The sequence below is a fragment of the Somniosus microcephalus genome, chromosome 10 (assembly GCF_052327205.1).
Source record: "Somniosus microcephalus isolate GS21.2 chromosome 10, FLI_Smic_1.0, whole genome shotgun sequence".
NCBI classification, from domain to species: domain Eukaryota; kingdom Metazoa; phylum Chordata; class Chondrichthyes; order Squaliformes; family Somniosidae; genus Somniosus; species Somniosus microcephalus.
In genome coordinates, this window is record NC_140996.1 from 111,664,210 (window position 1) to 111,788,182 (window position 123,973).

The following is a 123,973-nucleotide window of genomic DNA, read 5'->3' on the forward strand; positions in this document are numbered from 1 at the left end:
TGCCATTTCCTTATTCCCCAGTATAATTTCTCGCGTCTCAGCCTGTATGGGACCCACATTTACTTTCACTAATCTTTTCCTTTTTACATACCTATAGAAGCTTTTACAGTCTGTTTTAATGTCTCTCACTAGTTTACTCTCATATTCTATTTTCCCTTTCTTTATCAATTTCTTGGTCCTCCTTTGCTGAATTCTAAAATCCTCCCAATCCTCAGGCTTACTACTCTTTTTGGCAGCATTATAAGCCTCTTCCATTGATCTAATACTATGGGCTCAATTTTGCCATTGGTGGCAGGTTGGGTGCAGGTCAGGAGGTCAGCGGGTCCTGATCCCTCCTCTGCTGTCGGGCGGGATAAAATTGTGATTTTGCCCTAATTGGGCAATTGATTCCTTGCGTGTGCGCTCCCCTGGCATTAGCTCTGTCAAGCCACTTAAGAGTTTTATATGTTTCAATTAGATCACTTCTTATTCTTCTAAACTCTAGGGAATATAGACCTAGTCTACTCAATCTCTCCTCATAGGGCAATCCCCTCATCCCAGGAATCAGTCTAGTGAACCTTCGCTGCACTCCCTCTAAAGCAAGTATGTCTTTCCTTGGATAAGGAGACCAGAACTGTACAAAGTACTCCAGGTGTGGCCTCACCAATACCCTGTATAATTGTAGTAAGACATTCTTACTCTTATACTCTAATCCCTTTGTAACAAAAGCTAACATACTTTTTGCTTTCCTAATTGCTTGTTGTACCTACTTGTTAACTTTCTGTGATTCATATACAAGGACACCCAGGTCACTCTGAATGCCAACATTTCCCAATCTCTCACCATTTAAAAAATACTCTGCTTTTCTATTTTTCCTACCAAAGTGGATAACATCACATTTTTCCACATTATATTCCATTTGCCATGATTTTGCCCACTTACTCAGCCTGTCTATATCCCATTGAAGCCTCCTTGCACCCTCCTCACAACATACATTCCCACCCAGCTTTGTATCATCAGCAAACTTGGATAAATTACATTTGGTCCCTTCATCCAAATCATTGATGTAGATTGTGAATAGCTGGGGCCCAAGCACCAATCCTTGCAGTACCCCACTAGTTACAGCCTGCCAGCTCGAAAATTACCCGTTTATTCCTACTCTCTGTTTTCTGTCTGTTAACCAATCCTCAATCCATGCTAGTATATTACCCCCAATCCCATGAGCCCTAATTCTGTTTAATAACCGCTTGTGTGGCACTTCATCGAATGCCTTCTGAAAATAAATACACCACATCCACTGGTTCCCCCTTATCTAGTCTGCTAGTTACAACCTCAAAAAATTCTAACAGATTTGTCAAACACGATTTCCCTTTCATAAATCCATCTTGACTCTGCCCAATCCTATTATTATTTTCTAAGTGCCCTGTTACCATGTCCTTAATAATAGATTCTAGCATTTTCCCTACTACTGATGTCAGGCTAACTGGTCTGTAGTTCCCCATTTTCTCTCTCCCTCCTTTCTTAAATAGTGGAGTTACATTTGCTACCTTCCAATCCACGGGAACCATTCTAGAATCTATGGAATTTTGGGAAATGACAACCAATGCATCCACTATCTCTATAGCCAACTCTTTCAAAACTTGCGCCCAGGCTCTCCAGAGACTCTTTCCTTAGGATAAAACAGATGACAGCTGCAGGTGAGTTTACAGAAGCGATCTGTCACTGGTGAGAGAGGTTCTCCCAATGAGGTGGGACTATACAAACACTACAAACCTTGTTACCTACAGAAAAGTCTAAATACATTAAAAATGATTTTCCCAACATTTTCTTACCTATGAAATTCACCAGTGTACCATTGGATCCTTCACACCACTTCTGCAGCTGTCATCAATACACAAACCTTACAGTAGACCCACAGCACGCCACATTACCCTGGCGTGGTGTCCGGATGTCGGGAAGCCCGCAGTCAACCTGTCAAAATTGAAAAAAGCCTCTTAACTGCCTGTTAACTACCTGTTAAAAGGCAGTTAAGTCTCTACAATCCTCTTCCCACCGCTAGGTATCGGGTCCCTGCGTAAATTGTGGACCCGACACTTGGGAAGATTGTATGGAGGTGGGTTCGGGATCCACTGTCAATCTTTGCAATTTTGCCAGCAGTCCTGCCTCCAAACCCACCCCGAGCACTGGCAAAATTCCCCCCGAAGTATTTGTTTAATTTCTCTGCCATTTCCTTATTCCCCAGTATAATTTCTCGCGTCTCAGCCTGTATGGGACCCACATTTACTTTCACTAATCTTTTCCTTTTTACATACCTATAGAAGCTTTTACAGTCTGTTTTAATGTCTCTCACTAGTTTACTCTCATATTCTATTTTCCCTTTCTTTATCAATTTCTTGGTCCTCCTTTGCTGAATTCTAAAATCCTCCCAATCCTCAGGCTTACTACTCTTTTTGGCAGCATTATAAGCCTCTTCCATTGATCTAATACTATGGGCTCAATTTTGCCATTGGTGGCAGGTTGGGTGCAGGTCAGGAGGTCAGCGGGTCCTGATCCCTCCTCTGCTGTCGGGCGGGATAAAATTGTGATTTTGCCCTAATTGGGCAATTGATTCCTTGCGTGTGCGCTCCCCTGGCCCAATTAGTCTTTTGGGTCTGAAACTTGCCTCTGCTAACGTCATTTCTCCAGCTGCATTTAAGGCCTCCAAGCAGCATTGCTTCATTTTGCGCCTATGTTCTTCCAGAGTGACAACTTCTTAAAGTGTGTGCCACTGCTGAAATGTCCAGCTCAAGGCCCAGGGCCCCACCTCGTTTCAATGATGACTCCCTCCATTCTCTGGTGGAGGGAGCCAGAGTTCAAAAGGAGGTGCTCTTTCCTTCCTCTGGCAGGAAAAAACCTCCCCAGCAAACCAAGGCTGTGTGGCTGCAACTGGCTCAGGAGGTCAGCTCCAGATCAATGTGCAGCAGAACCTGGCTGCAGTGCCGAAAGAGGTTCAATGACCTTGTCCGCACAGGAAAAGTGAGTAGACCATCACCTTTACCCTCATTCTGCTTCCCATCTCCTTTCAGCACCAGCACTCTGCATTGCCAACCTACTCCTGCACATCCCACTTTACCCTTACATCCCTTGCACCCTTAACCATCCCTCTCTCTCTATGTACACAATCACTTCACTATTCGACTATGCTGCCCTCACACTCCCTATCACTGTTATGATATGACAACAACCAACAACACTCAGGGAGGGCCCTTGGTATTTGGACCTCACTCCATCTTTGTCTCCTTCTAAGCATCTCTGCTATGGATTCTCCACACACACTCCATCATTATCACTCAAACTCCACTTGTGTACCTCATTGCAGGAAAAGAGAGCCCACAATAAGAGGGTAAAGGCGAAGACAGGAGGAGGGCCACCCTCAATAGCCCATCTCACCAGTGCTGAGGAGGCAGTCCTAGAGATCGTTGGAGCCGAGGAGGATCTGGAAGTGGGGGACGGACAGACAGGCGCATCAGAGTAAGTTGGTGACAGAATAGTTTTGCATCTCGCTCATTGACATTGCATGTGTGACTTATATGACTTCTGATGCTCATACAGATTGACTTATGATCATCTGCACAAGTCCATGTGCATGCTACATAAATATCACATGTCTAACTCATGCCTTTACTCCCCCACTGGACCATTGACAGCCCCCCTCCCCACTGTCCAGGAGAAAGAGCCTGAGCTGGAAGACTCCTCAGAGGAACCTGCAACATCTGAGGGTGCAGCATCAGCAGAATTAAGTGCACCCAGCACCAGCGCAGATACACACACCTCAGAGGGGCCTTCAGGAGATAGAGTTGTGTTGTCACCTGGTGTATCACAGCTCACAAGTGAGCATCAGCAGATGGTGGAGACATGGACAGCAGTGGAGGGTCCTCGTTGGAGGCTGCAGGGTGTTCCCAGCTTGGCTCCGCTGCATGTGGACCCTGTGCCTCCGGGTCCATCCAAGAACAAATGCAGGAGTCTCTGGCAGGTTTTGTCTCCAGGGTTACTGCGAGTGTGGAGAGGATGGAGGAGACCATCTCTAACATGAACGCACCACTATGGAAAGGATGGCAACCTCTGTGGAAATGATGGCTACTTCCATGGTAAGAATGGCTACCCCTCTGGAAAGGTTGGCAATGGTAGAGGAGAGGATGGCTACAGCCATGGAGGAACTAAGTCACCAGAGTCTGGAAAACATGGTGAATGTTCTGAATAGACTGACATCTCTGAAGGAGTGATGGCCAGCTATTGAGCAGAGAAACCAGAGCTTCATGGAAGTTCTTTTGAGTAGGATTGCCAGTGCAGATATGGGTCCTCATGGCCCCCGTGATGTGCAGCAAGGTGCTGTCAAGCCACTCATTAGCACTGAAGTGGGGCTGACCCATGAGAGGGATGTTGGTGGCAGGCAACAAGGAAGTGGGGGCTCCTCTCCAAGTGCTCACACTCCCATGCCACTAAATAGCCCTCGGTTGGAGCCCCACCAGAGTCATCACCCAACTGAGATGGGCATCTCAGCCCCTGCACAGACGCAGGAGGAGCCGACTGTTGCCGAGCCCTCAGAGGCTTGCAAACCCAGAGGATGCCCGCCAAAGGTGTCAAAGCAAGAGCAGCATGAAAGTGAGCAAGGTGCCTCCACATCTGGTGAAGCCACAGGGAAAGCACCATGTAGAAGCACGTGTAAGAGGAAGATAAAGCACAATTAGTCACAAGGGTAGTCATTTGGGTGTTAAGTTCAGTTGCATTCATTTTTTGTCATAGCCATCCTTTTGTGCATTGAATAAACAGAAGTGATGGCAAACAGTTGAAGTTCTGGCCTATGTGATCTGGGAAATGAAACTTGCACATTGAGGGCTCTGGGCGACTTGCATTTGTAATGATGGTGGTGAGATTGATAGGAACCCACGGGTTCTTGTCCATTGTCTATGGTCCGATAAGAAGGGGCCAGTCACATGTGTTTGATTCGTCTACCTAAGCGAATCTGGCAAAGATTAGAGCATCCCTTGCAGCAATGTGCTCGCGTGCTACTGCAGCTGGCTCACCCGCCTCCACAAGGTCTTCCTCCTCCTCCTCCTCCTCCTCATCTGAGGAGGCTATGCACTGAGCCACTTGTTCCTTAGGCAGCTGCAAGCCATGATGCTGTGCAATGTTGTGCAGTGCACAGCAGACCACGACGATTCTGGAGACCCTGGCTGCTCAATACTGTAGAGCTCCACCTGATCTGTCAAGGCGTCTGAATCACATCTTCAGCAAGCCGATGGTTTGCTCGATGATGGATATGGTCGAAATGTGGCTGCCATTCTAGCGCTCCTCAGTTTCATTCGATGGCCTCCTCAATGGTGTCATCAGCCACGTCTTCAGGGGATAGCCCTTGTCTCCAAGTAGCCACCCAGAAAGTTGGAATGGCGGATTGAACAGCAGAGGCACACTAGGCTGCCGAAGGATGAACGAGTCATGACAAATGCCAGGGTACTTCGCGCAAACATGCAAAATGTCCTTCCTGTGGTTACACACCAGCTGCACGTTGAGGGAGTGGAAGCCCTTGCGGTTGACAAAAACAGCTGGGTTGTGATGGGGTGCCCCCATCTGTGCAGTCTACGATGCCCTGCACCCTTGGCAAGCCTGCCATATTTGCAAAGCCAACCACACGTGCGGTTACACTTGCTTGATCCGTCGAGAAGTGTATGCAATTGTGCACCTTGGCAAAGAGGGCATCGGTTACCTGTGTAATGCAAGTGTGTGCAACCGACTGGGAGATGCTGTTGATGATCCCTGGAAGGACCCTGAAGCAAAAATATTGAGTGCGATGGTGACTTTGACAGCTGCTAGTAAGGGGTGTCCACCCGCTCCTCTGTGCTCCAGGTGTTGGTGCAGCATTGCGCAGATGTCAGTGATTACCTCTCGCGAAATCTCAGCCGCCTTTAGCACTGCTGCACAATCATGTTTAGGAAGCTGCTCTTCGGCCTGTAGACCCTGTGCTGGGGATATCTCCTGCTGCGACGTGCTTCCCTGCGCTGATGCCTTCTGCCCTGTGCAGCTTCAGGTGGATGAGCAGCAGGTTGGCGCTCCTGTTGTTGCTGCTGCTGTTGTTCCTCGTTCTGCTGCTGCCACGGCTGCTCTTCCTCCGAATCTGAGGAACAGGATGATAGGAAATAAATGGTTCCCATGCTGCTGGTAGATTTCTCAGTTGAGGAAGCACTCAGTCAATGTGGGGAGAGGGTTTTCCCAGGAGGTCACACTGGAGATGGGTCTCAGCTGTGACTGATCTCTTGACTTCGACGTCGTCTTCAGCAATCTGACTTGGCATATCTGGTCTTTCTGGCCATGATCTCTCTGTTTCCAGCAGATAACTTGGGCCTTGTATCCAAGTTTCACTCCTCATGAAGTTTTCAGCCTTCAACCCCCGTGAGGCTTGATCTGCTGGGTTTAATGAGGTGTTTACATACCTCCATTGAGATGGTTGTGTAGCTTCTCTAATGGATGAGATTCTGTTTGCTACGAAGGTCTTGAAGTGTATCTTCTCATTCTCTATATACTTCAGCACCGTCGTGCTATCCGTCCAGAAGACAGATTCTTCTAGTGGGGGTTGTAACTCTTTCCGCATCACCTTGTCAACTTTAACTGCAACAACCGCTGCCGTCAACTCCAGTCTCGGGATGGTGACCTGCTTCAGCGGAGCCACCCTGGATTTCCCCATGAGGAAGGAACAATGTTTCTGGCCCTTTTGATTTGTCAGCAAGAGGTAAGTAGCCGTGCCATAGCCGTCCTCACTGGCGTCCGAGAAATGATGTAGTTGAGCCGTCTTTGTAACTCCAAAACTCACAGGCCTGATGCATCTGCTGACGTTGAAGCTAGAAAGTTGTTGCAAATCTGTCAACCATCTGAGCCATCTCTGAGCTTGAGCTTCTAGGATATCTTCATCCCAACCTCTCTTGTCTCTACACAGCTCTCGTAGGATCAGCTTCACCGGCAGAATGAGTGGTACCAGGAATCCAAGAGGGTCATAGATGGAACTGACCACGGAGAGAATCCCTTGTCTTGTGGATGGTCTTTCGTTCACCATTATTCTGAAATTGAACGTGTCTGACTCAATGCACCATTGTACACCAAGAGCTCGCTCGATAGGAAGGACACCGTGGCTCAGGTCCAGATCTTTGACTTCAGTGGCCCTTTCCTTTTCTGGGATAGAAGCTAGAACTGCTCTGCTGTTGCTTATCCACTTAGTCAGATGAAATCCTCCATTCGAACACAGAGTTCTAAGGTCTCTTGACAGTGCAATGGCATTGTCTTCTGTTGACACGGACTTCAGACAGTCATCGACGTAAAAGTTTCTGAAGATTGTCTCCACAGCCTCTGATGGTGCTTTGCCTTTGCCATCTTCTGCAGTTTTTCCTGAGCACGTACCTTGCACAGCTGGGAGATGATGTGGCTCCGAACAAGTGTACAGCCATTCTACATTCCACCATAGCTTGACTAACGTCGCCATCTGGCCACCAAAGGAAACGCAGAAGATCAGCATCTTCATCAGGGACTCTGACTTGGTAGAACATTGATTCTATATCTGCCATCATGGCAACGAGCTCTTGTCTAAACCTCGTCAAGACGCCAATGAGGGTATTAGTAAGATCAGGACCTTGAAGCAGCTGGTCATTCAGTGAAGTTCCTCTGAATGAGGTGGTGTAGTCAAACACTACACGGATCTTTTTCTTCTTTGGGTGATACACACCGTGATGAGGAATGTACCAGACCCTTCCATCGTCTCTGTTCAACTGTTCCTCGGGCACTTTTACAGCATAGCCTTTCGCTGAGATGTTTCTCATGAAGCCTTTGTAGTCTTCGTGAAAGTCGGGGTCCTTGTTCAGCTTTCTCTTTAGACTGATGGCGCGCTGCTCTGCTATGCAGCGATTGTTCGGCATCTTCGCGGTCTGTCTTCTCAGTGGCAAACCAATGTGATAGTGGCCATCAATGAACTGTGTAGACCTTGTCATCAAATCCATGAACTGATGGTCTTCTTGTGACATCTCTGTCTTTTCCTCACAGCTGCGTTCTGAAAAGTCTGCGTTGAACTGCTGTATCAACAGCTCTTCAATGCTTGCGATAGAGATACGATTAACTGTTACATTTTGTCGTTGCTCCTTGTTCGACTTGTTGCCATCATCTCTCCTTACCGGTCCATTGACTGCCCATCCAAGGGCTGTCCTGACGGCGTAGGGTCCGTCATCCTTGCTGTTTATCACCTGCCATGGCTCCATAGTTTTGGAGGCATTGGTTCCAATTAATAGGCCAATTTCTGCTTCAATATATGGGAGACGCACCTTTTCCAGGTAAGGCCATCTCTCCACATCCTTCTGCAGGGCTAAGTTCCCTATTTTAACAGGAATCTCCCTCTGTGTGAAAACATTAGGCAGGTCTATGAAGTCCATCTCTTCAAGTCCACACACTTCTAAGTCTGACAGGATATAACTTTGCATTGACTTCTCATGACCCATGGTGCGTAATAGGATTTCTGTTCTTCTGCCTCTAACGTTCAGCTGTCGCATGAGTGATTCTGTGCAGAACGTTGCTGAACTACCTGGATCCATGAAGGCATAAGTCTCCACAAACTTCTCACTCCTCTTAGACTTGATCTTTACAGGTACGATGGCAAGAATACAATCACTGTCACCGGCCCCAGTGAATCCACAAGTCTCTGGTTCTAGCGACACCAGAGCACTTGAAACAACCTGCTCGTCGGTATTGTTTTCTTCATTCTTCTTAGAGACTTGTTCTTCTTTGTGGATATGCAGCAGACTGGGATGTTTCCGAGTGCACTCTCTGCATGTTGTTCTTTGCTTACAGTTTCTACTCAGGTGCCCCTGAGAGAGACATCCAAAACATAGGCCATTGTACTTCAGAAATTCGATTCTGTCTTTATGTGGCTGTGCTTTGATGTCACTGCAGAAATCCAATGTATGATTCTTCTGGCAGAATAAACATGACTTCTGAAAGGCATTAGCAGGCGTCACTGTGCTGCTCTTTTTGGGAGATGAGTTCTGAGACTTTTCTTCCCCAGCCTGAGTGACGATAGTTGCAAAGCTGCTTCCCCTGGAACCACCTTTCCTGAGAGTCTTTGATTCAGCAGGCTTGGCTCTCACTCTTCCATCAGTAGTTGGGCTGACATCCTGGATGTTTCCAAACAATGGGTCCCTAGCAATTTTAGCCTGTTTGTCTATGAAATTCACTAAGTCTGCAAACCTGGCTCTACTTTTCCATCTCTCCATTATCTCAAAGGCTGTTCTTCTCCATTGTTCTCTCATCCTGTAAGGAAGCTTAGAGATGATGATTCTCATAGTCGTAGGATTGTCCATCTCTTCCATGAATTCAACATCCTCCATGGTGTTGCGACATCCTATGAGAAAAAGAACATATGTGTTCAATGCCTCCCCGTCCTCCGATCTGATCTGTGGCCACTTGGTAGCCTTTTCAATATATGCAGTGGCTATCTTCAGCTCGTTACCATAGTGCTCCTGCAGCAACTTCCTGGCTTCTATGTATCCCCGGTCCGGTCTCATGTGTTCACAGCTTCTGACCAGGTCTTGTGGTTTACCACTGGTGTACTGTCCCAGGTAGTACAACTTATCACTGCTGCTCTCTGTTTTGGAGTCAATGGCTTGTTCGAAGGATCTAATGAAGGGCTTATACTTGAGTGGGTCACCTTGGAACACTGGTATGTCTCTTTGAGGGAGTCGAAACAGATTCTGTTGTTTTACAAGCATCTCTGTAATTTCGTTCTGACGTTGCATCACTCGGTATAGGCTTCTCCCTGTGTCTTCAGGCCTCTGGTGGTCATCAGCAGGGTCTAGTCTAGACCGTCTGATGTCTGGGGTAACATCACGTGCTCCTGTTAGTGGAGAGGCCTCTCTTCCACGCTGCAATGCCAGGAGATGGCCTTCAGACTCTCTTTTAACTCTTGAAGGTGCCCTGGATCCAACTCTGTGTGACAACATTGACTGGCAGTATTTGTTCATGCCATCCTGTGAGCCTTCATAATCTTCATACACACTCAACTTGGCATCTGAGACCGCAATAGCTGTTTTTAGCTCCAGCTGTTCTTTCTTTGCCTGCAGTTGGGCCTGTTGGGCCTGCAGTTGGGCCTCTTGGGCCTGCAGTTGGGCCTCTTCCCGTTCAAGAGCTTGCTTCTCCACTAAAGATGCTGCGCGCGCCATCAACGCTGCCCGTTCAACCTCCTCTCTCATGCGTCGCGACGAGCATGTGGTAGAAGCGACTGACCTGTGTCCAGAAACAGAGCTACCTTCTTTTCGATTTTTGCTCAGTCTGGCTGAAGTCTCTGAAATGCTATCGTCTGGTCTGACTTCATCGTCATCTTTATCTTTCTCTGCTGTATCAGCATCTTGACGAATCTTTAACATCCACTGTTCTGTGGCCTTGACATAGTCCTTAATGCTGGATGATTTAAGATCAAACCAGTTGCGCTGATCAGCATTTCCCTCTTCTTCAGACAGAAGTGCTAATACATCTTCATTGAGTACATTAAATTCTTCATGCAACTTGGAGAAATCATAATGCATTATGTCTTCAACTTTCTTAATATTAGCATTATCTTCCATGAGACAATCAATTATCTTCATTTTTCCAGTTATCTGAGCTAATTTAGCCCTCCTTGCACCTATGCTTCTATGTAACTTCTCTTCCATTGCCTTTGGGGTGAGCTTTACTTCCCTCTTTTGGCCAACAATCCTTCTGGCTGGGGGAAGCTCCTCACGGCTCCATAAGGCCTTGGCCATTTTACCCGCAGCTCTTATTTAGCTTCTCAATAGAATGAACAAAGCAAGTAACAGTCACTGTACCTTCGCTTTCTTATATTGTCGTCTGGCTCCGTGACCATTCATGTATATACGTTCGCCGACAATTCCGTCCTTTCCTTCTTAGGGAGCTAGTTTTTGACTAATGTAGTGGCGCTTCGTAATTTCCAAACATGCAGCCACTGAGCTTTGAGGCTTTAGCAACGAGTAGACGCGTGTCAAAATAAAACGTTCCAAACCATACCTTTGTCTTTAAACTGTTTACTGTAACACCTTACAAACAGAATTACAAAGCAAAACACGTTTAAACGCACACGTTCAAAAACTGTATTGCTCCAGCCCTCAAAGCTTCTGCCTTCTCCAGCCTCATGGTGCTTGAGCTGTAAAATGGCTGGATACCATGTGACAAGCTTAAGGACTGTACCATTGTAGCAAGAATAAAGGGGGTCACTCAGCCTATACTATTGTAACAAGAGGGGGTTTCTCAATACAATAAGTCAGTCAGATAAATTAACTGTATTATACTATTTAACCAATATTTTCAAGTATTTTCTTTCTTAAACTTTCATGACTCTTACATATTCCATGAATTCATCCTCCACACTATTACTGCAAATTTGGTTTGCCCAGTCTATTTGTAGATTAAAGTCCCCCATGATTACTGTATTACCCTTGCTACATGCGTCTCTAATTTCCTGATTTATACTCTGCCCGACATTACAACTACTGTTTGGGGGCAATAAACAACTCCCACCAATGTTTTCTGCCCCTTGCCGTTTCTTAGCTCCACCCAAACTGATTCTACTTCTTGATTTTCGGAGCTAAGATCCTTTCTCTCTGCTGTCTTTATCCCATCCTTTATTATCAGAGCTACCCCTCCTCCTTTTCCATTTTGCCTATCCCTTCTAAAAGTTATGAATCCTGGAATATTTATTTCCCAACCTTGGCCACATTGCAACCACATCTCCGTTATGGCTATTAGATCAAACCTGTTCATTTCTATCTGCTTTTCGGACTGGAGGAAGGTAAATAGTGGTGTTCCCCAGGGGTCAGTACCGGGACCACTACTTTTCTTGATCTATATTAATGATTTGAACTTAGATGTACAAGGCACAATTTCAAAATTTGCAGATGACACAAAACTTGGAAGTACAGTGAACAGTGAGAAGGATTGGGATAGACTTCAAAAGGTGGAATGGGCGGACATGTGGCAGAGAAGTGACTCGACGACTTCCCCATGTTTACTCACACATTTCCTTTTTCAGTTTGTAATATAATTCTGGGCCTATCACTGTAGATCTTTTCACACTGTTTCAACAAGTCCGAGAGAGTAGATTTTGCAAAACTGACATGTTATGGCATGTTGCACTGGCTCATTTTTGGTAGCCCATTGATATTGTTCAGGGGGTCAATTTTCATTCTGAGTGACATTTCTTTCCTCATTCCAGTCATGTTTGCTACTGCAGTGGGTGTTTAGTATAAACTGTAACCCCACACTACTTATTATAAGGGCTGAAGTACACAAATAGAAATTGGAACTTAAAGAGGTTCTATTTACTTATGATTGTTCTTTCTTCAGTGCACCTTAATGAGGTGCTATTTACTTATACAAAAGCAAAATACTGGGGATACTGGAAATCTGAAATAAAAACAGAAAATGCTGGAAAACACTCAGCAAGTCAGGCAGCATCTGTGGAGAGAGAAACAGAGTTAACACCGGCGTTTATGCTCCACTTGAGCCTCCTCCCGTCTTTCCTCACCTAATTCTATCAGCATAACCCTGTATTCCCTTCTCCCTCATATGCTTATCTAGCCTCCCCTTAAATGCATCTATACTATCCGCTTCAACCACTCCTGTGGTATCGAGTTCCACATTATCACCACTCTCTAGGTAAAGAAGTACCTTCTGAATTCCTTAATGGATTTCTTGGTGACTATCTTATATTCATGGCCTCTAGTTATGCTCTTCCCCACAAGTGCAAGCACTCTCTCTGTATCCACTTCATCAAAAACCTTTCATAATTTTAAAGACCTCTATTAGGTCACCCCTCAGCCTTCTCTTTTCAAGAGAAAAGAGCCTGTTCATCCTTTTCTGATAGGTGTACCCTCGCATTTCTAGTACCATCCTTGTAAATCTTATTTGCACCCTCTCCAGTGCCTCTATATCCTTTTTATAATATGGCGACTGCAATTGTACAAAAGCAAAAGCAAAATACTGCAGATGCTGGAAATCTGAAATAAAAACAGAAAATACTGGAAATACTCAGCAGGTCAGGCAGCATCTGTGGAAAGAGAAACAGATTTAATGTGTCAGGTTGATGAACTTTCATCAGAACTGGAAAAAGTTAGAGATGTAACAGATTTTACTCAAGTGCAGGGGCAGGGAAAGGGGGAGGGGAGGAAAGAACAAAAGGGAAGGTCTGTGATAAGGATGAAGGCAGAAGAGATTAAATGACAAAAGGTATGATTGTACAAAGCAAAAGGAGATGTAATGGGACAAGTAAAGAAACAAAAGATGAGTCTAGAAGAGGTGTAAATGGGAATAGCAGAATCATCAAGAACTGCCATGTGAAAAAATAGGGGCAGAGGTCATGATCTGAAATTGTTGAACACGATGTTGAGTCCAGAAGGATGTATAGTGCCTAATCGAAAGATGAGGTGCTGTTCCTTGAGCTTACTTTGAGCTTCATTGGAACAGTGTAAGAAGCCGAGGACAGAGAGGTCAAAGTGGAAGTGGAGTGGAGAATTAAAGTGACAGGAGTCCAGAACCTCGGGATCACGCTTGTGGATTGAATGGAGGTGTTCCGCAAAGCGGTCACCCAATCTGCATTTCTTCTCCCCAATGTTTTTTTTACTCATTCACAGGATGTGGGCGTCGCTGGCAAGGCCAGCATTTATTGTAAATGTAGAGGAGACCGCATTGTGAGCAGCGAATACAGTATACTAAATTGTAAGAAGTACAAATAAAACACTGTTTCACCTGGAAGGAGTGTTTGGGGTCCTGGACGGTGGGAAGGGAGGAGATAAAAGGGCATCCCCTGCGCTTGCATGGGAACGTGCCGTGGGAAGGGGATGGAGTGTTGGGGGTGATTGAGGAGTGGACCAGGGTGTCGCGGAGGGAGTGGTCCCTTTGGAGTGCTGAAAGGGGAGAGGAGGGGTGATGTGTTTGGTGGTGGGATCAAGCTGGAGATGGCGGAAATGGTGTGATTTGATTTTAAAGCATTGATTTTATTTAAACTTACAAATGCATTGGTTATTCAGTGTATTCAAGTGCTGCCCAGATTTTTATGTCAGATTTGCTCCTCGACCTGCCCTGGACCGTAGACAAACAAATCTAATGTAACGTACATTTGACTTATGGGACCTGTTCTTTTAGGCCATATCCTGGCGCTGCTGCAGCCAGGATGGGATCTTTGTTTACAGACAGTCGGTTCCTCTCCGAACAGCTGGCCCCCTGCGCTTTTCTGCCTCCTGTTGCTGGCGGTGGCATTGCTGAAGCTGCTGGCCCACAGTCTTCCCCCCCCGCCCCCCCTCCCCGCTGCAGTGCACAGCTGCTGCTGTTGCCACCATGGTAACCATTCACCGCCCCATTCAGCAGCACCTGCCCACTCCGCACCGGCTCACACTCCATCCGACCGATTGGGGGTTTTCTCGTGGACAGTCTCTACGGACCCCAGTTTGAGAACCGTTGTCTTAGAAGACTCTACACTAAACATGTCTAACCAAGGCAAGGCAGCAATCAACAAAGCCAATACAATGTTGAAGTAACATGGCCAAAAACAGTTGAATACAAGTTGGAGAAAGTCATGATGAAACTGTATAGTGCTCTGGTCAGACCAGACCTTGAGTACTTAACTGTGTCCAAGGCACAAGGAAGACATTCAAGTGTTGAAGATAGTACAGAGATGAGCCACAAAATTGATTCCTGATGTCACAAGCCTAAGATAAGAGGAAAGACTTGGGCCTGGAAATTGGACATCGACAAAAACCTGCCAGTGTCACCGCGGCCTCGGGTTTACGCCCACTGAAAAGGGCCGCAGTGCTACCGGGCAAAAATTTGTGCTGGGGGCTAAAGATTTTTAGCCCAGCACTAAATTACAGTGTAACGCCCTCCTGGTGGTGTTAGTGGAGGCATCCGACCCGAAGTCCCCATCCAGGAGCGGTGTTGCAGCTTCTTACAGTCTCTGGGAGCGAGGTTGTGGCGCTCGCAATGAATTGTGGGCAATTAAAAGGGCTATGACTTAAAGGGGCAATGTGTTAAGAACTAATAAAAATTTAAATAATGTGGAAAAAATTTATTTTTCAGCCCTCACTGCCTTTCAAAAAAAAAATTAAAGGAAGTCCCAAATAGAGGTCTTCAACACTTGAACCCAAATTCCCTTCCGTGTGGTGAAGGTACTCCCACAGTGCTGTTATGGAGGGAGTTCCAGGATTTTGACCCAGCGACGATGAAGGAACAGAGATATACTTCCAAGTCAGGATGGTGGGTGACTTGGAGGGGAACTTAGAGGTGGTGGTGTTCCCATGTGCCTGCTGTCCTTGTCCTTTTAGATGGTAGAGCTCACGGGTTTGGGAGGTGCTGCCGAAGAAGCCTTGGCAGGTTGCTGCAGAGCATCGTGTAGATGGTACACACTGCAGCCACGGTACGCCAGTGGTGGGGGGGAGTGAATGTTTAAGGTGGTGGATAGGGTGCCAATCAAGTGGGCTGCTTTGTCTTAGATGGTGTCGAGCTTCTTGAGTGTTGTTGGAGCTGCACTCATCCAGGCAAGTGGAGAGTATTCCATCGCATTCCTGACTTGTGCCTTGTAGATGGTGGAAAGGCTTTGGGGAGTCAGGAGGTGAGACACTCACCGCAGAATACCCAGCCTCTGACCTGCTCTTGTAGCCACAGTATTTATGTGGCTGGTCCAGTTAAGTTTCTGGTCAATGGAGATCCCCAGGATATTGATGGTGGGGGATTTGGCGATGGTAATGCCATTGAATGTCATGGGCTGGTGGTTAGACGCTCGCTTGTTGGAGATGTTCATAGAGTCATAGAGTTATACAGCACAGAAAGAGGCCCTTCGGCCCATCGTGTCCACGCCGGCCATCAAGCCCTGTCTATTCTAATCCCATTTTCCAGCACTTGGTCCGTAGCCTTGTATGCTATGGCGTTTCAAGTACTCATCTAAATGCTTCTTGAATGTTGTGAGGGTTCCTGCCTCTACCACCTTTTCATGCAGTGAGTTCCAGATTCCAACCACCCTCTGGGTGAAAAAGTTTTTCCTCAAATCCCCTCTAAACCTCCTGCCCCTTACCTTGAAACTATGCACCCTGGTTATTGACTTCTCTATTAAGGGGAAAAGTTCCTTTCTATCTACCCTATCTATGCCCCTCATAATTTTGTACACCTCAATCAGGTCCCCTCTCAGCCTTCTCTGCTCTGAGGAAAACAACCCCAGCCGGTCCAGTCTCTCTTCATAGCTGAAGCGCTCCAGCCCAGGTAACATCCTGGTGAATCTCCTCTGCACCCTCTCCAATGCAATCACATCCCTCCTATAGTGTGGTGACCAGAACTGCACACAGTATTCCAGCTGTGGCCTAACTAATGTTTTGTACAGCTCCATCATAACCTCCCTGCTCTTATATTCTATGCCTCAGCTAATGAAGGCAAGTATCCCATATGCCTTTTTAACCACCTTATCTACCTGTCCTGCTACCTTCAGGGATCTATGTACATGCACACCAAGGTCCCGCTGATCCTCTGTCCTTCCTAGGATCCTACCATTCATTGTGTATTCCCTTGCCTTGTTTGTCCTCCCAAAATGCATCACCTCACACTTTTCAGGGTTAAATTCCATTTGCCACTGTTCTGCCCATCTAACCATCCCCTCTATTTCGTCCTGTAGCCTGAGGCTTCCCTCCTCGCTATTTACCACTCCACCAATTTTCGTGTCGTCTGCGAACTTACTGATCATACCTTCTACATTCATATCTAAATCATTAATGTACACTACAAACAGCAAAGGACCCAGCACCCATCTCTGCAGTACACCACTGGACACAGGCTTTCAGTCACAAAAACAACCTTCGACCATCACCCTCTGCCTCCTGCCACTAAGCCAATTTTGGATCCAATGTGCCAAATTGCCCTGGATCCCATGGGCTCTTACCTTCTTGACCAGTCTCTCATGTGGGACTTTGTCAACAGCCTTACTGAAGTCCATGTAGACTACATCAACTGCACTACCCTCATCCACACACCCAGTCAACCCCTCGAAAAATTCAATCAAATTGGTCAGACATGATCTCCCCCTGACAAAGCCATGCTGACTATCCCTGATTAATCCCTGCCTCTCCAAATGGAGACTAATTCTGTCCCTCAGAATGTTTTCCAATAATTTCCCTACCACTGATATTAGGCTCACTGGCCTGTAATTCTCTGGTTTATCCCTACTACCCTTCTTGAACAATGGTACTACGTTAGCTGTTCTCCAGTCCTCTGGCGCCTCCCCTGTGGCCAGAGAGGTTCTGAAAATTTGTGTCAGAGCCCCTGCAATCTCCTCCCTTGCCTCACACAGCAGCCTGGGGTACATCCCATCAGGGCCTGGGGATTTATCCACTTTTAAGCCCGCTAAAACCCCTAGTACCTCCTCCCTCTCAATACTAATTTGCTCAAGTATATCACAATCCCCCTGCCCGATTTCTATGCCTGCATCACCCTTCTCCATAGTGAACACAGATGCAAAATATTAATTTAAAACCTCACCTACATCTTCCGGCTCTACACACAGATTGCCACTTTGGTCCCTAATGGGCCCTACTCTTTCCCTGGTTACCCTCTTGCCCTTAATATACTTATAAAACACCTTGGAATTTTCCTTTATTTTGCCCGCCAGTGTTTTTTCCATGCACCCTCTTCACTCTCCTAATTTCTTTTTTAAGTACCCCCCTGCACTTTCTATACTCCTCTAGGGCTTCCACTGTTTTTAGTTCTTTGTATCTGCCAAAAGCCTCCCTTTTTTTCATAATCCATTCTTGTATATCCCTCGACATCCAGGGTTCCCTGGGCTTGTTGGTCCCACCCTTGATCTTTACGGGAACATGTTGGCATTGTAGTCTATTTCCTTTCTGAAAGACTCCCATTGCTCTGATGTGGATTTTCCTACAAGTAGCTGATCCCAGTCCATTTTGGCCAGATCCTGCCTTATCATATTAAAATCGGCCTTCCCCCAATTTAGAACCTTTATTTCCGGTCCATCTTTGTCCTTTTCTACGACTACCTTAAATCTCAAAAAATTATGGTCATTGTCACCAAAATGCTCTCCTACTGACACATCTACCACTTGCCCGGCTACATTCCCTAGAATTAGGTCCAGTACTGCCCCCTTTCTACATGCTGGCTCAAAAAGCTCTCCTAGATGCACTTTAAGAATTCCGCACCCTCTAAGCCTTTCACTCTGACTATCCCAGTTAATATTGTGGAAGTTGAAATCCCCTACTACTATTACCCTATTATTTCTACACTTCTCTGAGATTTGCCTACATATCTGTTCCTCTATCTCCCCCTGACTGTTTGGGGGCCTATAGTACACTCCCAGCAAAGTGCTTGCCCCCTTTTTGTTTTTAAGTTCTACCCATATGGCCTCATTAGGGGAACCTGCTAAGATATCATCCCTCCTTACAGCAGTAATTGACTCCTTGATTAATATTGCGACACCCCCTCCTCTTTTACACCCCCCTCTGTCTCGCCTGAAGATTCTATACCCTGGAATATTGAGCTGCCAGTCCTGCCCCTCTTTCAACCATGTCTCTGTGATAGTAACAATATCATACTCCCATGTGTTTATCAACACCTTCAATTTATCTGCCTTACTCGCAAGACACCTTGCATTAAAATAAATGCCATCCAGCCTTGCCATACTCCCTTGTGCCGTTACATATTTGCTCTGCCTTCTAGGCTGATGTGTTTTTTACTCTATATTTGGCTGTGCATCACCCCCTACTATAGCTCCACTCCGTATCCCATCCCCCTGCCAAGTTAGTTTAAACCCCCACCCCACCCCAAACAGTACTAGCAAACCTCCCCGCAAGGATGTTGGTCCTGTTCCGGTTCAGGTGCAACCCATCTGACTTGTACAGGTCCCACCTTCCCCAGAAGCAGTACCAGTGATCCAGGAAACTAAAGCCCTCCCTCCTGCACCAACTCTTTAGCCACACATTCATCTGCTCTATCCTCCTATTCCTATACTCACTAGCACGTGGCACCGGGAGTAATCCAGAGATTACAACTTTTGAGGTCCTGCTTTTTAATCTGCTACCTAGCTCCCTAAATTCTTGTTGCAGGACCTCATCCCTCTTTCTACCCGTGTCATTGGTACCTGTGATAAATCCATTAAATGGAACAAGGACTCAAAGAGGCGATATTGTAGAATTAACACGAGTACTTTATTAACAACTGGGAAACACATACATCAGGCCTGCATCCTGGCATTCGACCTTGTGCTGACCTATACAGGAAGCGAAACCCCTGACCTTAGCAGCAGCATTGGCTACAGCACCACCCGGTGGACAACCCCAACCATAACAACCCAGATCACTATATCCCTCCCCCCTTAGATTTCAGTATGAATTTCTTAAACAACCATTCCTAAGGGTCGCATAAGAAGTCTCCATTCACCATGTTCCATACTTGACGAATCTAACAGGTCAGTATCAATCTCTCTGGTGGCTTGCGAGAACCTTTGTGAACATCTAACAGTAAAGTCACTGCTTGTTTGTGGTGAACCCACCAGCTGCTCCTGAGCAGTGCTCGGAGTATCTGACTCTGCAACGATGGTTCCCTCTTGACGAATGGGTTCCTGTGGAATTGTCCCTGTCCCTGGTGGTGTCACCACAGATGCACTTGAATAACTGGGGGCCAACCTGTCCTCAGCCATTGCATCTGGAACCTTCATTTCAAATTCCCCTTGTCTGGTAAGTATCTGATCTACATGTCTGCGTACTACTCTACCATCTCCCAACATGACCTTGTATGATACAGGTCCGGTCATTGAGTCTATGAAACCAGGAATCCACTTAGGTCCATAACTGAAATTTCTGGTAAGGACCGCAACTCCTTCTCCAAAACTTCGGCTCTTTCTCCTTTTGTCATGGTTCTCTTTTTGTTTGTTTTGTCTGTTTTCCATTTTCCTTTTTAGGTCTGGGTGGACAAGGTCAAGAGTGGAGCGTAGTCTACGACCTAATAACATCTCAGCAGGAGCGAGTCCTGTGGTGGATTGAGGTGTTATTCTGTAGCTGAACAGAACCCGTGACACTTTGGCTGCTAAACTCCCTTCTGCACTTTTTTTCATCATCTCTTTAAATGTTTGTACGGCTCGCCCCGCAAGTCCATTTGAGGACGGATGATATGGAACCGAGGTCACCTGCACTATGCCATTTTTCCTCAAGAACTCTTTTGTCTCTGTACTCACAAAACAAGTGGCATTGTCACTTACCACGATCTTCGGTAGCCCTTGATAACTGAAGCTCCGACGCAGGCAGTCTACAGTAGTAGTGGTGGAAGCAGAATTTACAGGATAAACATCCATCCATTTGGAATGTGCATCAATGATTATGAGGAACATCTTCCCCATGAATGGACCCGCATAATCTAAGTGCAATCTTCTCCATGGTTTATCCGGCTACTCCCAGGGGTGGAGAGGAGCCGCTGCTGGTGCCTTCCGGTGTTCCTGACAAGTGCTGCATGTCTTGACTAGATTTTCTATCTCCTCATCTAGCTTTGGCCACAAGTAACTCCTAGCCAAGGCTTTCATACGCGAGACCCCAGGATGACACTGATGTAGTTGCTCTAGGATAGACTGTCATGCTGGCTGTGGAATAATCACTCGTGCTCCCCACAACACGCAACCATCCTGCACACTCAGCTCTGTTTTCCTGACACTGTAGGGTGTGAAGTCAGCCCCTTCCGGATGCTGTGGCCATCCCCTCACCACATATTCTCGAACTCTAGACAGTACTGGATCTTTACCTGTCCATGTTCTTACTTGCTCTGCAGTCACAAGTGCCGCGTCAGTGTCCTCCAACATCAACACTCTGTCCTCTGGAGCTGCACGGATAGGTGTGCCTGGCAGTGGAAGACGGCTCAAGGCATCTGCGTTCCCATGGTACTAGCCCACCTTGTAGACGATGACATACTCATATGCCCTCAACGTCACGGCCCACCTCTGGATCCGGGGTGACACCATCTGTGGAACTGCTTTTATTTCATTTAAAAAAGAGAAAGAGGTTTATGATCGGTGCATATGGTGAACTTCCTGCCATATATGTACTTGTGGAACCTCTGTAACCCAAACATTACTGCTAACCCCTCTTTGTCTAACTGGGAATAGTTTTTTTCCGCTGGTGTTAGAGTTCGGGACATAAACCCTATTGGTCTTTCAGTTCCATCTTCCATGCAGTGTGAAAGAACTGCCCCCACCCCGTAAGGTGAAGCGTCACAAGAGCGAATGATGTCTTTCTCTGCATTGTAGTGAACCAGCACATCCGACGACAGCATCAGTTTCTTGGACTGTTCAAATGAAACCCCCTGCTCCTCTCCCCACTGCCACTGTGTCTCCTTGCGCAGTAGTTTGTGAAGCGATGCTAACACTGTTGGCAAGTTTGGTAAAAACCTGTTATAATAATTCAACAGTCCCAGGTAAGCTTTTAACTCAGCCACATTTGTAGGAGCAGGGGCGTCCTGCAGTGCTTGTACCTTCTCCTTGAGTGGATGGAGCCCGGTGGCATCCACTCTGTGTCCCAGGAACACTGCCTCATTCCCCAGGAAAGTGCACTTACTCCTCTTGAGCCGGAACCCTGCCCTCTCCAATCTCTGTAGTACCTCTCTCAGAGTGCTCAGATGCTCCTGGTCGGTTCTTCCCATCACCAGAATGTCATCCAGATAGATGCAAACATGTGGAATCCCTTGCAGTACACCTTCGATTGTCCTCTGGAAGATAGCTGGACTAGATGAGACACCAAACGGTAAGCGGTTATATGTAAACAAGCCCTTGTGTGTATTTATGGTGACATACTTCTTTGATTCGTCATCCAGTGTAATCTGCAAGTAGGCATGACTCATATCCAACTTTGTGAATTTCTTTCCTCCAGCCAGGTTTGCAAAGAGATCCTCTGTTTTGGGAATAGGATACTGCTCTAGTTTGGACACCCGATTGACTGTCAATTTATACTCTCCACAGAGTCTTACCGAATTGTCCGGTTTTAAAACAGGTACTATGGGAGCTGCCCATTCCGAACATTTCACTGGCTCCAGTATGTTCTCTCTCAATAGACGGTCAAGCTCAGCCTCTACCTTTGGCTTCATGGCATAAGGCACAGGTCGTTGTTTAAAAAACCTTGGCGGTGCCTCCTTGTCTACATAAATCTTAGCTGGGGGGCCATTAAATGTGCCAAGTTCCTCCTTGAACACATTCTCATGTTCACTCAACACTTCTTGCAAAGTCAACTGTTTGCCCGCATCTATTTGATGTACTGCTCCCCAGTCTAATTTAAGTTCTTTTATTATCCAACCCCGACCTAACAGGTTTGGTCCGGTACCCGATACTATAACTGCAGGTAGCTGTTCCACTGTGTCCCTGTGTTGCACAGTTACCTTAGCTGTACCTAATGTCGCTACTCGTTCACCTGTATATGTTTTAAGATGCAGGGAGCAAGGCTTTAACTCTGGAACTTTTGCACGGTTCCACAATTTTGAGTACTCTGCCTTGTTCATTATGGTCACGCCGCACCCTGTATCCACTTCAAAGTTCACCTTAGAGTCATTTACTGTCAGTTGCAATGTGATAGGAGCCACTTTTGGAATGTTCTCTAACATGCTATACATTATGAACATGTCCTCTTCTTCCTCAGCTTCCCCGCTGATGTGGTGTGCTCCATGTTTTTTCACTTCTCTCCCTTGGTTTTGCTGTCCTCCCCCTTTTGGTTTGGATTCCTCCACAGGTGATTTCGCCCTGAAAGCTCATTTTATGTGTCCTTGTTTCCCACACTTGTAGCACTTTTCCTCCAGAAACCGGCATTCACTCGCCAGGTGATCGGCCTTGCATCTATAACATGCCTTCACATGCCCACGTTGTGGTTTCTGACGCATGTTCAACTTGTGCACAACAACCTGACCTGCAACTTGCGTAGCATTAGCCCTGTCTGAACCCTGTATTTCTTTTACATCTCGGTTCGCTGTCTCTATGGCTTGAGCAAGTTCCAATGCTTTTTCATAAGTAAGCCCAGTCTCGGATAATAATCTACGCTGCATTCGGTCGTCCATAATTCCGCAAACTAGCCTATCTCGCAGCATTTCCTTCAGGTTGTTCCCATAATTGCAATCTTGTGCTAATTTACGCAACACCGCTACATAGTCCATTACGCTCTCTCCCTCTTTTCTGTTCCTTGAATTAAACTTGAACCGCTGTACAATCTCACTAGGCTTGGGGTTGAAATGTTCTTCGAGCAAGGCCGCTAATTCACCAAATAATTTGTCTCCAGGCTTTTCAGGACTGAGCAGATTCTTCATCAAACTGTAGGTCTGGCTTCCCACAGAACTAAGCAGAATGGCTTTCCTTTTTCCGGCATCATTTATTTCATTTGCTTCGAAAAAATAACCCAACACTTCACAATATTCCTCCCAAGTTTGTGCTTGAATATCAAAAGCGGAGACCGTTCCTACCGTGGCAGCCATGCTCTCTTCCAACTGGTAGCTAACCGTAGCTCGTAATTTTGTTGTTTAAACGTCCCGGCAGACTTTTCTTCGTTATTCAGGGTCCTTTAGTTACCTCATCGCCAAATGTGATAAATCCATTAAATGGAACAAGGACTCAAAGAGGCGATATCGTAGAATTAACACGAGTACTTTATTAACAACTGGGAAACACATACATCAGGCCTGCATCCTGGCATTCGACCTTGTGCTGACCTATACAGGAAGCAAAACCCCTGACCTTAGCAGCAGCATTGGCTACAGCACCACCCGGTGGACAACCCCAACCATAACAACCCAGATCACTATAATACCAATGTGAACCACGACCTCTAACTGTTCGCCCTCCCCCTTCAGAATGCCCTGCAGCCTTTCAGTGACATCCTTGACCCTGGCACCAGGGAGGCAACATACCATCCTGGAGTCACGTCTGCGGCCACAGAAACATCTATCTGTTCCCCTTACGATAGAATCCCCTATCACTATTGCTCTCCCACTCTTTTTCCTTCCCTCCTGTGCAGCTGAGCCACTCATAGTGCCACGGACTTAGCTCTTGCTGCATTCCCGAGAAACCATTGCCCCCAGCAGTATCCAAAATGGAAAATCTGTTGGAGAGGAAGATGGACCCAGGGGACTCCTGCACTAGCTTCCTAGTTCTTTTACTCTGTCTGGTGGTCACCCATTTCCTGTCTGCCTGTGCACTCTTCACCTGCGGTGTGACCACCTCATTAAACGTGCTATCCACGAAGATCTCAGCTTCACGGATGCTCCACAGTGACTCCAGCTGCAGCTCCAGCTCCGAAACGTGGATTTCGAGTCGCTGCAGCTGGAGACACTTCCTGCACATGTGCTTGCCCTGGACACCTAAAGTGTCCCTGACTTCCCACATAGCACAGGAGGAGCACTCCACACAGCTGAGCTGCCCTGCCATGTCCTACCCTTAATTTACTCCCTTTAAATTAAAGAATATTAAATACACTAGAGACCTTACTTCCGTTTGAACACTACTTACTCTAAACTAGAGATCTTACTTGACTTTAACGACTGGACTGTAGAAATACTCACCAGGTCCTACTTACCAATCAGCTGCTTCCCTGGTTGTGACGTCACTTTATCGGTTTTGCAGTTGTCGTTGTTTGACTGCTCCCGCTCTAGGACTCTTTCCTTGGTGTAAGTAAGAACCAATCCCTATAGGGTGAAAAGTTAGGAAAAACAAAGGCGAAGCAAGGGAGCTCCTCCTTCGACTCCTCACCTAACTCCCTGACTCACCCAACTCGCAGCACTCTGTTTAAACCGCACTCAGTCTCTGCGCTCAGTCTCCACCCAGGGCCACTCTTGCTGCCTCTGCCGCCAGTGAGTCATTGCCTGGCACTTGTGTGGTATGAATGTTACCTGCCACTTATCAGCCCGAGCTTGAATATCGTCCAGATCTTGCTGCATGCGGGCATGGACTGCTTCCTTATCTGAGGAGTTGCGAATGGCACTGAACACTGTGCAGTCATCAGCTAACATCCCTACTTCTGACCTTATGATGGAGGGAAGGTCATTGATGAAGCAGCTGAAGATGGTTGGGCCTAGGACACTGGGAACTCCTGCAGCGATGTTCTGGAGCTGCGATGATTGACCTCCAACCACCACAACCATCTTCCTTTGTGCTAGGTATGACTCCAGCCAGTGGAGCGTTTTCCCCATTCCCATTGACTTCAGTTTTACTGGGGCTCCTTGATGCCAGACTCGGTCAAATGCTGCCTTGATGTCAAGGGCAGTCACTCTCACCTCACCTCTAGAATCCAACTCTTTTGTCCATGTTTGGATCAAGGCTGTAATGAGGTCTGGAACTGAATTACAGCCTTAGCCCAAACATGGACAAAACTGGCTGGATGAATCAAGATGGGTTGAATGGTCGTCGACCATTATTATCTCGCGATGTTATAAATTGTTTTGCAAGAAAGTTTATCATGGAAACAACAGAAATAATATACAAAAGGCTTGTGCTTCTCATTCCAACACACCGCTTCTCCCTCCTCCCATTATTCCTATTACTAATCACTAACCATACGCTCAAAGTGCAATTTGCGTGTTGCTGGTGTTGTGTGAAGTGCTGCAGTTGTTCCTCTCAGCGAACAGCAGAAAGCCGCCTCGCGCAGGTCAGGTGGGTGTGAGTGAGCGAGCGCGCGGCCGCCGCGGGAGCAGAGGCTTTGAGCGACTGATTGCTGGTCACAAACAGCCTGGGTTCGGGAGACATTCCTCCGGTTAAAGCATCCGCAGCATGAGGTCAGCGAGTATTCCTTTCCGTGCAGCATTACTGCTGGCTCTCACCGCTTTCGGGTCCCTTTCCAGTTCCGGTGAGTACCTGTTACTTTTGTTCTTTAGATTATAACGTACTAAGACGGATCAGAATCTCCATAGCAGAAAGTTTTAATTTTATACCTTTTACCTCTGATAAAAGGCACAGGAAACGTAGGTTTTTTCGAAAAGGCGGAAGTACATTGTGGTACGAGTGCTGACAAGACATATTTAATATTGAAGGATCCCAGTCTTCCTAAAAAAAGTGTTTAGCCAACTTTTTTGAGGAAAGGTCAGTGCCATGTTGTCATGATGCAGTGTGTATTCCGTAACGTTTCCATTATTGCTTTGTGTTTGTAAATAGACACCGACAAGTGTGAAGTAGGGGGTGGTGGGGCTGAAGAACTGCTGGAATTTGTAGTCAGACCAACCAGTTTAGTTCTAGTTTACGATTGTTAATACATCTATTATTTGCAGTACGAAGGATTGCTGTACTAGTCACTAAATGCACAAACGTTTTATGCTGCTATTCAATTATGTATCTAATATCTTCAAATTAATTGGGTTTAAGGGTGACAACATTTCATACCAAGACTGTGTTAAGATCACATACAGTTATTTGCAATGCACATCTAAGGCTACGTTAAAAGGTTATTCACTTTATTTTATGACAAACGTTATTTGGTGTAAATGACCTCATAAGTGTTATGCAAGCCTCTTTAGTTTCAGAGTAAACAAAGAACGCTGTTTATACAATAACTATCGTCCAAATATTTGGATAACATTTCAGTTATTTTGAAACAAAAGCAAAATACTGCGGATGCTGGAAATCTGAAATAAAAAAAGAAAATGCTGGAAATACTCAGCAGCTCAGGGGATAGGGGAGTGAACCAGGGTGTCGCGGAGGGAGCGGTCCCTTCGGAATGCTGAACGGGGATGGGAGGGGAAGATGTGTTTGGTGGTGGGATAAATGGCAGAGGATGATCCGTTGAATTTGGAGACTGGTGGAGTGAACAGTAAGGACAAGGGGAAACCTATCGTGGTTCTGGGAGGGAGGGGGAGGGGTGAGAGTAGAAGTGCGGGGAATAGAACTGACACGATCAATGGACATAACCATGGTAGAGGGGAATCCTCAGTTGAGGAAGAAGGAAGACGTATCGGAAACACTAGTATGGAAGGTGGCATCGTCCGAGCAGATGCGGCGGAGACGGAGAAACTGGAAGAATGGAATAGAGTCCTTACAGGAAGCAGGGTGGGAAGAAGTGTAGTTTAGGTAGCTGTGGGAGTCAGTGGGCTTATAGTAAATGTTTGTCAATAGCCTATCCCCAGTGATGGAGACAGAGAAGTCGAGGAAGAGAAAGGAAGAGTCGGAGATGGACCATGTGAGGGAAGGGTGGAAATTGGAAGCAAAGTGAATGAAATTTTCTAGTTCGGGGCGAGAGCAGGAAACAACACCAATACAGTCATCAATGTACCAAAAAAACATATTTTCCCTCCCCTCCCCTCCCCTTTTAGCATTCTGAAGAGACCGCTCTTTCCACGACGCCCTGGTCCACTCCTCTCTCACCCCCAACACCCCTTCCCACGGCACCTTCCTGCGCAGGAGATGCAACACCTGCCCTTTTACCACCTCCTTTCCCACTGTCCAGGGCCCCAAACACTCCTTCCAGGTAAAACAGGGATTTACTTGTACTTCTTGCAATTTAGTATACTGTATTCGCTGCTCACGATGCGGTCTCCTCTACATTGGAGAGACCAAACTCAGATTGGGTGACCACTTTGCGGAACACCTCCGTTCAGTCCGTAAGCGTGACCCCAAGCTTCCGGTCGCATGTCACTTTAATTCTCCACTCCACTCCCACTCTGATTTCTCCATCCTCAGCCTCTTGCACTGTTCCAACGAAGCTTAACGTAAGCTTGTGGAACAACACCTTATCTTTCGATTAGGCACTTTACAGCCTTCTGGACTCAACATCGAGTTCAACAATTTCAGACTATAACCTCGGTCCCTATTTTTTTTTCTCTCACATGCAGCTGTTGATGATTCTACCATTTACACCTCATCCAGTGTCATCTTTTGTTTCTTAACTTGTCCCATTACCATCTCCTTTTGCCTTACACCATCATCCCTTTTGTCTTTTAATCTCTTCTGCCTGCCATCTTATCACAGACCTTCCCTTTTGGTCTTTCCTCCCCTCCTCCCTTTCCCTACCCCTACACTTGCTTAAAAATCTGTTACATCTCTAACTTTTTTCAGTTCTAACAAAGGGTCATCAACCTGAAACGTTAACTCTGTTTCTCTCTCTGCAGATGCTGCCTGACCTGCTGAGTATTTCCAGCATTTTCTGTTTTTATTTTTAGTTATTTTGAATCCATGTTATAACCACCATAGAATCATACAGCGCAGAAGGAGGCCATTTGGCCCATTGTGCCTGTGCCAAGGCTCTCTGAAAGTGCAACCAGTTCATCCCACTTAACTGCTCTTTCCCCATAGCCCTGTAAATGTTTCCTTTTTAAGTAGAGATCCAATTCCCTTTTGAAAGTTACTGTTAAATCTGCTTCCACCTCCCTTGCAGGCAGTGCATTCCAGATCATCATAACTCTTGAGTTTTAAAAAAATTCTCCTCATCTGTCCCCTGGCTTTTTTGGTGCTTTATTTCAAATCTGGAGTACTATTTACTTTAACTGTACAAAATAAACTATTTTTGCAAATTCACAAATGTATGCTTGACTCAATTTTCAGACTATTAAAGGTAAAACCAATCTTACTAGTAAGCACTCCTAGCACAAAAAATGTTCCCTATTTCTAAACTAGATTCAGCAGCTTTTCCTCGAGCACAAAGCGGAACTAAAATGATTTGGTAGTCCTTGCTAGTAGGATTGCAGTGTTAACACCAGTAGATCACTAAGCCAGAAATTTAAACCAGGACTCTGGCAAATTAATAAAATCTATTATTTTTGTTACTCTGGCTTATGTATACCACAATTTTGGACCAAAGGATTACTTTGACCTGGTTCTCCACAAACCGTTCTTCATAAACAGTACTCCTTAGAGACTATGGAGTAGCATTAATTTATTCTCTATTTGGGCCTATGAGCCTTGGCTGTATGGCCCATGAAGCCTTAATGACTCATCCTTCTAAAGTATGTCTGCTCCCTGTGTCTACTGTTTCTGTTTTTTTTTATGTTGCTAGGTTCATGTTTGAATTTGGCACAGGTGGTGGTTTGTAAAGGCCTGTTTTAAGATGAATCCTAAATGCACCAATGAAGAATTTGTGCTGAGTACAGAATTTTATGAAATGCCAATCCTGATAAATTTAAACAGATGAAGCCAATGACACAAAAATATAACTGGCATTTGGGTTGGAACCTGTGACCTTAGATTAGAAATGCATTGCACCTCTGAAGTTGATATTTATGTTTGCAAGTTAGACAAAGAAAACACTTCCAAAAACATTTAAATGAAAAAGCTGTTTTAAAGTGGGTACAGGAACAGAGACCTGGGGGTGTATGTACACAAGTTTTTGAAAGTGGCAGGATAAGTTCAGAAGGCTGTTAAAAAGGCAGATGGGATCCTTGGCTTTATAAATAGAGGCATGGAGTACAGAAGCAAGGAAGTTATGCTAAACCTTTATAAAACACTGGTTAGGCCCAGCTGGAGTATTGTGGCCAATTCTTGGCACCACACTTAAGGAAGGATATGAAGGTTTTAGAGAGGGTGTAGAGGAAATTTACTAGTGTGGCACCTGAGATGAGGGACTTCAGTTACGTGGAGAGACAAGAGAAACTGGGGTGGTTCTCCTTAGAGCAGAGAAGGTTATGGGAAGATTTAATAGAGGTGTTCAAAATCATGAAAGGTTTTAATAGAGTAAGTAAGGAGAAACTGTTTCCAGTGGCAGAAGGGTAGGTAACCAGAGGATACAGATTTAAGGCAATTGGCAAAAGAACCAGAGGTGACGTGGAAACATTTTTACGCAATGAGTTGTTATTGTATGGAATGCACTGCCTGAAAGGGTGGTAGATGCAGATTCCATAATAACTTTCAAAAGGGAATTGGATAAATACTTGAAGGGCAAAAATTTACAGGACATTGGGGAAATACCAGGGGAGTGGGACCAATTAGAGAGTTCTTTCAGAGAGCTGGCAGAGGCACGATGGGCCAATTGGCCTCCTCCTTTGTTGTGTCATTCTATGATTTACAACTGCAACATGCATTTATGTAGTGTCTTTATTGTAGAAAATTATTCCAGAGTGCTATTGAGTTTTTAGATCCATGTGCTCCACTATAAGCCTGAGCTTGGGGAAAATAACTCATCTGGGATTTCCACCAAAAAGGTTGGCATTGGAACACTACAGTATTTTAATATTTTTCTATAAGCAAAAGCAAACTTCCTTTCCGACAGTTTGTAAAAGTGTAGGCCCACTTTTTTGCCGACTAAGAGCTGGTGTTTTTGTCATGTTGATGCCTCGTGCAAGTGATCTCACAACGTATTTGACATGACTTACATGACCATGTTGTAAGCAAACTAAAAAGTTTACGAAACACACTCAAAATAATGTAACTTTTTTGAAGAAGCTTTCCTTGTGAGGCCTTTACCGAGCTATACTTTTTCTAGGTTCATAAACTGAGTGCACAACGACTAATTTGACAAGTCTTGTGTGGATTCTGGTCAACCTTATTAGTACATGTCCAAATCCTCCCGCTCATTACTATGTCTTGCTTGTTTTCAGTGACCAACGCTGATGCTTGTGAAAAGTATGCAACCTCTTGCTATGTGCCTCACATCGTAAAATAAAACAATTGCAAATATTACACCCTTGCTCAAAAATGGGGAGAGAGATAAACCCGGTAACTACAAGCCAGTCCGTATAATGTCAGTGGTGGGAAAACCTTGAGACAATAATCTGGGACAAATTCAGTTGTCACTTGGAAAAACATTGGGTTAATAAATGAAAGCCAGCACAGATGAGTAAAAGGTCAATTTTGTCTGACAAACTTGATTGAGTTCTTTGAAGTAATGGAGAGTGTTGATGATAGTGCAGTTGATGTTGTGCATATGGACTTTCAAAAGGCGTTTGATAAAGTACCACATCATAGAGTTATTAGCAAAATTGAATCCCATGGGATTAAAGGGGCAGTGGCAGCGTGGTTATGAAATTGGCTAAGGGACAGAAAGCAGAGAGGAGTGGTGAAAGGTTGTTTTTCAGACTGGAGGGAAATATACAGTGGTTTTCCCCCAGGGATCAGTATTAGGACCACTGCTCTTTTTGATAGATAATGACCTGGACTTGGGTGTACAGGGCATAATTTCAAAGTTTACAGATGACACAAAACTTGGAAGTGCAGTAAACAGTGAGGAGGATAGTAGCAGAGTTCATGAGGATGTAGACAGACTGGTGGAATGGGCAGGTTAAATTTAATGCAAGAAGTGTGAAGTGATTCATTTTGGAATGAAGAATGAGGTGAGGCATTCTAAACTAAACGGTACAATTTTAAAAAGGGTGAAGGAACAACGAGACCTGGGGGTTTAAGTACACAAATCTTTGAAGGTGGCAGGATAAGTTGATAATGTTTAAAAAAAAAGCATAAGGAATCCTTGGCTTTATTAATAAAGGCATAGGCCTAGAAATTGGCGCCAAGCTCACCTGTGCGCCAGAATTACCGCTCCGGATGGAGCCGCTTGCGCCAGCCCGATATTCAGTTTGAGCGCCCCAAACGGAAGCGGGGCGCTGCTCGAGGCGCCCTGCGTCCCTCTTGGGGTGCTGAAACTGAATATCGCAGCACAACGTGCCGCAGCGCCACACGCTGTGGCACGGCGCGCTGCGGTACTGCAGGCCTTCCTCCCCTTCTTAAAGGGGAGGGGCCTGCACCAGCGCGATCAGAGATCGCGAGTGCTGGCAAAAGAGCCCGGCACCGAGGAGAGGTGCCGGGCTCTTGGGACACAGCTGGCACTGCCTGGGGGTGGTGGGGTGGGGGGGGTGGTGGGGCTCAGAGGCCGGGGACGGCGGCGCGAGGAGGTGCTGGCAGGCGGCCAGCAAAAAAAAATGGCCGCCCTGCACCTCCCCTTTAATTGGCGCCACTACCGCCGCAGGTCGGCCCCCCTGAACCGGTCGCAGATTGCGACCGCCGTTACAGCGGGGGGGCGCTACCCAATATCGTGATCGGGGCGGTAGCGGGGTGCTGCGCACACCGATGACGTCATTGGTGGCGGCGCAGCAGTACAGGCTAACGCCGCCATTAGCGCCCCGCTAAATTTTGCGGGGGGCGTGGCCAGTGGCGCTAAAGCGACTAAGTGCCCTCTTTGGGTGCTAACTGGTGGCGCAGCCCACCGAATTTCTAGGCCATAGCGTACAAAAAGCAAAGAAGGTATGGTAAACCTTTACAAATCACTGGTTAGGCCTAGCTGGCATATTGTTTCCAATTCTGGGCATCATACTTTAGGGAGGGTACAGAGGAGATTTACTAGAATGGTACCAGAGATGAGGGACTTTAGTTATGTGGAGAGACTGGAGAAGCTGGGATTATTCTCCTTCAAGCAAAGATGGTAAAGGGGAGATTTAATGGAGGTGTTTAAAATTATGAGGGATTTTTTAAAAATTGTTTATGGGATGTGGGCGTCGCTGGCAAGGCCAGCATTTATTGCCCATCCCTAATTGCCCTTGAGAAGGTGGTGGTTGTTATGTCCGTGTATCTTAATGTTGTGTCCTTCAATAATCAGACAACAAACTGAAGGGAACGATTCAACAGGTGTTTACTGAATGAGGGTTACTCTAGAACTAATTGTACAGATCACTCCTCAGGGTTTATATACAGGTGTGGCCACTGCCGGTACTTTACAGTATACAGGAGCTGTAAAAAGTAGTTCTCTCCCTTAAGGTACATATACATTACAATTCCTCCCCTTTTAGATTAACAGTACCATAATACTCATTTAACAATTAACATTTTTAATATACAATGTTATATGAAAATAGTCCATTCATGTATTCAGTCTCTGGGGAGGCTTCCCGATTCTTTCTGGATAACGCCTTTCCCGAGTGTCTCGCTCTTGGTGCGGAGGCGATTCTAGCACCCTGTCAGTTGATTCATCAGCTTCCAATGCTATTGTTTCTGAGGTAGATGCGACCTGTACGTCGGGTTCCTCACCAGGTACGTATGGCCGAGACATGGGGTTGACTCGTTCCTGTGACTCTAGGATCTGGTCAGCATGGCGTCTCACAATGTTCTCCCCAACATCCACTGTGTACATTAGTGGCCCCTGCCGTGTGCATATCGTTCCTGGTTGCCATTTCTCTGTTCGGTAGTCGCGGCCAAGACTGGTTGCCCTACATTGAAGCTCCTTGTCGGCTTCTCATTGATGTGCTGGAATTGCTTACTCTCAACATCTCTTCGTACATTTGGTCTGAGCAAATCCAGACGAGATCTCAACCTTCGGTTAAAGAACATCATGGCCGGGGCCTGGTTGGTGACTGCATGTGTCGCATTTCTGTAGGCTAACAGGAAATTGTCCACCTTATGCTGCAGTGGAATGTCGTCATCACACATGGCCTTTACTGCTTTTTTAAAGGTTTGTATGAACCTCTCAGCCAATACATTTGTGGCTGGATGATACGGGGCGGATGTGTAATGCCTTACCCCATTCCTTTTCATAAATCTGCGAAACTCTTCGGACACAAACTGTGGTCCGTTATCAGAGCAAATCTGCTCTGGCAAGCCGTTCCTGGCAAAAATGGTCCGTAGGACTGCAATAGTTTTCTCCGTGGTGGTGGAGGACATTTTGATCACCTCAGACCATTTCGAGTGCGCATCCATGGCTATTAAAAACATTGAGTCCATGAATGGACCAGCAAAATCAATATGCACCCGTTGCCATGGAGATGAGGGCCACTCCCATGGGTGTAGAGGGGCATGTGGTGGTGCATTTTGGACCTTCTGGCATCCTGAGCAGCTCTTGGTCAGGTCCTCGATTTGCTGATCGATCCCCGGCCACCACACATAAGCCCTAGCAAGGCTTTTCATTTTCACCCCTCCCAGACGACCTTCGTGAAGCTCATTGAGCACTCGCTCCCTTAACTTGGGTGGAATTACCACTCGGGATCCACACATCAAGGTCCCCTGGCATACTGACAGCTGTTCTCTTCTGGATGAGAATGCTGGCAACAGTGAGTCGCCATGTGCTGGCCATCCCTTCACCGTCAAATCATATACCCGAGACAGTGTCGGGTCATTTCGGGTCTCCTTCTCTATACCAGCGTTAGTTACTGGCAAGCATTCAATTATAGTCGAATGAAATATTTCGACAGGATCCACTGCTGGTGCTTCCTCCGCAGTAGGCAGTGGCAGGCGTGATAGCCCATCAGCGTTTCCATGCTGTTTCGTGCCCTTATACTCGATTTCATATTGGTGCGCCCCTAGAAAAAGGGACCATCTTTGTAGCTGTTGCGCAGTCATCACCGGAACGCCCTTCTTTGGATTAAAGATGGAGACAAGTGGTCAGTCAGCAAGGTGAACTTCTGCCCGTGCAGATAGTGATTGAACTTTTTCACTCCCCACACTAGGCTGAGGGCCTCCCTGTCAATCTGGGCGTAATTACGCTCGGCTGAGGTTAGTGACCGAGACAAAGGCTACTGGCCTCTCCGAGCCGTCCGAGAATTTGTGCGACAGCACCGCTCCAATGCCATAGGGTGATGCATCACACGCCAACCGAATTGGTAGTGCTGGGTTGAAATGAGCCAACACCTCTTTTGATGTGATCAATGATTTGCTCTTCTGGAAAGCTAGTTTACATTCGTCACTCCACTTCCATGGTACCCCCATTTGCAGTAGGGTGTTCAGTGGGTGTAGTACGGTAGACAAATTCGGCAAGAACTTATGTTAGTAGTTCACCAGCCTGAGGAACGACCTCAGTTGTGACACTTTCTGGTGCTGGAGCCTTGACGACTGCCTCAATCTTTTCAGGGGACTTATGTAACCCCTCTTTATCCAAAAACGTCATAATCATAATCAACTTTATTGTCATTGTTAGTGCACAAGTGCAGTACAACGAAATGTAGGCTTGCGGCTCCCGAGTGTGTACATTTAGATTAAGACATTTAAACATTCAACATTCATTTGGCTTGTAATACATGAACATGAACATAACCATAATAAAGTGCATTGGCAGATGTGCAGGCTTTAGAGTTTATTTGTGGAGTTCAGTAGGATGACAGCCCTGGGAAAGAAGCTGTTCCGAAATCTGTTCGTTCGGGTGCGAATGCATCTGTAGCATCTCCCAGATGGCAGGAGGGTGAACAGACTGTGGCTGGGGTGGGTAGGGTCTTTGATGATGGTCCGTGACCTCCGTAAACAGCATTTCTGGTATATGTGCTCTATGGTCGGTAGCCGGGTGCCGGTAATGCGTTGGGCAGTTTTGACTACCCGCTGCAGGGCTTACCGGTCATAGTAGCTACAGCTGCCATACCATACTGTGATACAGTTCATCAGGATGCTCTCTATTGTGCAGCGGTAAAAGTTAGAGAGGATCAGGGGTGACAGGTTACATCCCTTCAGCCTCCTTAGGAAATATAGGCGCTGCTGGGCCTTCTTCACCAGAGAGGAGGTATTGAGGGACCAGGAGAGGTCTTCCGTGATGTGGACTCCGAGGAACTTAAAGCTGTCCACCCTTTCCACCACAGCCCCATGGATGTGGATGGGGGTGTGACTTCCGCCTTTAGACTTCCTGAAGTCCACAATGATTTCTTTGGTTTTCTTGATGTTAAGGGCCAGGTTGTTATCAGCGCACCACTTCACGAGATGCTGGACCTCCTCCCTGTAGGCTGACTCATCGTTGTTGGTGATCTGGCCTACTACCGTGGTATCATCCGCAAACTTGATGATGGTGTTGGAACCATGAACAGCCACACAGTCGTGGGTGAAGAGGGAGTAGAGGAGGGGGCTCAGCACACATCCTTGTGGGGCCCCTGTGTTCAGGGTCAGGCCACAATACGAGATCTGCTTCTGGAAAAACTCGCATTTGTGGCGATTAGCTCGGAGCCCATATTCCTTCAATCTAGTGAGCACCTGCTCCAGGTTGGCAAGGTGATCACTCTCATTTTCGCCCGTGACCAGGATATCATCCAAATAACACTGGATCCCTGGAATCCCTTGCAGGACTTGATCCATTGTCCTTTGCCAAATAGCCGGAGCTGATGCTACCCCGAACACCAGCCGGTTGTATTGGTAGAGCCCTATATGAGTGTTGATCGTGAGGTACTGTTTCGAGGCTTCTTCTACCTCCATTTGCAGGTACGCCTGGGCCAGATCAATCTTAGTGAAGCGTTTCCCTCCAGATAGCGAGGCGAAAATATCTTTAATCCGCGGAAGCGGATATTGTACCATGTGAAGGACTGGGTTCACTGTCACCTTAAAGTCCCCGCAGATGCGAACCTTCTTTGGTTCCCCAGGCGTATTACTCAACGACCACTTCATTACAGGAACGATGGGTGTAGCCCACTCGCTCCAGTCCACTTTGGACAGTACTCCTGAACGTTCCAAACCTTCCAGCTGTGCTTCGACAGCTGGGCGGATCGCATAAGGTACCGGCCTGGCCTTAAAAAAAACTTTGGGCTTGCATTTTCCTCTATTTTGATCGTCGCTGTTATGCCTTTTACTGTTCCGAGTCCCTGCTGGAACACTTCTTGTGCGTCAGTTAGCATTTTTGACAGTCGTCCAGGTGTGACGTCGTCATCCTTTTTGGCATCTACAGTCAGTGCTTGTATGGAATGCCAATCTAGCTGTATCTTCCGGATCCATTCACGTCCTAGTAGTGGTGGTCCTCCATCTGGCAATACATATAGGTCCATTTTTGGTGTTTCCTTGCCGTTATATATAACGTTCACCCTTATTTTTCCTTTCGGTTAGACTTTTTGCCCCGTGTATGTCTTCAAGACAATCTTTGTATCTCTCAAGGGTATATGTGAGAATAGCCGCTTGTAGTCCTTTTCGGTTTATGACTTAGTGCTGATCCTGTGTCCAATTCCATTTTCACTTGGACTCCTGCTATCTTGAGCGTGACCCAGATAGTTTGGTGATCCTCTGTTTTGATCACATTATGTAGTTTCAGACAACCCAGCTCTTTGCTTCCGGAGTCTGTATCACTCTTCTGTTCGTCTGAACTACTCTCCGTCACCTTATGTACCTTCTTGTACTTCTCCTGTGGAGATTTCTTGCTGCTGGTTTTCTTTCCCGACCTGCAGACTCTTGCTATGTGTCCTACTTTTCCACACTGTCTGCACACTTTGTCCTTGAACCAGCAATCATTATCGTCGTGTGTTGTTCTGCCGCAGCGATAGCACTTCACTGTTCCGTATGACATTTCATTTGTGCCATATTCTTGCGGTCTCCGTTGTATCTCTGCAGCGCCCCGTGCTGCTGCTTCGTGTGATACTGCCATGCTGAAAGCCTTGTCCAGCGTAAGATCCTTTTCTGATGGAAGCCGTTTCTGGGTTCCTTCACTTTGAAGCCCACACACAAACTTGTCCCTTAAAGTATCTGCTAGTCCCGTTCCAAACTGGCAGTGTTTCGATAGCTTGCGCAGTTCCGTTAAATATTCAGCATTACTTTCATCTTTATGCTGGTTCCTTTTGTGAAACTTAAATCTTTCTGCTATCAGCAGCGGTGTGGGGTTTAAGTGGTCCTGTAGGATTGACACTGTTTTCAAAATCCTTTTCTACTGGCTTTTCTGGGGTTACTAGGTTTCGTAGCAAGCCATACGTTTTTGCACCCATTGAATTCAACAATACCAGTGCTTTCTTGTCATCTGGCACTTCATTCGCCTTGCAGTATACTTCTATGCATTCGACATATGTCGTCCAATCTTCGACTTCATTGTCGAACGCTGTGATACTGCCACTCTTTGGCATTTTTGGGTGTGGTTAGACTGGCTTAAAATGGCGTCTCCCGCGCTTTCCTTTCTTCCCCACTGCGGCTTAAAATGGCGTCTCCCGCGCTGCTGCCAACGCCACTCTCTGCGGTCCTCGTGGCAATGGCAGCGCCTCGCGTTTTCCTGCACGCCTCTCTCCCCCGTTGACGCTGCTCGGCCCTTGAACACCGGCTGCGCTCTGCTCTCTCTCGCCTCTCTGCCCCCGTTGCCGCCGCTCGGTGCTGAACACCGGCTGCGCTCTGCCCTCTCTCCCCCGTCGACGCTGCTCGGCCTTTTTCTGTGCCGCTCGGTCGGGCTCTAGCCCGTCGCTGTCCGGGAAGGGTCTGCGCAGTCCCTGTTGCCAGCCCGTTTCGCTGGACCACCGTGACTGGAAAGCCAAGCCTGGCTCTCGACAGCCTCCCCTGCGATGCTCAAATCTCCGCTGGATGACTGGGCGGTTGCCCGTGGTCGACGCCCGTGCTTCTGGACTCGACCTTCCACTGTTCTCCAGGAGCGAATCCCTGGGAGGTGATGCAGAGTTGCAGGTAGGTTCGAATCTGCCTCGTCGCCAATGTTATGTCCATGTATCTTAATGTTGTGTCCTTCAATAATCAGACAACAGACTGCAGGGAACGATTCAACAGGTGTTTACTGAATGAGGGTTATTCTAGAACTAACTGTACAGATCACTACTCAGGGTTTCTATACAGGTGTGGCCACTGCCGGTACTACAGTATACAGGAGCTGTAAAAAGTAGTTCTCTCCCTTAAGTGGTGAGCTGCCTCCTTGAACCGCTGCAGTCCATGTGGTGAAGGTACTCCCACAGTGCTGTTAGGTAGGGAGTTCCAGGATTTTGATAGAGTAAATAGGGAGAAACTGTTTCCACTGGCAGGAGGGTTGGTAAGATTTAAGGTAATTGTCAAAAGAGGGGAGGGGAGATGAGGAATTTTTTCACGCAGTGAGTTGTCAGGATCCAGAACGCACTGCCTGCAAGGGTTGAGGAAGCACATTCAATAATAACTTTCAAAAGGGAATTGGATAAGTACATGAAAGGGGGGAAAAATGGCTATGGGGGAAAGAGCAGAGAAGTGGGACTAATTGGATATCTCCTTCAAAGATTTGGCACAGGCACGATGGGTGAATGGCTGCCTTCTGCGCTGTATGATTCTTTGATTTCTAAATATTAATTTCTACGGTGCAATCTATGTTGATGTTTCTGTGGGAAGCAAACAGTTTACAATAGTCTGACCTTGACACTGCTGCTGTGATACAGTAACATGTTATACTAGCAAATTGTTGTCAGTAATAATAGTTGCAGGCGATATGTTGAGTGAGTTTAAGTCAACCTTGTTATTTGTACATGTACACCATCCACGCCTCCTTCCCCGCCCCAACCATACTCAAAATTTTGGATGAAATTTGCAACAGGTCAGATATCTCGTACTTCACTCGTCTGCACTCTGTTCCAATATAGTAGCAGTGTAAGTGTGGCTGCTCTTACTACTGAGAATTGTAAAGGTACATTTTTGTAAACAAAATGACATGGCAAGAATGGATTGTGTCAGTGAACACTATGTTCTGGGAGTGATGGGCACGGAGCTGGGAGGTGGCATCATGCTTGAGGGGAAATGGAGTTGGGAGATGGGGTGCTGGTTGGAAAGAACAGATGGATTGAGGATGGGGTTTTAGAAGACGGGTGTGATGACATCAGTTTTGACTGGAAGTACCGGAGGTTAGTAACAGTTGATGTTGGTTAGCATGGGGCAGGTAGGGAAGTTAAGTGGTAAGGGGCTAGAAGGAGCAGAAGATGAGTCTCGTGAATGAGATGAGGTTGGAGAGGGCAGAGAGGCAGTGGGTGAGAACTACAAAGAGACATATCATGGGTTAGATTGGGAGGAGGCTTGGGGCAGGAAGTGGCAGAGGTGGCTGCTTGGATGGTCTCAGTCTTGGAGATTAAGAACTTTGTGAGCTCCTTGCATTTGGTGTTTGAGTTGAGGGTTCAGAGGTTGGGTTTAAGGATATGGTTAGTTGTGGAGAAAAGGAGCCTGTCTTGTTCTTCAGGATGATTCTGGAGTAATGGGTGATTTTTGGATGAGGAAAGTGAAGAATGGCAGTTCTCAACATGGTAAGCCAGATCTGACAATTGATGAATTGGTCAGTTGCTCTATCTTCCACCCTTTGACTTGAGGGAGTGAAGAGAGGGGATATACTGGGGGAGCAATAAGGGGAGAAGACAGTGATTCATTTAAAAAATATTTTAAAACTTCAGTTTGTCAACTCTGTTATATAATATAGTTGTTTAGCAGTGCTAAGCAAATAAAAATGTGTTACCAAATAATAAAAATAAAGCAAAACACTGCGGATGCTGGAAATCTGAAATAAAAACAGAAAATGCAGGAAATACTCAGGTGAGGCAGCATCTGTGGTGAGAGAAACAGAGTTAACGGCCCAGAAATTCGGGTCGGGGGCTTCCCACGGGTGCAAGCCCCCGACCTGCACTTACCTAGCGCGCCGGCCGTTGAGCTGTGGGCCCACGTGGGATTCCGATCTTGGGCCTCCTTCAACTGCCGGCGTGCAGTGCTTGCGTATCCCAGGACCGCAGTTAGTTCGATGCGTCCCCTGGGATCACGTGGGCCATGGAGAGTCAATGGTAGCAGGGAATGCTTCATTCATAAGTTTGACAGGAAGAGCTGTCAAATCTATAAATACTATAAGCCCCAAAACATCACTAAAACTTCAAATACATTTTTTTTAAAACATCACATTTTTAAAATAACTATAAATTACATGAAATAACTTTTAAACAATTTAAATTTTTGAAAAAATTAATTACATTTTCTAACGGGGCTAAAAATAAACATACCTTTCTTTAAAGTATTTAAAAATAATAAACCTGTGGAAAAAAATGTTTTAATTTTAATTAATTCACCACTTACCTTGTTAAAAGCAGGCTTTGCGCCTGCTTTTTAAAAGTGTAACTCCTGGAGACTTACCCTCCCGGGAAAACCTGCAAAAAAAAACGTAAGTTCAATGCGCACGCGTTCGACCTGTGAACCCCTTCTTTCAGGGGAACGGAAGTGCCGGTTTCCCGCACATGCACGAAACCGGCACTTTCATTGGGCCTACGTGTGAGTACCCTGTGCGTACTCACGCGTTGGGACCCGAATTTCTGGGCCAACGTGTCAGGTCAACGACCTTTAGTCAGTACTGGAAGAAGTTAGAGATGTAACAGTTTTTAAGCAAGTACAGAAGCAGGGAAGGAAAGAACAAAAGGGAAGGGCTGTGACAGGGTGGAAGGCAGGAGTGGTGAAATGACAAAAGGGACGATGGTGCACGGAAAGGGGTGGTAATGGGACAAGTAAAGAAATAAAAGATAGGTCCAGAGGAGCTATAAATTGCAAAAGCAGAGCCATTACCAGCACCTGCTGTCTGGATAAAATGGGAGCAGCGGCTAAGCTGAGGTGCTGTTCTATGAGCGTCCGTTGAGCTTCATTCGAACAGTGTAGGAGGCCGAGGTCAGTGTGGGAGTAGGATGGAAAATTAAAATGGTAAGCGAACGGAAGCTCAGGGTCACGCTTGCTGACTGAACGGAAGTGTTCAGCAAAGATTGGGTGATCTTGTGGAAGCTGACCCTGTGTCTGCAGGTTATGATGCTAAGGGACAGTTTGCAGTTGAGAAAGAGGAGGGGGTTGAAGATAGATCCTTGAGGAGGTAATGGTGCGGAGGTGGGAAGAGAAGCTATTGCTGAAGCTATCTGGCTGTGACCGGATAGGTAAGAGTGGAAACAAGCGAGGGCAGTCATACTGAGCCGTACAACGTAGGAGAGGCATTGGAGGAGGATGATGTGGTTGCATGTGTCGAAGGCAGCAGACACATCTAAGAGGATGAGGAGGGACATTGCACCATAGTCACAGAGGATGTCATTTGTGACTTTGATTATAGCCGTTTCAGTGCTGTGACAGGAGAGAAACATGATTGAAGAGATTCAAACATGAAGTTGCGGGAAAGATGGGTACGGATTTGGGAGGTGGCAACAACATGTTTGAAGACTTTGGCGAGGAAAGAGGTTAGAGATGGGGTGGTAGTTTGTAAGGACTGAGGGGTTGAGGATGGATTTTTTGAGGAGTGGTTGATTGACAGTTTTGAAAAGGATTAGAACAGTACCTAAGGAGAGAGAAACGTTTACAATGTCAGCCAGTAAGTGCCAGAAAGGAAATTTGGGTGAACAGCAGGTTCGTGGGAATGAGCTCAGAGGCAAGTTAAACTATTTTATGACATCGCGGGAAAGACTGACTTCATGTGGGAGCATAAAGTATCAAAAATCATAACACTTGTGTGGTTTGATAATTATAGAAGAAAAAGATCCTACAGTTGCCATATGCTCACCTACCCTAATACATGTCTTTCTCTTTGAGGCTGCTGTGACTGCTAACAAGATCATAGCTTCTCTGTAAAACTGGGAGCAAAAAACAGAATAACTGTTAAGCGGACCTAAGTTACAGGAAGATTTAAAATTCATAGGCAGTGAAAAATAAAAGCCTTATCACACTACCTTCGAGATTAGATTAAACAAAAAATCAACTGAAATATAGCCTACATTAAACAATATAAATCATGAAAATTGTGCATACATCTCTGCTGATTTTAGAAGGATTCACCTCCAGGCTAGATTTGTTTGCTAATAATGGTGTAGTGTATGTACCTTTAAGAGGAACTATGTTTTTGAAGCCCCTGTATACTGTAGTACCAGTAGTGACCACTCGGGTATATAAGCCTGTGTAGCGTCTGGTGTTCACCTCCAGACTTTGTTCAGTAAACACTTGTTAAATCAACTCCTGCATTCCGTGTCTCCATTAACACACGGATCTAACAGTGGCGATGAGTTAAAAACGAACTTACCTGCAATTCGGCAGCACCTCAAGGGGATCGATTCCTCAGACGAAGGTCGAAGCCAGAAGCAAGGAAAAGAAAAAAAAACTCTGGTTTCACCAGCTAAACGGGCTGGTGGCAGGTAGTGCACTGATCCTTCCTGGGCTGCGGCGGGCTAGAGCTCGATCGGGTGGCTCTGCAACGGGGCCGGGCAGCGAGTTGGGAAGCAGAAGCAAAGAGAGACAGAGAGTGGAGCACTTGGGGCGGCCGGTGCTTCAAAGCAGGTCGGCGTTCGGACCGAGCAGAGGGAGGGGAAAGTCCCAGAGGGTCCGCTCCACGACTGGAACGGTTCTCCAAGTAACGGAGAAACTATTTAAGAGATATATATAAAAAAAAAAAATTAAAATAGAAATACCGCGAAAAGCTGCAGGTCACAACAGGAACCGCGGAGAACAGCGTTGGCAGTGGCGGGAAAGCGCGGGAGGCGCCATCTTAACTCGGCGGGGAAGAAAGAAAAGCGCGGGAGGCGCCATTTTGATCCATCGGGGACGGAGGAAAAGCGCGGGAAGCGCCATTTTAGATTTTCAAGATGCCGAAGACTGGCAATATTACTGCTTTCGATAGTGATATAGAAGATTGGACCACATATGTGGAAAGAGTGGAGGTATATTGCAAGGCGAATGAAGTAGCGGATGATAAAAAGGCATCGGTACTTCTAAATCTGATGGGCGCAAGGACATACGGGCTGTTACGAAACTTGATCACTCCAGCCAAACCGATGGACAAGAATTTTAAGGAGATTGTTGATACCTTACAGGAGCACTTAAACCCAACACCGCTGCTGATAGCGGAACGATTCAAATTCTTCAGGAGGAATCAGCACAAGAATGAAAGTAACGCTGATTACCTCACCGAATTACGAAAGCTGTCAAAGCACTGCCAATTCTGGGCAGGACTGGCAGATTCTCTACGAGACAAATTCGTCTGTGGTCTCCTAAGCGAAGGAACACAGAAAAGACTACTTTCTGAGAAAGATTTGACACTGGACAAGGCTCTCAGTGTGGCTGTATCATACGAAGCAGCAGCAAGAGGAGCTGCAGAGATACAGCAAAAGCCACAGGACTTCGGCACCCATGAAATGACGAGGGGTTGCGAGAGATGTTATCGTTGCGGCAGATCCACCCATGACCAGAAGGACTGCTGGTTCAAGGACAAAGCATGCAGGCAATGCGGAAAGATGGGACACATTGCACGTGTATGCAGATCTGGAAAAAAAATCCGCTGACGGTAAAAAGGTCAATAAGAAAAAGTACAGAAAGGTACAAATGACTGACAGTAGCTCCGAAGACCAGAAGAGCGATAGCGACTCCGGAAACAAGAGACTAAACTGTCTCAAATTACATAATATAATTGCCAAAGAGGATTACCAGACCATTTGGGTTACCCTCAAGATAGCGGGGTCCCCAGTCAAAATGGAGCTAGATACAGGATCAGCTCTGACCGTCATAAGTCGACGGGATTACAAGCGGCTATTTCCGCATATACCTTTGAAAGACGCATCCATTATCTTGAAGACATATATGGGGCAGAAAGTATACCCCAGAGGGAAAATAAGGGTGCCTGTTGTATACAACGGCAAGGAAATACAGAAGTTGTATTTATACGTTCTGCAAGATGGTGCTCCACCGTTGTTGGGACGTGAATGGATCAGAAAGATACGTTTCGACTGGCACTCCATTCAGGCACTGACGGTGACCAGCAAGAATAAAAATGATGATGACGTCATACCTGGACGATTAAAAGAAATCTTGGCTAACGCCAAAGAAGTGTTTCAACAGGAACTAGGAACCCTGAAAGGCGCCACCGCCTCAATAAAAGTGGAAGATGCGGCAATTCCCAAGTTTTTTAAGGCAAGGCCGGTGCCATACGCAATTCGTCGAGGCAGAGCTGGAGAATTTGGAAAAAGCAGGCGTGTTATCCAAGGTAGATTGGAGCGAGTGGGCAACACCCATCGTCCCGGTCATGAAGAAAACGTTGAATAATGATAAATCTGAAGAACAGAGAAAAATTTGCATCTGTGGAGACTTCAAGGTGACTGTAAACCCGGTTCTTCACACGGTACAGTATCCTCTTCCAAGGATAGAAGATATTTTCGCCTCACTATCCGGAGGGAAACGTTTCACCAAAATTGACTTAGCACAGGCATATCTACAGATGGAGGTTGAGGAGGCCTCTAAAAAGTATCTCACGGTAAACACACACAAAGGCCTGTACCAGTACAATCGACTGGTTTTCGGAGTGGCATCAGCTCCGACTATCTGGCAAAGAGCTATGGAGCAAGTCCTGCAAGGGATTCCGGGGACTCAATGCTACCTAGACGACATCCTTGTAACAGGAGAAAACGACAACGAGCACCTTGTCAACTTGGAGCAGGTGCTCACGAGGCTGAGAGAACGGGGCCTACGAGCAAATCGCCCCAAGTGCGAATTTTTCCGGAAACCAATATATTGTGGCCATGTCATTAACGAAGAAGGGTTGCATAAGTCACCTGAAAAAATTGAAGCGGTCGTAAAGGCCCCAGCGCCTGAATGTCTCACAATTAAGGTCGTTCCTGGATTAATAAATTACTATCATAAATTTTTCCGAACTTATCAACTCTTCTACACCCTCTTAATGAACTGCTACAAACGGGAGTAGTTTGGAAATGGAGCGAAGACTGTAAACGTGCCTTCCATAAATGCAAAGGCTTGATGACGTCCAGGGAAGTGTTGGCTCATTACAACCCATCACTGCCAATCAGACTGGCGTGCGATGCATCCCCTTACGGCGTGGGAGCGGTATTATCGCATAGATTCCCTGATGGCTCTGAGCGGCCGATAGCTTTTGCGTCACGCTCATTGAACTCAGCTGAGCGTAACTATGCCCAGATCGACAGGGAGGCAGTCAGCCTGGTGTAGGGGCTGAAGAAATTCAACCATTACCTACACGGACAAAAATTTACCTGGTTGACTGACCATCAACCCCTCGTCTCCATATTCAACCCTAAAAAGGGCGTTCCCATTATGACAGCGCAAAGGCTACAGAGGTGGTCTCTTTTCCTAGGGGCACACCAATATGACACAGAATACAAAGGAACAAAACAGCATGGGAATGCTGACGGGTTATCGCGCCTACCGTTGACAACGGTAGAAGAGGCGCCTACAGTGGACCCAGTGGAGATGTTCCACTCGACCATAGTGGAATGTCTACCGGTGACAAATTCTACCATTGAAAAGGAAACGAGAAATGACCCGACTCTCTCACGAGTCTACGATTTAACGGTGAAGGGATGGCCCGCACATGGCGAACCACTGTTGCCAGCATTCTCGCAAAGAAGAGAACAGCTGTCAGTGTGCCGAGGAACCTTGGTGTGTGGATCCAGAGTGGTGATTCCACCCAAACTCCAGGATACAGTGCTAAAGGAGCTTCACGAGGGGCATCTGGGTGGAGTGAAAATGAAGAACTTAGCCAGAGCGTTTGTGTGGTGGCCAGGTATCGATGGAGACATCGAAGAAACGACCAAGAGCTGTCTAGGATGCCAGAAGGTCCAAAACGCCCCACCACAAGCCCCTCTACATCCATGGGATTGGCCCTCATCTCCCTGGCAAAGGGTGCACATCGACTTTGCTGGTCCATTTATGGACTCAATGTTCTTAATCGCGGTTGATGCACACTCCAAGTGGCCGGAGGTAATAAAGATGTCCTCCACCACCACGGAAAAAACCATCACAGTATTAAGGACCATATTTGCCAGGAATGGGCTGCCTGAACAGATCTGTTCTGATAATGGACCGCAATTTCTATCCGAAGAATTCAGGAAGTTCTTAAAAAGCAATGGGGTTAAGCACTACACGTCCGCCCCATACCATCCCGCCACCAATGGATTGGCTGAAAGGTTTGTCCAGACCTTCAAGAAGGCCATAAAGGCCATGGGTAATGAAGACAGAAATCTACAACATAAGGTAGATAACTTCTTGTTTGCGTACAGGAATGCAACACATGTGGTTACAAACCAAACCCCCACCATGATGTTTTTCAATAGAAGCCTAAGATGCCGGCTGGATTTGGCCAAGCCAAACGTCAGAAGGGACGTAGAGAACCGGCAATTTCAAAGCATGAATGAAAGGCCAACTAGAACCTTCCAGATAGGTCAACCAGTTTTGGCCTGGGACTACCGTACCGAGAAATGGCAGCCTGGAACTATTTGCACACGACTAGGACCGCTGATGTATACCGTGGACATTGGAGAAAGCATAATAAGGCGCCATGCTGACCAGATCATAGAGTCATCCGAAAAAGGACAACCTACACCACAACTCTATACGCCTAGTGATGAAGCAGAGATACCCATAGTATCTACCTCCGATCCGGTGATACTGGAACCAGATGAACCCGACACTGGCATTGAAGCCGAATCGACCTTGCCAAAAGAACCTACTACACCACCGAGGCGTTATCCGGACCGAGTCAGGAAGCCTCCAGAGAGACTGAATTTGTAATTGATTAACTTCAGCAAATGTGTAGATTATTGTTCTTGTAAAAATGTTATTTAATGATTACTTAAAATGTTGTGTACTGTTTATCTAAAAGGGGAGGAATTGTAGTGTATGTACCTTTTAAGAGGAACTATGTTTTTGAAGCCCCTGTATACTGTAGTACCAGTAGTGACCACTCGGGTATATAAGCCTGTGTAGCGTCTTGTGTAGTTTAGTTCACCTCCAGACTTTGTTCAGTAAACACTTGTTAAATCAACTCCTGCATTCCGTGTCTCCATTAACGCACGGATCTAACAAATGGATGTATCTGGGCAATAAGCTATAAGAAAGTAGAGGCAATCTGTCAAATAAACCCTTCCAGTCTCTATTCCAGCTGTGATGTGAAGGCATGATTTTTGGGGCATTTATATTATGCATGAAAATGAAAACATAGTTCATAATGTAGACACACAGTAATGTGATAAGAACATTAGAAATAGGAGCAGGAGTAGGCCATTTAGCCCTTCGAGCCTGCTCCACCATTCAATAAGATCATGGCTGATCTTGTACCTCAACTCCACCTTCCCACACTATCCCCACATCCCTTGATTTCCTTAATATCCAAAAATCTAGCAATCTCTGTCTTGAATATACTTAGCGACTAAGCATCCACAGCTCTCTGGGGTAGAGAATTCATAATGCTTTGAATAAAGAAATTTCTCCTCATCTCAGTCCTAAATGGCCAATCCCTTATTCTGAGACTGTGCTGTGACCCCCTAGTTCTGGACTCCTCAGCCAGTGAAAACATCTTCCCATCTACCCTGTCAAGCCCCTTAAGAATTTTATGTTTCAGTGAGATCACCTCTCATTCTTCTAAACTCAAGGGAATATAGGACTAGTCTATTCAATCTCTCCTCATAGGACAATCTCCTTATACTGTACCAGGAATCAGTCTAGTGAACTTTTGTTGCACTTCCTTCTAAGGCAAGTATATCCTTCCTTAGGTAAGGAGATCAAACTACACAGTACTCCAGGTGTGGTCTCACCAATGTCCTATATATTTGTAGTAAGACTTCTTTATTCTTGTACTCCAATCCCTTTGTAATAAAGGCTAACATACCATTTACTTTCCTAATTGCTTGCTGTACCTACATGTTAACATTCTGTGATTCGTATACAAGGACACCTGAATACCAACATTTCCCAGTCTCTTACCATTTAAAAAAAAATTCTGCTTTTCTATTTTTCCTACCAAAGTGGATAACTTCACATTTCTCCATGCTATATCCCATCTGTCATGTTCTTGCCCACTCATTTAACCTGTCTATATGTCTTAGCCTCTTTTCCTCCTCCTCACAACTTCCTTTCCCACCTGGCTTTGTTTCGTCAGGAAGCTTAGATACATTACACTCGGTCCCCTCATCTAAGTCATTGATATAGATTGTAAATAGCTGAGGCCCACGCACTGATCCTTGTGGTACCCCACTAGTTATAGCCTGCCTACCTGAAAATTACCTGTTTATTCCTAGTCTCTGTTTTCTGTCCTTTTAACCAATCCACAATCCATGGTAATATACTACCCCCCACCAATCCCATGAGCTCTAATTTTGTGTAATAACCTCTTGTGTGGCACCTTTTATCGAATGCTTTTTTTGAAAATCCAAATACATCACATCCACTGGTACCCCCTTATCTACCCTGCTAATTATGACCTCAAACTTCTAGTAGATTTATCAAACACTGTTTGTTTCATAAATCCATGTTGACTATGCAACTGAGCTCTTTAAATGGCTTGTTAGGAACCAATTTAATGGTATTTTGAGGCTTCCTTCCAATTTTACGTGCTCTCCCATGGGTTACCTGCTGCTTGGGGAGCACGCCAGCTCACCCTGGCGTGAGTTGAGTCTGTTCTGATGAGCTGACAGCTGCAGAAGTGGTGTGAAGGATGCCATGTTACAGATGGTCAGTTTCAGAGTGCAGAAACTGTTGGATACTGCATTTGTAAGATATATAGAGATTTCTTTAGCTTGCAAGTATTTAGAGGCAACTGTATGTCCAGTCCCAGTGCCACCTCATTGGAACAACCTCTCTCACCATTGACAGATTGCTTCTGTCATCTCACCTGCAGCTGCCATCTATTGCAGCAACATCCGTGCCCTTGAAAAAAATCAGACCTTGGTTCCCTGAATCCTTCCACGATCAGCCCCAACATCACCAGGCACACTAACATCACCAATCTTCTCCACCATCACCTGATGCTGCACAGGACATCAGCCCCTGACAACATTGCTGCCCGGGAGGCCAGCGATGGCATCACCATGGCCAGATTTACTTCACTTTGACGCTGTAAACCCTGGCTGCCACATGATGCTCCAGGTTCACACCATCCCATACCAGCACTGTAAAGCATCCCTTTTAATGTCCAAGCCATTCCATGCACACTCATCACTATAGTGGGGGTGGGGGTGAAGTTATGTCTCATCATTCACTGGAACTCAGTAAGACACTTCTCAAGGTGCACACAGATCTGCCCAATAAGGGGCAATGTTGAAAATATAGATTTCACTGTATGACAACACATTACCAGAAACTTCACATGGACATTGGCTAAACCTCTCAAGTGCCTACCCTTGTGTGGTGTTCGTTGGTAAGCTTGCAGTAGGATGAGGGTGAGTGTAAGGGGTGTCTAGTGAGATGGGGAAGTGATAATGTAGATGGAGCGGGTTGAGTGGAGGTGCAAGGTAAGTTGGTGTGAGTAAGGAAGTGCAGGCGAAGGGTATGGAAGGCAGCGTCCTGGGGATGTGTTGAGTGGCACAGCAGGATGAGTTTGACTGTGGCTTTGCAGTAATGTTTCGTGATCCACTGAGATCATTGAAAGGTTAGCGCCACTGCAGCCAGGGACTCCTGACCACACCCCTGCTTTTGCCCTCCTGTGCAATGTGCAACCAGGCTACGTTGTGTCCTGGGGAGGTCTGTTCCACCCTTGGAAGGGAAGAGAACCTCCCTGTGTGCTGTGACCCCCCTCCCGAAGCATATGGAGGGAGTCATTGGAGAGCCAGGGTGCAAGTGTCCACCTTTGTGCAGTGCTTGTCAGTGTTTGCAGCACCTCAATGCTGTCAAACACTGACAGAACAACTGTCCAACTCAATGTGGCTGTGGTCCCTTTAAGGAAACCAGCTGATGACCCATCATCAAATGATATCATCAGACCCGCTTCCTGTTAATTGACCGGGAAGCCCGCAGGGCTGACTTAATGAGGCCAATCAAGGGAAAACCCCTTTGACAGAGTGGCTGCAGCTGGGAGCGGGACCAGAACCTGGAAACCAGCTCTCCCGACACCACTGAGAGAGTCCAGCCCAAAGTATTTATTTAATGTCTCTGCCATTTTCTTATTCCTATTATAATTCCCCCTGTCTCTGCCTTTAAGGGATTTGCATTTACTTTTGCTATTCTCTTCCTTTTTACATAGAAGCTTTTGCAATATGTTTTTATGTCTCTTGCTAATTTACACTCTCTTTTTAATCAATTTCTTGGTCATCCTTTGTTGAATTCTAAAATCCTCCCAATCCTCAGGCTTACTATTCTTTTTGGCAACATTATAAGCCTCTTCCTTTAATCTAATACCATCTTCAACTTCTCTTGTTAGCCACGGTTGGACCACTATTCCCGTGGGGTTTTTATTTCTTTGGGGGAAGTGTATATTCGTTGTGAATTATGAATTAATTCTTTAAATGTTTGCCATTGCTTATCTACCGTCATTTTAAAATCTAGTTTCCTAATCTACCTTAGCCAACTCTCCCCTCATACCTATGTAGCTTTTTTTTTCAGATTTAAGACCCTAGTTTTGGATTTGACTAAATCACTCTCAAACTCAATATAACATTTCTATAATATTGTTGTGGCGGTACCACCGTTTGTACCTTACAAAAAGACACATAATTCCGTTTAACTTACCTGTTGGGGCCATTGCCCCTTTAAGGCGCGCGCTGACGTCATGTCACGTACGACATGACGTGCGTGCGGCAGCTGCCGGCCCGACTCGGCCATCCAGCACGGCCGCTGGCACAGCCTGGCCTAGCGTCTTCGGCCGCATCGGCCAGCCGCCGGGAGCCGGGAGCCACGCGATCTTCCGCTCACGCGGCAAGCACCGGCACAGCCCGGCCTCGCGACTTCAGCCTCAATGGCCAGCGACGCAAAGACGCGCATCACGTGACGCCCTAAGCGCGGGAAACGCGAACGTGATGATGTCACAACACAAACGCGATGATGTCATCACGCTCCCCACAGGACTGCGAAGTCCGTCCTCGTGGAGTCCCCGCTGGGACAAGACCTATACCACGGTGCTCCTACAGTCAGCCATCTTACCTGCCATCTTACCTGATGTAATTAGTCTGTTCCTGTAAATAAACAACTTGTTAATAGTTTGTCGAAGTCAAACTCTCTTATTTAGTGGCGATCTACACGAACCGCTACATTGGTGACCCAATGACATGAGTACGGGAGCTCATCAATTCCAACGTTACAATTGGTGAACCCGTATCCATGAACGATTTTCACGGTAGCAACGCGCGCCTGAACCTAGTCTTCCCACAAGACGACCAACGCACAACCGACGAACAACCATGGAACAGCAGCCGCCTCACTCCGCCAAAGGCGACCCCGTCTTTGCGAACATATTCGCAAAGTAAGCGCAGCCTGGAGCAGATCCCATTTGACACGGACAAACCTCAACCGGACCCCGTTCGTTTTTTTTTGTGAGCAATTTTCACAAAAGCACGCCATGGAAGCACCAGCTGGTTTGCTGTCGCTACCGCACTCCAGGGAGCCACAGTCTCCCTCATGCTTTATACCGGTAGAAGCCCCGTTCAACGAGAACGTCGATGCGGCGCTGACCACGCACTTGCTCACGGTCTCCGTACTCGTCTTTCCTACCGCCACACGGATCGTCCGCCTCTACGTCCACAGCAAGTATAAATCTCTCCAAGCGCGGGGTACAGCATGTTCGGGCCCACAAAATTGGAGCGTGCCCTGCGGGGATACCACGAGGACTCACCCCCGCGAAACAAGAGGACCCATCCCTCGTGAAAAACGACGACTCCTTCGCCGACGACGCACCAGCCCTTCAGCCTGCTGGTTGTGTTACCTACTACACTATTCGGCGTGAACAAAAGGCGTGCCGCCCTCCCAGCTGTGTTCTCCTAAATCTACACTGTTACAAGTTTTGCCGCCCTCCAGGCAGAGTTAACCCCTTCTGAAAGCAACAACAACCTGGACCGTTGCCGCCCTTTCTCCAGTTGTCCCTTTAACAAACGCAAACGTCTACTGAAGCTGCACACATCGAGGACTGGTCCAATGGGCATCCTGCGGCCGCAATCAGCCACGTGAAAGTTGCTAGCCTCACCGATCACAGGTTAACGCAGTAACTCTTCACCCTCTGTTGTGTTAACGTCGTAGCACTATGGCATGCACCATTCTGCATGTTCCAGCCTCCTGAAGGTTTCGCTCACCTGTCGGTGAGTTCACTCACCTCGCCTGTCAAGTCCTTCTGGAACGTTCGTTTGGCGTTCCTGCAGAGTTTGTTATAACAAGGACTTATTCCAACATCAACAGAGTCATCGCCCGCATCCGCCCAACCTGCCCGTCACTCTGACGAGGCCTGCTGTTTAGCACGTCTCCACAGTCCTTCGCCTGACGGATACACTTTATTCGCCACGACGCGCGTACGGATCCCCTCACGAGCAGCATCTTCGGAACTCGCTCGCCAAGCCGAGACAACACGACCGCCGAGACCACCAGCTCGTCAGACCATCTCATCTTTGGACTTTCGTTAAAGCGAATTCTGGGGGGGCCCATGTGGCGGTACCACCGGTTGTACCTTACATAAAGACACAGGCCTAGAAATTCAGTTGGTAGCGCCAGCGATTTAGTGCCTAAAGAGCCCAAGAATTGGGGCGTTACCCAATTTTCGGGCAGGCGCAGTGAATATAGCGCCATCTCCCATATGGAGTATCCTTTTAGCGCCGGCGCTAACTCTTTGCGCGCGGGCGCAGGCAGATCATGACATCATTTCAGTGTGCAACGCCTTTTTGGCGGACCGGATATTCGGTAGCGCCCGCAACCTTTCCACCTGGCGCTATTAGTGACAGTTGGATGGAGCATTCCCAGGCCCTTCTCGGACTTGGGCGCTATTTAAAGGGGACAGCACTAGTATAAAAGCTGCAGCCATTTGGGCTGGCCATTCTGATCGTTGCTGGAGAGAGTTGCTGACCTTCTGTTGGACAGTGCTTTTCTCATTGAGCCTTTGGAGGCACTGGCATTGGCAGCTTGAGGGCCCGGCTCCCGAGCTGGTGATGCAGCATCTGAAAGCAGGGAGGTGGAAGAGTGGCTTTAGCAAAAGGACAGCTTGGCAGCAAGGGATGCCAGATTGCGGCAAGGCTATGACATGGGTCCACAGTGAGAAAGCATGCTGGCGGGGGGAATAAGTGGAAGGAGACAGTTGTAAAAGGTGAGAACCTTACCATCGCTGTCGACAATGGGGTCGGCAGCTGCAGTGGTTACAGGACCACTCAGACGTCCTCCAAGAATCTGGTGGACTCTCTCCTCGAGATCCGTGAGAGTGACTACTTGTGGAGGTCCTCCACCGGTGCGAAGTTGGTCTTTGCCAATCTTCGCCAGCTTGGACTGCAGGGGAAAGGAGGGAAAGTTATGTTACCTGATGCCCTGAGTGATCATCTCATGCCCCCCATGGTGCAAGAGCCCTTACATGATGCCTTGAGTCAAATGTGCATGTGTGTGCCCAGAAAGGGCCATGGGTGCTTGCTGGCAGATGGCCAATGGGGCACAGGCCACCCTGTAGCCATAAAGTCAGGTGCAAATGAAGGGATGCAGAAGTTTGCATAAACAACACCCACCCTCACGACCCGAGTGAGGTCGTTGAATTTCTTTCTGCATTGGACAGGGCTCCTGTTCACCATGCTGCTGGAGTTGACCCTCTGGGATACATCCCTCCAAGCTCGTCGGTAGTCCTTATGATTCGGCCTCCTGCCATTGTCTGGGTAGAGAACATCTCGCCGGCGCTCCACTGCGGCCACCAATTGCTCCAGAGCCTCATTGGTGAAGCGCTCTGCTCTCTGTCTCACCTTCTCCATCTGGTCCAAGTTTTTAGCGCCAGAGAAGGGCCTGCGCCGATTCTGAGGCCTGCAAGGCGCAGAGTGTGGATGCTGAAGCTGACTGACCCACCCCTTTAAGAGCTGGCCGGCGCCTGGAAGTCTCGTGGTCATCGGTAATTGAGAGCACCTGCGCTGTGCCCGTCCGCTCCGATATTGGGTTGCGCCAGAAGTTTAGCGCCTTAGGAGTCCCGTGTAATGCCTGAATTTGCGCCTCAGTCACCTTATGGGGCGATGCAACCCAATATCGAGCCAGGTGGCGATAAGTTGCGTCTGGCTATAAACTTTGCACTGCGCCAATTCTAACGCCCCAAGCGGGGCTATACCCAATTTCTAGGCCATAATTCCCTTTAACTTACCTTACTGTATGTTTAACTTACCTTTTGAGGCCGTTGCCCTTTTAACTTGCCTGTTGGGGCCATTGCCCCTTTAAGGCGCGCGCTGACGTCATGTCACGTACGACGTGACGTGCGTGCGGCGGCTGCCGGCCCAACTTGGCCATCCAGGACGGCCGCCGGCACAGCCTGGCCTAGCGTCTTCGGCCGCATCGGCCAGCCGCCGGGAGCCACGCGACCTTCCGCTCACGCGGCAAGCACCGGCACAGCCCGGCCTCGCGACTTCAGCCTCAACGGCCAGCGACGCAAAGACGCGCATCACGTGACGCCCTAAGCGCGGGAAACGCGAACGTGATGACGTCACTACACAAACACGATGACGTCATCACGCTCCCCACAGGACTGCGAAGTCCGTCCTCGTGGAGTCCCCGCTGGGACAAGACCTATACCACGGTGCTCCTACAGTCAGCCATCTTACCTGCCATCTTACCTGATGTAATTAGTCTGTTCCTGTAAATAAACAACTTGTTAATAGTTCGTCGAAGTCAAACTCTCTTATTTAGTGGCGATCTACACGAACCGCTACATTGTGATCATTCTTTCCGAGAGGCTACTTTAGTACAAGGTTATTAATTAACCCTTTCTCAGTGCACAATACTAGATTTAAAATAGCCTGTTCCCTAGTTGGTTCCTCAACATGCTGGAAAAGAAGCTGGAAACCTGAAATAGAAACAGAAATTGTAGGAAATACACAAGTTTGTCAGCGCCTGAAAGGAGAAAAGATGGGTTCACATTTTGGGTGCGACCCTCCATAATTCAACACCTGAAATGTTAACCTGTCTTTTCTCCTTCAGATGCTGTCAGACCTGCTACGTATCCTGTTTTTAATTTTCTGTCAGTGTGGCTAGGAATGGATTCAAGTATTGAACCTTAATTGGGCAGAAACATTTGTAACATTACTTCTCTAATCAGTTTAGGGTTGATATAAAGGAAGTTGCTCAAATGTTTGTGTCCTTTGCAGCAAACAGCTTGCCTCTCGGGAGGACGCATTGATTTTTAAATTCATCACCTTCTTTCTCACTCTCTTAAAATATATGTTATAAAACAAAATTTGTTCAGCGCCAAGCTATTTATTTTTACTCAAGTCTCGACAACTGACTCTTGACTTAATCGTGGGATTTATCCGATAAGCCTCACTTGGAGAAATAAGCATATTTCATGACTTGCTTTTAATATAGTGTCTTCTGCAGGTGATACTTCATAGAATCATAGAATGATACAGCATAGAAGGAGGCCATTCAACCCTGTGCCAAATCTTTGAAAGAGACATCCAATTAGTCCTACTCCTCTGATCTTTCCCCTTAGCCCTGCAAATTTCCCCCTTCAAGTATTAATCCAATTCCCTTTTGAAAGTTATTGAATCCGCTTCCACCACCCTTTCAGGCGATGCATTCCAGATCATCATAACTCGCGTTTAAAATTTTTTTTTAAAAACTCCTCATCTCCCCTCTGGTTCTTTTACCAATTACCTTGAATCTGTATCCTCTGGTTACTGACCCTTCTGCCACTGGAAACAGTTTCTCCTTACTTACTCTTTCATGGTTTTGAACTCCTCTATTAAATCTCCCTTAACCTTCTCTGCTCTAAGGAGAACAACCCCAGCTTCTCCAGTCTCTTCACATAACTGAAGTCCCTCATCCCTGGTACCATTCTAGTAAATCTCCTCTGCACCCTTTCCAACGCCTTGACATCCTTCCTAAAGTGTGGTGCCCAGAATTGGACACAATATTCCAATTGGGGTCTAACCAGTGATTTATTAAAAATTTAGCATAACTTCCTTGCTTTTGTACTCTCTGCCTCTATTTATAAAGCCAAGGATAGCTTTTTTTTTATAAAACAGCCTTGTCACCTTGTCCTGCTGCCTTCAAAAATTTGTGTACAGACACCCCCGGGTCTCTCTGTTCCTGAATCCTCTTTAAAATTGTATCATTTAGTTTATTTTGCCTCTCCTCATTCTTCCTACTAAAATGCTTCACTTCACACTTCTCTGCATTAAATTCCATCTGCCATTTGTCTGCCCATTTCACCAGTTTGTCTATGTCTTCCTGAAATCTGTTACTATCCTCCTCACTGTTTACTACATTTTGGAGATTAGTGTCCTCTGCAAACTTTGTAATTATCCCCTGTATATCCAAGTCCATATCATTAATATATATCAAAAAGAGCAATGGTCCTAAAATCGACCCCAGGGGAACACCACTATATACTTCTCTCCCGTCTGAAAAACAACCGTTCACCACTACTCTGCTTTCTATCTCTTAGCTAATTTTGTATCCATTGTGCCACCACCCCTTTATTACCATGGGCTTCAATTTTGCTAATAACATTTGAGATGTCATAATATTATTGCATCTTCTACTCAGTTACTTTAACATGCTCCTGTTCATCCTCGTTGATTTGGACGTAGCAAATAGCAGAGTAATAGATTATATGGAAAAATGTGCATGCAGCTAACGGATCATCAAGCAAATTAGACAGCACTTTTAATAACGTTTATTGTAAAATTTGTGTGGTGCCAAAAGTGTGGAATTTTTGGTTCACTATCTGATCTTTTATGCTGTTGCTCAAGGGGCAGGCAGAGTTGGGGCAGGGCAGCAAAGTCAACTGGAAAGGTTGAGGGGGAAGGAAAAGTTAGGGTTAGGACAGGCGCCTGGGCTAGAGATTGGGCAGTTTATATCTTCAGCCAAGACAGCCTACCCCATAAAATCCTAGCAGTGATCTGTTAATGGTGTAATTTAAAAAAAAAAAAAAGTTATAAGCAGGCAAAAGGTGGTGGGGCCATACAAAGTTGGGAGAGCCTAGAAAAGTTGGGGTTGGAAAGAGTTAGGGTACAGGTGGCAAAGTCAGCTGGCAGGGCTGAGTTGAGTCTGGCTTCAGGGTAGGCTGGATTTTGGGCAGCATTTATGCTGATGAATGGGATTAGAGGCTGAGGAGGCCAAAGAGTGGATGGAGTTGGGAATGGGGAGGTGCATAGCACCATCCATGGTGGGAGGCCTGCAACTACACTGTGACAGTTAAGTGCTTACATTGGAAGTTGCTATTATAAATGTTTAACATAGGCAAACATGCGATGTTGACAAAAGTGTTACCAAAAATCATGAAAAAGAGATAGGCGCACATGCAAGACTATTTATATTATAGAATATTCCTACACTATTTAAGTAACAAATACTCCATTAGCATTCAGGTTTTTAACTATGATCTCACCTGGAACAATGGTACAAAACTGCATCTGTCTGATTTGATAGATGCTTTTTTTCTTTACAGAATTTGTACTAAATTGGTTGCCCCGATTAGATTTGTAGCTGTCATCTGGATCTATAATGGGATGTCACTTATTCTGCAGTACAGGGGGATATCAATTGGCTGATTATCCAAACTGGCTGGAACTTCTAGCAAGGCCTATATAAAGAAAATAAATACTTGCATTTACAGTATATAGCATCTTTCATAACCTCGGGACATCCCAAAGCACTTTACAGCCAATTTAAAGTGTCGTCACTGTTATAATGTGGAAACACAGCAGCTAATTTGCGCACAGCAAGCTCCCACAAACTGCAATGTGATAATAAACAGGTAATCTGTTTTAGTGTTGGCTGAGGGATAAATATTGGCCAGGACACCAGGGAGAACTCCCCTGCTCCTCTTCGAAATAATACCATGGGATCTTTTACATCCACCTGAGACGGCAAACCGGGCCTCAGTTTAACGCCTCTTGTGAAAGACAGTGCAGCACTCCCTCAAGTCTCAAGTGGGACTTGAACCTGCAACCTTCTGACAAGAATGCTACCAACTGCACCACAGCTAACACCATAAAAATTACATATAGTTTTTTCATTTTACTTTTCGGCTATCGTTAAAATTCATAAACAACCCACCCTGTTCCTCTAAAATAGTTTCTAATAATTGTGAAATTGTTCATGGCAGATTGTGATGGCTATACAGTGTCAAGTGTCCGCTTGGCCCAGTGGTTGCACTCTCAACCCGAGTCAGAAGGGCATAGGTTCAAGTTACAATTCTGTGTAGATAAAAGGCCAGTTATGTAAAACCTAAACTTATCAGTGATTTTTAATGCGTTTTCAGATAGGTTCAGGGTTTTGGAGTTCCATCGGTAACTGTTACCTAATTACCTAAAATTCTGAGTTTGTGTATTTTCCGTGATTATAAGTGATCGCTGTTCAGCTCTAATTCTCTAGATTGAAAAAAGAATGTTACGTAGCAGGAAGGCTTTGACAGTTCTTACTGACTCAAAAGGATACAAATTACATTTTTGTTGCATCTGTACCAACATTTAATGTGCTTTTTTAATGCAGGCTTTAACTTCTTTACAGGAACAAAGCAAAAATAAACCTGCATCTAGTGTCTAGGCATATAACTATAGTGCTGTATGGGGAGGTAGTAGGGAAAATGCTAGAATCTACTATTAAGGACATAGTAACAGGGCACTTGGAAAATCTCAATGTTTAGGCAGCGTCAACACTGTTTTATGAAAGGGAAATAGTGTTTGACAAATCTACTAGAGTTTTTTGAGGTTGTAACTAGCAGGATAGGTAAGGGGGAACAAGTGGATGTCGTGCATTTGGATTTTCAGAAAGCATTCGATAAGGTGCCTCACAAGAGGTTGTTGCACAAGATTAGGGCTCATGGGATTGGGGGTAACATATTTGCATGGATTGAGGCTTGGATAATGGCCAGAAAGCAGAGAGTAGGAATAAAGGTAGTTTTAGGGATGGCAAAGTGTAACTAGTGGGGTGCTGTAAGGATTGGTGCTTGGGCCTCAGCTATTTACAATCTATATGAATAACTTAGATGAGGGGACTGTGTGTAATATATCAAAGTTTGCTGATAATACAAAGCTAGGTGGGAAAGTAAGCTGAGGAGGATGCAAAGAGACTGCAAAGGGATATAGACTAGTTAAGTGGGGAAATAAGGTGGCAATTGGAGTATAATGTGGGGAATTGTGAAATTATCTGCTTTGGTGGGAAGAATAAATAAACAATTTTTTAAAAGCTTTGAGACTAGTTAATGTTGGTATTCAGAGGAATTTGGGGTCCTTGAACATGAATCACAGAAAGTTAACATGCAGGTATAGCAAGCAATTAGGAAGGCAAATGGTATGTTGGCCTTTATTGCAAGGGGGTTGGCGTATAAGAGTCAGGAAGTCTTTCTGCAATTATATAGGGCTTTGGTGAGCCCACACCTAGAGTATTGTATGCAGTTCTGGTCTCCTTACCTAAGGAAGGATATACTTGCCTTACAGGAAGTGCAACAAAGGTTCACTAGATGGATTCCTGGGATAAGGGGATTGCCCTATGAGGAGAGATTGAGTAGACTAGGCCTATATTCCCTAGCGTTTAGAAGAATGAGAGGTGATCTCATTGAAATGTATGAAATTCTTAGAGGGCTTGACAGGGTAGATGCTGAGAGTCTGCTTCCACTGGCTGGAGAGTCTAGAATTGGGGACCACAGTCTCAGAATAAGAGGTTGGCCATTTAGGACTAAGATGAGGAGAAACTTCTTCACTGAGGGTTGTGAATCTTTGGAATTGTTTACCCCAGTGGGCTGTGAATGCTCAGTTGTTGAGTATATTCAAGACTAAGATCGCTAGATTTTTGGGGATAGGGCAGGAAAGTGGAGTTGATGTAGAAGTTCAGTCGTGATCTAATTGAATGGCGGAGCAGACGCGATGGGCTGTATGGTCTACTCCTGCTCCTAGTTCCTGTTATGTTCTTAAACCCTGTCACTAGATGTTTTCGTTTCTGCGATGAATCATTTTAAAAATGCTTGTGTTAATTTTTGTTTTTTTAATATATGGTGCATTTAATATATGGGATTTCTGGCCCTTTGCGTAAATGTACAGAAGTTCCAGGAATGTTCTGTGCGGAGTAAGGTTTTGTTCGCTGCATTTTAACAGAGGTGTGAAGGCAGGGCTGTGTGTGAGTATGTTCCACTGCAAGTATGCAGCGCTGCTCAACTGCCTGATTATCGTTAAAATAACAGTAAAGTGGACAGCCTAAATGTGTTTTCCTCCAAAGCTTAACCTTTTAGTATACTGTACTTTTATTGCAATCTTGTCTTGTTACTAATGTGAAGATCACCTATTCCAAGTGGTCTTACTACTGGAGTAAATTTCAGCATCAATGTGTAGAGATCCATTTTTTGTATTGCATGGTATCGGGTTGACATCTAAGAGACATGGGACTGACACCGGATTGCATTATAAAACCAGAATTATTGTTTGTACATTGACAGTGCCCAGATTTGTAATCTCACTGGTACTGCAGTGGGTCACAGGAAGGATAAACAATGGTTGTAATTTTTAGTAATAAATGACCTTGATAAATTGAAGCCATCTGTTTGGAAAAACATTTTGTTCAAACTGGTTTGATTTCTGATTCTGACCTAGACAAATACTAGATTGAGTGTGCACACACTAGTGTGAGTATACTTGGCACCTTTTTTCAGGCACCATGGAGAACCAGCTTAGTGTACAATTAAAAGACAGATGGTGCCAAAATGCAGCTGCTACTTTATTTTAAATAAGGTTATAAGGTGGAACATAATGCTATTGTACTTTAATACATTGGCAACGTTCTTTGAGCAGAGGGTGTGTTAGTGTGCAAGAAAACTTCAGCACCCTTGAAAGCTTGTGAAGAATACCTGGCTTTTAATCTTAATTTGAACTAGCACCCTGTGTATTTAGGATCAAAGTGGAAATTATTCTCTAATTTAAATTTTGATTCAAGTATGTGTATTAGATTTCAGAAAATGTTAAATACAATTTTGACGATGTCATTTCGAAGTACAATGGCCTGGAAATTGCGGTGTCTGAGGGCGTACTGCACGCAGTACTCCAGCTGAGGTCTTGCTAAGGTTTTGTATAGATTGTGCATTGCATCTCAACTTTTATATTTTATACATTGACGTATAATCCAATATTTTTTTTATGGTCTTGTGCATTTGAGGTGCTGCTTTTAATGTCCTGTGAACCTGAACTCCCAAATCCCTTTGCTATTCCACATCACATGGCTTTCCCCCATTCAAGGTATAATTTTATTTTAACCAAAATGTGCCACCTCATTGAATCCATCTGCCACATTTTTCAGTCCACTATCTAATAAATATCCTTTTGCAGCATTCTTTCATCCTCAATTAGTGACTATACCTCCCTTTAGTATTGTTCCTCTAGGCCTATATCCGAATCATTGATGTACACAGTGATCAGAAGAGGTCCCAGTTCAGAACCCTTGACCTTCCAGAGCTCTTTCAGATACTCACCTGAGCCTAATTGCGGCTCACACCTAATTAAAATGATTGGCTCTCTTCTACTTCCATTACCTGGCTTGCTGTATGGGAGATGTAGCTGATTGGCACCCCATCCACCACCATAAACATTCACTCCCTCCACCACCGGCGTACCGTGGCTACAGTATGTACCATCTGCAAGATGCACTGTAGCAACTTGCCAAGGCTTCTTCGGCAGCATTTCCCAAACCCGCGACCCCTTCCACCTAGGAGGACAAGGGCAGCAGGTGCATGGGAACACCACCACCTCCAAGTCACACACCATCCTTACTTGGAGGTATATTGCCGATCCTTCATCGTCCCTGGGCCAAAATCCTGGAACTCCCTACCTAACAGCACTGTGGGAGTACCTTCACCACACGGACTGCAGCAGTTCAAGAAGGCGGCTCACCACCACCTTTGAGGACAATTAAGGATGGGCAATAAATGCTGGCTTTGCCAGCGATGCCCACATCCTATTAACAAATAATAAAAAAAGGATGTAAGCCCTTGGGTTGAAAACAGCAAAATTGAGTGTAAACCTGCAGGAATAAATTTAATTCTTTCCCCTCCCAAACTTTTAGTAACTCGCTCAACTCTCGCTTAATCTAAACTGTAATAAGAATTGTGACTTTTTATTAAAGATTTATTTCTAAAAAATTTTAATGACTTACAGGATAGTTATAGTGCAAGAATATTCAAGAATTAACTTGCGCAGCTGTAACCCTCAAAGAAAGGTTGATATGAATGAAACAATTTAAAAACAGACATACCTCTTACTTTTTTGTAAAATATGGCTGACTCTACTCATTTTCATACCACAGATTCTTGTATACCCATACAAAAATGATGCCCATGGGGAAACCATTCAATATGCAATTTATCCTGTCAGTCAGTGGGGTCGAATAGTTTTGAGCACCACCGTTCCAAGTAAGATGAGTAAGGACTACACGTGCAAAGTAAATTGTGTATTCAACAGCTTATCAGTAAACCTTCTATTTTTAATACAGGAAACTCTGGTATTCGGCACAGACGGTACCGGGATGGTGCCAGTTGATTAAAAATTCCGGATAACGGAGAGGGTTATCTACCAAGGCTATTTTTAACAAACAAATTTTAAAAATCAAGAAATGTGCAGTATACAGTAATTGGGTACTCACCTACAGAATGTTATGTTAAATGGATGGTGGAAGATGCTTGATTAAGTACAGTACTGCCAGTTGAGGGTAATCCATAACTTTGGCCGGAACTGCTTCTTCTGAGCACGTATCTTGGGCTTTAGTTTGAGGGACAGTTGTTCGGATAAGGCGATGATCTGTCCAGCAGTCATCAGTGCTGAACATGGCCCTAGTGACCAGAACATCACGACGATCCCTTGCCTGTACAATGACATAGTCAATGAGATGCCACAATTTTGAGCGGGGGTGCCTCCAGGAGGTTTTGTACTTGTTTTTTTGTCGGAAGTGTTTGTGATTATGAGGTTGTGCTCAGCACATTTAGTGAGAAGAAGTAGTCCGTTTGAGTTGGACTTTCCGATGCCCTCTTTTCCTGTGATGCCTTTCCATAGGTGGTAATCCCGACCGACCCTGGCATTGAAGTCCCCAAGAAGAATGACTATCTTCTTTTGGGATACCAGACAAGGTTTTATCCAGGTCAGCATAGAAGATCTCCTTTACTTCATCTAGCGAATCCAGGGTGGGAGCATAAGCACTCACAACTGTTGCCATCTGATGGTTGGATAGGGTTAGACACATTTTCATGAGGCGTTCATCGATTCCCACAGGAAATTCGGAGAGTTGGCTAACAAGTTCATTTTTGATGGCAAATCCAACTCCATGGATGCGGGGGTTTTCCATTGGCTTCCCTTTCCAGTAGAATGTGTAACCCCCCTTCTCCTTCAATTGACCACCTTCTGCTAGTCGAGTTTCAGATAGGGCCGCTATATCAATGTTGCATCGTTTCAGCTCTCTGCATACGATGGCCGTCCTTCTCTCCGGTCGATCACTTGTTGCACTGTCTACTAGTGTCCGCACATTCCATGCTCCGAAGTTCAATTTTCTGTCTTTAGGACCACATTTTGGTGACCCCTCTGGATGCGGTATACCAGACAGGGCGTTATTGTGGCAGGCTATTTTTGGGGCACCTTTTCTAGCCCCCTCCCTGTTCAGGGTGAGCAGAGCGGATCCTAAGTAGGGCTGCTCAGTCGTGGATGTAGCTGCCGGGGGGGCTCCCCTGCCTCGATCCAGGAGCCAGACGACTGAATCGGACACCCACCGCCTAGTGTGCCAGCTTGTGATTAGGAGCTTCCAGACCGCTCAATCCTGCCCCCATCACCACTTATTGATCGCCACAGGACTTTACGCTGGCGGGTTGTAGAGGTAAATGTAGATCCCTCTGAAGGACGCTTGTGCTTGGTATCTTTTAGCGTGGGGTGGTTGGTGCACAGCCAGCCACCACACGATCCTTGACAGAAAAGGGGCCAGGGTCCAGTGGCAAGGAAAAACCGAGACGACTGGAGACCCCTCTGCTGCAGCCGCCTTCACAGCCGTTGTGGTGCTTCTCGCAGCCCCTGAACCAAAGTGACAGAGTTACCACCGTCATCCGCCTGCTCCACCGTTGAGGACTTGGTATGGGTCGCACTTCATCTGGAACCTCCCCCTTGACCTTACCGCCTTGGGTGACCCTGCCAAGAGCTGTGCTCCAGACGGCATCGCTCATAGATTCACGCAAGCCTCTCCACCACGACAAGGTGGCGATCCAAGGAAAGTCCTGAGGACACTGCCATACAGCAGTGCTTTCAGGATTCCATCAGGCAAAGTCTTCCAAAGGAATACCCACATGATACTGGAGAACATTAGGAACTGCTGAAAGCCACTATCCTCAACACCTCCCAGAACATACTCTATTTCAAGTCCAGAAAACATCAGGACTGGTTTGATGAGAACGACTCAGAAATTGAGCAGCTCATAGAAAGGAAAAGGAAAGCTTTCTGCGCCTGGCAAAACAACATCAGCAGCAAGGCCAAGAGAGGCTCATGCTAGAGTTAAGGCAGATGTCCAGCAGAGAATAAGGGAGAAGAAGAACAACTGGTGGTCTCAAAAGTCCCTAGAAATACAACGTATGGCTGATACTGGGGACTCGAGGCTTTTTCAGTGCCACCAAGGCAGTTTTCGGACCAAGCTACCGTGGCTTAAACCCCTTACGCTCTAAGGACGGTTTAACTCTGCTCAAGGACAAGGAGGCAATTGACACAAGATAGAGGGAGCATTTTCAAGAACTGCTCAACCGACATAGTAGCGCAGATCTGGAGTCCATCAATCAATTACCGCAGAGACCAGAAAAGGGAGGAAATGGGGGCACCTCCAAGCATTGTAGAAGTGCAGAATGCCATCAGGTCCATGAAAAACAACAAAGCTGCCAGCTCAGATGGGATTCCAGCAGAAATCCTTTAAAAAGGTGGCCCTGAGCTCCTGACACATACATGCCTTCCTCCTAAAAATGGCAGCAGGAAGAAATTCCACATGATCTCAGACGCTTTGATTGTTACTATCTTTAAAAAGGGGGCAAAGTCGGTGTGTGGTAACTACAGAGGTATCGCCCTCCTTTCTTCCACAGGAAAAGTGCTTGCCCGTGTCCTTGTTAACAGACTTTTGCCGTTATCTGAGGAGGTGCTTCCGGAGTCGCAGTGTGGTTTCCGACCATCCAGAGGAACAGCTGATATGATCTTCACAGCACGTCAATTACAGGAGAAATGCCGTGAACAAAAGCAACCACTGTTCATAGCTTTCATAGACTTAACTAAAGCTTTTGACACCGTCCACCGCCAGACTTTATGGCATATCTTGTCTAAGCTTGGTTGCCCCGATAAATTCATCTTAGTTCTGAGGCTGCTACATGACAACATGTCCGCAGCAGTTCTCAGCAGCAGCGGTTCTATTTCAGAGCCCTTTACAGTTGAGACAGGAGTAAAACAGGGCTGCATCATTGCTCCAACCCTTTTTTGCAGTGTTCATCTCAGTTATCCTCCATCTCATCGGCAATGGTCTGCCCACCAGAATTCAAATCCTTTACCGTACTGATGGTCGACTTTTCAATCTCAATCGGCTTAAGGCCAAGAGCAAAGTCTCCATCACTACCATTATGGAGTTACAGTATGCAGATGATAACGCCATCACAGCTCTTTCCGAGCATGATCTACAGAACACCTTGAATGCTTTTTCCAGAGCCTACAAACATTTGGGCCTCACCATGAATATAAAGAAAACCCAGGTGCTCCACCAGCCATCACCTAATCAGCTTGCAACTCCTCCCTCTATAAAGATTGATAATAACACCCTTGAAAATGTCAACACCTTTCCATATCTTGGTAGCCATTTATCCTCCAAAGCTGACATTGATTCTGAAATCCATCACCGCCTGAGTTGTGCAAGTGCAGCCTTTTCTAAACTGAGGAGGAGAGTCTTTGAAAACCATGACCTCCAAGTCCAAACTAAAATTCTTGTATACAAAGCCATCATCCTTCCCACCCTTTTTACATGGAGCTGAAACCTGGACTATGTACAGTAGACATCTCAAAGCAATACCACCAACGCTCTACGCAAAATCTTGAGGGTCAGCTGGGAGGACAAGCGTACCAACTGGAGTATACTTGAAGAGGCCAATATCTACAGCATCACTACGCACATCATGCAGCATCAACTCCGATGGATTGGACATGTCATTCGCATGTCAGACTCAGAGGTTCTGTACTCCCAGTTGAAGGAAGGGCAGAGGTTTCCTGGTAGTCAAAAGAAGCGTTAAAGATACATCAAAGTAATCCTTAAAAAGTTCCATATCGATATTAATAACTGGGAGGAAATCGCACTGGACAGAGACAATTGGAGAAAATGCATCCACAACAGTGCTGCACTACATGAAAAGAATCTCCAGCGTGCCGCTGAGGATAAACGCCAGCGCCGTAAGGAGAGACAACAACTTAAGAAGACCCATACTCCAGTCTCTACCAATAGTCTTACATGCCCACACTGTAGTAGAGTCTGTGGATCTCGGATTGGCCTCCACAGCCACCTGAAGACCCACAAGTAGATGACTGATGAAGGACATACCATACTCGAATTCGAGTGGTCGCCAATGATGATGAATCCATAACTCTTCAATTACTTAACAGTAAAACAAAACTTATACAGTAAACAGAAAAATGGCAGATCGGAAGAGACTACCACCGGCAGCGCAGGAGAGTCAGACTCCTGTTATTGAGGTGTTCGGACTGTGACAGCGCCAAGAAGCCGAGTAGTGGCAGTTTGGAGAACTACCCCCACTGACTAACTTGGCCACCGCGGGAGACTTGGACTCGGCAACATTTCCGGTTATTGAGGTGTTGTTTTCGGAGTATGAATTTTGCTGGTTAATAGAGAATTCCGGATATTTAGATGCCGTTTAAACGAGAGTTTCCTGTACAAAGTGATATGTAAAGATAATTCCCCAATCCTGCACTTCAGCTGGCAGCTACGCTCACAGGGAGCATAGATCAGAGACCTGAGATACACTGTTCAAGCCCTATTGCTAACCTGAATTCTCTGAGAGCAGTTAGGAGTGCAGGATTGCAGAATTACTCCTTTTAGTGAAAGTGTTATTACCTACCATCATATTGGGCTCTGGGAGCCATGGAGGGTACCATAATACCTCACATAGCTCTATAGTCACCTCTTTCCATTTATTTTCTGTCAAAGAAAAAAAGAACAAACTTCAATTTATATAGCACTTTTCACAATCTTTGGTATCTCGCAGCCAGGGAAGTAGTTTAAGTGTAGTCACTGTTATAATGTAGGAAAACCCAGTAGTGAAGTTTTGCACAGCAAGATCTAGATTTGTTTTTAGTGTGGTTGGTTGCCAGGATACAGGGAGAACGCCTATGCTCATTTTTGAATAGTTCCATGCTGTTGAATCCGTAAATCGTAAGGTATGGTGTTCTTCACTAACTAGACGGAGGCTATAGATTAACAATCAACAGGTGTTTACTGGAGGAGGGTAGTCTAAGGACTAACAGTACAGATGCCTGCTCAAGGCTTATATACAGGTGTGGTCACTGCCGGTACTACAGTATACAGGAGCTGTAAAAGTAGTTCTCTCAAAAGGTACATACACTACAATTCCTCCCCTTTTAGATTAACAGTACCATAACATTCAAACAACAGTTAACACTAACATGCACATTTAACTGAAATAGTCCATTTATAGATTCAGTCTTTGGGGCGGCTTCCTGATCCTTTCTGGATAGCGCCTTTCCTGAGTGTCTTGTTCTTGGTGCGGAGGCGATTCTGGCCCCCTTTCGTCGGTTAGTTCATCAGTTTCCGCTGCTACTGTTTCTGGGGTAGATGCTACCGGTATGTCGGGTTCATCCCCACGTACGCGAGACATGGGGTTGACTCGTTCCTGTGACGCTAGGATCTGGTCGACGTGGCGTCTCACAATGTTCTCCCCGACATCCACTGTGTACATTAGTGGCCCCTGCCGTGTGCATATCGTTCCGGGTTGCCATTTCTCTGTTCGGTAGTCGCAGGCCAAGACTGGTTGTCCTACATTGAAGCTCCTTGTCGGCTTCTCATTGATGTGCTGGAATTGCTTATCCTCAACATTTCTTCGCACATTTGGTCTGAGCAAATCCAGACGAGATCTCAACCTTCGGTTAAAGAACATCATGGCCGGGGTCTGGTTGGTAACTGCATGTGTCGCATTTCTGTAGGCCAACAGGAAATTGTCCACCTTATGCTGTAGTGGAATGTCATCATCGCACATGGCCCTTATTGCCTTTTTAAAGGTTTGTACGAACCTCTCAGCCAATCCATTTGTGGCTGGATGATACGGGGCGGATGTGTAATGCCTTACCCCATTCCTTCTCATAAATTTCCGAAACTCTTCGGACACAAACTGTGGTCCGTTATCAGAGCAAATCTGCTCTGGCAAGCCGTTCCTGGCAAATATGGTCCGTAGGACTGCAATAGTTTTCTCTGTAGTGGTGGAGGACATTTTTATCACCTCAGGCCATTTCGAGTGCGCATCCACTGCTATTAAGAACATTGAGTCCATGAATGGACCAGCAAAATCAATATGCACCTGTTGCCATGGAGAGGAGGGCCACTCCCATGGGTGTAGAGGGGCATGTGGTGGTGCATTTTGGACCTTCTGGCATCCTGAGCAGCTCTTTGTTAGGTCCTCGATTTGTTGATCGATCCCCGGCCACCACACAAGCCCTAGCAAGGCTTTTCATTTTCACCCCTCCCAGATGGCCTTCGTGAAGCTCATTGAGCACACTCTCCCTTAACTTGGGTGGAATTACCACTCGGGATCTACCCATCACTGTCCCCTGGCATACTGACAGCTGTTCTCTTCTGGATGAGAATGCTGGCAACAGTGAGTCGCCATGTGTTGGCCATCCCTTTACCGTCAAATCATATACCCGAGACAGTGTCGGATCATTTCGGGTCTCCTCTTTATCCGCGTTAGTTACTGGCAAGCGTTCAATTATCGACGAATAAAATATTTCAATAGGGTCCACTGCTGGTGCTTCCTCCACAGTAGGCAGTGGCAGGCGTGATAGCCCATCAGTGTTTCCATGCTGTTTCGTGCCCTTATACTCGATTTCATATTGGTTCGCCCCTAGAAAAAGGGACCATCTTTGTAGCCGTTGTGCAGTCATCACCGGAACGCCCTTCTTTGGATTAAAGATGGAGACAAGTGGTTGGTGGTCAGTCAGCAAGGTGAACTTCTGCCTATGCAGATAGTGGTTGAATTCTTTTACTCCCCATACTAGGCTGAGGGCCTCCCGGTCAATCTGGGTGTAGTTACGCTCGGCTGAGGTTAGTGACCGAGACGCAAAGGCTACTGGCCTCTCCAACCCGTCTGGGAATTTGTGCGACAGCACCGCTCCAATACCGTAGGGTGATGCATCACACGCCAACCGAATTGGTAGTGCTGGGTTGAAATGGGCCAACACCTCTTGATGTGATCAATTCTTTGCACTTCTGGAAAGCTCGTTTACATTAGTCATTCCACTTCCATGGTACCCCCTGTTGCAGTAGGGTGATCAGTGGGTGTAATACTGTAGACAAATTTGGTAAGAACTTATGGTAGTAGTTCACCAGCCGGAGGAACGACCTCAGTTGTGACACATTTTCCGGTGCTGGAGACTTGACTATTGCCTCAATCTTTTCAGGGGACTTATGTAACCCCTCTTCATCAATAACGTGGCCACAATAAGAGATCTGCTTCTGGTAAAACTCGCACTTGTGGCGATTAGCTCGTAGCCCATATTACTTTAGCTAGGTGAGCACCTTCTCCAGGTTGGCGAGGTGATCACTGTCATTTTCGCCCGTGACCAGGATGTCGTCCAAATAACACTGGATCCCTGAAATCCCTTGCAGGACTTGATCCATTGCCCTTTCCCAAATAGCCGGAGCCGATGCTACCCCGAACACCAGCCGGTTGTATTGGTAGAGACCTTTGAGTGTTGATCATGAGGTATTGTTTCGAGGCTTCTTCTACCTCCATTTGCAGGTACGCCTGGGCCAGATCAATCTTAGTGAAGCGTTTACCTCCAGATAGCGAGGCGAAAATATCTTCAATCCGTGGAAGCGGATATTATACCGTGTGAAGGACTGGGTTCACGGTCACCTTAAAATCCCCACAGATGCGGACCTTCTTTGGTTCCCCAGGCGTATTACTCAACGACCTCTTCATTACAGGAACGATGGGTGTAGCCCACTCGCTCCAGTCCACTTTGGACAGTACTCCTGAATGTTCCAAACCTTCCAGCTCTGCTTTGACGGCTGGTCGGATCGAATAAGGTTTGGCCTTAAACTTTGGGCTTGCATTTTCCTCTATTTTAATCGTCGCTGTTATGCCTTTTAGTGTTCCGAGTCCCTCCTGGAACACTTCTTGTGCATCAGTTAGCATTTTTGACAGTCGTCCAGGTGTGACGTCGTCATCCTTTTTGGCCTCAACCTTCAGTGCCTGTATGGAATGCCAATCTAATTGTATCTTCCGGATCCATTCACGTCCTAGTAGTGGTGGTCCTCCATCTGGCAATACATATAGGTCCATTTTTGTTATTTCCTGGCCATTGTATATCACGTTCACCCTTATTTTTCCTTTGGGGTAGACTTTTTGCCCCGTGTACGTCTTCAAGACAATCTCTGTAGCTTTCAAGGGTATATGTGAGAATAGCCGCTTGTAGTCCCTTCGGTTTATGACTGTTAGGGCTGATCCTGTGTCCAATTCCATTTTCACTTGGACTCTGTCTATCTTGAGCATGACCCAGATAGTCTGGTGATCCTCCATTTTGATTACATTATGAAGTTTCAGACAACCCAGCTCCTTGCTTCTGGAGTATCACTTTTCTGTTCGTCTGAACTACTGTCCATCACCTTATGTACCTTTTTGTACTTCTGTGGAGATTTCTTGCTGCTGGTTTTCTTCCCTGACCTGCAGACTCTTGCTATGTGTCCTGCTTTTCCACACTGTCTGCACACTTGGTCCTTGAACCAACAATCCTTCTGGTCGTGTGTTGTTCTGCCGCAGCGATAGCACTTCCCTGCTCCATATGACATTTCATTGGTGCCATATTCTTGCGGTCTCCGTTGTATCTCTGCAGCGCCCCGTGCGGCTGCTTAATGTGATACTGCCATGCTGAAAGCCTTGTCCAGCGTAAGATCCTTTTCTGATAGAAGCCGTTTCTGGGTTCCTTCACTTTGAAGCCCACACACAAACTTGTCCCTTAACGCATCTGCTAGTCCCATTCCAAACTGGCAGTGTTTCGATAGCTTGCGCAGTTCCGTTAAATACTCAGCATTACTTTCATCTTTCTGCTGGTACCTTTTGTGGAACTTAAATCTTTCTGCTATCAGCAGCGGTGTGGGGTTCAAGTGGTCCTGTAGGATTTCCACTGCTTTTGAAATCCTTATCCACTGGCTTCTCTGGGGTTTAGGTTTCGCAGTAAGCCATACGTTTTTGCACCCATGGAATTCAACAAAACTAGTGCTTTCCTGGTATCTGGCACTTCATTCGCCTTGCAGTACACTTCTATGCGTTCCACATATGTCGCCCAATCTTCGACTTCATTGTCGAACGCAGTGACACTGCCACTCTTCGGCATCCCTGGGTGTGGTTAGACTTTCTAAAATGGCGTCTCCCGCGCTCTCCCTTCTCCGCTGGCTCAAAATGGCGTCTCCCGCGCTTTCCTTCCCGCGCTCGCCCTTCTCCGCTGCGGCTTCAAAAATGGCGTCTCCCACGCTCTCCCTTCTCCGCTGGCTCAAAATGGCGTCTCCCGCGCTTTCCTTTCTTCCCGCGCTCGCCCTTCAAAAATGGCGTCTCCCGTGCTCTTCCCTTCTCCGCGGCTCAAATGGCGCGCTCTCCCTTCTTCTCTGCGGCTCAAATGGCATCTCCCGCGCTCCCTTTCTTTCCCTGCGGACGCTGCTCAGCCCTTGAGCCCTGGCTGCGCTCTGCGCGTTCTCCTGTGCCCCTCGTTGCCGCCACTCGGTCCTGAACCCCGGCTATGCTTTACCCTCTCTCTCTTTGTTTTCCGTCGACGCCGCTCTGTCTTCAACCCCCGGATGCGCCCTGTGCACTCTACCCTCTCTCTTACCCCATCGACGCTGCTCGGCCTTTTCTGTGCCGTCGGTCGACTCCAGCCGCCGCTGTCCGGGACGGGTCTGCGCTGTACCTGTTGCTAGTCTGTTGCTGGATCGCCGTGGCTGGAGAACCAAGCCCAGCTCTCAACAGCCTCCCCTGCGATGTTCACTCTCTCTGCCGGATGACTGGGCAGTTGCTCGTGGTCAACGCCCGTGCTTCTGGCCTCGACTTTCTTCCACCGTTCTCCCGGAGTGAATCCTTGGAAGGAAATGCAGAGTTGCAGGTAGATTCGAATCGACCTCATCGCCACTGTTGAATCCGTAAATCTTAAAGGTATGGTGTTCTTCAATAACTAGACGGAGGCTGTAGATTAACAATCAACAGGTGTTTACTGGAGGAGGGTAGTCTAAAGACTAACAGTACAGATGCCTGCTCAAGGCTTATATACAGGTGTGGTCACTGCTGGTACTACAGTATACAGGAGCTGTAAAAGTAGTTCTCTCTTAAAAGGTACATACACTACACATGCGATCTTTTACGCTCAACTGAGAGCGGGGGGGGGGTCTCAGTTTAACGTTTCATCTGAAAGTTGACACCTCCGACAGTGCAGCACTCCCTCAGTACTGCACTGACTTCAGCCGAGATTATGTGCTCAAGCCTTGGAGTGGGGCTTTAACCGACTGTCAGTGGAAATTCATGGATGGGTACAGCTGCCATGGAAGTTACTTAAATTTCCAGAGTTTTGGAAATAATTTCTTTTATATTTGTGTCAATTGTTTTTTGTTTTTTTTAAATATGGTTGCCTAGAACTTCATTAATGCTCAGGGGAGTAGTAAGTTACTTCAGATGTCTTTCCTGAATTAATTTTAAAATATGAGAACAGTGAGTTAATTCAATGGATTGTAAATTCCTCCCACCCCTGCTACATCACATGGTATAAATAATAAACTATGGCCTAGAAATTAGTTTTGCCCCTGAAAACGGGCACGGAGATCGATGTACGAGCAACCCACGCCTGTTTGGAGGCCTGCAGGCAGCACACGAACTTCAAGCTGCCTGCTAATTTGCATGATTCTGGCGTTCAACCCAGTGCTGAAAACGCTGCTGAGCGGCTGAATGCTCAGCCGGGGGCCCAAGTTAGTGTGAGGCTAGCACCAATTAAAGCTAGCCTACTCCAAGGAAGTCTTCACCTCTTAAAGGGGAGATGCATTCTGCCTGCAGATCATCATTCAACTGGCTGAGAAAGGCAGTGTAAGAAATCAATTCATGATGGCACAACAGCGGAGAGAGCGTGCACCAAGGTTCTCCGATGCAGGACTGAAGGCTTTGGTGCAGGAGTTCAACTCCAGGAGAGAGGTCCTTCTTTCCACAGGGGGCCAGGAGGCCTTCGAGGCAACAAACAAAAGTGCAGTGGGAGCAGATAGCCAACGTGGTGAATGCCAGCAATGTTGCCCCGAGGATGTGGATGCAGTGCAGGAAGAAGTTTAATGATGTCACACGAGTGGTCCAAGGTCAGTGAATTCATCTTCAAATGCCATCTACCACTATCTGCACAATTAGCCTCACACACTGCTCAATGTACCACACTCCCATCACTCACCTACCAACACAACTCATACCTCACATTCATCGCTTCACCTCCCCCTCACACACTTACCACAACTGCAAGCCTCATACCCACATCTCTCAGCTTGCACACACTGGCAGCTATTCAACCACGACAAGCACATCACCCAAACATAATGCACCACACTCACTAGCACAGTTCCTTTTCTCTTGCAGGACAAGGTGGCACATATCCGGCGCCAGCAGAACCTAACCGGTAAACAGGTTCGCCTGCATCACCTCACCCCCTTGGAGGGGACAGTGCTGCCCATTCTTGGGAGGGGCATGGCTGTGCCTGTGGCCAGCGGCAGGGCTGAAAGAGTACAAGATGCCAGTATTCTCATTTGTTATCTTCCTTCTCGCATCTCATTTCCCCCTTATCCCGCAATCTCTTCTGATCTGCACATGGTGTTAGCATCCACCTCTTGCTTTCCCTCCTCCCCTCTCCACAACCTTACCCTTGTGCCTTTATCATTTCAGGTACCCAAGATATCCAAGCTGCCCAGCCAGTGGTTGAAGAAGCAACACAGTCACTCGATCTGACACTCACAGCCACCAGCTCAGACACTGCCACTGCGTTGAGTTGAGGGTAGCTTAGAGGCGGGTTCTGCACTTGGTGAATCACCGGGCACAAGTGGGCTACAGCCAGAGCAGGGGGAAAAGGGCAGCACAGGTACCAGCTCCCCAGAGGGTGAGGTTGCACACAAGTTCTACTGCAGAGGATTCCGATGAGGGCTTCGATGGGGCGGCCTACAGAAGAAGGCTGATGGGTATGCGCAACAAAATGCTTGGTGCATTGGCAGGCCTGCCAGAAAGACTCAGTGCAATGTCAAGGAGCATGCAGGAGTCCAGCACCAACCTTACAAAGGGCTTTGCGCAGAGCTTGGAGCTCCAGCATGGAAGAGGTGGGCAGATCCATTAGCGCACTTCTGGAGCCAACCATAATGTTGCTTCTGATGGCTGATGTCTCTGCTTCCATTGCAGCACAAGCGCAAGCCATCCTACGTCTGAGTGCTGCAGTGGAAGCTCAAGCTGAAGTCATGCAAGCTCAGCTTGCTGCCACGCAAGGTCACACTGCTGCCATCATGGCTGGGTTTACGAGTCTCGAAAGGGGCTTTCAGGGTGTCACAGCAGTCCAGCAATCTGCCCTCCAACAGATTGCTAGAATTGCTGAAGCACTGCCCCAGGGGAGTGGCAGTAACTTTGTGGAGGATGAACCTGTTGTCCTCAGGATGACCGCATTCGTCCTTCCACTACTGCCACTCTTGCTGTTGCCCGTCAGCCAGCCCAGACTGCTGCCACCCATGCCAAGGTGGTGCAGTCCGCAGCCAGCTCTTCTAGGCCCAGATGTGCTCGAGGTCATCTACAAACAGCCCCATTGAAAAGCAGCAACCTTCCACCAGCCATGCTGCAGCCACTGGGGTAGCACTCCGTAGGAGCACTAGGACAGGCAAAGGCACATTGAAGACTGACACAAAGGGAATACACAAGGTTGATTGGTTGACTTTGTTAGGCTATATCAGATGGATTGATGGATAAAGTTAGATTGGAATGTTTCTTTTGTGGTGGCTTTTATGTCGCCTGTAGTGGCCAAAAGGGATGCTTTGATGGTCTGTAACAGAGGGCGGGTAAGGTGTGGGACTGTTAATTGGGGTTGTGTTCACTCATACCGTGGTTGGATGAGTCAGTCACGGACAGCCCGGGCAGAAAGGGACTGTCTGGGTTGCCGCCTCCTCAACTGGTCGCCGTATGCCTGGTGGCAAGGGCTATGCTCACATGATAGCGAGGTTGTGGAGCTTGCAGCAGACCACGACAAATCTTGTGGTGAGTAGTGCAGGGCTCCTCCAGACAGTCCAAGCAGCGGAAGCATTGTTTAAAGACGCCAATGGTCTCCGCTATCAGATTCTGTGTGGCAGCATGGCTCTCATTGTACACATTTCAGATCACAACAACTCGATGTGTAAAAAAGTGTTTCCTCATGTCGTCTCTGGTTCTTTTGCTAATCACCTTAAATCTGTATCCTCTGGTTACCGACCCTATCAAAACCACTCATGACTTTGAACACCTTTATCAAACCTCTTAATCTTCTCTGCTCTAAGGAAAACAATCCCAGCTTCTCCAGTCTCTCCACATAACTAAAGTCCCTCAGCTCTGGTACTATTCTAGTAAATCTCCTCTGCACCCTCCCTAAAGTGTGGTGCCCAGAATTGGAAACAATACTCTAGCTGAAGCCTAAACAGTGTCTTATAAAGGTTCAGCATAATCTCCTTGCTTTTGTATTTATTCCTCTATTAATAAAGCCAAGGATCCCATTTGTCTTTCTAACAGCCTTCTCAACTTGTTCTGCCACCTTCAAAGATTTGTGTACATATATCCCAGTTCTCTGTTCCTGCACCCCCTTTAAAATTGCCTCTCATTCTTCCCACCAAAATGTATCACTTCACACTTAAATCTCATCTGCATTAAATTTCATCTGCCATTTCACCAGTCTGTCTATGTTCCCCTGAAGTCTGTTACTACCCATCTCCTTGTTTACTACATTTCCAAGTTTCGTGTCATCTGTAAACTTTGAAGTTATGCCCTGTATACCCAAGACCAGTGTATATCTAAAGAGCAGTGGTCCTAATACCAACCCTGAGGACCACGGTATACTTCCCTCCTGTCTGAAAAGCAACTGTTCACCATTGCTCTTTGCTTTCTGTCACTTAGCTAATGTTGTACCCATTCTGCCACTGTCCCATTAGGTTTGGTAACAAGTTATTGTGTGATACTTTATCAAACATCTTTTGAAAGTCCATGTACACAACATAACTGCACTACCCTCATCAACACTCAGTTAGTTCATCTTGATAGAGAAAATAGTTTAAAAAAAAAAAAAGCCAGCTCAGATTTCAAAAGTGATGATTGTGCTTGATAAACTTCATAGAATCCTTTTGAGAAGCTAACAGACGTGGTAGATAGGAGAAATACAGTGGATGTAGTGTCCATGGACTTTAGGAAAGCTTTTGACAAGGTACCACACAGGAAGGAGATTACCAGAGAAGATTAAAGGATATGGAATTAGAGTTAATATAACAAACTGGATTTTTTTAAATAGTTAGAAGGGAGAAACCAGGGAGGAGGAGGAGGAGTTGAAGGTAGTTTTTCCAGAGTGGTTGGAAATGGGTAATTGAGTCACACAGGGTTCAGTTCCGAGGCCACTTCTGTTCACTGTGCATATCAATGATTTTTATATAGGCCTAGTATTGTTGAAATTTGCAGATGAGACCAAAATAGGAGGTGTAGTTCATTGTTTAGAAGACCAAAGAAACCTGCAAGGGGATATTGATGAGTTGGGGGAATGGACTAAAATATGGCAGTTGGAATTTAATGTAAATAAATTTGATGTGATACATTTTGTTTTTAAAAAGAAAAAATTATACTCTGAACAGAAGTAGGCTTGGTGCTGTACAAGACCAGAAGGAATATGCTTGGAGTATTCCTGGTGATTTAACCAATTATTGACTTTGCTTATTGTTCATTTATCATTTGTAATGAGTTGTGAATTGTTTGCTTGTTTTACTTAAAGATCAAACTGCATGTATTGATCAAAAAAGAAAACTCCATGCATCAAAGATTGAATTTTTGTTGTTCTTCAACTGCCGTTGTATTTGGACCTGAATCTTATTGAACATAAACATAAGAAGTAGGAGCAGGAGTAGGCCTTACAGCCCCTCTGGCCTGCTCCGCCATTCAATAGGATCATGGCTGATCCGAACCTAGACTCACGTCCACTTCCCTGCCCGCTCCCCGTAACTCCTAATTCCCTTATCAGCTAGGAAACTGTCTATCTCCGTTTTTAAATTTATTTAATGTCGCAGCTTCCACAGCTCTGAGGTAGCAAATTCCATAGATTACTACCCTCTGAGTGAAGAAGTTTCTCCTCATCTCAGTTTTGAAACAGCAGCCCGTTATTCTAAGATTATGCCCCCTAGTTCTAGTCTCACCAATCAGTGGAAATATCCTCCGTGCATCCACCCGATCAAGCCCCCTCGCAATCTTATGTTTCGATAAGATCGCCTCTCATTCTTCTAAATTCCAATGAGTAGAGACCCAACCTACTCAACCTTTCCTCATAAGTCAACCCCCTCATCTCTGGAATCAACCGAGTGAACCTTCTCTGAACTGCCTAGAGAGCAAGTATATCTTTTCTTAAATATGGAAACCAAAATTGTACGCAATATTCCAGGTGTGGCCTCACCAATACCCTGTATAACTGAAGCAAGACTTCCCTGCTTTTATACTCCATCCCCTTTGCAATAAAAGCCAAGATTCCATTGGCCTTCCTGATCACCTTCTGTGTTTCATGCACCAGGACCCCCAGATCCCTTTGTACTGTAGCACTTTGCAGTTTCTCTCCATTTAGAAAATAACTTGCTCTTTGATTTTTTTCTGCCAAAGTGCATAACCTCACACTTTCCAACATTATATTCCATCTGCCAAATTTCTGCCCACTCACTTAGCCTGTCTATGTCCTTTTGCAGGTTTTTTATGTCCTCCTCACTCACTGCTTTCCCTCCCATCTTTGTTTCGTCAGCAAACTTGGATATGTTGCACTCGGTCCCTTCCTCCCAGTCGTTAATATAGATTGTAAAGAGTTGGGGTCCTAGTACTGACCCCTGCGGAACACCACTAGTCACTGATTGCCAACCCGAGAATGAACCATTTATCCCAACTCTGTTTTCTGTTAGATAGCCAATCTTCCACCCATGCCAGTATATTATCCCCAATCCTGTGATTTTTTTTTTGTAATCTTGTGTGGCACCTTGTCAAATGCCTTTTGGAAGTCCAAATACACCACATCCACTGGTTCCCCTTTATCCACCCTGTTTGTTACATCCTCAAAGAATTCGAGCAAATTTGTCAAACATGACTTCCCCTTCATAAAACCATGCTGACTCTGTCCGATTAAATTATGCTTATCCAAATGTCCTGTTACTGCTTCCTTAATAATGGACTCCAACATTTTACCAACTACAGATGTTAGGCTAACTGGTCTATAGTTTCCAGCCTTTTGTCTACCTCCCTTTTTAAATTTGCAGTTTTCCAATCTGCTGGGACCTTTCCTGAATCCAGGGAGTTTTGGAAAATTACCACCAATGCATCCGCAATCCCTACCGCTACTTCTCTCAAGACCCTAGGATGTAAGCCATCAGGTCCAGGGGGTTTATCCGCCTTAAGTCCCATTATCTTACCGAGTACCATCTCCTTAGTGATTTTAATCGTGTTTAGCTCCCCCCCCCCCCCCCACCCACCCACCCAAAATAGCCCCCTGTTTGTCCAGTGTTGGGATATTTTTAGGGTCCTCTACTGTAAAGACTGATACAAAATATTTGTTCAGCGTTTCTGCCAACTCCATGTTCCCCACCACTAATTTCCCGGTCTCATCCTCTAAGGAACCAACATTCACTTTAGCCACCCTTTTTCTTTTTATATAACTATAGAAACTCTTGCTATCTGTTTTTATATTTTTTGCTAGTTTACTTTCATAATAATCTATCTTCCCTTTCTTAATTAATCTTTGTGTTATTCTTTGCTGGCTTTTAAATGCTTCCCAATTTTCTATCCTCCCACTAGATTTGGCTACTTTATATGCCCTTGTTTTCAGTCGGATACTATCCTTTATTACTTTACTTAGCCACGGATAGCTGTCTTTTCTTTTACGCCCCTTTTCCCTCAGTGGAATATATTTTTCTTGAAAGTTGTGAAATATCTCCTTGAATGTACACCACTGCTCATGTACCATCTTACACCTTAATCTATTTTCCCAATCCACTTTAGTCAACTCTGCTCTCATACCTTCATAGTCTCCTTTATTTAAGCTTAATGCGCTGGTTTGAGATCCAACCCTCACCCTCCAACTGAATTTGGAATTGAACCATGTTATGGTCACTCATTTCCAAGGGGATCCTTTACTAGGACATTTTTTATTAATCCTATCTATTACACAGGACCAGATCTAAGATTGCCTGCCCCCTGGTTGGTTCAGTAACATACTGCTCAAGGAACCCGTCCCGAATGCACTCTATGAACTCTTCCTCAAAGCTGCCTTGCCCAATTTGATTTGTCCAGTCAATATGAAAGTTTAAAATCTCCCATGATTATAGCTGTTCCCTTATTACAAGCCCCAACTATTTTCTGATATATACTCCGACCAATAGAGTTGCAACTGTTAGGAGGCCTATAGACTACGCCCACTAGTGACTTTTTCCCCTTATTATTCCTTATCTCCACTCAAACCGTTGCACTATCCTGATCCTTTGACCCAATATCATTTCTCACTATTGCAGTGATTCCATCCTTTATTAACACAGCCACCCCACCTCCCTTACCTTCCTGTGTCCTTCCTAATAGTCAAATACCCCTGGATGTTTAGTTCCCAGTCATGGTCACCCTGCAGCCATGTCTCCGTAATGGCCACCAGATCATACCCATGTGTAGTTATTTGTACCATCAACTCGTCTATTTTGTTACGAATGCTGCGTGCATTCAGATAAAGAACTTTTAAATATGTTTTGTGACAATTTATTCCTGCTTTTACCCCCTTTACCTTTATATATTCTGACCCTTCCTGACTCGCTCTGGTTTTTAATTCCCCCACTGCTACCTTCCTCTATTGCCTTCTCCGCTGACATTTTTATTTTTCGCTTTCTTGAAACCTCCCCTCCACTAATTAGTTTAAAGCCCTCTCTACAGCCCTAGTTATTCAATTCGCCAGGATTCTAGTCCCAGCACTGGCCAAGTGAAGTCCGTCCCAACGGAACAGCTCTCTCCTGTCCCAGTACTGGTGCCAGTGTCCCAAGAAGCAAAACCCATTTCTCCCACACCAGGCTTTGAGCCACACATTTAACTCTCTGATTTTATTTACCCTAGCCAAATTTGCTCGTGGCTCAGGTAGTAATCCAGAGACTATTACCCTTGTGGTTCTGCTTTTTAATTTGGCCCCTAGCTGCTCATACTCCCTCAGCAGAACCTCTCTCCTTGTCCTATCTATGTCATTGGTACCAACATGGACCACAACAACTGGATCCTCCCCCTCCCACTCCAAGTTTCTCTCCAGCCCAGAGGAGATGTCATTAACCCTGGCACCGGGCAGGCAACACAACCTTCGGGACGCTCGCTCTCGGCTGCAAAGAACCCTATCTATCCCCCTAATACTATCCCCTACTACTACTACTACAACATTTCTTTTTACTCCCCCCACTTGAATTGCCCCTCGTTCCACGGTGCTGTGGCCAGGTTGCTCATCCTCCCTGCAGTCCCCATTCCCATCCTCACAGGGAGTAAGAGCCTCGAACCTGTTGGACAAGAGCAAGGGCTGCGACTCCTCCAACACTACCTCCTGGATCCCCGTACCTGCCTCACTCAGTCACACCCTCCTGTCCTTGACCACAGACTACATCTGAATTAGTTAATCTAATTGGTGTGACTACTTCCTGGAACACAGAGTCCAGGTAACTCTCCCCCTCCCTGATGTGTCGCAGTGTCTGAAGCTCAGATTCCAGCTCATCAACACGGAGCCAGAGTTCCTCAAGCATCCAGCACTTACTGCACATGTGATCACTGTGAACATCAATGGTGTCCACCAGCTCCCACATATTGCAGCAGTAACACATCACCTGCTCTCCCATTCTGTGTAATTAATTAAATTTATTATTATTTTTATTATTATATACCCTCTGCCCCGATTCTAGATGATGACTATCACACCTCTATTTAATTGAACTTACCAACTTATAAAGGTTTAAAAGGGAAGGAAAAGTACTCACCAACCAGCCAATCACCTACCAGCTTGGCTGTGATGTCACTTTTGAATTCTGACCTCCCCTTGGAATGTTGCCTGTTTAGGCTGTCTCGCCTCGCTGCTGCGGCTCGACTCGACACCCGCTGCTGCCTCGACTGGGCCTCGCCTCGCTGCTCTGCCTCCGTGTTGTTTGCTAATCCTGAGGCTGGCAGGAAAAACAAGGCCACACCACACCACACCACACCACACCACACCACACCACACCACACCACACCACACCACACCACACCACACCACACCACACCACACCACACCACACCACACCACACCACTTACCCTAACTCTCAATAGCACTCAGTGCTGCTTGCACTGGCACCAGTCTTTTTATACTGCTGGTTTGTAGCCAAATGAGTCACCCCTGGTGATTGGTTAGAGAACTGGTTTGTAAACTGGTTTCTGATTGGTTAGAAAACTGGTTTTCACTGCCTACCAATTAACTCCTACTGTAGTGTTACCTTTTTTTACTCTTCTTAAACCAACAGAATCCCAAATATTTAACTTCTCCCCTTTACTTAAACTGCTTAAGTAATCTTATCAAGAAACTACTGGCAATTGCCACTAACAATTTGCATCACTCCAAATGATTTAAAGAGAAATAACCAATAAAGAACTCTCTCACTCACCCAAACTCTCAATGACACTCTCTGGACAGCTAACAGGTCCAATAAGGACTGGCAGCACACTGCAAAAAAAAAGGGAAAGACAATGCTTGCCTCTTGAGCTCTGCCTTCTACCACACGAGGAGCAGCACTTAAAAAAATATATTAGTATAGAGGAGATGGTTAAACCAGGTCTTGGGAGAGGACCTACTGTCTCCAGTAAATTGGATGATTGGGGCAAGAGGGTTTATTTTGAGAGCACTTCCAATTAAGGATGGCTGTGTATCAGATACAATGGATGAAGTTTGTCCACTCACAGTGGCTTGTTTGATCTGTTATAAGGTCATCGAAGCCCCTGTGAAGTGCATTTTAATGCATAATATTTTGCAGATAACAAAACTACAATAGAGCTGTAATAACAACAGAAAATGCTGGAAACACTCAGCAGGCCAGGCAGCATCTGTGGAGAGAGAAACAGAGTTAACGTTTCAGGTCTGTGACCCTTCGTCAGAACCCGAAACGTTAACTCTGTTTCTCTCTCCACGGATGCTGCCTGGCCTGCTGAGTGTTTCCAGCATTTTCTGTTATTTCAGATTTCCAGCATCTGCAGTATTTTGCTATTGTACGATAGAGATGTTCTGTTGGTGCTCTTTGTAGTGTATGTACCTTTTAAGGGGAGAACTACTTTTTGACAGCTCCTGTATACTGTAGTACCGGCAGTGACCACACCTGTATATAAACCCTGAGTAGGGATCTGTACTGTTAGATTAGAGTAACCCTCATCCAGTAAACACCTGTTGATTGTTCCTCTGCAGTCTCTGTCTATTTATTGAAGGACACCATACATCAAGATTCACGGATTTAACATTGACGACGAGTGGATTCAAACCTACCTGCAACTCTGCATCACCTCCCAGGGATTCGCTCCTGGAGAGCAGTGAAAGGGGAAGGCCAAGTTCAGAAGTGCGGGCGTCGACCATCCAGAGAGGACTTGAACATCGCAGAGGAGGCTGTGGAGAGCTGGGCTTGGTTCTCCAGTCGCGACGATCCAGCGCAGCGGGCTGGCAGCAGGTACGGCACAGACCCTTCCCGGACAGCGGTGGCTGGAGCCGACCGACGGCACAGAAAAAGGCCGAGCAGCGTCGACGGGGTAAGAGAGAGGGTAAAGCGCACAGGGCGCAGCCGGGGTTGAAGACTGAGCGGCGTCGACGGAAAAAAAAAGAGGGTAAAGCGCACACGGCGCAGCTGGGGTTCAGGACCAAGAGGCGCGCAGGAAAACGCGCAGAGCGCAGCCAGTGTTCAAGGGCCGAGCAGCGTCCGCGGAGAAGAAGAGACGCCATTTTTTTTTTTAGCCGCAGCGGAGAAGAAGGGAGAGCGCGGGAGACGCCATTTTTAGCCAGTCTAACCACACCCAGGGATGCCGAAGAGTGGCAGTGTCACAGCGTTCGACAATGAAGTCGAAGATTGGGCAACATATGTAGAACGCATAGAAGTGTACTGCAAGGCGAATGAAGTGCCAGATGCCAGGAAAGCACTGGTATTGTTGAATTCCATGGGTGCAAAAACGTCTGGCTTACTGCGAAACCTAGTAACCCCAGAGAAGCCAGTGGAAAATGATTTTGAAAGCATAGTGGCAATCCTACAGGACCACTTAAATCCCACACCGCTGCTGATAGCAGAAAGATTTAAGTTTCACAAAAGGAACCAGCATAAAGACGAAAGTAATGCTGAGTATTTAACGGAACTGCACAAGCTATTGAAACACTGCCAGTTTGGAACGGGACTAGCAGATACTTTAAGGGATAAGTTTGTGTGTGGGCTGCAAAGTGAAGGAACCCAGAAAAGGCTTCTATCAGAAAAGGATCTTACGCTGGACAAGGCTTTCAGCATAGCAGTATCACACGAAGCAGCAGCACGGGGTGGGCTGAGATACAATGGAGACCGCAAGAATATGGCACAAATGAAATGGCATACGGAACAGTGAAGTGCTATCGCTGTGGCAGAACAACACACGACCATAAGGATTGCTGGTTGAAGGACCAAGTGTGCAGACAGTGTGGAAAAGTAGGACACATAGCAAGAGTCTGCAGGTCGGAAAAGAAAACCAGCAGCAAGAAATCTTCACAGGAGAAGTACAAGAAGGTACATAAGGTGACGGAGAGTACTTCGGACGAACAGAAAAGGGATACAGACTCCGGAAGCAAGGAGCTGGGTTGTCTGAAACTACATAATGTGATCAAAACGGAGGATCACCAAACTATCTGGGTCACGCTCAAGATAGTCGGGGTCCAAGTGAAAATGGAATTGGACACAGGATCAGCCCTAACAGTCATAAACCGAAGGGACTACAAGCGGCTATTCTCACACATACCCTTGAGAGATACAGAGATCATCTTGAAGACGTACACGGGGCAAAAAGTCTACCCCAAAGGAAAAATAAGGGTGAACATTATATATAACGGCAAGGAAACACTAAAAACGGACCTATATGTATTGCCAGATGGAGGACCACCACTACTAGGACGTGAATGGATCCAGAAGATACAGCTAGATTGGCATTCCATACAAGCACTGACTGTAGATGCCAAAAAGGATGACGACGTCATACCTGGATGACTGTCAAAAATGCTAACTGACGCACAAGAAGTGTTCCAGGAGGGACTCGGAACACTAAAAGGCATAACAGCGACGATCAAAATAGAGGAAAATGCAAGCCCAAAGTTTTTTAAGGCCAGACCGGTGCCTTATGCGATCCGCCCAGCCGTCGAAGCAGAGCTGGAAGGTTTGGAACATTCAGGAGTACTGTCCAAAGTGGACTGGAGCGAGTGGGCTACACCCATCGTTCCTGTAATGAAGAGGTCGTTGAGTAATACGCCTGGGGAACCAAAGAAGGTTCGCATCTGTGGGGCCTTTAAGGTGACCGTGAACCCAGTCCTTCACACGGTACAATATCCGCTTCCGCGGATTGAAGATATTTTCGCCTCGCTATCTGGAGGAAAACGCTTCACTAAGATTGATCTGGCCCAGGCGTACCTGCAAATGGAGGTAGAAGAAGCCTCGAAACAGTACCTCACGATCAACACTCATAAAGGTCTCTACCAATACAACCGGCTGGTGTTCGGAGTAGCATCAGCTCCGGCTCTTTGGCAAAGGGCAATGGATCAAGTCCTGCAAGGGATTCCAGGGACCCAGTGTTATTTGGACGACATCCTGGTCACGGGCAAAAATGACAGTGATCACCTCGCCAACCTTGAGCAGGTGCTCACTAGATTGAAGGAATATGGGCTCCGAGCTAATCGCCACAAATGCGAGTTTTTCCAGAAGCAGATCTTGTATTGTGGCCACGTTATTGATGAAGAGGGGTTACATAAGTCCCCTGAAAAGATTGAGGCAGTAGCCAAGGCTCCAGCACCGGAAAATGTGTCACAACTGAGGTCGTTCCTTGGGCTGGTGAACTACTACCATAAGTTCTTGCCAAAATTGTCTACCGTACTACACCCACTGAACACCCTACTGCAAACGGGGGTACCATGGAAGTGGAATGACGAATGTAAACGAGCTTTCCAGAAGAGCAAAGAATTGATCACATCAAAAGAGATGTTGACTCATTTCAACCCAGCACTACCAATTCAGTTGGCGTGTGACGCATCACCCTATGGCATTGGAGCGGTGCTGTCGCACAAATTCTCGGACGGCTCAGAGAGGCCAATAGCCTTTGCGTCACGATCACTAACCTCAGCCGAGCGTAACTACGCCCAGATTGACAGGGAGGCCCTCAGCCTAGTGTGGGGAGTGAAAAAGTTGAACCACTATCTGCACGGGCAGAAGTTCACCTTGCTGACTGACCGCCAACCACTTGTCTCCATCTTTAATCCAAAGAAGGGCGTTCCGGTGATGACTGCGCAACGGCTACAAAGATGGTCCCTTTTTCTAGGGGCGAACCAATATGAAATCGAGTATAAGGGCACGAAACAGCATGGAAACGCTGATGGGCTATCACGCCTGCCACTGCCTACTGCGGAGGAAGCACCAGCAGTGGACCCTGTCGAAATATTTCATTCGACTATAATTGAACGCTTGCCTGTAACTAACGCTGATATAGAGAAGGAGACCCGAAATGACCCGACACTGTCTCGGGTATATGACTTGACGGTGAAGGGATGGCCAACACATGGCGACTCACTGTTGCCAGCATTCTCATCTAGAAGAGAACAGCTGTCAGTGTGCCAGGGGACCTTGATGTGTGGATCCCGAGTGGTAATTCCACCCAAGTTAAGGGAGAGAGTGCTCAATGAGCTTCACGAAGGCCATCTGCGAGGGGTGAAAATGAAAAGCCTTGCTAGGGCTTATGTGTGGTGGCCGGGGATCGATCAGCAAATCGAGGACCTGACAAAGAGCTGCTCAGGATGCCAGAAGGTCCAAAATGCACCACCACATGCCCCTCTACACCCATGGGAGTGGCCCTCAACTCCATGGCAACGGGTGCATATTGATTTTGCTGGTCCATTCATGGACTCAATGTTTTTAATAGCCGTGGATGCACACTCAAAATGGCCTGAGGTGATCAAAATGTCCTCCACCATCACGGAGAAAACTATTGCAGTCCTACGGACCATATTTGCCAGGAACGGCTTGCCAGAGCAGATTTGCTCTGATAACGGACCACAGTTTGTGTCCGAGGAGTTTCGAAGATTTATGAAGAGGAATGGGGTAAAGCATTACACATCCACCCCGTATCATCCAGCCACAAATGGATTGGCTGAGAGGTTCGTACAAACCTTTAAAAAGGCAGTAAGGGCCATGTGCGATGACGACATTCCACTGCAGCATAAGGTGGACAATTTCCTGTTAGCCTACAGAAATGCGACACATGCAGTCACCAACCAGACCCCGGCCATGATGTTCTTTAACTGAAGGTTGAGATCTCGTCTGGATTTGCTCAGACCAAATGTACTAAGATGTTGAGAATAAGCAATTCCAGCACATCATTGAGAAGCCGACAAGGAGCTTCAATGTAGGGCAACCAGTCTTGGCCCGCGACTACCGAACAGAGAAATGGCAACCAGGAACGATATGCACACGGCAGGGGCCACTAATGTACACAGTGGATGTTGGGGAGAACATTGTGAGACGCCATGTCGACCAGATCCTAGAGTCACAGGAACGAGTCAACCCCATGTGTCGCGTACCTGGTGATGAACCCGATATACAGGTAGCATCTACCCCAGAAACAGTAGCATCGGAAGCTGATGAAGCAACCGACGACAGGGGGCCAGAATCGCCTCCGAACCAAGAGCAAGACACTCAGGAAAGTCGCTATCCAGAAAGGATCAGGAAGCCGCCCCAAAGACTGAATTTATAAATGGACTATTTTCAGTTAATGTTGCACGTTAAAAGTGTTAATTGTTAAATGACTGTTATGGTACTGTTAATCTAAAAGGGGAGGAATTGTAGTGTATGTACCTTTTAAGGGGAGAACTACTTTTTGACAGCTCCTGTATACTGTAGTACCGGCAGTGACCACACCTGTATATAAACCCTGAGTAGGGATCTGTACTGTTAGTTTAGAGTAACCCTCATCCAGTAAACACCTGGTGATTGTTCCTCTGCAGTCTCTGTCTATTTATTGAAGGACACCATACATCAAGATTCACGGATTTAACACTCTTGAAGTAGGGTGCGCTGTTACTGTCCAGGGTGCAACTGGCTGCATACTGCTCCACTCAAACTGGCCAACTTCAGACTTTAGAGCTACCATAAAAGAAAAAACTATTTGGGAAGCATATTAAAGAGACACTAGTGTCAGTAACAATTGACTCATGAGTCAGCCTAAACCTGTGTTCATTGACCTCAAAGGGGATAAAGTGCATCAACCTGCTTTACAGCAAAGTATTAGATTGTGGGCTCTATAGCTTTTTAAAACCTTTTGTTCTCTGCATGTGGGCTATGCTGGAAAGTTTGCATTTATTGCCCTGAGAATATGGTCGGGGCTACCGCCTTGAACAGCTTCTGCCTTTACACAGTGAATTCCTAGTCTTGGCAAGGGAAGTTAAGAGTTGTGGTGAGTTGCTTTCCCTGAAAGAGGAAGGGAAAACCATCATGTAAACCAACTTTATCTGTCTTCCGCACCCTATATTAAACAGATCAGAATGGTAACAATGGAGGGCTAAAAAGATGGTAGCATAATGGTAACGCTACTGGACTAGATCGCTGGATGTTCCAGAGATACGAGTTCAAATCCCACTATAGCAGTTGGGAATTTAAATTCAGTTAATTAAATAAATCTGGAACAAAAAAAATAGAATCAATGCTGGAAAAACCCTCACTAATGTCCCTTTAGAGAAGGAAATCTGCTGTCATTACCTGTATGTGGCACAATGTACCCGACCCACAACAATGTGGTTGATTCTTAACTGCCCTAGCAAGCCACTCAGTTGTATTCAAGAAGGCAGCTCAAAGGGATGGGCAATAAATGTTGGCCTTGCCAGTGACGCCCACATCCTGTGAATGAAATTTAAAAAAAAATAATTTTGCTTGCCACATGCTACCACAGGTTTTTTTGGCTCACTCATTCATTCAGATTTTATTGTTGGAGATATAAAAAAGTGAAACTTTTTTTTCTTTTATCCCTCTCTCTTAATCCAATCTTTCTTCCTCTCTCTCATTCCAACTGACACTTCCTGGTTCAGACTCTGTGCAGCTCATTAACGATTCTTCAATTTGATTGGTTAAGGCTATTACAGTTGCTTGCCTTGTTATATAGAAAGATAGAAGCAGGAGCAGGCCAGTCGGCCCCTCAAGCCTGCTCCGCCATTTAATGAGATCATGGCTGATCATCCAAATTCAGTACCCTGTCCCTGCTTTCTCCCCATATCCCTTGATCCCTTTAACCTTAAGAAATATATCTAACTCTTTCTTGAATATATTTAATGAATTGGCCTCCACTGCCTTTTGTGGTAGAGAATTCCACAGGTTCACCACTCTCTGGGTGAAGAAATTCCTCCTCATCTCAGTCCTAAATGGCTTACCCCTTATCCTTAGATTCTGACCCCTGGTTCTGGACTCCCCTGCCATCTGGAACATCCTTCCTGCATCTCGTCTGTCTAGTCCTGTTAGAATTTTATAAGTTTCAATGAGATCCCCTCTTATTCTTCTAAACTCTAGCGAATACAAGCCCAATCGACCCAATCTCTCTCCATACGTCATTTCTGCCATCCCAGGTATCAGTCTGGTAAATCTTCGCTGCACTCCCTCCATGGCAAGAACATCCTTCCTCAGATAAGGCAACCAAAACTGCACACAATACTCAGTGTGGTCTCACCAAGGCCCTGTACAACTGCAGCAAGACATCCTTGCTCCTGTACTCTAATCCTCTCGCTATGAAGGCCAACATACCATTTGCCTTCTTAACTGCCTGCTGCACCTGCATGCATACCTTCAGCGACTGGTGCACAAGGACACCCAGGTCTTGTTGCACTTCCCCTTTTCCCAATCTATTCCTGCTTTTGCCACCAAAGTGGATAACCTTGCATTTTTCCACATTGGGCAGATGCATGGCAGATGCAGTATAATCACCCAACCTGTCCAAATCATACTGGAGTTTCTCTGCATCCTCCTCATAGCACATACGCCCACCCAGCTTTCTGTCATCTGCAAACTTGGAGATATTACATCCAAAGAATTATTTTGAAGTGTATTCCTTGTTAAGTAGACAAATGTGTCAGCAAATTTGTGCACAGCAAGATCCCACAAACAACAAATGAGCTGAATGACCAGTTAATCAGTTTTTCATGGTTAAGAAAGGAATGGCCAGGACTCCAAAAAATGCTACTTTGTTTTTGAATAGTGTTATGTGTTTTGTTTTGAATACATTTAAACAGGCAGACAAGCCTTCAATTTGAAGGCTCATCTGACAGCACAGCACTCCCTCAGTACAGCACTGAAATGTTTGCTTGGATTACAGCTTCAAGCACTTGAATGGAGCTTAATGGTGTAATCTAAGCAACCTTCTAGCTCTGCTTTGGCTCAGTGGTAGCTCTCTTGCCTCAAGCCCCACTACAGAGCCTTGAGCACATAATGATAGCTGACACTTCAGTGCAGTATTGAGGGAATGCTATACTGTCAGAGATGCTGGGGGAGTTTTAACCTTCAAGGACAGACTAGTTAGAGACAGGTGGGTAGCTAAAAATATCAAAGACTGGAATCCCGACCCCCAACCCGCGTCCAGCGTGCCCACTTCCGGTTTTAACGGAAGCGGGTTTGGACATGGCTGAGTAACTCGATCTCGAGAGACGGGTCTGTCATAATACGTTTGAGGGGACCTCCTTCCAATTTAATGTCTCCAGCATGGGTTTCCTGGGAATCGGGAAACTCGGCAATAAAATGGATGCGAGATTGAGTGGCACTTCATGATGTTGGTTAAAGGGCAGATGTCCCGATATTATTAAATGCTCGCACCTGCTTTCTCTGTTCCCTGTGGTAAATAGTTTGCTGAGAATTCTTGTGGTGACAGGTGTTGGTAAAGTTTGGAGGTATTAACACATAACATCAGGATGAGTGGTGCCATGGCTGATTTAGATTGGGCCTCGGATGAGGAAGACACTTGCCATCCACAGCAGTAAGGTGGTGGAAAACAGAGAGGCCGAGTTTGCAGGAGGCACTACCCATCTAACAGGATGTACCGACAGGCTCAGCTTCCTTGACCTCTCTGGAGCAGTGCTTCCGGAGACTCAGATTGACACATCAGGTGATCGCAGACATCTGCAGCTTCCTAGAAGAATACCTGCTGGACCAGGTAGCCACGCATTACCATCGGCTGTGAAAGTCACCACTGCCTTCAATTTCTTTGTTTCTGGCTCCTTCTAGAGCACCACTGGAGACATAAGTGCATAAGGCAGGTGACTGATGGGTTGTTTGCCAGGGCTGCAAGTTATGTCAACTTCTGTGATGAGAATAACCAGAATGAGTGGGCATTCTGATTTGCATCTCTGGCTGGCTTCCCACAGGTTCAAAGTGCATGAATGTGACAATCCGAGGACCACTAGATCAACCAGGGGCATTCATCAACTGCAAAGGATTCTGTTCCATCAATGTCCAGCTGGTGTGCACCCACAAGAAAAGATTTATGTAGGTGTGTGCCAAATTCTATGGGAGCTGCCATGATACTTTCATTTTGCGGCAGTTCAAGATCCCCAACCTCTTCGCACCTGCAAGCAGACGTGAAGGGTAGCTGTTGAGAGTCAAAGGATAATCCTTTCAAACTTGGCTGCTGACATCTGAGAGGAACCCCACCAATAAATCCCAAGAGTGGTAAAATGTCAGCCATATGACCACCAGATGTGACATCGAGTAAGCCATCGGCATGCTCAAGATGCGCTTCAGGTGCCTGGACAGATCTGGAGGCACCCTTCAGTACTCGCCAGCGATGGTCTCAAGGATAATCATTGCGCAGCAGTGAGAATTAGAGCTGGAGGAGGAACAAGGCCCTCATCATCTGCTGACTATTCCAATGAGGAGGAAGCTGAAGATGGCACCCCCAAGGCCACACCAGCTGCTTACATTGCTGCTTGGGATGCCTTAATAGCTCAAAGGTTCAGTTAGTCACTCTCACTGGACCAAAGTAACGATCACATCCCCAGCCCACTCACACAGTAGTTCTGCAACTAACCCCACACAATTGCACATTCTCCATTGGTCCCGTCAGTTCATGTCCTCGCAATCATCACCAAGCAACTGAAAAGGCGAGTTACCACTCCGCACGCAAGAATGGGCAACACAGGGAAGTGGTTCAAATTAATACATTTTGTGAGGTAATAACAAAAGGAAACTCAATAACGTAACGTTTTAACAAAAACGCATGTACATGCACTTCACAACTGTCCCTGCCAGCAGTGTCTGCTCACTTGTGAACTGTGAGTCACCAGGTGAAAACCAAACTAGCTGTCTAACAGGACCCACCAAAGTGGGAGTATATGCACTGGTGGCTGGTAGTATGTCCTGGGATGGTGCATCCTCTGAGGAATCAAATCCTCTGAGGTATCATCATCAGGAAAGTCGACAGACTGCTGCTCTATGTGTGAAGGCCCTGGAGGAGAGAAGAAAGGGATATGATTATACTCAGCATAATTACGCTTATCGTTTTTAATTTGTTGTTGAAATCAAGTGAACATGACTGAGTCCTGTATGAGATGTGGGTCAGAGGTATTTAATTCTGTCACCAGGCAGCTGCGAAGTTCCAGTCTCTCCATCTCCAATGATCAGGGATGCAGAGACGCCTCTGATCTCGATTGACTCTTCCGCATAAGTGGGTGTAATGAGTGATGTGATGAGTAAGTTTAAAAAGACAGAGTGAGCAGGGGGGTGTTGTGCACTACAGGATGAAGGCGAGTCTGTAACTGTACTCCCCTTTCCCAACCTGGTTAGCTTACTGCACTGGATCCAGGAACGGGCCACAACGCTCCTGCTGCTGACCTCCTCAGCCACCTCCAACCACACCTTGATGACAGCAGCAGGTTTCTTCCTCCCGTTGCCAGGGAACATGAGGTGTAGACACCACCATCTAAGCTGGCATCTATAGCATGCTGTTTAGCATGGTCCCCAATGAATGCACTAGCTGTCGCTCAAAGTATCCTTTAAACACAAATCCTGTGAGGTTCGAATCTCTAGGCTTGTCCACCAATGTGAAATTAAAACTGGCCCTCTGGGTAACATGTTCCTTCACTTCATCTGGCAGCATTACATGCTCGTGCTTCGAGTTCATCCTGTACTCTCTATTCTAAGTCAGTATTTATATTTGTCATCCTTTTGTATGTCATGGGTAGAGTGCATAATTCATGCTACTGATGCTGGTACATGCCAGGAATGTAAGGTGCTTTTTGCTGTATTCCCCTTTGAAGAAGTATTTGGAAGCGTTGTTAAAACAGACTAAAATAGTCAACATTAATAATCTTTTTGACCGGTAAACATGTAACCATGCTGGGAGCTCAGTGCAACCTCAAACTTCAGTAATTTCTGGCATGATGGGATTGCCCTCACAACTGACCATTCAAACTACCGTGTTATCATGCTGTTTGAAATTGTGAAGCCAGTCAGCACTGCCTCTGAAATTGTTCCCAGCAAATCAAACTGTTTGGTGAACTAAATCCAATACAATTTGATGACTGGAGCTTGGAGCGCAGTCTGAACTTTTGTATGGAGATTGTCAATCTAAATAGAAAATCCACTGCAGTTTTGATTGGATATAGGAGCTTAGTAGAACTGATAATTTAATGATTTAATTGAGGCATATGAAACCTGTCACATCTGTACTATGCTTCTTTTATAATCTAATTTCAGATGCAACTGCATAATAAGAAATGTTGGGAAACTTTCTGGACTGTCTGTTTCTTTTTAATAAGTCTTTTTTTAATTGTCCCTTCATCATTCTGTTCTAGAACTTTCATAATTAGGTTATGTTTATTCAGTTAATCATAAAACCTTTCCAACTACAAAATTTTGTTTTCTTTTGTGACCTGATTTTATGTCCTAAAATCTAATTCAATATAAAAATTTTTTACTGCATTTCCAAAGAAAAAGTTGATTTTTAAAAAATTCATATTTAGCATTTTCAAGGCACTGGGATGTACAGGGCCAGAGAGAGAAGAAATTGCAGTTTATCTTGCTGGTTCCAATGTCTGGGAATTATCCCTCAATATCTAGTCTACTATTCTGTCATTTTTTTCTTTCAATTTCTTATCCAATTCTGTGTCCCTACTGCCTGCCTTGGCAGTCGATTCCTATTCCATACATTCACCACCCTTACTTAAAGTAGTTGAATCTGTCTCTTCTAAGTTTTAAGGCTATTCTACCTTGTTGTATAACCTGTACCTATATTAAACCTATTATTTGTCTATACTCTTTTAAGATCTTAAATATTTCTATAAGTTTACCCTGAACCTTCCCATCTCCAGTATAAACAACCCTAGCCTCTCCTCGTAACTCAGGTACCTAACTCAGCTATCAATTCAGTTGCCCTCTCCGCATCCTTTCCGATATCTGTATGTCTTTCTCATAATGCACTGATCTGAATTGCATACAATACTCCAAGTGGGGCTGGACCCGGACCCAGACCAGTGCTCTGTACAAACTGAGAATCACTTCTTGCGATTTATGCTCTCTTCCTCTGACTATACAGCCCACGATCTTTCTTGCTTTCTTTATTACTACTGTGCAGATGACTTCAGGAATCTACCCACCAGTACTTCAAATCCCTTCCCTGTGATGTGTGCTGTACAATACTACTATTTGGCTTATATTGCCGCGATTGATTTATTCCTTCTCAATGTCGTGACTTTTCAATTGTCCAAGTTAAATAACATTTGCCACTCATTGGCCCAGCCCCTATCTATCCAGGTCATTTGATCAGCCTGTTCCCTGTTGTTTGATGTTTCTCCTAGTTTGGCATTATTTGCAAAGTTGAATTTTTATATTCTCAACCATCTTCTTCCACAACTGCTTTGACATGAGAGAGAATGTTGTGAATTTGTAATATGTTTCCTTTTAATGTTTTTGCAACTTATTCAGAATGCTGTGAGCTGCATCCTCTCCTGTAAAAAGTCCCACACTTCTATCTTCCCCTTTGCTTGGCAAGCTCCGTTTCCTCTCTGCCACAACAAATTGATTTAAGAACATTGTACTCATTTTCAAATTCCTGCACGGCCTCATGCCACCTTCACATAAGCCCTGCAGCTGTGTATTCTTCTAGCACTGGATTACTTCACCACAGGAAGCTGGAGTGACAGACATGTGTCCAGCTTCAGATCATAAGAATCTACCTCAGCTATTCTATATTTTCATGGGAATTTGTGGTAATGTTACATTGGTATTGTAACAACTTCAAAAATGGTTTTATATAACTACTGGCAGATAACAGCATGCCTCTGAGGGGGTGGAGCATGTCCCCATCCCTGGCTAATATGTAGAGACGGCTTCAGCGAGTTGTCTGACCTCTTAATGTCCTATTAAAATTTTGCACAGCTATGGAGAAAGTCCCACTCCCCCGCTCTAATTTGATAGCTCTTTCAAAGAGTTGGCACAGGCACAATGGGCCAAATGTCCACCTTCTGTGCTGTAACATTCTATGATTCTAATGTGGACTGCTTAACAATTATTGGGAGATACAAAGTCCACTCAAGTTGAACACTGAGCTATAAGTTGCTTATACTTGCATCTGTGGACTTTGCAGTGACCCATCACGGGATCCTGCAAGCAAGACTCTCAGTTTGGCTGTGGGGTGTGAATTGCTTGTCTGATTTTTGGGAGACTGCTCCAGTACAGGTGATGTCTAATTTGATTTGCATGTCTGTCACTGGAAGGAGTGTTTTTGCTTTGATTAATTGTGAACGATAGCCATCTACTTTCTTTCTGTACCAAGCTGAATCAAAATACAAGAAGACGTTAATAAACTTGCAGAATGGGTGTGTAACTGGCCAATGATAGATAAATGTGAGGTGGTATATTTTGGTAGGAGGAATAAGGAGGCCACATACTCCTTGAAAATAAGAGTCTAAATAGGATAGAGGAGCAAAGGGATCTAGGGATATAGAGTCACAAATCATTAGAAAAGTAGCAGCACAGGTTAACAGAGCCATAAAAATTGCAAACAAAGCACTGGGATTAATTTCTAGAGGAATAGAATTAAAAAGCAGAAAAGTTATGTTAAACATATATATAACCTTTGTGCGACCACACTTGGAATACTGTGCACAATTCTGGTCACCATATTACAAAAAGGATATAGAGGCACTGGAGAAGGTGCAAAAAAGATTTACAAGAATGATACCAAAACTGAGACGATATAACTATCAGGAAGATTAAACAGGCTGGGGCTCTTTTCTCTAGAACAGGGAAGGCTGAGGGGTGACCTAACACAGACCTTTTAAAATTATGAAGGGGTTCGATAGGGTAGATGTGGATAAGATGTTTCCACTTGTGGGGGAGTCTAAAACTAGGAATCATAAATATAAGATAGTCACTAAAAAATCCAATAAGGAATTCAGGAGAAACTTCTTTACCCAGAGAGTGGTTAGAATATGGAACTAAATATGTACTTCAGGGTGAAGCGAATAGAAGGATATGCTGATGGGGTGAGATGAAGAAGGATGGGAGGAGGCTCATGTGGAGCATAAACACTGGCACAGGCCAGTTGGGCCGAATGGCCTGTTTATGTGCTGTATATTCTATGTAAATAAAATCATAATTGTGTTCTTCAGTTCCCTTCCCTCTATCCAAACGAAGGCTAACTGAGGACTTGGGGTTGGTTTGTCATATAAAAGAATTTGGAGCCTGTGTACTTGATGAAAAGCTTTAAAGTACTGTGATGGGCCTTCAATAACCACAAAACTAGAAGTTATAGACTTAAGTTGGCTTTTAATCACTAAGATCAGAGCTAACATCTCAACACGCCGACTGGTTCACAGGAATGAGTCATACAGATCCTGGGATCTTTATGTAAGAGAAGTCAGGGGCGGAGCCAAGAGCCAAGACCTGGAACCTCCCAGGTTAGTCGGGAAAGAGGAAGTGAAACTATACACCGTGTGGGGGAGGGTAATATACATGAGTGCAAAACGAATACAGGATCAAGACAAACAGATTTCATTACATTCACCCCTTCTATAGATTTAGTCCATCGGGGTGATGTTTCTTAAAAGTTGGTATAAGTGAGTCTGTCAGGAGGTTTTGCAGTTCTCGGTGATCGGCACAAAGCCGGTTGGGGTGCCTCTAGGGGAGTGGATTCTGGTTCCTCCGCTGTCCGGGCCTCCGCAGTGCCTTCCAGGTTATCTGCAGTGTCCTCCAGGTTAAAGTTGGGTATTGATACCTCTGGGCGTCCTGTCTCTTTGTAGTGTAGGTCTTCATCGGGTAGTCTCCCAGCGTTCTCTCCGCTCCCCGAGGGAGCGAGGTCTTTTATGGAAACAGTGTCCTCTCGCCCGTCAGAGTATTCGATATAGGCGTACTGAGGGTTTGCATGGAGGAGCTGTACCTTTTCCACAAGGGGGTCCGTTTTATGGCCTCTCACGTGCTTCCGCAATAGTACTGTCCCCGGAGACGTCAGCCACGCGGGTAGAGATGCCCGAGGTGGATTTCCGGGGGAAAACGAACATCTTTTCGTGAGGGGTAGCGTTAGTGGCAGTACATAACAGAGACCTTATGGAGTGGAGCACGTCTGGGAGGTCTTCCTGCCAGCGGGAGGTTGGAAGGCCTTTTGACTTTAAGGCTAACGTGACAGCCTTCCAAACAGTAGCATTCTCCCTTTCCACTTGCCCATTACCCCGTGGGTTGTAGCTAGTGGTCCTGCTAGTGGTTATCCCCTTCGAGAGCAAGAACTGGCGCAGCTCGTCACTCATGAATGACGTCCCCCTATCGCTGTGTATGTAGTTCGGCATGCCAAACATGCAGAATAGATTACAGAGACACTTGATGACCGTGGCACTGGTCATGTCTGGGCAGGGAATGGTGAAGGGGAAGCGGGAATATTCATCAATGATATTGAGGAAGTATACGTTACGGTCGGCAGAGGGAAGGGGTCCCTTGAAGTCCAGACTTAGGCGCTCGAATGGCCGTGTGGCTTTGATAAGGTGTGCACGGTCAGGCCTGTAGAAACGAGGCTTGCATTCCGCACAGATGTGGCAGGCTCTGGTCATTGCCCTGCGTGTAGCCAGCAGATGTCTGGCGTACACTTCGTTTACCGGCCTCTGGTATTGGGCCTTCAGGATAGTGATGGCCTCCGTGTAAGAGGTGGCGTCCCGGATGAACGAATAAATCCGATGACTTACGCGAGTAGTCAGTAGACTCAGTTTATCTACCTCGCTAGCGGATGAGGCCCCCGCGAAGAGTTCGAAGCATTTGAGCCAGTGTCCAAATTGATTTGATGCTTCAGCAGAATGTGGATCCAAGTCCAGACGCTCTGGTTTTAGGAGTCGATCCATCCTAGTATTCTTTAGTGATTAAAATTGATGGGCCTTCAATAACCACAAAACTAGAAGTTATAGACTTAAACAAGCTGGCTTTTAATCACTAAGATCAGAGCTAACATCTCAACATGCCGACTGGTTCACAGGAATGAGTCATGCAGATCCTGGGATCTTTATGTAAGAGAAGTCAGGGGCGGAGCCAAGAGCCAAGACCTGGAACCTCCCAGGTTAGTCGGGAAAGAGGAAGTGAAACTATACACAGTGGGGGGAGGGTAATATACATGAGTGCAAAATGAATACAGGATCAAGACAAACAGATTTCATTACATACTGCAAAGAAATCCTAAAAGCTTCTTGTTTTAAGAGAAACAGAGTTACATGAAGTCATATAATCTAGCAAAACTTTACAGTTTGTTTCAGTCTTGTTCCTGGTAAATTTTATTAGTGAACTTGATTAGTAGTTTTCAGCCTAAATTAGTGTTGAATTTGCCATCAGTCAGAGCGAGCAGGCATGTATGGTGGGATCCTATCGTATTTCCAGTGTATATACCAATGGTAAAAGGGTTTCTTCATTGTTCATTCTTCAACCTGCTATTGCAGAATACTTCACATGATAAGATCATGTATTGGCTCATAGGGAGAGAGGAAGCAGACTTTTGTGTTGGGCATGAAAAAAAGGCTTGAATTATAAACACGCGCTTGCACCGCCCTACCTGCTCCGTTTAGCCATATAGTTCCTCTGCTCCACTGACACTGGATTACTCATCATCTCTCACTCCAGCATTGGTGGCTGGTTCTTTAGCCAAATACTTTTACCTTTGTACCTCCCTCTCTAAATCTCTGCCTTGCCATCTCCTCCCTACTTATAACCACCCCCCTCCCCCACCACCAACAAATATCTGTTCTCCACACACCCCCTCTTAGCCAATATCTCTTCCTCCACCCCGTAAAGTGCAGTGAGATATGTTTCTTTGTGAGGACTGCTGTAGTGATGCAAGTTGTTTTACATTCAACATACCAGTCGTACCACACTTTGTATCACTGTGAAGTATCAATACACACTCTATCGTATCATTTGGTTGTCAGTTAAAGCACACTGTGGCCGCCTTATTCTTCTTGGCTACAACTTCACACTGACTGCACTATAACCCTCTTAACATTAAAATTCAGCGAGTGTTCAGATGCCAGTTCGCTGAGCTCTGGACATGTGACCAAGGGACTTCTGAGTTTTTTTAAAGCAAGGTTTGACACCACACTGGACTTAAACCTCCTGCGGTTTTACATGCCAGATGGAGTCTGAACTCTGACTCTGGATTTATATTTTTGAAGTGGAAACTATTTCACAGTGGCGCTGAAGTTACAGTATGAGTGACGCCAAAGTCGGTAAAACAGGCACTGATCTCAAATATGTACAACAGCAGTATCACCAGTTTCAAATCCACCGACTACAAAGTCAAAGTGTGCTTGTTTTTCTTTTTAATGTTACTTTTTACATTTTAAAATACAAGGTATAAAGTTTACTTCAACTAGCATGTTGATGTTTTGGCTTGAAATGTTCAAAAAAGCCTGTTTTTTTTTAGCTTATGGGATGTGGGCGTCGTTGGCAAGGCCAGCATTTATTGCCCATTCCTAGTTGCCTGTGAGAAGGTGGTGGTGAGCTGCCTTCTTGAACCACTGCAGTCCTTGTGGTGAAGGTACTCCCACAGTGCTGTTAGGGAGGGAGTTCCAGGACTTTGACCCCGCAACGATGAAGGATCAGCGATATACATCTAAGTCAGAATGGTGTGGGACTTGGAGAGGAACTTGGAGGTGGTGGTGTTCCCATGCACTTGCTGCCCTTGTCCTTCTAGGTGGAAGAGTTTGTGGGTTTGGGAGATGCTGCCGAAGAAGCCTTGGCGAGTTGCTGCAGTGAATCTTGTAGCTGGTACACACTGCAGCCACGGTCTGCCGGTGGTGCAGGGAGTGAATGTTTAAGGTGGTGGATGGGGTGCCAATCAAGCGTCCTGGATGGTGTCTAGCTTCTTGAGTGTTGTTGGAGCTGCACTCATCCAGGCAAGTGAAGAGTATTCCATCACACCCCTTACTTGTGCCTTGTAGATGGTGGAAAGGCTTTGGGGAGTCAGGAGTTGAGACACTCACCGCAGAATACCTAGCCTCTGACCTGCACTTGTTGCCACAGTATTTGTGGCTAGTCCAGTTAAGTTTCTGGTCAATGGTGACCCCCCAGGATGTTGATGGTGGGGGATTCGGCGACGGTGATGCCGTTGAATGTCAAGGGGCGGTGGTTAGACTCTCGCTTGTTGGAGATAGTCATTGCCTGGCACTTCTGTGGCGCGAATGTTACCTGCCACTTATCAGCCCAAGCCTGAACGTCATCCAGGTCTTATTGTATGCGGGCATGGACTGCTTCCTTATCTGAGGCGTTGTGAATGGCACTGAACACTGCAGTTATCACCAAACATCCCCATTTCTGACCTTATGTTGGAGGGAAGGTCTTTAATGAAGCAGCTGAAGATGGTTGGGCCTAGAACACTGCCCTGAGGAACTCCTGCAGCGATGTCCTAGGGCTGTGATGATTGACCTTGAACCACCACACCTTCCTTTATGTTAGGTATGACTCCAGCCAGTGGAGTGTTTTCCCCCCCATTCCCATTGACTTCAGTTTTACTAGGTGCTCCTTGATGCCACACTCGGTCAAATGCTGCCTTGATGTCAAGGGCAGTCGCTCTCACCTCACCTCTGGAATTCAGCTCCTATGTCCATGTTTGGATCAAGGCTGTAATGAGGTCAGGAGCCGAGTGGTCCTGGCGGAACCAAAACTGAGCATCAGTGAGCAGGTTATTGGTGAGTAAGTGCCGCTTGATAGCAGTGTCGATGCCACTTTCTATCACTTTGCTGATGATTGAGAGTAGACTGATGGGGTGGTAATTGGCCGGATTGGATTTGTCCTGATTTTTGTGAACAGGACATACCTGTAGACATATCTGTAGCTTTGCAGTTCTCTTCCAAAACCTTTTTATATATAGATTGGTTTGTGCAGTTAATTTATTTTCTCACCTAGGATTTTGAGATTTAAAGCTGCAGTAAAAGTAAATTTATACAATGAATTTATTCAAGCACAGTGTAATAATTTTGATAGAGCACTCATGTATAAAAATAAAATTGAAATGCTGCATACGATAACAATTACAACCTACAGGTGACCACTTATAAGTATGCGTATTTAATTTTTAAAACCAAATTGATTAATGTAATCTTTTTAATTTCTAGATCCTAAAACTACTACAATAGGTAAGTTAATGGCTTGACTTGAGAAATACAAAAATTATTTGAGTAAAGTTACTCATTTTTAAACTTATTTTTATATTCTAACTTCAGTTACAACAAAGTTCATTAAAATTATATGTTCACTAAATAACTAGTTTTTTTTTAAGTGTATTGACACAAGATTCATCGCAATACTTGCTATATTTCCTGTAAGTTTTAATATCTGGTAAGAAATCTAATCTAAGAAGGAATTGTAAATGGATGTTAAAATAAGTGAATGACGTAGTTATACCAGACTGCAGTTAGAGGGTTATGTCTTACTGCAGGGAAGTGGTTACTTAAGGGAATAAAACATTGAATATACCCAGCATTGCATTCAAATTCAAAGAAGGAAATTATGTGGCTGTAGCAAACTGACTGACTTCCTGACTCCTGCTGACTATCTCCAATGGGCCAGCTGCCCACTAGGCTGCTTTCCTGCCTGCAAGTTCAAATCTCTCCAGAGGTCACATACTGACTGAACTAAGATGGCTGGAAATCTGTTGCCACTAGAAAGTGTTGGAGAGTGTCCTGGGACAATTGTGTCCACTGCACAGGGAATTCAACAATAGGGGGGCATGAAAAGTTAAATTGGTATATCAACAATTCATAATGCTGCACATTGATGCTACGACACACTGTGCTACAGGTCACACTATCCTGAATTGTCACTTCTTAAATTTAAATTATATATGAATACTTTGTTTCTTTTTTATGTTCTAGATCCAACTACACCGAATACAAGTACAACCACACATGGTGAGCAAAAAAACATTAAATTTAAGATGATATATGCGTAAGTGAAATTTAAAAAAATAATAATTTTGATTCTTTTATGGGATGTGGGCATCGCTGGCAAGGCCGGCATTTATTACCCATCCCTAATTGCCCTTGAGAAGGTGGTGGTGAGCCGCTGCCTTTTGCAGTCCGTGTGGTGAAGGTACTCCCACAGTGCTGTTAGGTAGAGAGTTCCAGGATTTTGACCCAGCGACAAAATGAAGGATCGGCGATATATTTCTAAGTCAGGATGGTGTGTGCCTTGGAGGGGAACTTGGAGGTGGTGGTGTTCCCATGCGCCTGCTGCCCTTGACCTAGGTGGAAGAGGTCGCGGGTTTGGGAGGTGCTGCCGAAGAAGCCTTGGTGAGTTGCTGCAGTGCATCTTGTAGATGGTACACACTGCAGTCACGGTACGCCGATGGTGGAGGGAGTGAATGTTTAAGGTGGTGGATGAGGTGTCAATCAAGCGGGCTGCTTTGTCCTGGATGGTGTCGAGCTTCTTGAGTGTTGTTGGAGCTGCACTCATCCAGGTAAGTGGAGAGTACTCCATCACACTCCTGACTTGTACCTTGTAGATGGTGGAAAGGCTTTGGGAAATCAGGAGGTGAGACACTCGCCGCAGAATACCCAGCCTCTGACCTGCTCTTGTTGCCACAGTATTTATGTGGCTGGTCCAGTTAAGTTTCTTGTCAATGGTGACCCCCCCCAGGATGTTGATGGTGGGGGATTCGGTGATGGTAATACCGTTAAATGTCCATTATTCATGTTTTTCCCACATTCAGATTTTTGCTGTGACTCAGGATAAAATAATGGCCCGTATTTTCCGATCCCTACGGGTGTGTGCAAGGTGTGTACACACCCGTAGGGACATCGGAAATGCCGGTTTCAGGCATGCGAAGCGCATGCGCTAAAAACCGGCATTTCCGATCTGTCAAGAATCCTCTGGAGAAGGGCCTCTGTGGGCGGAGAGTTCCGCATTCTGCAGAACCTCCGCCCGCTGAAATCACTTAAAAATCTTACGCCTGGTAAAAGCAGACGTAAGGCCTGATTTTACCAGCTTAAGAGTTTAAAAAGGTTTTAAAAAAAAATTTTCACTTATTTATAATTTTTAAATACTTTTAAAAAAGGTAAGTTTATTTTTAGCCCTGTAAAAAAAACTTCAATTTTTTTTTAAATTAAATTTTTTTGCTATATTTAATGTAATTTTAACTTTTTTTTAAATCACGTTTTTAAAATATGAAAAACACATCATCACTGTGAATGGTGATTTAAAAACCTCTACCTACCCATAGTGTAAATTAAAAAGTGCAAAGAACATCTTAAAACTATGTATTGCTGCTTGAATGTCCTTATTTCAGTCCTGCTTCTAATCCATAAATCTACACCATTGCTTTGCAGTGATCAACTGTAATCTTTTCTTTCTTATGGATGAAAAGTCTTGCGTGGACTTGCAACAGCCTAGTAATTCATCTCGCTATGCTGCTTGTTATTGGTTGGACTTGATTTCTTCTGTTGCCCTGGAGCAGTTATTCTGATTGGTCGAGCTAGCCATGATGACGGTTTCCCTCTCCATAAAATGTTGCTGGTGTTTTCAAGTTGCACATCATTTTAGCAAATAACCAATAAGCGGTAATCAAAGGAGTAAAGCACATGTGTCGATCAAAAACACTCCCATTCTGCATTTCATTTTGCCATTTTACCAACAAACAGACAAAAAGATTGAAGTGCACACATGCGAATGAGTGTAGAGATCACATGCCCAATGACTGTCTATTTAATCAAAAATACAATAAGCCTCTTCTGGACCATATGTGACTAGTGGCTAACATAGTGGCTAACACTGCTCTAAACTTGGTGCCTGCAATGGCTCCCTCTAACTTTGAGCTCCCCTCACTTCTGGTGCCTTATGCCTTTATCTGGCCCTGCTCTTTGGGTGTGATTTCAAGCCACACCTCTGCCTCAGGGGTTTTATAGCTCCCTCCATCCTCACTCCCTCTTTTGGCTGTAGGCCAAATCGCCCAGTGCTGCAGATCTCTACACTTAAAAACACCCATTCTGCCTTTTGAAGTGTGGGGCCAGGATTTTGGGGAAGCCCCAGTTATTTATTGTGTTGCTATTTTAAATAATGGGGACTTCCCTAAACTCATGGGGAGCCCTTTAGGAAATCCCACCCTGCACTTCAAAAACCCGATATGGACTAGGAACTGGCATTTGAACTACAGCCAGGAACTTCGCTTAAAGGTTTCCTTACGACTTTGTACAGTAACAGCAGCATCCCCAAGAATTTAAGACTTCCGCTTCCTCCTCCCATCCTGACCAGCTATTCTTGTTTTCTCTTTCTTTCCTTCCCCATCCCCTGCCAACTCCTACTGTCTTCTGGACCTGGCCACCACCCACCCCACATTTGCCACTGGAAAATGCAACCTCTGACAATCCCTCCCCCCACCTGCAACCCAAAAGGCACCCTGAACTGTAGCATCAGCCTGCCTGGTGCCCTCCAACCATCACCAGTAAATACTACCTATACTACCTTGCCACCTGAAAGGACGAGAGAGAGAGAACAGTAGAAAAGTAGACTAGAATATGAAAAGTACTCTGGTGATCCATTGCATCTCCGAGACATTTTAGAAACTTCACACTAAAAGGACTCGGTACTATGAAAAAGTAGATGTTGCTACCCATTGTCTTGTAACATTGAAAAAAAAGTGGCCATCGCCGGAGCAGAAATCTGTTTGCCCGTATGATTTGCATTCAACAACCATCAGTCTTGGGTTGCAGTTATACTATATTACTGGTCTCTGTGTGCCTGCTGATAAGTAATATTTTCTATTTCTTTTTTAAATTTCTTTTCTTACCACTGCTCTTGTGGAACAAAAATGACCTTGAAACTAATTTAGTGTGAGGCTGTCTGATAATGTGAAAATGCATACTGAAAAAGAGGGTCATAGAAATGTTGAGTCTTTGAGATATGATCTAAAACAATGTGCTAGAATCTCAAGGTGCCACAAGGAGTATTAAATGGATGCTTGAAAGCAAGAACTCTGGTTAAAAGATGCTTACTAAGGTAAAGAGAAGGATACTCTTATACTTTAGGCATCTAGCCAGAGAAAAAGTCCACCTCGGCAAGATAATCATATGAAAGGCCAAATGCTCAGAGGAAAATCAAAGACAATATAGGGAACTGGACAGGAATTCCAATTAGACTTGCCTTGCAACAGCACATGACGCACAGTATTGGAGCAGAATCATGTATGTGGCTGTTTTGACATGAGCGTGATGCTTGGAAAAACCTATTCCCTTCTGAAGCCATTGACTCTTGCAGAGTACAATTCCATGGTTGCCAGCAGCACTGCTGTCTTTGGTCCAAATAGCCAAACTTTGTGTGTAATGTATGAATATCAGTGGGATATCTGACTAGGCAGGGTATTACCATTAAGACCAATCTGTCCTTGCCCAACATCCACTTTGTGCTTTCCAACAAGATAGCAGGAAAAAAGTCAAGGGCCTCCTTAGATCAGGAACATTTGAGCAGATTGCAGCGACCTCACTGCCATTCTGGCTGAGACCAACTAACAACCCTGATCGGGAATCAAACCTGGGACCTTTCTGGTCTGCATAGCTCATTACCATCCCACATGGTGCATTTATCCACTGAGCCATTAGGGGCATTCATTACGTTGATTGTCATTGAAAGGAAAAGGCCATCTGCATGTGATCTAGAGCCACTGACCTTACCGGCAGAGTAAGCTGCAGTACCCAGCTAGTAGATTGCTTACCAGACTGATACCTGGGATGGCAGGAATGACGTATGAGAGATTGGGACGATTGGGCTTATACTCGCTGGAGTTTAGAAGAATGAGAGGGGATCTCATTGAAACTTATAAAATTCTAACAGGACTAGACAGAATAGATGCAGGAAGGATGTTCCCGATGGCCGGGGAGTCCAGAACCAGGGGTCACCGTCTAAGGATAAGGGGTAAGCCATTTAGGACAGAGATGAGGAGGAATTTCTTCACCCAGAGAGTGGTGAACCTGTGGAATTCTCTACCACACAAGGCAGTTGAGGCCAATTCATTAAATATATTCAAGAAGGAGTTAGATATATTTTTTAAGGCTAAAGGGATCAAGGGATATGGGGAGAAGGCAGGGACAGGGTACTGAATCTGGATGATCAGCCATGATCTCATTGAATGGCGGAGCAGGCTCCAGGGGCCGAATGGCCTACTCCTGCTCCTATGTTTCCTGTGGTAGGGATTGGCTCAAAGATTGGTCTGAAGTTACTATTCCCATTGAAATGAAAGGACCTGTTCTGGACCCAGATGGCCTTTCCCGCTCATCACCATAGCAGGTATGGAGGGAAGAATATCCAAAATGGTGGGTCTGTGCTGGAATCACTGATTCCAGTTGTGATGTAAGTGCAAAAAGCTTTACTTTACATGTAGTATAGAAACCATCCTGAATAAAACAATGGGAAAGCTTATAGCTATGGAAGTATATATACACTGCATATATATGGAGGCAATAATGCTGTCCCATGCAGCACCTTTGCTGTTCAAGCATTTGAAGCAGGTGCATATAAAGAGCTTGGCCTAGAAATTCAGTTGCGTTTGCGCCCGCTTATTGGCTATAAAGTGGTTTGCGCCTAAAGTTTTTTACCGCCCGAAATTCAGATGGACCCTAACATCGGCGTTAGCCGGTAGCGCTGCGCCGGCACCGATGACGTCATCGGTGTGCGCAGCGCCCCGGTTGCAATGCTATTCCGGCCCGATGGCCAAATTCAGTTGCGGCCGCCTCGCCCGTGGCAGCCGCAAACAGCGTTTGTGAAACGGGGTCTTGCAGCTCCGAAAGGCCGGCGCATAAAGGTGGAGCGGCGGCCGCCTGCCCGCACCTCCCTCCCCGGACTCCTGCACCACCCCCCCCGCGGCACTGATGTCTGTGTCCCGCGAGCCCGGCACTTCTCCGTGGTGCCGGGCTCATTTGCCGGGGGAATCCACCGGTGATCTGACAGCTGCAGGCAGCTCCTCCTTAAGAGAAGGAGGAGGCCTGCAGTACCCCAGCCTGCCGCACCGCATCGGGTGCCGCAGCGGGAGCTGAACGCCTGAAAGTGACATTTAACGCCCCTAGCGAGGCGGCCAAACCCTGCAATAGCGCCCGCCGCCGTCTTGGCCCGTCGCAACTGAATTTTAGGCGGGCGCTATGGGAATCCTGGCGAGCGCTAAATTTCGGGCGCAAAAGACCTGGCGGGGCCATACCGAATTTCTAGACCCTTATCTTGTGCATTAACAGAAGGTCAGTTTATCTACATCATTTACTGGTGCTCCAGTTACATGTGTATCTCACTATTCCAGGAGTGTCAGGGATGCTTTTAAAAAAATAAAATAAAAAAATAAAAAATTATTCATTCACGGGAGGTGGGCATCGCTGGCAAGGCCAGCATTTATTGCCCTTGAGGAGGTGGTGGTGAGTTGTCTTCTTGAACTGCTTCATTTCGTGTGGTGTTTGGGAGGGAGTTCCAGGATTTTGACCCAGCGATGATGAAGGAATGGCAATATATTTCCAAGTCAGGATGGTGTGTGACTTGGAGGGGAACTTGGAGGTGGTGTTCCCATGAGCCTACTGTCCTTGTCCTTTGAGGTGGTAGAGTTCGTGGGTTTGGGAGGTGCTGCTGGAAAAAGCCTTGGCGAGTTGCTGCAGTGCATCTTGTAGATGGTACACACCGCAGCCACGGTACGCCGGTGGTGGAGGGAGTGAATGTTTAAGGTGGTGGATGGGGTGCCAATCAAGCGGGCTGCTTTGTCCTGGATGGTGCTGAGCTTCTTGGGTGTTGTTGGAGCTGCACTCATCCAGGCAAGTGGAGAGTATTCCATCACACTACTGACTTGTGCCTTGTAGATGGTGGAAAGGCTTTGGGGAGTCAGGAGCAATGTTCCCTCTAAGCTGTGCACATGCATAGCAATCGGGAAGGTATCGCACAGGCCACTCACAAGCTGCTCCCTATAAGATACCGCGTGTGTGAGCGGCCGCTAAGCAAAGGTATCGTGCACCAAAATTTTTTTTAGAGTAAATATTGGTCAGGAGGTGAGCCACTCACCGCAGGATACCCAGCTTCTGACCTGCTCTTGTAGCCACAGTATTTATGTTGCTGGTCAGTGGTGATCCGCTTAGGATGTAGATGGTGGGGGAGTTGATGATGGTAATGCCATTGAATATCATGGGGAGGTGGCTAGACTTTCTCTTCTTGGAGATAGTCATTGCCTGGCACTTCTGTGGCACGAATGTTACTTGCCACTTATCAGCCCAAGCCTGAACGTCGTCCGGGTCTTTCTGCATGTGGGCACAAACTCCTTTATTGTCGAAGAGTTGCAAATGGTACTGAACACTGTGCAGTCATCAGCGAAAATCCCCACTTCTGACCTTATGATGGAGGGAAGGTCATTGATGAAGCAGCTGAAGATGATTGGGCCTAGGGCACTGCCCTGAGGAACTCCTGCAGCGATGTCCTGGGGCTGTGATTGACCTCCAACCATCTTCCTTTGTGCTAGGTATGACTCCAGCCAGTGGAGAGTTTTCCCCCCATTCCCATTGACTTCAGTTTTACTAGGGCTCCTTGATGCCACACTCGGTCAAATGCTGCCTTGATGTCAAAGGCAGTCACTCTCGCCTCCCCTCTGGAATTCAGTTCTTTTGTCCATGTTCGGACCAAGGCTGTAATGGGGTCTGGAGTCGAGTGGTCCTGATGGAATCCAAACTGAGCATTGGGGAGCAGGTTATTGGTAAGTGCCGCTTGATAGCACTGTCGACGACACCTTCCCTCACTTTGCTGATGATTGAGAGTAGACTGATGGAGTGCTAATAGCTGGATTGGATTTGTCCTGTTTTTTGTGGACCGGAAATACCTGGGCGATTTTCCACTTTGTCAGTTAGATGCCAGTGTTGTAGCTGTACTGGAACAGCTTGGCTAGAGGCGCAGCTAGTTCTGGAGCGCAAATATTCAGCACTACAGCCGGGATGTTGTTGGGGCCCATAGACTTTGCTGTATCCAGTGCGTTCAGCCGTTTCTTGATATCACGTGGAATGAATCGAATTGGCTGAAGACTGGCTTCTGTGATGGTGGGGATCATGGGAGGAGGCTGTGATGAATCATCCACTCTGCACTTCTGGCTGAAGATGGTTGAAAACGCTTCAGCCTTGTCTTGTCTTATTGGGTGCCAGCTGTCAGTGAACACCTGCTGGCTGCCTGTTGTACCAGGCACTTTCATCGTGTGAAAAGAGGAACAGGGAGCATGGGGTGGGATCAGTGTCAGAAGTGCAAAGACTAAAGATGTCTACATGTTAAAGAAAAAATATTAAAGCTTGCCAACACATCAAAACCCATATCAAATGAGTGCTGTGTAGCAAGAGTACAACTCGGGCATTGCAGGTGTATCTTGAGATGGTTGTCTAATTTAACTAAAAACAAAAGGAGGTCCAAATGATCCTAGTGCACAACTTGTGTGCCGACTCCGGCTTCCTTTGCACTCGCTGCCCACATTAGGGTGTGTAGCACTGTATGTACATTGCAGGCCTTGCCTATGTGCCCTATGTTTGTTTGTTTGTTTGTTTGTTTCACCCAATGCTTTAGCACATTAGATGGCCATCATTTTATTATCAGGCCTAATCTAACTAGAAAAGTATTTGGTGCTGGCTATCCCTTTTAAGATGTATCAATTGGAATCAGCGAGCTTGCCTTCTGCACCAAAAGCACAAACTACAAGCACACAAGTTGCTCCCTTCATTTCCTTGCTTGCCATTACCAAAAAATCATCATTTTTTTTTGTTGTGCATTAGTAATAGTCTATCAAGCATATGCTGATCATGGGTTGCTTGTTTTTAATTTGTAAAAAAATATTTGGGACAGTTTCCTCTTCCTGCCTAGTCTAAATATTGTGTGCAGAATATTCTATGGCATAGCAGTAGTAATCAGAAAATGTGGACATCAAGAATGGTTTCTACATCCAAAATAAAATGCATCTTCTGTAACAAAAAATAGCATACTTGGAGCAAGAGAGTAAATATGTGATGGGCTTCCTAATCTGTTGAGCAACTGAATTTAATGAACTCAATGTAATTAGATTATAAGGAACTGACGGGCTCCATCTGACCATGGTCCTAGCGGAAAGGATAAATAGGGTGGTCACAAGGACTTTAAACTGGTAAATGGGGGGGATGACTCGGGGAAACTGCAGTACAAATAGTAGTTCAAAAACATACGAAAGGGAAGAGAGTAAAGTCGCAGTCAGAAATTGTGCTTTAGGCACTACAGGTAAAAGGGAAACTAAAAGATGTAAAGTGTTTAAACCAGGAGAGAGAAATAAGAAACATGAGAGTAAAACATTAGAGCTGAAGGACAGGCTAGGGTGTGTGGCCCAAATAAATGTTCTTTATACGAACGCACAGAGTACAAGGAATAAATTGAATGAACTGCAGGCTCAAATTCAAATTGGAGGTTATGACATGGTAGCCATTACTGAGACATGGCTGCAAGGCAGTCGGGACTGGGAACTAAATATACCAGGTTATAAGGTCTACAGGACAGATAGGGAAAATGGCAGAGGGGAGGAGTAGCCTTAGTGATTAAGGATGAAATCACTTCAATAATAAGAGAGGATATAACGAGAGGTAAGCAGCCACTGGAGACCTTATGGGTTGAATTAAGAAATAGGAAAGGATCTAAGACTGTAGTGGGAGTTGTGTATCGGCCCCTTGGTAGCAACTGTGAAGTGCTAGATTGTATTAATGCAGAGATTAGACAAGCGTGTAGCAAAGGCAGAGTGGTTTTAATGGGGGGATTTTAACTTTCATATAGATTGGGAAAAGCAGACTAGCACCCGTCAGAAAGGTAGTGAATTTCTTGTGTGTCCGGGATAGTTTTCTACAACAGTATGTCCGAGAGGCAACAAGGGGGCATGCCATATTAGATTTAGTAATGAGTAATGAGACAGATTTAGTTAACAGCCTAACTGTGCGTGAACATTTACCCAATATCGATCATAACATGATCGAGTTCAACGTAGCGTTTGAAAGGGAGAAATGCGAAACAGCTACTAAGATTCTAGATTTAGGCATGGCTGACTTCAACGGGATGAGGCAGAGACCGTCCACAGTAAACTGGGCAAATCTGTTAATGGGTAAAATGACAGAAGATCAGTGGGAGATGTTTAAAAAATAATTTAATGTGATACAGAACCATGTTATACATGTGAGGACAACTAAAGAGGTAAGGGACAGCGTAAAACTAAAGGAAAGGGCATACAAAAAATAGCAGATCCTGGTGAATAGGAAAGCTACAAAAAACAGCAAAGGGTCACAAAACATAATAAGAGTACAAAAAGGGAGTAGGAAAAGAAACTTGCAAGGGATATCAAAATTAATACAAAGAATTTTTACGGTTACATTAGGAAACAGAGGGTGGTCAGGAGCAATGTTGGCCCCTTAAAAACTGAAAGTTGTGATATTGTCAATGACAATGGGAAAATGGCGGGCACGTTGAATAATTACTTTGCGTCAGTATTTACAACAGATGATGATGATAGCATGCCGGAAATCCCAAAGAAACTAATTGAATCCAGGACAGGGACTCAATCAAATTAATGCAAGTAAATTAACAATAATGAAAAAAACAATGGCACTAAAAAGTGACAAATCTCCAGGGCCAGATGGTTTCCATCCCAGGGTTTTAAAGGTGAGCACATTTCTGATGCCCTAACTATAATCTTCCAAAGTTCTCTAGATTCAGGAACTGTCCCTTTTTAGATTGGAAAATTGTGCATGTCACTCCACTTTTTAAGAATGGCGAGAGGGGGAAACCAGGGAATTATAGAAGAGTTAGCCTAACATCTGTTGTCAGGAAATTGCTACAGTCTGTAATTAAGGATAGGATGACTGAACACCTCAAATTTTCAGTTGATCAGAGGGAGCCAGCATGGATTTGTGAAAGGTTGGTCATGCCTGACAAACCAGATTGAATTTTTTGAAGAGGTGACTAAAGTAGTGGTCAAGGCAATGTTAGGAAATTGGCTGAGCAGCAGGAGACAAAGAGTAGGGATAATGGGTAGGTACTCAATTTGGCAGGATGTGATTAGTGGTGTCCCACAGGGATCTGTGTTGGGGCCTCAACAATATTTATTAACGACTTAGATGATGGCATAGAAAGTCATATATCCAAATTTGCCGATGACACAGATAGGTGACATTGTAGGCAGTGTAGATGAAAGCATAAAATTACAAAGGGATATTGATAGATTAAGTGAATGAGTAAAACTGTGGCACATGGATTTCAATGCAAGGAAATGTGAGGTCATCCATTCTGGACTTAAAAAGGATAGAACAGGGTACTTTCTAAATGGTAAAAAGCTAAAAACAGTGGATGTCCAAAGAGACTTGGGCATTCAGGTACATAGATCATTAAAATTTCATGAACAGATACAGAAAATAATCAAAAAGGCTAATGCAATGCTGGCCTTTATATCTAGAGGACTAGATTACAAGGGGGTAGAAGTTATGCTGCAGCTATACAAAACCCTGGTTAGATCACAACTGGAGTACTGAGCAGTTCTGGGCACCACACCTTAGGAAGGATATATTGGCCTTGGAGGTAGTGCAGCGTAGGTTTACCAGAATGCTACTCGGACTTCAAGGGTTAAGTTACGAGAAGAGATTACACACACATTAGGGTTGTATTCCCTAGAATTTAGAAGGTTAAGGGGTGATCTGATCGAAGTTTTCAGGATATTAAGGAGAACAGATAGGGTAGATATAGAGAAACTATTTCCGCTGGTTGGGGATTTTAGGACCAGGGGGCATAGTCTAAAAATTAGAGCCAGACGACAACAACAACTTGTATTTATATAGCACCTTTAACGTAGTAAAACGTCCCAAGGCGCTTCACAGGAGTGTTCTAAGACAAAAAAATTGACACCGAGCCATATAAGAAATTATGGCAGATGACCTAAAGCTTGGTCAAAGAAGTAGGTTTTAAGGAGCGTCTTAAAGGAGGAAAGAGAGGTAGAGGTGTGGAGAGCTTTGGGCCTAGGCTGCTGAAGGCACGGCCACCGATGGTTGAGCGGGCAGAATTTGAGGAGCACAGATATCTCGGGGGTTGCTGAAGGAGATTACAGAGATAGGGAGGGGCGAGGCCATGGAGGGATTTGAAAACAAGGATGAGAATTTTGAAATCAAGGCGTTGCTTAACCGGGAGCCAATGTAGGTCAGCGAGCACAGGGGTGATGGGTGAACGGGCCTTGGTGCGAGTTAGGACACGGGCAGCCGAGTTTTGGATGACCTCAAGTTTACGTAGGGTAGAATGTGGGAGGACAGCCAGGAGTGCGTTGGAATAGTCAAGTCTAGAGGTAACAAAGGCATGGATGAGGGTTTCAGCAGTGGATGAGCTGAGGCAAGGGTGGAGACGGGCGATGTTACGGAGGTGGAAATAGGTAGTCTTAGTTATGCTGTGGATATGTGGTTGGAAGCTCATTTCAGGGTCAAATATGACACCAAGGTTACAAACAGTCTGGTTCAGTCTCAGACAGATGCCAGGGAGAGTGATGGAGTCGGTGGCTAGGGAATGTAGTTTGTGGCGGGACCCGAAGACAATGGCTTCAGTCTTCCCAATTTTTAATTGGAGAGTTTCTGCTCATCCAGTACTGGATGTCAGACAAGCAGTGTGTCAATTTAGAGACCATGGAGGGGTCGAGAGAAATGGTGCTGAGGTAGAGCTGGGTGTTATCAGCATACATGTGGAAACTGATGCCGTGTTTTCGGATATAAATTAGGAAACACTTCTACACACAAAGGGTGGTAGAAGTTTGAAACTCTCTTCTGCAAATGGCAATTGATGCTAGATCAATTGTTAATTTTAAATTGGAGATTGATAGCTTTTTGTTAACCAAAGGTATTAAGGGATATGGGCCAAAGGCAGGTATATGGCGTTTGATCGAAGATCAGTCATCATCTCATTCAATGGCAGAACAGGCTCGAGGGGCTGAATTTATTTCTGAGTTACAGCCATAACGGTTCTTCAGTTGAAAAAAATTCAGGTCGGCAAAAGTTTTGCTCATTGCTTCTATTTCTCCTTCCTACTCGTTCTCTTTCCTCCCCCCCCCGGCCAAAAGTAATACTGTAGTAATAGTTAACTAAGTATTAAAAAATTGGTAACAAATCACTATTATAGATGGAATATCTCAACTGTTCTAAATCTTACTCATGTTTGGCCAGGAATCAGTTGTCAACAAGGTTCAAGCTTAAGAAAGACATCCAGTAAATATATCCTCAGTAACTTTGCCATAAAAGTGTTATTTTAAAGTTACTTTTGGGTTACATTTAAGTTCCTCTAGGCACAATTGCTTTGCAGTATTTGATACTTCAGATATTTCTGAGTCAGTTTCTAACGTATTATTTTATTGCTGTGTATTTTCTACAATGCCTGAAAGATTCCTTCTGTGTCATCCATTTATGACTCATTGATATTTTTTCTACTACCAGTTGCTGGTAACCAAACAACCATTAAATCTGGGAACATTACATCACCTGTGCAAACAACCACCAAATCTGGGATCACGACAACAACTGTGCATACAACCAGTAGGCCAACAACCACCAAATCTGGGAATAGCACTGCAACTGCTACCACAGCAGCTTCTGTTACTAATACAAGTAAGTATCTTTAAAAAAGGTAGGGAAATTTTAGGGTTCATCGCTTTTTCTTTGTCTATTATCAGATAATAAATGCAAGTTATTGCTGTCATTTTTTTATATTGAATTTTGTTCAGTTTTCAGTCAGAAATTATTCCTCTTTTTTCCAATTAAGACCTGAAAAATTCCTGGAGAATTGTGGGATGACGGGGGACTGAAAGTGAAGACCTCATTTATGACTTAAACTTGCTGATTTGAAGTGTGTTCAGCAGCATACATAACGGGTGAATTGAGTGTAGATATACAGCCCTAGATATTTGCGTGCGGGGGGGGGGGGAGAGAAAGAGGGAAGTAGGGTGAATGTTGAGGGCCCAGGTGCCCCTAATATTGGGCCTTATTTCCATCAAGCCAGCGAGGCAAGAAGAGCCTGCTGAAGAAGAGTGAAAGATTGGGCTTCTGCTATGAGGCCAGCGTGGGAGAGATTGGAGGTAGGGAGAAAGATTGGAAGCTGGGTCGGAGGGGAGCGCCAGCAGCCTGCCTCCTTTTTAAATGTAGGATCAAGAGCACTCCAGCTCCTCCTGGCTCCACATTTAGGCAAGTATATTTCAAAAACTTGTCGCGTTGGTTGCAGCCTATCAGGCAGTCCCAAGGCCTCGTTTTCCTGCGTTGGCTGCCTCGACAAGCCAATCTTGCAGTGGGGGTCTCACGGATTAGGCTGTTTATATTCATATACAAAAGGACTAATGCCTGTTTCAGGAGTGGGCACTAAACAACAATTTTTTTGTCCTTTCCCAATATGGTGGGAGGCACGATTCCAGCCAGGAATGTGTGCGTGCTTCCTACCCACCATATTGGAGGCTTAGTAGGCCCATTAGCGCTAGAAACGGGCACTGAGCAGCCTAATTTCTAGGCAGTAATGTCTTTTATAATAATTAGGAATTATGCACTATTCAATGAGTACACATTCCTTTTAACTAATACTGCAAAAGTTTTTAATCTTTAGTTTATCATTATTGCAAGACTGTCAGCAGCCTCTGTGGAACAGGCTCTTATAAAGTTTTGCTTTAGTATTCTACACAAGCTGGATCTATTGGCCTGAGTTGATTGTGAACTAAGTGTTTGGTCTGTGATCAGTCCTATAATTATGTTTAACAAAGATTCACATTCAGTTTGTATTAAGCAGCATTAGAGGACAGCATTTTTATTACTGTTTTATTTCTTTTCTCCTTTTTCAGGTGCTGGCATTGCTACAGCCACCTTGCCCATAGTTTCACATTTTGATATTGGAAGTTTTGTAGGTGGTATTGTGCTGGCTTTGGGTGTCATAGCTGTTTTCTACTTTGGACGAAAATTCTGCATTTCCAGAGGTGGCACTCGGTACAGAACCATGTAAGAAACCAGCATCAAGTCCTTCCTACTCTAGTGTTTTTAAGTTCCATCTCAATAGCTCAACTAGTTAAAGCTGTGAATAGCTGAGCTGACCAGGATAGTTGCAGGTTCAATCCCTGATCTGTGCTGAATGAGTTGGGCAGCGATGGAAAATTGGCCTCATTTCCCCTGGTTCAGGGAAGAGAGAATTGGAAGAGAGAATTTTCCAAAAGTTCTTGGTCAGTGATGGACTGTGGTACCAAGGATGATTGTTGTCTGTCTGTGGAACTGTATCAAGAGAGGAGAAGTTAGAGTAGAAAACTGGTGGAAAAAGGGCATTAAAAGCTCCAAAATCATGATTTCTGATTTGCTCTATTTTAAACTTTATTAAAAATGAAGATTTGCCACAGGCTCAGTGCTGTGGAAGAGCAGAATGATTTGGGGGGGGGGGGGGTTCAAGTTCAGGGCCAAAGGCAGCAACTCTGATTGATCAGGCCAGCTTTAAAAAAAACTAATGGATTTTAGGTTTTATTACACTTGTATAGTATATAAAAGCGAAGAGGTATTAACAAGCCTAAATGTAAAGGTGAAACCTTAAGACCTTGGTTAGAATACTATGTGCAGTATTGGGCTGAGCACTGTACAAAGAATCACGAGGCTTTAGAGCCTGTGCAATGCAGATTCACTAGGATACCATAAAGAGTTGAAAAATAGGGTATTTTTTCATTAGAACTCAGATTACGGGGCAATATGATGGAAGTGTTTAAAATTATGAAAGGATGGGACAAGATCGATAGTAGACTGTTTCTCAGTTGATGTGTCTAGAACAAAGACCCATAGATACAAGATTAAATGTAAGAAATTTAGAAGAGGGCAGGAGAAACTTTACAGAGTTATGAGGATTGAAATTCACTTCGGGAGTTGGTGGTTGATCTAGAAACTACGTCAACATTCAAGATTAGATTGGATAGGTGGATGAAGGAAAAGGAGTTGAAGGAATATGGGAACAGAATGGGTAAATGTGATCAGGACTATGTTCGCAAGGAGGATAAATGCCAACACAAACTGGTTGGACAGAATGGCCTGTTTCCATGTTGTACGTCTACGTGTAAAATAATAAGGAATGGGTTTGTCTTCAATTCCTCCGTGAAAGCCAGAGTGGAATCAAGGAAAAGTATTTCAGTTTTACAAGAGGGGGAATTGGAAGCTGAATTGACCTAGGCTGCACGCTCATAGCTTTTTCTGTAGTTAATTACAGAGTAGCATAGGAGGGGCCTGGAACCAGGTCATTTTCACAGTGGCTTTTAGAATGTTGTGTGGCACAAGTGGGACAGAAAAAGAGCAAAAATGTCAAAAATAATATTTAACCAAGTTTAAATAACCTTCCCTATCTGGTCACATTTCTGAGATAGCGGCACTCTTCCAACTCTGGCCTTTTGCACATCCCCGATTTTTAAATCGCTCCACCATTGGCGGCCGTGCCTTCAACTGCCAAGGCCCTAAACTCTGGACTTCCCTTCCTAAACCTTTCTGCCTCTGTACCCTCCTTTAAGATGCTCCTTAAAACCTACCTCTTTGACCAAACTTTGGGTCATTTGCCCTAATATGTGTGGCTCAGTATCCAATTGTTTTATAATGCTCCTGTGAAGCACCTTCAGATGTTTTACTACGTTAAAGGCACTACTCGTTGCAATTCATAACAATTGGCAGCATAGCGGTTGCTGGAAGAATAGCTGCAGATACACTGGAGGCCTAGGTTTTCCTCTGACAGGGTTTGGGCCCAAACTGCATCAGGGTGCAACTCTTGTCTGCCAGTGTGATCCAGCTCTGAAGTCACTTAATTTGAATATTTATGGCAGGGTTCCAGAGCTCTCTGAAGGGAAAAAATAGCTGCAGTATCTGCTGCAGGGGGAAAAAAAACTTTCAAAAAAGTTTCTTTATTGCAAACTTGCAATAGATTTGCACTGAGCAAGGTGGCCCCTTTTATACCCACACCCCATTTCCAACATCCTTATCAAATGCTGGCTGCCAGAAACTTGTTCCTAACACTCCGCATTGATAAGGCATTAATGACCGAAAATACATCGAATGGTGGTTCCTGTCGGTACTCTTATAATTTTCACAAGCCTGCCAAAATATATGAGTGGGTATATTCAACATCTGCAAAAACCCATAAAGTGGCAGCAGATGTCAGTGAGTTAAGGGTGGAGTTCACTGCCACAATTCCAGATCCCACTTGTCCCAAAATGTGGGTCTAAACATTTCCAAACATTGTAGTTTTACATTATATTTGACATGACTGTAAACAAAAAAAGTTATAATTACAAAAGCACTAACTTATTTTTTTATGCATTCTAGTGAAGAAACTGAGGCAATAATCTAAACACCATCAAATAAGATGACTTTTTCCATGAATTAGAATCTGCAATTGCAACACTTACGTTTATGGAGAAAAAACTATATCTGTCTTTTTCTACTGTTGGATTAATGCTTTTACATTTTAAATGTAGTATTTTGTTGAATCCCAATGTGCCTTTTAAGCTTAACTGGTCAGCTAGTGACCAGGGGTCAGGGATGGGTGACTGAAGTTATGGGTAACAAAGCACTGATTACAGAAATTGTCAGGAGTCGAGAGATTATTGTTCACTTTGGATATAATCTAAATGGTACAAAGCCAAACTTTCTCCTACAAGCTTCAGATTTTCTTAATTGGTTGAGATGTCTAAAGCAGAGGTTTAGACCATTAGAAATCCAAACACTTCATTCTTGATTATTCAAGGCCAAAGTCTCAAATGTTCAACTCTATATAAATCAGAATGTCAACATCATAATTTGATATGCAGAAAGATGATTCAATATCTAAACTAACTATACAGTAATGGATCAAAGTGTTATAACTGTTGGTGATATTAGGGGATAGATGCTTAGAGTTGTATAACATTCCTTTGTCTGCTATTTTAATGGCAGTGTCAACTCACTTAAAATGCATTAAATGTTTGGTTGCAAAAGGCACCAATAGTAATTTCTAGGTTGCCAACTATATTTTACTGAGCTTTGCTTTATTGCTTAAAATTTAATTTTAAAGTTAATTACAAATACATTTTTCTGTACTGATTACTTATACAGCAGAGTTCAATGGGGCCTTAAATCGTTTTTAAAATAAAGGCTTTTATTTAAAACTACCAACTATCTAACCTACAAAGCATCCTCTTTGTTGAACTTTTGGGCAAGTATATAGTTAAAAATTACAATAGTTTAAATGCCAGCTGTCACTTTGTTGTCCTGCTGCAATTGCTTAGTTGCATTTTATAGAATCTGTACAGGACTTGTTAAAACTTGGTTCACTTTATTAATGTGTGTTTATAATGACTTGATTCTAGCAATTTTGAGTTCAGCTTATTTAGTTAAGAAAAAGGGATATTCCACAACATGGGATGAATTTATAATCTTAAATAGGTAATGTCATGCATTTTGTAATTTCAAGATAATAAACATTACAAACCAGAACCTTGTTCTGTGTTTTGTATGAACACTGAACTTGTTTAAAGACTTCTTGTACAACTGCTGCTAAAGCAAATATTTTCATAATTAATCAATATGTTTCACTTAATGGAGAATTCCTTTGTGAGCCAGGGTGCTGTGGTCACGGTCAGAAAGCAAATCCAAAGCATTGTTCAGTGCTAGCACTCTTACTAGAATAACTGCTACAATTATCATAGGATTTTGAAAAACATTGCTGATCTTTCACCTGCAAACTTGAACCCTGTTGTGGCACTACACACTGAACACTGTTTCAACAACCATGTCCTTTCTAATTTGCAATGGTGTCGAGAATGTATGCTGGAGTCTTCCCCATGGCCATCATCTTCCCACTTGGAACCAGTGTCCTGCAACTCCAATTCCAGCCAAGAATTGTCCTGTGGATTCCCCAACATAGTTCAATAGCAATCCTTTAATAACGGCTGTATGGCTCAGTTTTCTAAGTGGCAGTCAATCTGCGGAGTCTCAAGTCCCTTTGCATGCTTTCAATTACAGTAGCAAGGAGTCCATTCAAATGAGGAAAGGGGTCTAATCAGAAAATTTGGCTAGGCTAATCCCTTTACGCAAAGTGCAGGCAGTGGATTTTCACAAATCGGAGCCAAAATGTTTAGAGAAGAGTTTAAATCTACTTAAACCAGTGTTGTCCAATAGAAATTTCTGACCAGCCCCAGGTGTGCCTACATCAGTACTGTTTTAGCTACATGGATTCTTTTTATTTACTGATCTAAAATGCAGTTAGCCACATTTGAATTCCCAATTGGTTGGTAGCTACATATTAAAGTTTGTACAATTTTCCTTTCCAAAGCGACTATTTCTGGTGATCTTTGCCATGACCGAGCTGTTGAGGACTTGGGTTATTGAAATGTCTGGAAATTAAATGCAAGGAGGTTTCCCACCCAAGAAAATGATCTGGGTATTAACTTTTCTTGATCAGTATATAGGACAGCCCAGTGACTTTTTTTTATTTTTTATAAACGATAGATGCATTACAAAATCCACCTGAAACTTGCATTATTGCAGTTTTGGAAAATTAAAACACTGGAATTTTGAATGGAAAAGGGAGTACATTACAGGAATCCCACCCCAACCGCAGTTTTGCCATACACAGATTTCACATACTGTTTTCACTGACAATTTGTCAACCACAGCAGTGAAATTCACGTATCCGCGGTTTAATTTAGGAATAAGGTAAACAACATTTTTATGCTGTGTTTACTGAATTTGCCAACTGCGGTTTTACTAACCACAGGGGTTTTCAGGGACATATCCCCCGCCCTCCTGTTCCTTCTAACTGTGCACACTACTTTAATGCCCATTTTCAAAACAACTATAATTCTAAGCATCTTCAAGTGGAATCACTTGGTTGCTACAAATTAGGTCTCTGCATCACCAATCAGACACTTGGTGGTAGGGTACTCATAATGTAGACATGTTTTTAAATTTCCTTATTTGGCTTCCAAATCATTGCTATTGTATTTATATATGTAGGGCAATAAGGAAGTAACAATTTACTTTTCTATAGCTTTTTGTAGTATTTCAAAGTTTGTTTATTTAAACATATCAAAGTTGCTAAATCTAGATACAGGAAACTTTGTTATATCCGGCACCGACGGGACTGAGCTGTTGCCGATCTATCAAAACTGCTGGACATACAAAGTTAATGTTGAAGCATACGGAGGTTTTCATCTCCGTATCTGACAACAAACACTGTTGCTTAGCAACAGCTTGTAAACAGTCAGCCCGTACCTTGGAAGCGTCTCTGTAGCTTAGCAACAGCTTGAGACTTTCCAGAGCCCGACTGTTAAAAACAAAGCCACGAGAAAAAAAAACCTAACAAAACGGCTCCAGATTTCTGCCGGTAGATAGAGGTTTCCGGACATACAACCGCCGGATAAACCAAAGTTTCCTGTACAAGGGTTTACAGTTAAGTGCATTTTGTAGTTTGCCAGTTTATAGAATCCAATGATTAGCTGTGTTGGTTACAATTTATAAATGACACAGGATTTTATTCTACTTTTCACTTCCTCATTCACATTGTACAATTGAACTCATTAAAGAAAAGACAAGAGCTGTAGCCTAAATAATTTGTCAAGATATTTGTAGCATATCTCTGAAGGAACAGTCATTGTATAAGGCAGCAAAGTTAAATCTCGCTCAATATAAAACAAACTCATTTATAGTACTTTTATAACAGCAATAGTTTGAGATAATAAATTAAGTGAATAGAGTTCTGCATATTGTGCCTATAGTTGTAAACTTCATTGGACTGCAGATGATGGTGATCCTACCCCCCACCCACAACTGTTCACTCATTAAGATTTGAAGTACTGGAAGGGCTTCTGTACAAGCTAGATGGGAACTACTAAATTTGTATTTTTTCAGTTATGTAGGCAAATGTGGCAGCCGTTTTGCTCACTAAGATCTCTCAACAGGATTAACATGAATGACCGGTTATACTTTTGGTGATGTTGGTTGACATAAATGTTTGTCAAGAGAACGGGGGGAGGGGGTGATTGACAGATAAATGTTTGTCAAGAGAACTGGGGGGTGGGGGGGGGGCGCGGCAATTTTGACTTTGGCCGATAGTGTAAAATAGGTGATACTGAGCCAGCAGCTTATTATACATATCTACCAATTTTTTTTCTTAATTGGAGATTATATCTTTCACCTTCCTTCTGTTTTTCTTAAGATAGTGACACCTGAGGTTATGGTTCCACAACAATGCTCCAGTACCACCATGTGCAAATAATGTGACCCTCCCCCCTCGGCTGCATATAAACCTGGTTCTGGGATACCTTAGTTCTATTTTGTCACTGGGAAATGTTATTTCTATTGTCTCCCAGATCAGAAACTTAATCGCTAGGAGTTCTTTTGGTTCTGCTTTACAGTCCATATCGTTCCCTGCAGCCAATTTTAGTTCTGTAGCAATTTTTAAAATTACTTTAAGATTACCAGTGCCACCTTTGGCTAGCTAACCATAATTGGGATGCATTTACACTGCAAGGGTAGCACCAGTGCAATGAAGTCTCCACTTTGCACCAAAAGGACATCTAATAGTGTTTGCCATTAGACTTGCCCTTGCAAATTTAGATTTTAAAATTATTTGCATAGCAAGTTGCCAATGTCAGGAAAGAGGCATCTGGGAACTAAGTGAACAGGGCAGCAATAGAATATCTCCTTAACCAATCAGATGAAAGGATTGTGAAATAAACAGTGCAAGGACTGAGAAGGAAATGTAAATTAGAGTAGGGGATTTCAATGTCAAATCAGGTGCAGCGAGAGGGAAGAAAAGATTGGATTGAGACACACACGAAAAGTTTGTTTTAAATTTTACATTTTTAAACTCCAACCATTAATACCTGAAAGAATGAATCTCCACGCTTGTAAGAGTTAATTTTTAGTGCCAGAGAGGTTGATTGACAGTAATTACTGAAGATTGTTAAAGGCACTATAAATGCAAGACTTTTTTTCTTTTTAAAAAGGGGACTTAAGCCTTGAAATGACAAGACTTAACTTGCTGTGACGAGTTTAATTAGTATCTACCGCTCAAACTTCAGCCCATTCAATGTATTTCAATGCTGAGGCAGATAGTGAGATGCCATTTTTGCAAAGCTAACAGCGTCACAGCACCTCTGCCCCTAGCTTGAAGTTGCTGTACCATTTGTGCATAACTAATGGAAAATTATGGCCCAATGTGCAATTCCCTGGAGGAAATGGCCTGCTTGGGCTTGATAGCAAATGGTGTAA

General features: G+C 45.3%; 1 protein-coding gene across 3 annotated transcripts; it reads left to right on the forward strand.

Moving 5' to 3' along the window:
- Window positions 1-25,622: 25,622 nt before the first annotated feature.
- LOC147111628 (uncharacterized) lies at window positions 25,623-120,223 on the forward strand. 3 transcript variants are annotated; one of them, XM_085998698.1, is made up of 6 exons: window positions 25,626-25,877; window positions 101,837-101,857; window positions 102,596-102,631; window positions 115,169-115,339; window positions 116,554-116,707; window positions 119,045-120,223. In XM_085998698.1, exons 1-6 carry the CDS (start codon window positions 25,802-25,804, stop codon window positions 119,067-119,069), a joined length of 483 nt encoding a protein of 160 aa, XP_085854824.1. In that variant the 5' UTR covers window positions 25,626-25,801; the 3' UTR covers window positions 119,070-120,223. The 3 variants fall into 3 exon arrangements, with proteins under 3 accessions (XP_085854827.1, XP_085854824.1, XP_085854826.1); XM_085998700.1 differs by lacking the exon at window positions 101,837-101,857 and having other exon boundaries at window positions 25,627-25,877; XM_085998701.1 differs by lacking the exons at window positions 101,837-101,857; window positions 102,596-102,631 and having other exon boundaries at window positions 25,623-25,877.
- Window positions 120,224-123,973: the final 3,750 nt, after the last annotated feature.

What these genes read in the sequence shown, in the direction of transcription:
- LOC147111628 (XM_085998698.1), top strand. Translation starts at nt 25,802, where the DNA reads ATGAGGTCAGCGAGTATTCCTTTCCGTGCAGCATTACTGCTGGCTCTC. An exon ending in CGGGTCCCTTTCCAGTTCCG is followed by an intron (nt 25,878 to 101,836) that starts GTGAGTACCTGT and finishes TTTAATTTCTAG; the next exon opens with ATCCTAAAACTACTACAATA. An exon ending in TACAAGTACAACCACACATG is followed by an intron (nt 102,632 to 115,168) that starts GTGAGCAAAAAA and finishes TTCTACTACCAG; the next exon opens with TTGCTGGTAACCAAACAACC.